Source organism: Watersipora subatra, chromosome 6 (genome assembly GCF_963576615.1).
Source record: "Watersipora subatra chromosome 6, tzWatSuba1.1, whole genome shotgun sequence".
Taxonomy (NCBI): domain Eukaryota; kingdom Metazoa; phylum Bryozoa; class Gymnolaemata; order Cheilostomatida; family Watersiporidae; genus Watersipora; species Watersipora subatra.
Window position 1 is genome coordinate 36,980,152 of NC_088713.1, and position 144,179 is coordinate 37,124,330.

The window sequence follows — 144,179 nt, forward strand, 5'->3', positions numbered from 1 at the left end:
TGCAGTAACATCTGCCTCTCTCCTTCTCTCCCTCTTTCCCCTCTCTCCGTCTCTCCCCTCTCTCTCCCCCCTCTCCCTCTCTCCCCCCTCTCCCTCTTCTCCCTCTCTCTCTCCCCCTCTCTTTCTCCCACTCTCTCTCCCCCTCTCTCTCCCTCTTTCTCTCCCTTTCTCTCTCCTCGCTCTCCCTCTCTCTCCCCTTCTCTCCCTCCCTCTCTCTCCCCCTCTCTCCCCCCTTTCTCTCTCCCTCTCTCTTCCCTCTCCCTCTCTCTTCCTCTCTCTCTCCTCCTCGCTCTCTCCCTCTCTCTCCCCTTCTCTCTCCCTCTCTCCCCCCTCTCCCTCTCTCTCCCTTCCCCCCCCCCTCCTCTCTCTCCCTTTCTCTCTCTCTCTCCCTTAGTTCAACGCAACACTTGCGGATAGACAACATTTTTGGTTTTTCTGTCGGGCGTATGAAGAAACAGTTTTCGGCGTGTGCCTACTTTTGAGCAGGCGACGTATAGCTGGTCATGGCTGATGCAGGGTGACAGTAAGTCGATAGCAGCTGCTCTCTTTCTTTTCACAATAGCGTATCGCAACCCTCGGAGTACTCGTGAAAGTTCTGTAATAGTAAGTTACAGTAGGCCTACTCGTAGCTGGAAAAAAATTAGTAAGTCGGCTGCTGAAGGAAATGAACATGACCCACTATCACGAACAGCGGCAAATCCAACGTTATTAAGTAGTGGAGATGTGGCAATTCATATACAATACAACATCGTATAAGAAACACTTACCTTTTTGATGTGGAAATTTAGTAGGTGAGAAACGCGTTTTTCCAGTGGCTCTAAGAAACAAACGTTTACGTGACCTTCTCGGTACATGTTGGCAGTAAATATCAATTGCATGTAAATAACTACTCGTTAATTTATTTTATTTAATAAATAGTACATTTGTATAGATGTATAGACACCTTTGTATAGGCCGCAGAACTCAGAAAGGCGCTTTTTAACACGGCAGAAAATTTGCTGTTTAAAAAGCGTGCTAACCGGGGATTTCGGTTAATGCGCCCGAGCGGTGAAAGAAAAACAACAGAATCGCCACACCTTTATATAAGCCGCTTGGCTCAAATCGTCAGAGAAAAGTAGCGGCTAATAGTCCCTATTACGAAATTACGATATTTAGTATTCATATTAGTTCGGTTGGCTTCGTTCGAACGAATGGAAAAAGAAAGACCGCTCTATAATTTATTTACTGTTACTACACATATTAATTCAGTTTGCTTCGTACGACCGAAATTCGTACGACGATAAAAGGAAAGACCGCTCTATAAGGCGGACACTCAATCAAACAGACAGACAACGATTGCCGTTTATATAGTAGATAGAGAACAGCGTTTTTCTAGTGGTTGCAAGAAACAAATGTTCACATGACCTTCCCGGTACACGTTGGCAGTAAATATTAATTAGATGTAATTTACTACTCATTAATTTATTTAAAGAGTAGTAAATTTTATTTAATTCACTACTAATATTTACTACTAATTTAATTTTACTACTTACTCATATTAATTAAGTTTGCTTCGTACGATCGAATCTATTACAATCTTGCCACAATCAATACTCACAGAGGATCTATTCTTCAGCCCTGAACCCTGGTATATAGTACATATCAATCAATTTATCTTTGTATAAGCTATCCTGCATTACTTATTTGAAGTCATCCTCTCATGTAAATTTTCTTTTAACTTTTACACAAATAATCTCAAACTAAATATGAATTGTTCACTACTATCTTGCATTCAGGATTCTTCTACAGCTTTCGTTTTATTGGATAATATGCCTGCAAATAGAGGCTTTTTGTTATTTTGTTATCAGCAAAATAAAAGATTACTAACTAACGATCGAATCGAAAAAAAAGACCGCCATATAATTTATTTATACTGCTCATATTTGGGAGTTATTGGTGACTCAATATATCGAGAAGACAACTCATACTATTAGCATATCAGTATTTATCGTCCATCCCTACGATGAATAGCAGGTTACGTATTATAATAGAGGCGTGTACTAACCGGAGATTCCCGTTAATGCGCCCTAGCGGTGAAAAAAAAACACAAAATAGACACGCCCTTATATAAAAGTAGCGGCTAATAGTCGGAAAAGTACGGTACTCTATACCGCGGACACTCAATCACACACACAACGATTGCCGTTTATATAGTAGATAAATAGAAACATGTCAAATCTATTGACTCCTATATTATTCTAATTTATAATGTATGCCAATTTACAATACATTGTTATAAACACCATATAATATGATGTTTATAAAAGGGTCCATTACTTTTATATAAAGAGTTCAGGGGGTCCATGGCTCCAAGGTAGTTGGGAACCACTGTTCTAACTATAAACTGTCTTACATTTGCTAACCACGCTAAAGGCTGTGATGATGGCAAAGGATGTCACTAGCTTCTGCCATTTGTTTTTCAGAAATCAGCTTGAACTATGGAGGAAAGTGACGAGTCAAAACCATCCAAAGGTATGTGCTTATTGAGTTGTGCTGCCATATTTGATTAGTTCTCTTTTAGTTTTAATAGTCGGAAAATTTAACCTACTGATGAACTCTTGCCAGTAGCCTGAGTTCTAAAACCCTTTAGATACAGTGGAAGTTGTTAAGGCTCTACGCAAAAAACATTACATGTACTATTATTGAAACAGCTACCTCCAGTGGTTTTTATGTATTATAATGGCTTCAAAACTTCTTTAAAGGTTTAAACTTTAAGCTTTAAACTTAAAGGTTGAATTGCACCAAAATTCACATTACAGTTATTTGGTATCAAAAGATTCACCATGTTTTACTCTGTTGCGTTGTAGGTGCAATATATGTGGAAATGTGATTACAAGCTCTTAAAAACTAAAAAACAAACAGTTAATCGCAGCCACACGAGACCGCCGTAGTTTGGATTCTCTTACCAAAACGGCTCGAATGTGACGTAGTTGTGGGAGATGGCTTCTGTTTACACTTTCATGCAACCTTATTCGTCGAAATATTTTCACAAATATACTTCATGCATTCAATAAAGCCATGTCTATTGTTCTTATGCGTCTGTTTTATCGTCATTGTAATGCTGTCACTTTTAGCAGTGATATATTTTAACTTACCGTAAAAATTCGTTTAATTTTTTAACCTTACCTCGAAGGAGTACATATCATTGTTTGATAATCATGACGAGCCTGTTGTTCACCTGTGATAATCGAAAAGTGCTGCAGAAATTATTTGCGAAGTATTGGGTCACATGATCAGATTACGACTTGACGATTAGACCAAACCGAAACAAAACTGTAAAGTAGAGAGCATCTATATTTGATACGGGGTCTTCGGTAAAACCCGAAGTGTTTGTCATAAACTTGTGCTACGGTAAGTTTTATATTGAGCTTTTTGTTGGCCTTTCAATTCACGTGAGAACATTACGTGACAAGACAATAACCGAACTAATGATGACGTCAGAGAAATAAATAGATTCCAATCTACGGCGGCTTTTCGTTTTTAAGCTTTTAAGAGCTTGTAATCACATTTCCACATATTTGGCACCTATAACACAACAGAGTAAGACATGGTGAATCTTTTGATACCAAATAACTGTAATGTGAATTTTGTTGCAAGTCAACCTTTGAGGGAAAGCATTATTGCAAACTAACTGGAGTTATCTAATTCAGTAAGTTCCACAGTTACAATGGTTGCGATGATTAAAGTGTTGTGAAAATATTACTAGAATCTACTTGTTCTTTATAATTTACTTGCTCTCACGCAAGTTGTGACCTACAAGTGGCAGTTTGTAACATAATTACTGTTTCCATACAGCGATATTGTAGTTAACCCAGTCAGCCAGTGCAGATGTGCTAAGATGGGCCGGCAAGCAAATTGGGTTTTCATAGGGCGCTATAGCAAAGTGAGGGTTGTGCAATGTCGGTTGTGAGAAGACCTATGCGAACACTCAAATACACCACTGTTGGTTATTAAGGTCGTTTCCATGGCGAAGCGATGGCACATCGCACGGGTGTTTGGCTTCCAAACCGCAACATCAATTCATTGCAAAATCAGAGCGACTCTGCTGTTTTTGTGATGTCATTGCAGCACCATATGATGATGCGCTGGTTCTCTATCGTTGTATGGAAACTCACTAAATAAATAACCAATATTCCATTGTCTGTTGAATTGGATTACATGGCATAAAAATATTTATATCTAGTGATAAATGATTCAGGACACCTGTTCATATGCAACGCTCAACAGTTGAAATATTTCATAACTAGTAGACAAACTCACTTGTTGCCCTTCTGCTAGTAGTCTGCACGAGTACCTGACATCCATACCTTTATTCTATGTTTATTTATGTTAAACTAGTTTCAGATTTATCTCTCCTTCTGTCCTTTGTTTAGTAGTACCTTCAAATGCTGTCGACTGCGCATTTATAATCCTGCCTATACAGTACTTCATATAGGTGCACACAAAACACAATTGTGAAACTATAATGTTTTCATATTTATATTTTACTTGTGCCGTCTTTGAAATATTTAGAAAAATATTATGAACTAAAAACAGATATGAGCGATATTGACATCGGCTGACTGTTATTCATTTTAATAGCTGTCTAGTCTAGCACTGATAGTTGGCAGTGGTCATTAGACTTAAATTTCTTCTCGATGCTGGGTGTGAGTTTTAGTTTTGCGTTTGATGTAGTGGTTAGCCCTAGATCATGCCTCCAAATTGTGTTAGTTTTGTGTTTGATGTAGTGGTTAGTCCTAGATCATGTAGTGGTTAGCCCTAGATCATGCCTCCAAATAGTGTTAGTTTTGTGTTTGATGTAGTGGTTAGTCCTAGATCATGTAGTGGTTAGCCCTAGATCATGCCTCCAAATTGTGTTAGTTTTGTGTTTGATGTAGTGGTTAGTCCTAGATCATGCCTCCAAATAGTGTTAGTTTTGTGTTTGATGTAGTGGTTAGCCCTAAATCATGTAGTGGTTAGCCCTAGATCATGCCTCCAAATTGTGTTAGTTTTGTGTTTGATGTAGTGGTTAGCCCTAGATCATGTAGTGGTTAGCCCTAGATCATGTAGTGGTTAGCCCTAGATCATGTAGTGGTTAGCCCTAGATCATGTAGTGGTTAGCCCTAGATCATGTAGTGGTTAGCCCTAGATCATGTAGTGGTTAGCCCTAGATCATGCCTCCAAATAGTGTTAGTTTTGTGTTTGATGTAGTGGTTAGCCCTAGATCATGTAGTGGTTAGCTCTAGATCATGTAGTGGTTAGCTCTAGATCATGCCTCCAAATAAACCAAGTGCAAGTAGAAATGCTACTTTTTTCATTTCACACAAAACTCAGAGAAAAGATGTCGGAGCGTAACTTGCTATAGAAATGGTAATACATTTCATGGCACAGACTGCTTTATTAATCAAATGTTTATTAGATATTTGCTGTCTCTCAATAAAGCATTTAATGTGTGAACTAGTGAAGAAAGGTTCTGAAAAGCTGTTTTCTAGTTTTGGTTTTCATTTAAATTATTTACATGATTTGTAATGGACAAGTTCTTTCAGGAAGTTAAACAAATTGCGATTTGAACAGCCTTCCCGAAAACTTAGGTATGACAACAGCGCATCAATGATTGTTTTTCATGCCATGTTTGTTTCAGTAGAGAAATGAAAATGGAATTATTATTTTGGTTGGCTAGTAGATAGTCAGGTAGACAACTATCATGACAGTCATTGGCATTTGTTATTGACTAGCTCTACTATTCATGTGCTAATGTGGTAAGTGATTACTGATGATTAAATGAACTTGATGCCATGGCAAAATGTATAAACCCCACTGCTGTCACACATTAATCTTTTTTTCTTTTGCTGATATGAAAAAGATATGTTCAGCTCAATGAATTTTGCTGCCAAGCTGAATTCATGTTCAGAGAAGTTGACCGTGTTAAAATACGATTCAATGCTGAGTATAAGTTTAGTGGGTTGTCTTCAATTGGAAGCCAAAAATACAGGCAACAAATGTTTCAACCATTATGTTTTAAGTTTTTGTGTTTTGATAAGTTTTTAGTATAGTAATTAAAATTATTATATTTCCTTGAGCTTTTTCATTATCTATCAGGATGCTTTCGGTTTTCCTACTGGTATGTGTGATGTAATAAAAAACATATACGTGGCCGAATGACAATTCAGTTTGTCCTATAAGTAGCAACTTTGTATTATCTTTTGCATTCCGTTATCATGTGAAACAGATATGGCATATATACTATATTAATCATGCATGAATAAGTCCAATAACAACATTTTTAGCAGGACTAAACACGATTTACATACATAGAGAGCTGTTTATGAGCATCTCAGGGGATGTCTTTTATTCAGCACTGACAAACATGCGTTTATCCATTGTCACCTTTCCTGACTCTGTTATCGTCCAAAGGGCTATGCGGAATGTAATCTGAATACCTTTTTTCATGTGTACCCCATAGTGTACCAGCACCTATACAGAATGTGAGGTGTACCCCTCATATAGGTGCTATTTGTGATGTTATTCTGTCAAGAGATGATAACACACATGTATTTTCACAGGATCTCGTTGAGTATGACTTGAAGGATAACAAGACTAGTCTGACTCAAGGAATTCTAATCTACAATCAGGCTAGGTAGGGATACCTCTTTGGATACTTCTTTGAATGTAGTTTGTTAAGACTAAATACCTGGGTCTATGTGTCGGAGAGGCCAAATGTTCTCTGGGTGCAAGTTAACTCTATGGATAGGTATGGTTCATATTCATCTATGATGATAGACTATTTGTAACTTCGTAACGCAATAAATCTCTAAGTTTTGAGGTATATTGAGTTTTTAATATTGTCCTCACATAATTTCAAATAATTAATTTCTTGTTCAAAACTATAACAATATTAAATTGCTTACTGTATATTTTAAGATTTTCAAAAGGAAAACACATTAGCAAACTACAACTATTACGTGGTAGAATAATACACAGTTAGAAATTCGAAGCTTCACCAAAGTAAGCTCACTAGATTGGACTGAATTATTTGCACCTACATAATCCCAATGTTCTAAACTTGTGTTGCAATGACAATAATCGAACAGTTTTAAATATTTTTGAAGTTGATATGTTTTTAGTATCTGTTTTTGGTTAAGCGGTTTTTACCTCGACTTCACTGTAACTTACTGTCAGCCTTTTAAAAACTTTTTTCAAACTGATTCGAGGAAAAAGAGTGAGCGAAGCTGGTCTCAACAGCTTTTCGTAGGCTCGCGTCTCAAAGATTCGTCGCATCTCAAATGAGAAACGTGCTAACAAATCAACTCGTATCGAGTTTCTCGTATGTTAGAGCAAGCGTTTCTAGAGGTATGACGATATCTCTGTTGTATAATGTATATATACTAGTACCCTTGCAGTCTCATGTGCTGTGAGAGCTGTGTGGTCTGCTGATGAAACACAGAGAATAAGTATGTGCACAATTATTCAAAACTACCGAAAGGTGGTCGATTGCTCTGGGTGTTGCAATGTCAGTCTACCAAGCTGACTTTCACTTGTTGGTCTCGTTGACAGCAATCTTTTATCCTTACTTCTAGCTCTGGCTTTGGACAAACGGATGAACAGACAGACACCACCCTTACGATATTAACGATGTTCTAGTTTTACTTTATTTTAGACATATACAATATTTCTTACTTTTTTTGCAGCATTTTTTCTAGCCGTTCTGTCTAGAAAGAGTGACAAAATTTATTTCAATCAATATTGAAGGTGTGCGCTCCTCTTAACTTGATGTAAAACTACCGTAATCCTGAATCCTAAACTGCGCAGAAGTGGTAAGGCTTAAGAGAGAAGTTGTCAACACAAACTAGTAATACTGCGGTTACTGTCCAGTCTTTCGATTACTAATTTTAGTTTTTTTCATATTTGCATATTAATATTTTGTAATACTGTTTCAGGCATTGAAGGATACATCTATAAAGGCAAACTCAGAATAGTGTTTTGTTTAAGATGCTTCCTTTTGCGCACAAGTTCTCTTTAAATACCAGATCTTTGTGTTGCCATGGAGACTCAGCCTGTCTCTTACTTTAAGACCCTCGCTGTAGGAGTGAAGAGTCGCTGAAGGAGCTCAAGAAAAAGAAGTACGGAGGTGACAGACTCAAGTGTATCGTGGAACTCTCCGAGATTCTGGTTGGTGCTTCAACTTCCGTTTACCCTCTTATCTATTGGTCAACACATTGCTAATTTATATAATAGAACAGCTTTATAGAAGTTTTTGTGTCTTTGACAGTCATTTAAATTTTCCACCTTTTCATCTTTTATAAGTAGTCAAATGATTCTGCAATAGTTTTTATCTTTTCATCCGCTACCTATGGGTATACGAAATACAACTATTCAGCAAACAGCATCTGTGACCTAAAGGTGTCTTTATGTGACATCATGTTTTCGGTTGTCTATGAGGGCTGTCAGTATTGCAAAATGCAAATGTTTCAAAACTTTTAGAAGTTGCAGAAAACTTAATGTCAGTGTTCTAGAAATAGAAGGGATCTAATAATTGAAGACCTCAACGGAAGAACGATCAATGTCACAATTGTTCAAAATTGAGATATAGCCATTTTAAAGTTTACAAACTTTCTTTGGAAAGAATTACCACTTCTATCATAGAAACCCTTTAGTTATTGGTTAATAAGGATGTTACCTGGGAATGTGATCAACAAAGAAGCGGTAGACATAACTTGGGGTGGCACAACATGGCCTGAGTTAACACCACTACTAACACGGTCATTGATCGACTTACTTTGGAAATCATTGACAACTCTCTACGCATTATGTTTTATTAGGTGATCATGTTACAATGTTATAGTATTCTTATTCTAAATGCTATATTGCAGTAAAATACGGGGTTTCTACTAGTGCTGGGCACGAGTATTTCTTGGTCAACGGGTTTAGACCCACCTCCTTCTGTTCGGGTTTTTCGAGTATCGGGTAGCTAGTAGTGCTAGGCTCGGGTATTTCTTTGCCTACGGGTTTTTTCGGATATCGGGTTTGTTGATATGGATTTTATGTTGAAATTTTCTAAACAGATATATCTTCAAATTTACAAAGCAATGATATTTCTTTTCAATTTATTTATCATTTTTTACAGTTTTTATCGACTGAAATTCGTACTCGCAGCGTTAACAGGTGGATTGTTAAACAGTCAAGATAGTCTGGGGCTTCAGGGCATTTTCGTGTCAACAGGTGGCAGAAGATAGGGTCTATGGTATTTTAATACTTAAGCATGTTCTATGTACCTCTCTGACTTTTTGTAGATGGTGCTCCAAATCTCACAAAAAACTTTACATTATCGGCTTTTTCCGTTAGTAAGGCTTGTTGGCTTAGTAAAACTTGGTTATAATGAATTATGTAATCCATAATAGCTAGCTGTGGTAATCAATTAGCTGTGGCAATCAAACAGAATTATTAAATTTTCACTGCTTCTACCAACGCTGATGGCTGTTTCTAACAAGGCGACAGCGGAAACAAACTAAGGACCTATGTGTTATCGGTGATAGCGAACACGCGCCGCGCCGTATTAAAAAAGGCATAGATTTGTTTACGAAGCCGATTTGGCTAATTGCTCAAATAAAATTTGATGTAAGTATTTCTTCTCACCTTTGAATGACAAGTAATCACTGCTTGACTACAATATTTCTAGTAGGTATAGTAAATAAGGTATGATATGTTTTATTCTATCTATTAAATTAAAGACTCGTTAAACCCCATTGTCATGCCTCCTTAGCAAAAATGACACAGAAATGCCCTGTGGTCCCAGACTAAGAGTGCAGGGTGCAATAGACCAAGTTTTTGTTAACACTACCGGATGGATCCGTGTACCAAAACCCGAACTTGAAAGTCGAAACCCGAACTCGAAGGACCGGAATACCCGAAATCTCTATTACCCGATACTCGAGAGAAGATAAACCCGCGAGTTCAACGAGTATTACTACCCGTGCCCAGCACTAGTTTCTACCGTCCAAATTTTAACCAAACAAATATGAACAGGTCACAATAGTACAACAACAACCTTTTTTACTGTGATCTAGAAAAACTGCAATATTTTGTTTTGCATTACACTACACGCTTTTGCACACACTTCTTTTTTGCTTATTGGTACTCTTCGGATATTTCCTTTCACTCTCACTGCCTCTGTCTATTGTATCAAGTTATTAACCCTTTCACTGCCATCTATGTACAAATTTAGCTATCATCCTACTGTTAGTCATTTCGCCGAAAATTGCGGATTTTGCTTCATGATATGTATACAATTTTTTTTAACTTGAACCTTTTTCTACATTTTTATTATATATTTTATTTTTGCACACTTGTTAACAAATAGAGCTATAAAAATTCAATTTATCTACACTTTGTGCATTGTTAAAGCTATGTGAAGCTACGATCGCCACGAAGCTAAAGCGATACTCAACAATGTTCTTTATTCCTACACAACTATTAATTTCACCACCATTGAAGTCAGTGCTGCTACTTGAATCGTCTGTGTAATCACAAAAATCTGAATCTGAATTAGCAATAATGTCATCAACATACGTAATTATCTGTTTACTAACACGGGCAGCACTTAAAAAACTTACACAAAAATGTTCGTTTTCATATTGGAAATTGTCAAACAAAAATTTGAAATTGCTTCATTATTTTAGGGTAATTTTATAGAGAAAGTTGACATATTCAGCATAAGTGATTCCGCATAAGTTTTCTAATTTGAGAGGTACTTACGAAAGCCATAATAACACTAAATAGTTTGAACGTCCAAAAGAAAAAACGATCGTTATAAGTTGGAAATTCCCAAACATATATGCGTTACTATTGGCTGAAAGTAATCACATGACTGGAAAATGATTGTTGTTGCTGGGTAGCCGTTGGACATTGATCGTTTTTGCAAAGAGCTAGTTTATTTTATGCAGGAATATCTCTGGACCTTGATCATTTTTGCTGAAACTTTGTCGCAGAGACTAAACTTTGTGGCCAGAACTATTAAGAGAAGATAAGTCTAGAATTTTGAGAAAATGTGACATTGATCGTTCTTCCGTTGAGGTCTTCAATTGTATTTGCAGAATCTATTGTAGGAGATGCCCACTTCAACTTGACTGAAAAGCTATAACAATTATAATTGCCATGTTTTTTGCAGCTTTTGACCTCATTTTGGAGCCTTATAATAGGCCTTTTATAAAAGTGAAAGGCTTGCAATAATGTATCCTTTAATGGCATGTCATTATAAAATGCACCAATTTCCTTTAGCGATATTTTTATCTTGTATTGTTGACATATTCTGTAAGTTGTACGCTGCGTTGAATTGGTGAAACATTATTTTTATTCATAAGTGCAAACAGGAAACGTTGTATCTAGACATTTGATTAGAATCTAGAAATGACTATTTCAAGTAAGTACTAAACTGCATACTCTAGGTAAAACACAAAACAGTTTGAAGCGCTTCCTGTAGGGGACCCTTCACCTTGAAACTCTGTATGGAAGATTTAAGGTTTCATAACATTGTGTTAGACGAGTAACTTGCCTGATGTACTAGCCTTAACCATGATTGTAGAAATATTGGCTTTTTCTGTCATATTGCATCATTGGACCAGCTTTATTATGCATCTGTGCTGGTAACCTGAGTACAAGTTTTTCAATATAACAAGTGTCTATTTTGCCTCAGTAGCAGACAACTCCAATGCTGGTGATTACGAATCACTGTAGCCAAGCTGTAGATGTGTCCCATCACTTGTGTTAGTGTTAAGCGCAGAACCTTGCCTTCTCTATGATTAACGAAAACACAGATAGCTGTGGCTAGTTATAGTTCTAAGCAGTTCTTTGCCTTCAGATCACTTATTCTTACAGGCGGTTTGCCCATCAAACAGTGCCCTTATGACAGTGTTCTCCGGTATTGATAATGACATTTTAATTTAGAGTTGTCTTCTACCTCATTTATGAACTTCCACAAAAAATGTTGTTCGAATGATGTGGAACTTTATGAAAGCATTTTATGGCTCATCATTCTTACTTATAAATCATAGTGAAAGCTAGTAATCCTTAATGATTTATTTATTTATAATAGAAATTACTATCAGTTTTTAAAAAAATAAAAAAGTGAGTAAATTTTCTCACCTTATCAAGGTGAGAAAATTCACAGCTTTGATAAGCTCAGTAGTTGCTCACATTCATCTAAATTCATGTCTTTGCTAAACCATGACCTGTAAAGATTGGTCGGTTAGATAACAAAAACGTAACGAAACCGTCTAACCTGCTGCTTATTGTCATTTGCAGGACCTGAATGAGCTGTCAAGCGAGAAGGTTTTCACTGCCTGGCTAATAAACGAGTACAGAGACACTCCTGATAGTCTCAAGTCTTGTCTAAGTGATGAGCGTTGCAGGTGAGTGTTATTTCATTTTTTCATTTGACGTTATGAACAGTGCTATGTAAACAGTACTGCAGGTGGTTGTAATTTCTTTTTCATGTGTACCCACTAGGTATAGATTAATGCAGCTACATATCATTCCTTTCCTTATGGCGACTCACTGTCAAAAGCTGCCGGGTATATCATGGCTTTTCCTGCAAGTACTTCTTTCATACCGCATGCTACAGCCAATACAATTAATTTATCGTAAACAGTTACTGGGTGACACATACCGCAGGTGCAAGCTATTTCATTCTCTGCTTGTGTGGTTATCAGTTGTTTGGTCTGCTGGTGAGCATGTGAGTATGAGATTTAGAAACATCTTTAAATGTGAGAAGACAGTCCCAAGACATCTTCAAAACTAATTCAATCTAATATTTGCTAAAATTGTAATTTGTAGATAGAAGTATTCCTGCAAGGGTATGCTCTATGTTGTCTAATTTAATTCACACCCCAAAAACTTATATACTCAAAGTAATTACTCAGCATAGAAACAAATGTATTATATAAAATTTGCAGAAATTCAACGCAAAGTAAAACCTAATTTATCTGTGGAAAATTTAAATTAATAAAGTAACAATCAATGCAAATAGATTTTTATTTGGTATTATGCTATAGAAACACTCAAAAGAAAGAGCACCATTGGCCATGCAGAATTTACTCCTATGCTAGTGATAGAGATGTGGCTAGTGATAGAGATGTGGCTAGTGATAGAGCTGTGGCTAGTGATAGAGATGTAGCTAGTGATAGAGATATAGCTAGTGATAGAGAGATAGCTAGTGATAGAGATGTAGCTAGTGATAGAGATATAGCTAGTGATAGAGAGATAGCTAGTGATAGAGATGTGGCTAGTGATAGAGATATAGCTAGTGATAGAGATGTAGCTAGTGATAGAGATATAGCTAGTGATAGAGATGTGGCTAGTGATAGAGATATAGCTAGTGATAGATAGTTGGCTAGTGATAGAGATGTAGCTAGTGATAGAGATATAGCTAGTGATAGAGATGTAGCTAGTGATAGAGATGTGGCTAGTGATAGAGATATAGCTAGTGATAGAGATATAGCTAGTGATAAAGATATAGCTAGTGATAGAGATGTGGCTAGTGATAGAGATATAGCTAGTGATAGAGATATAGCTAGTGATAGAGATATAACTAGTGATAGAGATGTGGCTAGTGATAGAGATGTAGCTAGTGATAGAGATGTGGCTAGTGATAGAGATATAGCTAGTGATAGAGATGTAGCTAGTGATAGAGATATAGCTAGTGATAGAGATGTAGCTAGTGATAGAGATGTGGCTAGTGATAGAGATATAGCTAGTGATAGAGATGTAGCTAGTGATAGAGATATAGCTAGTGATAGAGATGTAGCTAGTGATAGAGATGTAGCTAGTGATAGAGATATAGCTAGTGATAGAGAGATAGCTAGTGATAGAGATGTGGCTAGTGATAGAGATATAGCTAGTGATAGAGATGTAGCTAGTGATAGAGATATAGCTAGTGATAGAGATGTGGCTAGTGATAGAGATATAGCTAGTGATAGAGAGTTGGCTAGTGATAGAGATGTAGCTAGTGATAGAGATATAGCTAGTGATAGAGATGTAGCTAGTGATAGAGATGTGGCTAGTGATAGAGATATAGCTAGTGATAGAGATATAGCTAGTGATAAAGATATAGCTAGTGATAGAGATGTGGCTAGTGATAGAGATATAGCTAGTGATAGAGATATAGCTAGTGATAGAGATATAACTAGTGATAGAGATGTGGCTAGTGATAGAGATGTAGCTAGTGATAGAGATGTGGCTAGTGATAGAGATATAGCTAGTGATAGAGATGTAGCTAGTGATAGAGATATAGCTAGTGATAGAGATGTAGCTAGTGATAGAGATATAGCTAGTGATAGAGATGTAGCTAGTGATAGAGATGTGGCTAGTGATAGAGATATAGCTAGTGATAGAGATGTAGCTAGTGATAGAGATATAGCTAGTGATAGAGATGTAGCTAGTGATAGAGATGTAGCTAGTGATAGAGATATAGCTAGTGATAGAGAGATAGCTAGTGATAGAGATGTGGCTAGTGATAGAGATATAGCTAGTGATAGAGATGTAGCTAGTGATAGAGATATAGCTAGTGATAGAGATGTGGCTAGTGATAGAGATATAGCTAGTGATAGAGAGTTGGCTAGTGATAGAGATGTAGCTAGTGATAGAGATATAGCTAGTGATAGAGATGTAGCTAGTGATAGAGATGTGGCTAGTGATAGAGATATAGCTAGTGATAGAGATATAGCTAGTGATAAAGATATAGCTAGTGATAGAGATGTGGCTAGTGATAGAGATATAGCTAGTGATAGAGATATAGCTAGTGATAGAGATATAACTAGTGATAGAGATGTGGCTAGTGATAGAGATGTAGCTAGTGATAGAGATGTGGCTAGTGATAGAGATATAGCTAGTGATAGAGATGTAGCTAGTGATAGAGATATAGCTAGTGATAGAGATGTAGCTAGTGATAGAGATGTGGCTAGTGATAGAGATATAGCTAGTGATAGAGATGTAGCTAGTGATAGAGATATAGCTAGTGATAGAGATGTAGCTACTGATAGAGATGTGGCTAGTGATAGAGATATAGCTAGTGATAGAGATATAGCTAGTGATAGAGAGATAGCTAGTGATAGAGATGTGGCTAGTGATAGAGATGTGGCTGGTGATAGAGATGTAGCTAGTGATATAGATGTGGCTAGTGAGAGAGATATAGCTAGTGATAGAGATATAGCTAGTGATAGAGGTGGCTAGTGATAGAGATGTGGCTAGTGATAGAGATGTAGCTAGTGATAGAGATGTGGCTAGTGATAGAGATATAGCTAGTGAGAGAGATATAGCTTGTGATAGAGATATAGCTAGTGATAGAGATATAGCTAGTGAGAGAGATATAGCTTGTGATAGAGATATAGCTAGTGAGAGAGATATAGCTAGTGAGAGAGATATAGCTAGTGATAGAAATGTGGCTAGTGATAGAGATGTGGCTAGTGATAGAGATGTGGCTAGTGAGAGAGATATAGCTAGTGATAGAGGTGGCTAGTGATAGAGATGTGGCTAGTGATAGAGATGTAGCTAGTGATAGAGATGTGGCTAGTGATAGAGATATAGCTAGTGAGAGAGATATAGCTTGTGATAGAGATATAGCTAGTGATAGAGATATAGCTAGTGATAAAGATATAGCTAGTGAGAGAGATATAGCTTGTGATAGAGATATAGCTAGTGAGAGAGATATAGCTAGTGAGAGAGATATAGCTAGTGATAGAAATGTGGCTAGTGATAGAGATGTGGCTAGTGATAGAGATGTGGCTAGTGAGAGAGATATAGCTAGTGAGAGAGATATAGCTAGTGATAGAGCTGTGGCTAGTGATAGAGATGTGGCTAGTGATAGAGATATAGCTAGTGATAGAGATATAGCTAGTGATAGAGAGATAGCTAGTGATAGAGATATAGCTAGTCATAGAGTTACACCCGGTGTAATTTATTTTAATCTAAACTAAGCTATGTTTAAACTTGCTGGTTTGCTCATAGTTTCATTATTCATATAGTTTTATGTTTATTTGTAAGTCTCCCTAGCATCTTTTCATCCACTCATAGAGCTGCAGTCCTTAAAGAAACCGCGAATAGCATATCTTGGAAATTTCTTAAGATGCAGACTTCAATATTATACTAGGGTTTTATGTCCCATGTTGGAATATTCATTTGTTGGAGCACTTGTAAGTGCTGGTTTGTCAGTTCCTGTTAGCACCAATATGGTAACACATACTTACTGCGTGACCATTGCTTTGCGGGCTTGCTCACGAGATGGGAATTCCCACAAAGTAGAAACTATATTTTTCTGAAGTACGAGCGGTAATTTTAACACTTCATGAAACTTAAAGGTTGACTTGCAACAAAATTCACATTACATTTGTTTGGTATCAAAAGGTTCACCATGTCTTATTCTGCTGTTTTGTACGTGCGAAATATGTGGAAATGTGATTACAACCTCTTAAAAGCTCAAAAACAAACAGTTAATCGCAGCCATCACGAAAACGCGGTTGGAGTCCCTCTCCAAAGCGACTCAAATGAGACGTAGTGGAACACGATGTGCTTCTGTTTACACTTCCATGCAACTGTAGTCGTCGAAATATTTTCACAAATATACTTCACGCGTTCAATAAAACCATGTCTATTGTCCTTTTGCGTCTATTTCATTATCATTGCAATGCTGTTACTTTCATCACTGATATCTCAAAACCTAGCCTAAAATTTTGTTTGATTTTTTAACCTTAGCTCGAAGGAGTGCATATCATCTTCTGATAATTATGATGAGCCTGTTGGTCACCTGTGATAGTCGAAAAATGCTGCAGAAATTGTTCGCTACATTTGGCAAGATGTATTGGTCACATGATCAGATTACGACTAGATGATTAGACCAAGCTGAGACGAAACTGTAAAGTAGCGAGTGTCTACATTCGATAATGACTTTCCGGTAGAACCCCAAGTGTTTGTCAAAAACTAGTGCTGTGAGACGTTTTATATTGAGCCTTTTATTGGCCTTTCATTTCCCATGATAACCTCACGTTTCAAAACAATAACCACGTCGAGTTGAGTACATCATCGAAATAAAGGGATTCCAACCTACGGCGTTTTCGTGTTGGCTGCAATTAACTGTTCGTTTTTGAACTTTTAAGAGCTTGTAATCACATTTCCACATATTTTTCACCTACAACACAGCAAAGTAAGACATGGTGAATCTTTTGATACCAAATAACTGTAATGTAAATTTTGTTGCAAGTCAACCTTTAAACTGAACTTGCAGTATTTACTATACACGTACTTGTCTTTGTACGAGCGACATACTTAGATATTACATTGTATATACAACTGTAGCGAAAATGCCACGAATCGAGATGACAGCAGGTTTTGCGGTGGTTTAAACTGAACTGATCGCATTCTGGTAGATATGACTGTTTATTTTACTGATAGCCAGAATAGACCGTGAAGTCTACAAAAATACATGTCACAATAAAACTACAGTGTAAAGCATAATAACATAAAACAAACATTATATAATTGACATGAAAGTCACATTAAACCAAAAGCATTCAATTTAGTCAAATAAAATACATCTAAGTATATAATAAAACTGACCTTTTGCCTCCAAAGGCCTGCTAGTATCTCACTTATAATTTTGTCACTTATTGATAATAAAACCTTTTGTGCTGGGTTACTTGCTGCCCACAGCACTAAAACTGCTACTGCGTGGCTAATCTGAAACTGGCGTATATATATGTAAAGGCAAATGTGAGTCAGCGAACAATGTCACCATTAAGGAAACCAGTGGAAGCCGTTTAAAAAAACCGTTTCCAGTGCGCGCAGCATGAGTATGTTTTAATAAGCAGTGTAATTATGGCATAACTGATACTTTAATGTGTTTCGGCAAGGTTAATGTGTTTCATGCGTGGCCCAGTGATGGCAGCAAACTATAGATATTACAATGAACTGTAATTTGTGAGTGCATAGGAAATGGTACTAGCTGACTTTACACTTCACAACAACACTGAAATCTGTAATAAATTGATGGGAACTGGACCGAGAAACATGACTGAGGTGAAAGCCAAAAAAGAAAAGTCAATGCTAAATATTATTGAAGGAATCAGTGCCAGGATCAAGGGCGGATCTACTGTGGTGCATATGGTGTTAATGCACCACCCTAAATATGACAAAAAAATAAAAAAAAGATTTAAAATCCATCAAGAATTGAGTGAATGACATTTCATTTCACTGAGAACTTGCTTTGGGAGGAAATGAACACAAATGGCCTAGTAGGGCTCGTTATAACGATCAAGTTTTAATAACCTTGACCTGAATTTGTTTAGCTTATAAACAGATGAGGGTGGTCCCAATAGACATCCCCAATTGATCCACAACTTTTTTGAAAGAAGTACTACAAGCAATTTTAAAAGCAAAATGTCTTAGAAGAAAGGCTAAAAACAAACTTTGGATCATTTCTTTCTACAACAAAACAACAATTCCAAAAGGTATGCCTTACTATGTATGTTTTATAAGAGCATCGTTGTGTAGCTAATACTACAAAACATTTTTCATAGTAGTTTGCAGAAATGATGGCTTATTTCTGCAAAGTCAAACCAAAATGGCTGTTGAGGTTTTGTGATTGATTTTGTTTTGATTTTATTGCGCAATTGTTTGTTAACTTTCTGTTTACATGTACTCTTGATATACATAGTATAATAAACATTATAAAACACCAATTTAATTAATCATATCTAATGTCAATTTTTACCTCTAAACTTGTTGTTCGCTGCAAACAAATAATTACACTTTTTTGAGCTCAAACACACCTCTCCTTCATTTTAAGATGCCTAAATTAAAAATAGATATATACATGTATGTGGACATGAGGAGGATATGTTATACATGTATGTGATCATGTGGAGGATATGTTATACATGTATGTGAACATGTGGATGATATGTTATACATGTATGTGAACATGAGGAGGGTAGTATGTTCATTGAACTCGTCAATACTAGCTTAAACAGCTACTAGAATCTGAAGACGTGTTATACATTTACTGCTCTGTCACAATTTCAGATATCACCTTTTGAGGCGTCTGGTCTCCTTCTACTTCACTGACAGGATATATTGTCACCTTACTCTCAAGCAGATGATAAGCCACGCCCACAATGATCAGCATCCATTCAAGGTAGGAATCTGTCATGCATCGCTAAAGCCCGGTTCCCATTTACATGTACGCCGCAAAGCACCGGTAACAGCACCGCAGGCTATTACGGTAAAATGGGAACCTACACGCCGCGGATCGCAGTGCACCGCTGGTGGATGCCGGCGGTCAGCGCAAGAGTATGCGCATGTTCAAATTTCGCAAACGGCCGCATGCACAACATTCCCGAAATGCACTGTACGGGTAAAGGTCACCATTATAGGAACGGCATGGCAAGCGAAAATTTTATTTGATTACGCAGTTATGTTTACGATATTATTAACGATGTGGCTTTTATGTGAACATTAAACTGCGCTGAGCACCGCAAGTGTTTTGCTGCGCGATATTACCGCCGGTGCTATGCTACGTATATGGGAACCAGGCTTTATAAATAAGGAACTCAGGTAATTTAGACCTTTAGCGTGTGGCTGGCAAACCTTCATTTATTAAGGTTCCTTTTTTTGCTCTTTTTTTAATACAGTAGACGCTCTTAGAACAAAAATAATCCTTTTCAGGGACATTTACGTTACAAGGATTTTACGTTAAACGAACAAAAAATTACCTGTAAATTGCCTAATCCGTTTTAGGATCTTTCTAAACTCACCCCTTTGGCCATACAATAAGGAAAAACTATACTTAACTTTTTAATCTGTTACTTGTACCGTAACTGCAGTATTATTGGTTTGCATTGACAACTTTTCTCTTTTTCATCACTTTCGCTCTTTTTCTGGTTCATGATTGCTGTAAATTAAAATTAAGTTTGGAGAGCACCCATTTTTGATGTCCATTCTCAACGATTTGTTCATTTTTGCAGACAGCAAGGTCTATTTGGCCAAGGGAAACTATTAACAAACATTTTATACCCTTACAATGAAGTAAAACAAAAAAATATTTTTATTATAATAAGATCGATGTTTATTTGTCTGTTGTCTATCTGTCTTCAGTGATCAAGGTTAGAATAAAAGATAGCTTTTGATGATACTCCAACTCGTGGCTTTCAGGTTGGTAGACCGACGCTGTAACATCTGCACTAATTGATTGCCTTTCTGAACAATTGCGCAGCTACTTGTTCTCTGTTTAACCAATGATATACAACCCAACCGGATAGGTTACGAGCATCATGTGGGCGGGGTTTAATGATCGAGCTCTCTTAGGATGAACCCGAACACGGCACCTGAACAAAGGAAAATACTAAATAAAGCTCCTTGTAAATTTACAAATATTATGAACAATGGTTGTTATTTTACTGATCTGTTGGTTTCATTTTGTTGCCAAATAAGTATAGTTGCCCAATATTGTCACTGTTACGATCAGTCAGTTGCCATGCACAAGCATTCGTGATATTAATAGTCGCCATTGTGAAATAGCCCAAATTTGGATTTATATTTAGATTTTGAGCATGAAAACTACACTGCACAGCTTTGCCTGTTGTTCCATCTTATTGGCCAGGTCAAACAATACGACAACGAAGAAAGACTCTGTTATTTTATATTAGGGCTGGCAAAATATTAATAAAAAACTAGAGAAAAAGGACATTGTTCGGGTGATTAAGGGTAAATTATATTTAACTTAAAGCATGTACTACGACACTAAAAATCTCAAAATTGATAAAAATAGGTGATTTGAAATGTTTTATTTTATGTGGATCTACTTTTTTGAATTTCATTGAATCTGTCACTGAACGTTTCTGATCCAATGCAAGAGTTTTGTTTACTCGTTTACCAGGTGATGGTATTACTACACATGAAAACACGTTATCGTGTTTTCATGTGTTACATTATGTTATCGTTACAGCTGTTATCGTGTCATTAGCTCATTCAGTCAGTAGGCTAGCCCTGTGGTTCACAATAGCAGACCTTGAATTGCTACAGTGTAGTGGTAATACCTAACCAAAAAATTGGATCCATGTAAAATAAAACATTTCCAATTACATATTTTTATCAATTGTGAGATTTTTAGTGTCGTAGTATATGCTTGAAGTTAAATATAATTTACCCTTAATCACCCGAACAATGTCCTTTTTCTCTAGTTTTTTATTAATATTTTGCCAGCCCTAATATAAAATAACAGAGTCTTTCTTCGTTGTCATATTGTTTGACCTGGCCAATAAGATGGGACAACAGGCAAAGCTGTGCAGTGTAGTTTTCATACTCTAAATATAAATCCAAATTTGGGCTATTTCACAATGGCGACTATTAATATCACGAATGCTTATGAATGGCAACTGACTGATCATAACAGTGACAATATTGGGCAACTATACTTATTTGGCAACAAAATGAGACCAACAGATCAGTAAAATAACCAGTATTGTTCATAATATTTGTAAATTTACAAGGTGCTTTATTTAGTATTTTCCTTTGTTTAGGTGCCGTGTTCGGGTTCATCCTAACAGAGCTCGATCATTAAGCCCTGCCCACATGATGCTTGTAACCTATCCGGTTGGGTTGTATATCATTGGTTTAACCGACACATCTGATGATCTATCATGGCGAACTAGAATGTCATGGAACTTGTTTATATAATAGAGATAACATTATACATACATCATTTTGTCTCACAAGTGTGGCAAGAGAAGATAAGTGACGCTTTGAGGCTAACTACAAGATTATCGTTATTCAAATCGAATTTGCAAACTTGCACCGATTTGATACCTTTTGCTATATAGAATTTTTTATGTAGTACAAAGCAAAAACTCTATATCATTTTTTTAAGTTATGTCAAATTTGTGTTATAGGAGTGTCTACTGTACTAGTTATTAATGGTTCACATGATGAACACTTGTAGGCTTGATGAATGACATGGCATACACCAATCAAACATAACCAACTGGCTTGTTGTAGTTAGTCAACTGTTAACATAACCTACTGGCTTGTTTTAGTTAGTCAACGATTAACATAATCTACTGGCTTGTTTCAGCAAGTCAGCTGTTAACATAACCTGCTGGCTTGTTTTAGGGTTAGATATTAACGCCTACTAATTAAGCTGCCAACATAACATGCAACTTAGTTTTAGTATATAAATGTTTTAAAATCTAAAAGAAACCTCACCAACATCTTATCAACCGTGTTTGAGCGAACTATGAAAGAGAACCTGTAGGTTTTTACTTTCATAAATTGGTTTTTGGCGCTATTCAACCTGCTGGCCAGGAGAAGGAATTTCTTTGACCTATGTATTTACTGGCGAACAACCACTTCTTTGAATGCCATGTGCTACAAATCAACATTTACATCGGTAGCCTCAAGTATCAGCTGCTAGCGTTGCTGCTATACTGGTGTACATCATAGATGCTTAAAAAGTATTCCTAGCTTTTGTCAAATGGCATCTCGGTAAGGCTGTTGTACTCTATCACTTTTACAATATTTTCTATCACCTTAAATAAACATGCTAATGTATTGTGTAACTTTATATTATATTAGGGTTTTTATATTATACGAGCAATAAGCCCAGCGATGCCCAGCATTTCTTCCATTTTCAATCAGATAGATCCCAGACGGATGTTTAAACCTTTCGCTGGGGAAACGACCAAAATGTCGTTTACCGGTCGCATGGGGAAACGACATTTATGTCGCTTTCGGTAGACGTTTATAAAGCTGTCACCTAGTAACGTTAAACAAAGATATGAACACTAGTAAGTTTTAAATATCATCAACAAGATATTAGTCGATGATTTACAATATGAAACAATTATCTGAGAGGCGTTGCTTTGTGCTAAAAGCTAAACAAATCGCGCTTCCTTGGAAAAGAATAAAAGTTGGAAAAACCAGTCAACATCGGCTCGACTTTCAAAACGGTAAAATATAAGATTATTTGATCCTGCGATTGTTAGTGATTTTTTGTCTGATCAGAATGAAAAATAATTCAAATAATAGAAGTGATGTATACTTTTTGAACTTTTAATATACTTCGAATATACAGAGAAAAACGATCATTATGGTAGCTCGCACGGCTATGTTATAGGTTTGACTCTACCGAAAAAAATACTTTTTGAACTTTTAATATACTTCGAATATACAGAGAAAAACGATCGTTATGGTAGCTCGCACGGCTACGTTATAGGTTTGACTCTACCGAAAAAAATGCTTCCAAACATTTCATACAGGGACATTTGCACATGGTTGTATTTTTTTGTAGTAGTAGATATGTAAATGAATGTTTATGTACAAAAGATTTTGTTCATAGAAATAAATTTAAGATTTGAGCAATGCATGTTCATAAAATATCGATTTTATTGAAATTGAAAAATAAATTACACGACTTTCGGGTGTTTTTGCCGGGCTTTTACCCGGTCAAAGGGTTAAGAGGCTGGTTATCAGGAACCAAGAGTTTTAAAACTAATTATTTTTAGGGAACTGAAGGAACGAACATAGCGTATACCATAAAACCTTTATTTGAGTGACACCTTTATTTAAGCACTACCTCTAATAGAACACCTCTATTATTAATATAGGAAGAGCTAAAAAATACAGGGCCACCATTTAATTGAACACCACTATTTGCTTTTACATTCTTCATGCATTATCTTTAAGAACCCATAGTAGGAAGAAATCAAAAGAAAAAATTTCACCAAAATAGTACTAATAATGACTCGGGTTACATCAATGATAACCAATTATTCCGTTGTATTTGTAGTGTTTCCATGGTTTCAATGTCTGATTAAATTCATCATCACAATTATCAGAATTACATTCTGATTTGAAGTCATTGAAATCTAAATCCGATCGATTATATTCAAGTTCATCCATAATGTGGTTTACAGCCTGATCTGAAGGCTTTAAAATGTTTTGATGAGAATACTTTCCAGTAACACCATACAACGTATTAGCAGCCAGAATTAGGACATTTCGAAGTCCCTTATCCAACTTCTAAGCTTTTTAGTTTTTCCTTAAAACTTTGGAAGCAACGCTATCGAAATAAGTAATAACTGTATCAGGCTAATAGGTTTTATTCAAAGTAGTTCCTTGCTTAACTTTGTCTAATACTTTGATGTATATGAAAAACAGTTGAGCAAAAATGGTGAGGCTGATGGCATTAAAGTTGCTCTTCCCGGAGGAGAGTGCAGAATATATGCGACATTACTATCAAACTCTGCATACAAAACTCTACATCATTGTTTTAAGTCATGTCAAATTTGTGTTATAGGAGCGTCTACTGTACTAGTTATTAATGGTTCACATGATGAACACTTGTAGGCTTGATGAATGACATGGCATACACCAATCAAACATAACCTACTGGCTTGTTGTAGTTAGTCAACTATTAACATAACTTGCTGGCTTGTTTTAGTTAGTCAACGATTAATATAATCTACTGGCTTGTTTCAGCAAGTCAGCTGTTAACATAACCTACTGGCTTGTTTCGCGGAGCTAGCTGTTAACATAACCTACTGCCTTGTTTCGCAGAGCTAGCTGTTAACATAACCTGCTGACTTGTTCTAGGGTCAGATATTAACACTTACTAGTTAAGCTGCCAACATAACACGCGACTTAGTTTTAGTATATAAATGTTTTAAAATCTAAAAGAAACCTCACCAACATCTTATTAACCGTGTTTGAGCAAACTATGAAAGGGAACCTGTAGGTTTTTATAAATTGGTTTTTGGCGCTGTTCAACCTGCTGGCCAGAAGAAGGAATTTCTTTGACCTATGTATTTACTGGCGAACAATCACTTCTCTGAATGCCATGTGCTACAAATCGACATATACATCGGTAGCCTCAAGTATCAGCTGCTAGCGTTGCTGCTATATTGGTATACATCATGGATGCTTAAAAAGTATTCCTAGCTTTTGTCAAATGGCATCTCGGTAAGGCACTGTGGTACTCTATCACTTTTACAATATTTTCTATCACCTTAAATAAACATACTAATATATTGTGTTGCTTTATATTATATTAGGGTTTTTATATTATACTAGCAATAAGACCAGTGATGCCCGCGATTTCTTCCATTTTCAATCAGATAGATCCCAGACGGATGTTTAACCCTTTGGCTGGGGAAACGACCAAAATGTCGTTTACCCGTTGCGTGGGGAAATGACATTTATGTCGCTTTCAGTAGACGTTTATAAAGCTGTTACCTAGTAACGTTAAATAAAGGATATGAACACTAGTAAGTTTTAAATATCATCAACAAGATATTAGTCGATGATTTACAATATGAAACAATTATCTGAGAGGCGTTGCTTTGTGCTAAAAGCTAAACAAATCGCGCTTCCTTGGAAAAGAATAAAAGTTGGAAAAACCAGTCAACATCGGCTCGACTTTCAAAACGGTAAAATAAAAGATTATTTGATCCTGCGATTGTTAGTGATTTTTTGTCTGATCAGAATGAAAAATAATTCAAATAATAGAAGTGAAGTATACTTTTTGAACTTTTAATATACTTCGAATATACAGAGAAAAACGATTGTTATGGTAGCTCGCACGGTTACGTTATAGGTTTGACTCTACCGAAAAAAATGCTTCCAAGCATTTCATACAGGGACATTTGCACATGGTTGTATTTTTTTGTAGTAGTAGATATGTAAATGAATGTTTATGTACAAAAGATTTTGTTCATAGAAATAAATTTAAGATTTGAGCAATGCATGTTCATAAAATATCGATTTTATTGAAATTGAAAAATAAATTACACGACTTTCGGGTGTTTTTGCCGGGCTTTTACCCGGTCAAAGGGTTAAGAGGCTGGTTATCAGGAACCAAGAGTTTTAAAACTAATTATTTTTAGGGAACTGAAGGAAGGAACATAGCGTATACCATAAAACCTTTATTTGAGTGCCACCTTTATTTAAGCACTACCTCTAATAGAACACCTCTATTATTAATATAGGAAGAGATAAAAAATACAGGACCACCATTTAATTGAACACCACTATTTGCTTTTACATTCTTCATGCTTTATCTTTAAGAACCCATAGTAGGAAGAAATCAAAAAAAAAAATTTCACCAAAATAGTACTAATAATGACTCGGGTTACATCAATGATATCCAATTATTCCGTTGTATTTGTAGTGTTTCCATGGTTTCAATGTCTGATTAAATTCATCATCACAATTATCAGAATTACATTCTGATTTGAAGTCACTGAAATCTAAATCCGATCGATTATATTCAAGTTCATCCATAATGTGGTTTACAGCCTGATCTGAAGGCTTTAAAATGTTTTGATGAGAATACTTTCCAGTAACACCATACAACGTATTAGCAGCCAGAATTAGGACATTTCGAAGTCCCTTATCCAACTTCTAAGCTTTTCAGTTTTTCCTTAAAACTTTGGAAGCAACGCTATCGAATTAAGTAATAACTGTATCAGGCTAATATGTTTTATTCAAAGTAGTTCCTTGCTTAACTTTGTCTAATACTTTGATGTATATAAAAAACAGTTAAGCAAAAATGGTGAGGCTGATGGCATTAAAGTTGCTCTTCCCGGAGGAGAGTGCAGAATATACGCGACATTACTATCGCTCCGCCCATAAAAGGGTGAAATTTAGATTCCCAAAATTCTGACCAGCTACATGTAATTGAAAAATAAAGCGCAGCCATTTATTTGAATGTCACTATAAAGGAAGGGTTGAAAAATACAGCGCCATGGTGCTCAAATAGAGGTTTTACAGTATGTGTGGAGCCTTAATGACATTGGCCAAAACGCATAAGGTTTACAAAAATTACCAGACAAACACGTAACGACAAAGAGGGATTTATTGATATAGATAAGAGTACACTATGATAAATTATATTGTCATACTTTATGTAATGTATTATAGCAACATATACCATGATCTGTTAGATTATATGCTACTACTGCCTATTATGTTATCTGTCTTGTACTATGCTCTATTATTCTATTGTTTCAGATTTTAATATATGATGTTAAATTATGAAAATAGTAACTTTAATAAAAGTCATTTCTCAATTCATTTTGTTCTCAAGTCCTTTTCAAACAACTTCATATTATTTTTCAACTTACCTTGGATTGTCTCCCTTACAGATTGAACCAATCACAATTATTCAATAGCCAGACTATTGATTCATTTGTTATTCATGACCATTGGATGTTCTAAAGCCTGACTAGGTTCATGCATGAACTCCGGGCGCTTTAATATTCTCATATGAAATTAATTTGTACAATGCTTTGTGGAACAGGTAGGCATGCCGAGCTGGTGTCAGTATGCTTTTCTATTGTCACTTGGCTTTCTTTTTACAGGGAGTTTATAGCAAGTTCTTGGACGATGTAGAGAGCAACGGCTCAGGCCAGTTCTACAAACTGGTGAGTTGCTTCTCTTGCCCGTACTTTGACTATTCACATTGTTGTGTTTGAGTTTTACTTGTTTTGAAATTTCAACACCGTTAATTGGCAAACTAGAGCTTGAAGAATCTGAGTTGATGTCGAGCTTAGCTACACCAATTGGAAACAGGCTTTCAGTAGAAAAATTTCTGCTTTTCCTTTGACAGTGAGATTTTAGTGAGGTCTTCTTTTCCAGGTTTAAGGTGTTTTCTACAAAATCGTGGCAACTAGAGTCATGACACCAGTATGTAACAGCTTATTCTAACCTTCTTATTGTTATTTTCAGGTTTAGTATGTTATTACTTAGTAATGCCTGTCACTTAGTAGAGCTATGACATGTTTAGTATATTATTACTTAATAATGCCTGTCACTTAGTAGAGCTATGACATGTTTAGTATGTTATCACTTAGTAATGCATGTCACTTAGTAGAGCTATGACATGTTTAGTATGTTATTACTTAATAATGCCTGTCACTTAGTAGAGCTATGACATGTTTAGTATGTTATCACTTAGTAATGCATGTCACTTAGTAGAGCTATGACATGTTTAGTATGTTATTACTTAGTAATGCTTGTCACTTAGTAGAGCTATGACATGTTTAGTATGTTATTACTTAGTAATGCCTGTCACTTAGTAGAGCTATGACATGTTTAGTATGTTATTACTTAATAATGCCTGTCACTTAGTAGAGCTATGACATGTTTAGTATGTTATCACTTAGTAATGCATGTCACTTAGTAGAGCTATGACATGTTTAGTATGTTATTACTTAGTAATGCTTGTCACTTAGTAGAGCTATGACAGGTTTAGTATGTTATTACTTAGTAATGCCTGTCACTTAGTAGAGCTATGACATGTTTAGTATGTTATTACTTAGTAATGCCTGTCACTTAGTAGAGTTATGACATGTTTAGTATGTTATTACTTAGTAATGCCTGTCACTTAATAGAGCTATGACATGTTTAGTATGTTATTACTTAGTAATGCTTGTCACTTAATAGAGCTATGACATGTTTAGTATGTTATTACTTAGTAATGCCTGTCACTTAATAGAGCTATGACATGTTTAGTATGTTATTACTTAGTAATGCTTGTCACTTAGTAGAGCTATGACATGTTTAGTATGTTATTACTTAGTAATGCCTGTCACTTAATAGAGCTATGACATGTTTAGTATGTTATTACTTAGTAATGCCTGTCACTTAGTAGAGGTATGACATGTTTAGTATGTTATTACTTAGTAATGCCTGTCACTTAATAGAGCTATGACATGTTTAGTATGTTATTACTTAGTAATGCCTGTCACTTAATAGAGCTATGACATGTTTAGTATGTTATTACTTAGTAATGCTTGTCACTTAGTAGAGCTATGACATGTTTAGTATGTTATTACTTAGTAATGCCTGTCACTTAATAGAGCTATGACATGTTTAGTATGTTATTACTTAGTAATGCCTGTCACTTAGTAGAGGTATGACATGTTTAGTATGTTATTACTTAGTAATGCCTGTCACTTAATAGAGCTATGACATGTTTAGTATGTTATTACTTAGTAATGCCTGTCACTTAGTAGAGCTATGACATGTTTAGTATGTTATTACTTAGTAATGCCTGTCACTTAGTAGAGGTATGACATGTTCAGTATGTTATTACTTAGTAATGCCTGTCACTTAGTAGAGCTATGACATGTTTAGTATGTTATTACTTAGTAATGCCTGTCACTTAGTAGAGCTATGACAGGTTTAGTATGTTATTACTTAGTAATGCCTGTCACTTAGTAGAGCTATGACATGTTTAGTATGTTATTACTTAGTAATGCCTGTCACTTAGTAGAGTTATGACAGGTTTAGTATGTTATTACTTAGTAATGCCTGTCACTTAGTAGAGGTATGACGGGTTTAGTATGTTATTACTTAGTAATGCCTGTCACTTAGTAGAGCTATGACATGTTTAGTATGTTATTACTTAGTAATGCCTGTCACTTAGTAGAGCTATGACAGGTTTAGTATGTTATTACTTAGTAATGCCTGTCACTTAGTAGAGCTATGACATGTTTAGTATGTTATTACTTAGTAATGCCTGTCACTTAGTAGAGTTATGACAGGTTTAGTATGTTATTACTTAGTAATGCCTGTCACTTAGTAGAGTTATGACATGTTTAGTATGTTATTACTTAGTAATGCCTGTCACTTAGTAGAGTTATGACAGGTTTAGTATGTTATTACTTAGTAATGCCTGTCACTTAGTAGAGCTATGACATGTTTAGTATGTTATTACTTAGTAATGTCTGTCACTTAGTAGAGCTATGACAGGTTTAGTATGTTATTACTTAGTAATGCCTGTCACTTAGTAGAGCTATGACATGTTTAGTATGTTATTACTTAGTAATGCCTGTCACTTAGTAGAGTTATGACAGGTTTAGTATGTTATTACTTAGTAATGCCTGTCACTTAGTAGAGGTATGACGGGTTTAGTATGTTATTACTTAGTAATGCCTGTCACTTAGTAGAGGTATGACGGGTTTAGTATGTTATTACTTAGTAATGCCTGTCACTTAGTAGAGCTATGACAGGTTTAGTATGTTATTACTTAGTAATGCTTGTCACTTAATAGAGCTATGACAGGTTTAGTATGTTATTACTTAGTAATGCCTGTCACTTAGTAGAGCTATGACGGGTTTAGTATGTTATTCCTTAGTAATGTCTGTCACTTAGTAGAGCTATGACAGGTTTAGTATGTTATTACTTAGTAATGCCTGTCACTTAGTAGAGGTATGACGGGTTTAGTATGTTATTACTTAGTAATGCCTGTCACTTAATAGAGCTATGACATGTTTAGTATGTTATTACTTAGTAATGCCTGTCACTTAGTAGAGCTATGACAGGTTTAGTATGTTATTACTTAGTAATGCCTGTCACTTAGTAGAGCTATGACAGGTTTAGTATGTTATTACTTAGTAATGCCTGTCACTTAGTAGAGCTATGACATGTTTAGTATGTTATTACTTAGTAATGCTTGTCACTTAGTAGAGCTATGACAGGTTTAGTATGTTATTACTTAGTAATGCCTGTCACTTAGTAGAGCTATGACATGTTTAGTATGTTATTACTTAGTAATGCCTGTCACTTAGTAGAGTTATGACAGGTTTAGTATGTTATTACTTAGTAATGCCTGTCACTTAGTAGAGCTATGACATGTTTAGTATGTTATTACTTAGTAATGCCTGTCACTTAGTAGAGCTATGACATGTTTAGTATGTTATTACTTAGTAATGCCTGTCACTTAGTAGAGCTATGACATGTTTAGTATGTTATTACTTAGTAATGCCTGTCACTTAGTAGAGCTATGACAGGTTTAGTATGTTATTACTTAGTAATGCCTGTCACTTAGTAGAGCTATGACATGTTTAGTATGTTATTACTTAGTAATGCCTGTCACTTAATAGAGCTATGACAGGTTTAGTATGTTATTACTTAGTAATGCCTGTCACTTAGTAGAGCTATGACATGTTTAGTATGTTATTACTTAGTAATGCCTGTCACTTAGTAGAGCTATGACATGTTTAGTATGTTATTACTTAGTAATGCCTGTCACTTAGTAGGGCTATGACATGTTTAGTATGTTATTACTTGGTAATGCCTGTCACTTAGTAGAGCTATGACATGTTTAGTATGTTATTACTTAGTAATGCCTGTCACTTAGTAGGGCTATGACATGTTTAGTATGTTATTACTTGGTAATGCCTGTCACTTAGTAGAGCTATGACATGTTTAGTATGTTATTACTTAGTAATGCCTGTCACTTAATAGAGCTATGACATGTTTAGTATGTTATTACTTGGTAATGCCTGTCAGTTAGTAGAGCTATGACATGTTTAGTATGTTATTACTTAGTAATGCCTGTCACTTAATAGAGCTATGACGGGTTTAGTATGTTATTACTTAGTAATGCCTGTCACTTAATAGAGCTATGACATGTTTAGTACGTTATTACTTAGTAATGCCTGTCACTTAATAGAGCTATGACGGGTTTAGTATGTTATTACTTAGTAATGCCTGTCACTTAATAGAGCTATGACGGGTTTAGTATGTTATTACTTAGTAATGCTTGTCACTTAGTAGAGCTATGACATGTTTATTATGTTATTACTTAGTAATGCCTGTCACTTAGTAGAGCTATGACATGTTTAGTATGTTATTACTTAGTAATGCCTGTCACTTAATAGAGCTATGACGGGTTTAGTATGTTATTACTTAGTAATGCTTGTCACTTAGTAGAGCTATGACAGGTTTAGTATGTTATTACTTAGTAATGCCTGTCGCTTAATAGAGCTATGACATGTTTAGTATGTTATTACTTAGTAATGCTTGTCACTTAGTAGAGCTATGACGGGTTTAGTACGTTATTACTTAGTAATGCCTGTCACTTAATAGAGCTATGACATGTTTAGTATGTTATTACTTAGTAATGCCTGTCACTTAATAGAGCTATGACGGGTTTAGTATGTTATTACTTAGTAATGCTTGTCACTTAGTAGAGCTATGACATGTTTATTATGTTATTACTTAGTAATGCCTGTCACTTAGTAGAGCTATGACATGTTTAGTATGTTATTACTTAGTAATGCCTGTCGCTTAATAGAGCTATGACATGTTTAGTATGTTATTACTTAGTAATGCTTGTCACTTAGTAGAGCTATGACATGTTTATTATGTTATTACTTAGTAATGCCTGTCACTTAGTAGAGCTATGACATGTTTAGTATGTTATTACTTAGTAATGCCTGTCACTTAATAGAGCTATGACGGGTTTAGTATGTTATTACTTAGTAATGCTTGTCACTTAGTAGAGCTATGACATGTTTATTATGTTATTACTTAGTAATGCCTGTCACTTAGTAGAGCTATGACAGGTTTAGTATGTGATTACTTAGTAATGCTTGTCACTTAGTAGAGCTATGACATGTTTAGTATGTTATTACTTAGTAATGCCTGTCACTTAGTAGAGCTATGACATGTTTAGTATGTTATTACTTAGTAATGCTTGTCACTTAGTAGAGCTATGACATGTTTAGTATGTTATTACTTAGTAATGCCTGTCACTTAATAGAGCTATGACATGTTTAGTATGTTATTACTTAGTAATGCTTGTCACTTAGTAGAGCTATGACATGTTTAGTATATTATTACTTAGTAATGCCTGTCACTTAGTAGAGCTATGACATGTTTAGTATGTTATTACTTAGTAATGCCTGTCACTTAATAGAGCTATGACAGGTTTAGTATGTTATTACTTAGTAATGTCTGTCACTTAGTAGAGCTATGACAGGTTTAGTATGTTATTACTTAGTAATGTCTGTCACTTAGTAGAGCTATGACAGGTTTAGTATGTTATTACTTGGTAATGCCTGTCACTTAGTAGAGCTATGACATGTTTAGTATGTTATTACTTAGTAATGCCTGTCACTTAGTAGAGCTATGACATGTTTAGTATGTTATTACTTAGTAATGCCTGTCACTTAGTAGAGCTATGACATGTTTAGTATGTTATTACTTAGTAATGCCTGTCACTTAATAGAGCTATGACATGTTTAGTATGTTATTACTTAGTAATGCCTGTCACTTAGTAGAGCTATGACATGTTTAGTATGTTATTACTTAATAATGCCTGTCACTTAGTAGAGCTATGACATGTTTAGTATGTTATCACTTAGTAATGCCTGTCACTTAATAGAGCTATGACATGTTTAGTATGTTATTACTTAGTAATGCCTGTCACTTAGTAGAGCTATGACATGTTTAGTATGTTATTACTTAATAATGCCTGTCACTTAGTAGAGCTATGACATGTTTAGTATGTTATTACTTAGTAATGCCTGTCACTTAGTAGAGCTATGACATGTTTAGTATGTTATTACTTAGTAATGCCTGTCGCTTAATAGAGCTATGACATGTTTAGTATGTTATTACTTAGTAATGCTTGTCACTTAGTAGAGCTATGACGGGTTTAGTACGTTATTACTTAGTAATGCCTGTCACTTAATAGAGCTATGACAGGTTTAGTATGTTATTACTTAGTAATGCCTGTCACTTAATAGAGCTATGACATGTTTAGTATGTTATCACTTAGTAATGCATGTCACTTAGTAGAGCTATGACGGGTTTAGTATGTTATTACTTAGTAATGCCTGTCACTTAATAGAGCTATGACAGGTTTAGTATGTTATTACTTAGTAATGCCTGTCACTTAATAGAGCTATGACGGGTTTAGTATGTTATTACTTAGTAATGCTTGTCACTTAGTAGAGCTATGACAGGTTTAGTATGTTATTACTTAGTAATGCCTGTCGCTTAATAGAGCTATGACATGTTTAGTATGTTATTACTTAGTAATGCTTGTCACTTAGTAGAGCTATGACGGGTTTAGTACGTTATTACTTAGTAATGCCTGTCGCTTAATAGAGCTATGACATGTTTAGTATGTTATTACTTAGTAATGCTTGTCACTTAGTAGAGCTATGACAGGTTTAGTATGTTATTACTTAGTAATGCCTGCCGCTTAATAGAGCTATGACATGTTTAGTATGTTATTACTTAGTAATGCTTGTCACTTAGTAGAGCTATGACGGGTTTAGTACGTTATTACTTAGTAATGCCTGTCGCTTAGTAGAGCTATGACATGTTTAGTATGTTATTACTTAGTAATGCCTGTCACTTAGTAGAGCTATGACAGGTTTAGTACGTTATTACTTAGTAATGCCTGTCACTTAATAGAGCTATGACGGGTTTAGTATGTTATTACTTAGTAATGCCTGTCACTTAATAGAGCTATGACGGGTTTAGTATGTTATTACTTAGTAATGCCTGTCGCTTAATAGAGCTATGACATGTTTAGTATGTTATTACTTAGTAATGCTTGTCACTTAGTAGAGCTATGACGGGTTTAGTACGTTATTACTTAGTAATGCCTGTCGCTTAGTAGAGCTATGACATGTTTAGTATGTTATTACTTAGTAATGCCTGTCACTTAGTAGAGCTATGACAGGTTTAGTACGTTATTACTTAGTAATGCCTGTCACTTAATAGAGCTATGACGGGTTTAGTATGTTATTACTTAGTAATGCTTGTCACTTAGTAGAGCTATGACATGTTTAGTATGTTATTACTTAGTAATGCCTGTCACTTAATAGAGCTATGACGGGTTTAGTATGTTATTACTTAGTAGTGCTTGTCACTTAGTAGAGCTATGACATGTTTAGTATGTTATTACTTAGTAATGCCTGTCGCTTAATAGAGCTATGACATGTTTAGTATGTTATTACTTAGTAATGCTTGTCACTTAGTAGAGCTATGACGGGTTTAGTATGTTATTACTTAGTAATGCTTGTCACTTAATAGAGCTATGACGGGTTTAGTATGTTATTACTTAGTAATGCTTGTCACTTAGTAGAGCTATGACAGGTTTAGTATGTTATTACTTAGTAATGCCTGTCGCTTAATAGAGCTATGACATGTTTAGTATGTTATTACTTAGTAATGCTTGTCACTTAGTAGAGCTATGACGGGTTTAGTACGTTATTACTTAGTAATGCCTGTCACTTAATAGAGCTATGACAGGTTTAGTATATTATTACTTAGTAATGCCTGTCACTTAGTAGAGCTATGACAGGTTTAGTATGTTATTACTTAGTAATGCCTGTCACTTAGTAGAGCTATGACATGTTTAGTATGTTATTACTTAGTAATGCTTGTCACTTAGTAGAGCTATGACGGGTTTAGTACGTTATTACTTAGTAATGCCTGTCACTTAATAGAGCTATGACAGGTTTAGTATATTATTACTTAGTAATGCCTGTCACTTAGTAGAGCTATGACAGGTTTAGTATGTTATTACTTAGTAATGCCTGTCACTTAGTAGAGTTATGACAGGTTTAGTATGTTATTACTTAGTAATGCTTGTCACTTAGTAGAGCTATGACAGGTTTAGTATGTAATTACTTAGTAATGCTTGTCACTTAGTAGAGCTATGACATGTTTAGTATGTTATTACTTAGTAATGCCTGTCACTTAGTAGAGCTATGACAGGTTTAGTATGTTATTACTTAGTAATGCTTGTCACTTAGTAGAGCTATGACAGGTTTAGTATGTTATTACTTAGTAATGCCTGTCGCTTAATAGAGCTATGACATGTTTAGTATGTTATTACTTAGTAATGCTTGTCACTTAGTAGAGCTATGACAGGTTTAGTATGTTATTACTTAGTAATGCCTGTCGCTTAATAGAGCTATGACATGTTTAGTATGTTATTACTTAGTAATGCTTGTCACTTAGTAGAGCTATGACGGGTTTAGTACGTTATTACTTAGTAATGCCTGTCACTTAATAGAGCTATGACGGGTTTAGTATGTTATTACTTAGTAATGCCTGTCACTTAGTAGAGCTATGACAGGTTTAGTATGTTATTACTTAGTAATGCCTGTCACTTAGTAGAGCTATGACAGGTTTAGTATGTTATTACTTAGTAATGCTTGTCACTTAGTAGAGCTATGACATGTTTAGTATGTTATTACTTAGTAATGCCTGTCACTTAGTAGAGCTATGACAGGTTTAGTATGTTATTACTTAGTAATGCTTGTCACTTAGTAGAGCTATGACATGTTTAGTATGTTATTACTTAGTAATGCCTGTCACTTAGTAGAGCTATGACATGTTTAGTATGTTATTACTTAGTAATGCCTGTCACTTAGTAGAGCTATGACAGGTTTAGTATGTTATTACTTAGTAATGTCTGTCACTTAGTAGAGCTATGACAGGTTTAGTATGTTATTACTTAGTAATGCCTGTCACTTAGTAGAGCTATGACAGGTTTAGTATATTATTACTTAGTAATGCCTGTCACTTAGTAGAGCTATGACGGGTTTAGTATGTGATTACTTAGTAATGCTTGTCACTTAGTAGAGCTATGACATGTTTAGTATGTTATTACTTAGTAATGCATGTCACTTAGTAGAGCTATGACAGGTTTAGTATGTTATTACTTAGTAATGCTTGTCACTTAGTAGAGCTATGACAGGTTTAGTATGTTATTACTTAGTAATGCCTGTCGCTTAATAGAGCTATGACATGTTTAGTATGTTATTACTTAGTAATGCTTGTCACTTAGTAGAGCTATGACGGGTTTAGTACGTTATTACTTAGTAATGCCTGTCACTTAATAGAGCTATGACAGGTTTAGTATATTATTACTTAGTAATGCCTGTCACTTAGTAGAGCTATGACAGGTTTAGTATGTTATTACTTAGTAATGCCTGTCACTTAGTAGAGCTATGACAGGTTTAGTATGTTATTACTTAGTAATGCTTGTCACTTAGTAGAGCTATGACAGGTTTAGTATGTTATTACTTAGTAATGCCTGTCGCTTAATAGAGCTATGACATGTTTAGTATGTTATTACTTAGTAATGCTTGTCACTTAGTAGAGCTATGACAGGTTTAGTATGTTATTACTTAGTAATGCCTGTCGCTTAATAGAGCTATGACATGTTTAGTATGTTATTACTTAGTAATGCTTGTCACTTAGTAGAGCTATGACGGGTTTAGTACGTTATTACTTAGTAATGCCTGTCACTTAATAGAGCTATGACGGGTTTAGTATGTTATTACTTAGTAATGCCTGTCACTTAGTAGAGCTATGACAGGTTTAGTATGTTATTACTTAGTAATGCTTGTCACTTAGTAGAGCTATGACATGTTTAGTATGTTATTACTTAGTAATGCCTGTCACTTAGTAGAGCTATGACAGGTTTAGTATGTTATTACTTAGTAATGCTTGTCACTTAGTAGAGCTATGACATGTTTAGTATGTTATTACTTAGTAATGCCTGTCACTTAGTAGAGCTATGACATGTTTAGTATGTTATTACTTAGTAATGCCTGTCACTTAGTAGAGCTATGACAGGTTTAGTATGTTATTACTTAGTAATGCCTGTCACTTAGTAGAGCTATGACAGGTTTAGTATGTTATTACTTAGTAATGCTTGTCACTTAGTAGAGCTATGACATGTTTAGTATGTTATTACTTAGTAATGCCTGTCACTTAGTAGAGCTATGACAGGTTTAGTATGTTATTACTTAGTAATGCTTGTCACTTAGTAGAGCTATGACATGTTTAGTATGTTATTACTTAGTAATGCCTGTCACTTAGTAGAGCTATGACATGTTTAGTATGTTATTACTTAGTAATGCCTGTCACTTAGTAGAGCTATGACAGGTTTAGTATGTTATTACTTAGTAATGCTTGTCACTTAATAGAGCTATGACATGTTTAGTATGTTATTACTTAGTAATGCTTGTCACTTAGTAGAGCTATGACAGGTTTAGTATGTTATTACTTAGTAATGCCTGTCACTTAGTAGAGCTATGACATGTTTAGTATGTTATTACTTAGTAATGCCTGTCACTTAGTAGAGCTATGACAGGTTTAGTATGTTATTACTTAGTAATGCCTGTCACTTAGTAGAGCTATGACATGTTTAGTATGTTATTACTTAGTAATGCTTGTCACTTAGTAGAGCTATGACATGTTTAGTATGTTATTACTTAGTAATGCCTGTCACTTAGTAGAGCTATGACATGTTTAGTATGTTATTACTTAGTAATGCCTGTCACTTAGTAGAGCTATGACAGGTTTAGTATGTTATTACTTAGTAATGCTTGTCACTTAATAGAGCTATGACAGGTTTAGTATGTTATTACTTAGTAATGCCTGTCACTTAGTAGAGCTATGACATGTTTAGTATGTTATTACTTAGTAATGCTTGTCACTTAGTAGAGCTATGACAGGTTTAGTATGTTATTACTTAGTAATGCCTGTCACTTAGTAGAGCTATGACATGTTTAGTATGTTATTACTTAGTAATGCTTGTCACTTAGTAGAGCTATGACATGTTTAGTATGTTATTACTTAGTAATGCCTGTCACTTAGTAGAGCTATGACAGGTTTAGTATGTTATTACTTAGTAATGCTTGTCACTTAGTAGAGCTATGACATGTTTAGTATATTATTACTTAGTAATGCCTGTCACTTAGTAGAGCTATGACAGGTTTAGTATGTTATTACTTAGTAATGCCTGTCACTTAATAGAGCTATGACAGGTTTAGTATGTTATTAATTAGTAATGCTTGTCACTTAGTAGAGCTATGGCAGGTTTAGTATGTTATTAATTAGTAATGCTTGTCACTTAGTAGAGCTATGGCATGCCAAGTATACAAATATTAACATTTAACTCAGCTGAACTGACATTATCTTAAAGGTTGACTTGCAACAAAATTCACATCACAGTTATTTGGTATCAAAAGGTTCACCATGTCTTACTCTGCTGTATTGTGGGTACAAAATATGTGGACATGCGCTCGAGTGGGTGCATATCATCCCCTGATGAACATGAGGAGCCTGTTGGTCACCTGTGATCGTCGAAAAATGCTGCAGAAGTTGTTCGCGCCATATGGTGGAAAATTTGGGTCACATGATCAGATTATGACTAGATGATTAGGCCAAGCTGAAACGAAACCGTAAAGTAGCGAAGCATCTATTTTTTATACGGGTTTTCCGGTAGAACCCGAAGTGTTTGTCATAAACTAGTGCTACGAGAAATGTTATATTGAAAATTTTGTTGGCCTTTCATTTCACTTCATAACATCATGTGTCAAAACAATATCCACCTCGAGTAGAATACCTCATCAAAATAAAGGGATTCCAACCTCCGGCCATTGTTTTAGCTGTTCGTTTTTAAGCTTTTAAGAGCTTGTAATCACATTCCCACATATTTTGCACCTACAACACAACAGAGTAAGACATGGTAAATCTTTTGGTATCAAATAACTGTAATGTAAATATTGCTGCAAGTCAACCTTTAAGATTTGTCTCCCCGTGTTTGGTGATGCTCACTACACCTTTTTACTTGTGATCAATTCTACATTTTGCAGAGTGGAAATGGTCCAAATTCATGAGGCAAAATGGTTTACTAATGTTGCGGGGTGGGCACAACCACCCTAAATTCTTTATCAATATGCAGCCATGAATTTTGACTAAGTGCCGTGTGATTTGCTCAATATTCAAAGCATAAAGCCATTAGTCAATATATAAAAGCTGCTGATTGCTCAGATGCGTGTGTTGAATATCTTTTCCTGCAAGTTCATGGTGGATTAGAAGCAATGCTTAGGTTTACAATGTTCACTGCTGGGGTATGACTTTTCAGGCAAAAATTCTTTTTATACGGCTCACCCTTTCATCAACACTTTAGACCAACCATATGTAGCTGGTAGCTTTGCATTACCTCTTAGCTTTGCAGTAGTTTGTTTGATATGAATAACCATAACAAGAGAACACAACCACTACACCATAGCAAGAGAACAACCGTTTCACAGTAGCAAGAGAACACAACCATACATACATGAATTTATGGCATTTACATATGGTCCTGGTAAAGCTAATGCATAGGAAATTTTAGCCAGTTTCCTCGGGTCTTTCCCGCTGTTACTCTCGATATTTGAATGTTCACTTTTCTCAAGTGACCATTTTTGATTCGTGGATTCCTTCATCACCATACTATTTCATATTGTATATAAAGGCTTGTCTATATGAAACAATTTTATTTGCTTTTGTTTCGTTTTGCTCATCACTCATAATTTAGCAAATGAATTCTGTGAACTACTTCAATCTTAACTACATGTATTTGTTCTTTGATTATTTTTTAGTCGTTTGGTTGAATCGTCATATGAGTTCTTTGACAGCTTGCCCATACGCATACCTTTTGCTTACTTGCTCACCACTTGCTTATTTGCCAACGTTTTGCCATTTTGTCAGGATTGTGAGGATTTGTTACCTGTGTGACTTACCCTGAGCTTATCTCTTTACAGCTGTCAGCAGAATATGAGTCGCTCTATAATAAGGAACCTCTGGAACTTTATGACAGTCCTCTCAGGCACCTCTTGGTATGTTCTAATTGGCTATTCTTTCTCGTTCTTTGCTCCTATTGGTCATTCTATAGTTTTGCTGAGATTGGTCCTTTAGGCTTTTTGCTGAGCGGTAGTTGGCCAGCTAATAAATGAGTGTTCAATTGATTTTATCTTATTGGTCAGCACCCGCATCGACTACGAAAAGGTTTTTTTCACCCTTGTACAGTCAAACCTCCTCTACATTGAATTCATCTGTTAAAATTTTCAGATTATATTTCCGCATAAGATCCACTGCAATTCCTTTAGTCTATGCCATAGACCGAGAAGCTTTGATACTTTGCTAAACCAAACACACAGTTGGCCTATATGATATTTATTTCTGTATTTAAATCTGTAGAGACAGGTGAACCGAAGGGTTGGCTAGGCTTTTACAGATTCAGAGGTAGAGATACGAGGTGTAACCTTCGTAACCTGAATTACCCAAATTAGATAGAATTCAGCCTAACTTAGCTCATCGGTTCTGTCATTGCAATATGTACAGTTATTTTGATTTTTTGTTTTTTAATATCTCTCAACGTTTGCTATTGCATTAAATTCTAACCAAATGATTATTTTGCCCGAATTAATTCGAACGGATTTTCGAAAAACCGATATACTGCTAGTGTTTAAGCAATATCTTGAGAATAAAAACAGATATCGTTTTACTGTAGAATGCATCATGTTTAGAAAGAAATCCTCCACAAGATATTTATAAAATTGTTTAGTAAATCTCACTCTCGCAACTTTTCATTGCGTTGAACGAATGCGGTGTTTCTTATATCTATGACGATAACGATCTGGTTTTGCCGTTTTGACAAATAATTAAAAATGGAATTGTTGAGCCAAAACATTTTCTATTGGTTGCACATGATTGGCAATAAGGTTGTTTCGTTGGAGACAAAATTTGATTCGTCTAGCTAATGTGTAGGCTTGGTAACAAAAAGAAAAGTGACACCCTATTGATAAGCTGATAGATTGGCTTACGGTCTGTACTTTTATTACTGTGCAAGCCGATGTATCGGCTTGCGGTAGCGAAAGAGTTATGCGACTGCAATGTTTCGAGTATTTTAAAGTGTCATGTGTTGGAAGTTTTAGTTTCGAGTCGCATACTTGCTGTTGCTTTGTATCATCTGTTGAGAAATTGGTAAAGGAAACCCAAGTAGAGGTTTGACTCTCTACCTATTGCTAACTCATAACCTTTTAGCCTCACAGCTTGCGCTAGCATTCCGTGTAGAACAGTTCATATCAACCCCTCCCTGATGTAAAACGAATGACTGAAACTGAAGTATTCAAATTATTCCAAGCCAAACATGTTGAATATGAGGATAAGAGTTATGGATCTTTGCTGTTTTTATATCGGTTGGAGTTATCTACACTTTATCGAACCAACAACTGAGTCTTAAGTGAAACTAACTCGAGCATTGAACTAAAGCTTTGGATAACAGAAGATCTTGCTGGAATTACAAAGTTTTGCTAGGGAAAATGCCCTCCTACATGTTGAATAAGACAATTGGTCAATGTGTTGATCATACTATATACATGTAAATAGCTGTATGGTCTTGATTATTGATGCCTTAGTATTGATTATTGATGCCTTCCCCCTAAACTGAACAGGAGATTTGAGGAGATGTGTATTTATATAACTAGTTAGGAGTTTAAATTGCAGTATGCTGTTTGGTTTTCTCTTTTTTTCGCTATAACTCTGAAGACCCACAGAAATCCATGAGGTCACAAATATGTGATGACAAATTGTACCAAGAGGAAGAAGTAATATTGTAAATATCATTCTATGAAGCATTTCTGACTGGCCCGATGCCAACCTGCATCACTTAAAGCTACTATGACTAGTGTCACCTTCTACTCCCTCTGTTGGTGGTCAATCCGAATTGTTGAAACGATGTCACTAGAGCATGCATTTAGTAAGCAATTAGTGTCAAAAATTAGTTGCATATCTTATCGCGTGAGCTTGTATTTACTCAGTGCTGTCAAATAACAGGTACTTTGTGCATTATGTTATAAACTAACTAGCTGAAACATTAACGGTTTAGTTTGGTAACATTTTGGAATGGATGGAAGGTTCTGTTGGATAATTAATTCAATGTGCCAAAAAGTTTGCATTTGACTTGAGTCAACTGCAAATATTGCATTGTTAAAACAGTGAGCATGTTTATCAGCCGTAAATGCTACAAGTTCTACTATATATATATCTGTAGTCTCGTATACTTTTCCAGCCAGCTCTGTGTGCTTTTATAACTACATGTATGCCTAGCCTTAGGGGTATATCTGTTGTAAGGTTTGGTGAGTTTGGCTTCTATTGGGAGCCTGAGTATTGCAAGAATTTATGGCAAAAGGTTTAAAATTCTCAATTTAGATATAAAAGCAGTTTTTATTGAAATAAGAATAATAATAATTGGTAGAAAAGTAAATTAAGATTAAACATATCAGCCCAGTTAAGATCATATCTCTTGGAAACTAACAAAACGATACATTTCAAATGAAATTTGTTAACATCAAAATCGCTGTTCTGAATCACGATTGAAATGATTTTTTCTTAGAAAATATAGTACCCTAGGACACTTATATTTTGCTAGTATTTAGTTTCGTGAGTAGCATACAGAGTAAAATTTCGCTGCAACTTAATTTCGCAGCTCTGACGAGTGCAAAAATATAGTGATGTGAAAATAAATGCAGTGGAACAAACATAATTAGATTCCTCAGGTTCAGTTCACCAATAAGAAAAAAATTCAATTTGGGACTAGACCAATAGTTTGTAATTGTGAACCGCAGGTAAAAGGGTGTGGGCGAGGTCGATAATGCAATTTGATTGCTTGCTGCCATTTGTTTCTTGGACTATTAATGAACAAAGCTATTTAATTTCGCGTTTTCGCTCGTTTGTTATGATAGTTTAGTTTCGCACATGAAATTTTCGCGAGAGGATGACTCCGTGAAAACGTGAAAGTTAGATGAGGCGAATACATAAGTGTTCTAGGGTAAATCGTATTTGCTTATATGTTGTCAAATTGAACCCAAACTTGGGCGCATCTGGCCAAATATGCTTGAGCATGGCTAGTGCCATTTGGTTACCAGCTTCTACTCTTCCGCAACTTCTGCTACTGTCACAACTGGAGTTTCCAACTAGCTGTATGGCTGGCCCTGAATATAATAGAGGGATATTGGTGCAGTTATGCTAAGCTGAGTGTTCGGAGTTCTAGGGCTGCATGAACCAGTCTTCTATGATTGCACCTGAATTACATCCTATATTATTTCTTCTGTGCGATTACAGGAGAGCCAGAATTTTATAAATGTAATTAAATATAATAAAAGTTATATGTTAATTCTATATTGACTTCTTTTCTAGCATAATCTTCAAGCATCTCTGGTGTTGTTGACCAAGAATATATAACCTCTCATACCTTCATCTTGAGCAAGCAAGAATAATATTTTATTTAATGATATTATAGTTGAATCGCCACACAAATAATACAGAACTTATAGGCTAAATATTCTTAAATAAAGATGATTTCTTGTACATGGTAGACGGAGGAACATCAGAGCTCTTGGTGCTACCAGCTACTGAAGGAACAGGTGATAGTCCTGGAGACACTCCTAATCTACCTCTATTACACGCCAACATGCAAGCAGACCTACCTGCATGACCTCATTTCTAAGTTCAAAACTAGGGCACTCACTGGGCATCCTCATACTGCCATCAAACATCTCATCACTGATCTGCACAAGCCTCTGCTCGTCAGGCTACAGTGAGTTCTAGAGTTTACAGTTATTGAGAATGACCTTTTTGTAGTAGCTTTGATTAAAAATAACTGGAGAATGTCATCGCTTTGTTATATGAAATTTAGGAACTGCTTTTCTGAAGGTCAGGCTTGTGTCATACATGTGTGTTTAATTAGATAATAACTGAGAAGCCAATATTGTCATTCGGGATGTGCGGTTACACAGGGGTCATCGCAATGATGGTTTAGTGGTTACACAAGGAGGTCATCATGATGATAGTTTAGTGGTTACTAGTGCTGGGAACGGGTACGTCTTGGGCCCTTGGCCAATGAGTTTAGCCACCTTCCGTTCGAGTTTTTCGAGTATCGGGTAGCTGGTAGTGCTTGACACGAGTACTTCTTGGCCAACAAGTTTTTCAGGTATAGGGTTTTTTGATATGGGTTTTATGTCTAAAGTTTTCCAACATCAGACATCTTAAAATTTCTAATGCAATTATAATTTTATTCAATGTATTTATTACTATTTTCTATTCGTGCTCACCGCGTTAACAGATGGGCTGTCAAGCAGTGCTTAGAGCGCAAGGCGTAATAGATCGAGCTTTTATCCACTCTACTCGATGGATCCGTGTACCAAAACCCGAACTCACAAGTCAAAACCTGAACCCGAAAGATCGAAATGCTCAAAATTTCTATTACCCGAAACTCGAGAGAAGATAAACCCGCGAGTCCAACAAGTTTTATTACCCTTGCCCAGCACTAGTGCTTACACAGGGGTCATCATAACATCCCTAAGATGTTTTTACAATACATTGTCATTATACAAAGTTATGCTAGTAAACGTGGTACTGAGACTATATTTAACAGATCTCTTTTTTAAGTTTTATTAGTTGCAATAAGAATAATCCTCATGCTGACTTTATTTAACCTAAAATCAAGACAAGACCTTTACATGATGCAACAGTGTGGTTGGAGGTGTCTGAATTAACTTATCGTCTACAGGCAGAGCTGTAAACTCGAGCACTTTAGATGATTAGGTAGAAAGAGACAGCAACTCCCCTTGTACCAGATGATTAGTAACAATGGAAAAGATAGTTTTAACACTGAGCGACTGCTGTCCCTTTCATTCACACAGCAATTTGGTGTGCTTGAAAGCTTTTTTATACAAGGACCCAATAATAACATGCTTGTAAAGCAGCTCCAAAGTTCCAAAGCAAGTGTTGTTATCCAAGTATAACCAAAGAGTAGGACCAGGTCGCAAATTTGACTCCAGACAGAAGAGGATAGCTCATGAACCCGCAGCACCCGACCTCTCAAGTTATGAAAGCTGTGTTAACATTGGTTACGGTCATAAGCCGTTGTGTTTTAAATAGTTGGGAATCGTTGTTGGGATCTGAGTAATGCAGCCTTTTTCTCTATCAAATAGATAGGCATGAGGAGAAAGAAAGATGGGGAGAGTGAGGGGGAGGAAACGAAGGAGAGAATACGGAGAGGGAGTGAATACGGGAGGGAGAGTAAACGGGGAGGGAGAGAATACGGAAAAGGGAGTGAATACGGGAGGGAGAGCATGCGGGAGGGAGAGAAAATGAAGAGGTAGAGAAAGATGAACCGGAGAAGGGGAAGAGAAAAAATGGAGGAGAGAGAGCAAATGGGAGGGAGAGAGAGAAACCGAGAATGTTTATTTAGAAATGTTTATTTACGATCAAAATCTTTTGCCGTAATCTTGACCTTTGTAATTCATCACGTTACACCTAGAAATTATGAGTGGTTGACAATGTCTCTGAAACTATAACTGAAGAACTTTCAAACCAGTCATTGGACTTGCACATAAGTGTGCTGGATAAAGACTGAGAATTTCCCAGTATTTTAAATGATTTGCATTGAAAGATGTTTTTAGCTGCGTCAACTGTACAGCAACCACTATGAAAGCAACCAGTGGTAGTTTTGTAGTTTTCAATTTCATGCTATTTCACCTATCAAACATGGTTGTAATGGATTTATCTTCTAGTTTCCTTTGTAAGATTGGAATAATCATTTGACAGGCAACTGCAGGTGCTCATAGTGCTTGTGTGTATGAGATTGGATAACCCAACCCCTGAAGATTCCCCACAGAGTGATCAGAGGTCACTAATGCAAAAACTTGACATCATGTTTGTTACTAGACTGGGAGAGTTTCCTTCGCATGGACCTCTTATTCTTGCTTGGGCTGTAGCCAGATGTGGAAAGGTATGCACTTATATTTTATTGCTTTGAACATTGATCAAAGCCTTTTTGACATGTATGTATTAATTAAGTAGTAGTGAAGTCAAAATAGCTAAGTCACATGAGACAAGATGAGACAAGAAGCAAATTGCGAGATGAGATCGAGACAACATGGATGTACCATACATATGTAGATTATTCCCAAGCACACCTGTTACAAGTTGTCGGTCTGCAGCTGATTATACAACGTAACAACATCTGAAAGTGGTTTTCTGTGTAGGCAAGGAAAGTATCTCGCTTAGGAACAAATAAGTTGCAATATTTTATTGTTTTTAAGGCTAGTGTAGTGTAACATGAAATCACAAATGAGTAAACATATGTAATATTAAGGATGTATCTGGGAAAGCACTGTCCATCAGCTCACTCTTGATCTAGTGATAGATAGTTCTTGATTAAAAATATAATCACCCTGATAACATCTTCCTCAATGCGATTTCGCTTCTTAGAAATAATGTCTCTAGCCTTCCCCTCTTCATCAACATTAATGCCATATGCCCCCGTTCAGGTGACGTTTTAATCCAGTTGTGTTCGACTCGGTGCAATTTATCGCAGCTTTACATTGCATGCATATAGCCTCATCATTCTTCTAGCTTTTACAGTGTTTCAACCTTTCTGACGTTGTTTTGCTAGCGAAAACATTGTAGAAATCTAAACAGCTAGACATACTCGATGTAGTTTGTAGATGACTGAGAACTAAAACTGGCCTTGAACTGTAGTAATAAATAAACAATCACGAAATGTTGCCTACAGAAGATACGTATCCTCTCGAACTATCTCTACCTGAGAAAAACCTGAGGAGATTTGCTATTGAATGCGCAGATGATAAACACTGAGTTGTCCGACTGTGAGAGGAGATAACTAATGCGTTGTCTCGATTTATTGTTTAGACCAGATTTCGACGAGATGAGATCGTGTCTTGAAAAAAAGCCTTATATAGTAATTCTAGAAAATTCAAGACAAGAGTCACAACTCGAAGATCACTAGTATTAAGATGAACCCCAATACCCGGTTAGGGCAGTTTTTATAAACCAGCATGCGTATTAGGTACAGTAAAACCTCAACTTACAATCACCTTGACATGAGTTTACCAACATGTAGTGTTAAACCTGACTAAATAATATCATTGTAGAACTTAACTAGTTACCGACATACCCTACAGGATGATATTATTTGATGGATTTAAAAATTCACAAATTCACGGGCAGACAAATCCGCTAATGGTTAAAACCTGCAAATATTTAGAGTTGTTTGTCCTTCTTTTAAAGAAAATAGAAGTATAATGACTACATAAAATTAAAAACTAGTCGCCAGGCGTAAGTCAAGGAACATAGCTGAGTTTCAAACTTTTGTAACTATCATCGGGTGATAGAATTGCTCTCATTGCCAATACATCGCAATTCTTTACCAAATTAATCAAGGTGGTCCCAGTTTATTTGGAATTAAGCATGTCGTCAAAAGTTGCTCTTGCATTTTTTCACTGTGAAATCACCTTCAACAACTTCTAATACCGAAGTTGATTAAATCGACAATAATGATTTTGATTTAGACATGCTATGTATATGATTTGCAGATACGTTTACATATAGCCTATAATAGAAAAGTCAAATAGAAAGTTAAACACTATACGTATGTTAAGGTTTTGCACTCTATTGCTAGCTAGATTCATGGATTAATTCATTCACGTATCTGTTATTCCACGAATAAAATAGTCCACGAAAATGTATTAAAAGACAACTTTCGTGAAATATAACTCCGTGAATAATATTGTCCTGTAGGGTATAACATTCGTAAGGCTTTTATAAATAAAGAAGCTGGTAATAATTAAATGTAAATTTTAGACAAATAATAAACAATGTATACAATACCACTAATGTCATAAAGCACTGCATATGAGAAGTGGAACTTCACCATGTCTAAGTTAGACTAGTTCATACCATGCATCTACCTATGAACTTACTCTTGTGGCTTTTAAATGTAAAGCATCAATAAACCTATTAACTTTCACATTATTAATTTTTACCCATCATTTATTTTGTTTTGGTCAAATTTGGTTTCATACGTAGTTTTACATAATACATCTACTTTAATGCTATTGTTTAATGCTAATATACTTTAATGTGATGACTTAAGATTTGTAGTTATAAATTTTTGAGCTGAACATTTTGAACGTTGAATGACTAAACGTCGACAAATAAAATGACGACATCTAGAAGCTTTCATAACCCTTTTCCTAGGTAATTTCTCACCAGATAATTTCTCATCAGATGTTGCTGTCTTTTAACTTATTTTTTTATTTACGTTTGATTACTCAACAACACAAACCTTTTTCTTGAAATTTTTATTATTTCTTATTGTTATTATGTTTAAAACTATGATTTATATGCCGTAAAACCTTTATTGGAATGCTGCGGCGCTCTATTTTTCAACCCATTCCCTGTAGTGGTGTTTAAATAGAGGGTGGCATTGTTTTTCGAATAATGCGTCGAATTTTTGGGACGCTAAATTTAACTCTTATGGGCGAAGCGAATGTTGTCATATTTTACACTCTCCTTTGGGTGTAGTGCTGTTAACCCTTTTAGATGCATTAAATCTGCTAACTTATCTCGAACTTGTCAAAGATTTCAAGGTTGACTTGCAACAAAATTCGCATTACAGTTATTTAGTACCAACAGATTTACCATGTCTTACTCTGCTGTTCTGTAAGGGCAAAATATGTGGAAATGTGATTACAAGCTCTTAGAAGCTCAAAAACGAACAGTTCATTGCAGCCATCACAAAAACGCCGTAGATCGGAATCCCTTTCCAAAACGGCTCAAATATGACGTCATTGAACACGATGGCTTTTGTTTACACTTTCATGCAACCTCATTCGTCGAAGTATTTTCACAAAGATACTTCACTCATTTAATGAACCATGTTTATTGTCCTTGCGTGTCTATTTCATCATCATTGTAATGCTATCACTTTGAGCACTGATATCTCAAACCTACGGTAAAAATTCGTTTAATTTTTTAACCTTAGCTTGAAGGAGTGCATATCATCCTCTGATAAACATGACGAGCCTGTGGGTCCGCTGCGATAGTACAAAAATCCTGCAGGAATTATTCGCCCTGTTTGGCAGGAAGTATGGGTCACATGATCAGACTATGACTAGATGATTAGACCAAGCCGAAACAAAACTGTAAAGTAGCGAGCATCTATATTTGATACAGGCTTTTTGGTAATACCCCGGAGTGTTTGTCATAAACTAGTGCTACGAGACGTTTTATATTGAACCTTTTATTGACCTTCCAATTCATGTGATAACATCAGGTGTCAAAACAATAACCAAAATGTTTGCAAACGTCATCAAAATAAAGAGATTCCAAAGTACAGCGTTTTCGTGATGGCTGCGATTAACTGTTCTTTTTTATTTTTCAAGTTGTAATCACATTTCCACATCTTTTGCACCTACAACACAGCAGAGTAAAACATGGTGAATCGTTTCCCACGACCAAACGAGCTGATGCGAAGTTTGGGAATTTTTATGATAAATGCATGTGCACACAACTTACGAAAATTATTCATCAACAATGAGACGAACCCTTGTAATAAAATTTCATCAACAAATTTAACCATCGTTTTGTAGATTAGTTAAAGTATAATAACGATACAAAACACATATTGGCCTATTTAAATATGTTACTAAGTATTTGTATATTCTCGAAATTCTCTTAAAACTTACCCATCTGATCGGATTATACACAAATAGACAGATTAATTTGGCCAAAAATCGTTATTAAAACTTGCTAAGCCTCACTGTTATAAAAGTTAAGACCGGAAATTGAAACACAGAGCGACAGAGAATAGAACGATTAAGTCTTGCGCATTTCACGAAAAAATAACGTGCACTTTTCACCAGTTTATAGCATTGTCGAATTGCCGAAGGTTTCGGCAATTAACATAGGAGTACAGAAATCGTTTCATTTTTGCCGATTTCAATTTTTTCATTTTCATTTGCCAACACATTTGAGTACTTTCGTATTCTAACTGATGTCCAACGCAGTGTAAGTAAAGGAAATGGTAGTATGGAAAGTAATGGAAAGTAGCGGTTCTTATGAGATTGTTACAATAATTAATTATATGTTTGGATGACTACAGAACAATGACTACGTAGTACAGATTTTCTAAGAATCTAACACAGTGTAGGTAAAGAAAATGACGATGATATTTTTTCTAACGGTTCTAATGAGATTATTACAATAATTAATTATAAGTTTAGATGACTACAGAACAATGACTACGTAGTACAGATTTGGTAAAAATCTATATAAATATCACAACTTCGTGATATTGTTAGCTATGACGTTTTGAAATGTAAACAAAGTTGTGCATTGGTTTTATATTATTACTATATTAATAATATTGGTTATTCTAATAATATCAGTGCATTTTACTTCTAATATTGGCCAATATTGCATTTCTCTTTTTGCAGGAGAGATATAAGCATATAATCTTTTCCTTTCATTATTGCTGTTTGTTGTATATAATAACACCCACACCCAGTACATTACATCTACCATTGCAGTTATCCTATTGAACTGCTAATATTGCATTTCTCAACCATCAGTACCCTTTCTTTTTTCCAATATCACTTTAGTCGTGGGCTGTATGACAGTGGAATTTCTAGTGATACTAAATACTTGTAATGTGAATTTTGTTGCAAGTAGACCTTTAATAAATACGCACTGGGAAGTCGAATTATATCTCTACCATTTAATATTTATTGCTTTCAATTAACCTATGATGATATTATAGCCTGTGCCCTGCTTTGCAATTTGTTGAAATTTAAAATTTTTTGTTTTCTAAAAGTCATATTTGCATTTTACAACTATATTTAACAAAGTTGCTTAAAAGCCTGTTGCACTCATTGATATGTTGGCTGCAGTTTGCAGCCAAGACTGGCTTTTTATGTGCTATAGAAGAGGAGTTATGAGCGTCGATCCATTGTAAGCCGAGTTAAGATAAACACAATCATGCTATCAAATAATATGCTATGCTATAAATCTGCAAATTTATAAGTTATATAATGATAATCTTTCAAATGCTACAAATATATATTCAAGAACAAGCGACATAATTGAACCATAGTTATAATACACGCAGAAACAAAAATTGATATTTTTGAAGCAAAAATCTGATTGTTGCATTCAATGAAGTGAACATCTTCTGTCTGTTCAATACCTTCCACAATGTCTTCTAACCTCAACCTTTCTTCTGCATTGCTGAACTTGTCGATATTAGCATCCAAACAACTTTTGAGCAGATCAAAACTTTTCGCACAAAATAAAAAAGCGTGTCGCACAAATAATGATAAACTTTTAGCTGGATGGTCGCTAAGCACAACTTCTAGTCTAAAACTAGTCGTTCATATACCATCGTAAATGTAAACCATTTTTCACATACGTAGATGTATCAAAACTGCGTTGAACAACAAACTACTATTAGCCTGATACAGTTACTAATTATTTCTATGTCGCTGCTTTCAAAATTTTAATGAAAAAACCGAAAAGCTTTGAAGTTGGACAACGGATTTCGATACAAGCAAAAATTACAAAAGAATTAATTATTATTGATGTAACCGAGTCATTATTAGTATTATTTTGAGGACACGTTTCTACTGATGACTTACTATTATGGGTTTGTAAAGATCCAAGAATGTCAAAGTGGCAGTCAAATGAAGGTGGCGTTTAGTTAAAGGTTGCATTCAAGTAGAGGTTTTTCTGTAAGTTGTTTGTTTCATATTTTACAAACATTTGAGTGCTCTAGTTGTCCATGCATATATTTGGACTTATAGAGATGACTCTTTATATTGCTGCAATGTTTTTCAGATCAGCCAGGATGGAATCAGCCAACTTGGTGACAAAGCGCTCAAGCTTGATGTCTTCTCTTACATACGCACTCTTCTGCACAACCTTGAGCCACAAGAGGTATTGCTTTCATAAGGTTGTCCAGTTAGTTGTAGATTGCATAGAGTTACATATGTTGAATGCATAGAGTTACATATGTAGATTGCGTAGCGTTGCGTATGTAGATTGCATAGAGTTATATAAATGTGCTAGCGGAATGCTCGGCATTGTACGGGTATTAAAAACCAGCTCAAAATGTAGTTGCCTACCACTTGCCATTTGCCTGGCACATTGTCAATGGCTAATCTAAGTAATCTAGTTATCTACACCTCTTACTGCTACATGAATGACGATGAACTGTAACGAAGAGCGGTAGCGTATTTTCACCCACATAGCGATATATATCGCCCAACAAATCCATCAATCTCGCGTAGCTGAATTGCTAAGGCATTTGCCTGGTGAACTGGAGGTCCTGAGATCGAATCTTCCGCGATACGAATCGTTCATTCTAATGTTTTAATAGCTATAGCTGGACATACTGAGCTACAGATTGAGATTTGTATATTTAGAGTATATATAAATCCATATTTATATACAATAGAGTTCAGTACAATAGACTTCATATAGTTATATATGCAGATTTCATAGAGTTACTCATGTAGATTGCATAGAGTTATATACATAGTTTACAAGAGTTACACATCTTAAATCCTAATACATACATTTATTAACAAAGCTGTTCCTGCTTGCATATTTGTGACACATTTGCATCCGTATTGCCATATCGGAATAGAACTCCAAATTGGTTTGAGATTTCTGATGCTTGCAGATCTCCAACCAGCTTGCCGTCATCACTGTCTATCACCTTGTCAGTAGAGTCTTGGCCCTCTTTGATGACTCAGCTATGGATGACGAGGAGACAATTACTGATGTTATCTGTCAGCTTCTAAAGTTCCAGACTGTCTCTGACATGGTCATACAGGTGTTTGAGCCCCTATATTTTAGTGTGCATTTAGATTGATTTTACATGGTTGTAAAGGACTTGCTTTTTATGAACTGTCATGCAATGTAATATCACAGTGGTTGCGATATATTTACTGTCGTATGAAGAGTACCATGCTGTGAAATTAACTGAACATGTATTGTGGTTTTATGTTGAAGGTTGCTTTGTGCACACACTGCATTCACCTCTTGCGTATCATTGCTAATTTCGACTTGCTAACGCTCTGTTCAAGTGATTTCAAATCATCTCGTGGCCATGCAATTTTATGTTATTTGACTATATGGCTCGAGTTTAAGTTGCCCACCTCTGACTTTTTCAGTCTCGATATAAGTATTATTAGTACAAAAAAGGATTAGAAAACAGTCTGTTGAATGACATGCTAATGACAGGCTATTAAAGGCTATTGCCATTGAGTGACTGCGTGCCTTTGTTATGATAACCAAGACACAAAGGACCTGCTTTTAGCTTGTGTAAGGGCTGTGTAAAGACTATGTAAGGGCTGTGTAAAGACTATGTAAGGGCTGTGTAAAGACTATGTAAGGGCTGTGTAAAGACTATGTAAGGTCTGTGTAAAGACTATGTAAGGGCTGTGTAAAGACTATGTAAAGGCTGTGTAAAGACTATGTAAGGGCTGTGTAAAGACTATGTAAGGGCTGTGTAAAGACTATGTAAGGGCTGTGTAAAGACTATGTAAGGGCTGTGTAAAGACTATGTAAGGGCTGTGTAAAGACTATGTAAGGGCTGTGTAAAGACTATGTAAGGGCTGTGTAAAGACTATGTAAGGGCTGTGTAAAGACTATGTAAGGGCTGTGTAAAGACTATGTAAGGGCTGTGTAAAGACTATGTAAGGGCTGTGTAAAGACTATGTAAGGGCTGTGTAAAGACTGTAAGGGCTGTGTAAAGACTATGTACACATGGAAATTGGGATTACTCCTTTCAATCTTAAAAGATTTATGGTAATTCTTGACTTGATTTGAGCTACAAGGCTGCGTGACAACTGATTCGGGTAGTGTCTGTTGACTATGGATAACTGGAGGTGTGTCTGTTGACTATGGATAACTGGAGGTGTGTCTGTTGACTATGGATAACTGGAGGTGTGTCTGTTGACTATGGATAACTGGAGGTGTGTCTGTTGACTATGGATAACTGGAGGTGTGTCTGTTGACTATGGATAACTGGAGGTGTGTCTGTTGACTATGGATAACTGGAGGTGTGTCTGTTGACTATGGATAACTGGAGGTGTGTCTGTTGACTATGGATAACTGGAGGTGTGTCAGTTGCGTCATAAAAAGCTGTGACTGGAGAGTTCTTTATGGGTCTTTAGGCTAAAATAGCTGAATACAGAAAATGTTTAATTGGATTCACCCACAGGACAACTATAGGTTAATTACTGCGCCTGCCGCATTGTTAAAAGCGGCATATATGATATAACTACAAGTTTATTGATAATTGAATGGCCATCGTTTGTACTTTCATGCAGCATTGGAAATTCTTTTGAAATTCTTGTATTTGTACCCCAAATGATAATTTTTGGACCATTTAAAATATTTTTGATAACTCCAAGTAGATAACTCCAAGTCCATGACTACGCATCAATCGAAATAGATGCTTACCGCACACCTCATTCCATGATAAATACAATATAATATCTTATCACGTATCCCTCTCTTGGGTACGTGTCTCTCTTGGGGTGCTGAAAGCACACTTACTGAAGGAGCAACTACACAAACGTTTGATTATAATGGGTAGTTCTGTCATCCTCCTTTTGAGCCTGCTACTTTTTCGTAAATTGTTGATTGTATCAACATTTCGTTAGCAATAATTAAATAAAATACCTTTAGTGATCATCTGTATCAACAGAGTATCACGTGTTAGCTACATACCTCATTAGTGTTTATTTATGTCAAGGTTATTGGCCCCAGCGGGTGCTCAAGTCCACCAATGAGTATGCTTGTTTCAATCCTTTAGGTTATTGAATGAAGAACGAGGAGTTGTGTATTCATGACCGGCCCCTTTTTCTCCTAAGGTTAGATGGAAAGAGAGTAGAAGTATTAGAGATATAGGCAGAAGGAGATGTTAATGTCCGTCCCAAATGGTGTATATGCAGTGTGTATGGTTGCTCAAGGAACGTAGTCTTGATTTTTCTCAGGGCACTTTGAAAATTAACTTACCTTACTTTTCGGACTATAAACCGCACCCCTATATAAGCCGCATCTGCTTTATTTTCCATAAAACGATAATAAAACAATACATAGGCTGCGCCTTTGTATAGGCCGCAGAACTCAAGGCGGTGCTTTTTAATGCGGCAGCAACTTTGCTGTTTGAAATGGAACAGTACCTAACGGCACTGTCCATGAAGAACGAGATTCTGGTTAATGTGCCCTAGCGGTGAAAAAAAAAGCCACAGATTAGCCGCATCCTTATATAAGCCGCATGGCTCAAATCATCAAAGAAAAGTAGCGGCTAATAGTCCGAAAATACGGTATAGAGATATTCTGTGCATATGGAGTAAATTGTATATTTCGGCTTTACGTCAAGTACAATTTATTTAATGATTCATACTTGGAGAAGTTTTAATGGAATTCACACCTTGTATTATTGTTCGGTATCAGTAATTTTTCAGTTGTTAAATTCTGCATAGGTGTTGGTTGATATTACAGTCTTTTAACCACCACCTGTATCTGTATTTTAGGCAGGAGAAGGAGACGCAATTTACAGATACATTAACTCTTCCCTCTCCTCCTTCCCCCTCCATTTTCATTCACCTCTCTTAATGCTAACAGCGATGGCTAGCAGCAGTCGAGCGGCAGCCATACACGTGAGTAACACTTGTTCGCTGATTCATGGTGCTTTGCTTGATGCACTTTGTATCAGAGTTGATTTGCGGTGGTTAATTTGACATGTGATTTTTATGTAAAAGGCGCAACTACTTGCGTCACCTTTTATAGAAATCATGATTTAAAAAGTCATGACACAGCGCCAAGTCACATATAGGTTTTGCTTGTCATTTATACAGTGGTGCTTTTACATGCTGTCATTAAGTGTGTTTACGTCTGCTTATGGAATATATAATATATAATATATTAATATATTATATTATTATTAATATATATTAATAGGGAATATATAATATATAAACGTAAATAGTTCACGATTAGAAAAGTTGCATGCTTCCCAGTTTTTCGTAACGGCTAAAATTAGAACATTTTAATTGTGCTATTTTTTGTAACAGTTTTTTTCGAATTATTTTGACAAAAGCAAAACAAAACATTGAGTAGTAATGACGAATTTTACTGACTAGTGAGCAATTGCAATAATTACTTATAACATTGTTTGTATGGATGAGTCATAGGGTCTGACAGATCAATGTTCCTCAGCATTCATTTCTTGGAAATGCGGTTCAGCAACTTATTTATTTGTAGTATTTGAGTTAGTGAGTTTATTTGGTACTCGATTCATTGTCTTTCAGCATCTGAGTTCATTTAGTACTCGATTCATTGCCTTTCAGTATCTGGGTTTATTTAGTTCTCGATTCATTGTCTTTCAGTATCTGAGTTTATTTAGTACTCGATTCATTGTCTTTCAGTATCTGAGTTCATTTAGTACTCGATTCATTGTCTTTCAGTATCTGAGTTTATTTAGTACTCGATTCATTGTCTTTCAGTCTCTGAGTTTATTTACTATTCGATTCATTGTCTTTCAGTATCTGAGTTTATTTAGTACTCGATTCATTGTCTTTCGGTATCTGAGTTTATTTAGTACTCGATTCATTGTCTTTCAGTATCTGAGTTCATTTAGTACTCGATTCATTGTCTTTCAGTATCTGAGTTTATTTAGTACTCGATTCATTGTCTTTCAGTCTCTGAGTTTATTTACTATTCGATTCATTGTCTTTCAGTATCTGAGTTTATTTAGTACTCGATTCATTGTCTTTCAGTATCTGAGTTCATTTAGTACTCGATTCATTGTCTTTCAGTATCTGAGTTTATTTAGTACTCGATTCATTGTCTTTCAGTATCTGAGTTTATTTACTATTCGATTCATTGTCTTTCAGTATCTGAGTTTATTTAGTACTCGATTCATTGTCTTTCAGTCTCTGAGTTTATTTACTATTCGATTCATTGTCTTTCAGTATCTGAGTTTATTTAGTACTCGATTCATTGTCTTTCAGTATCTGAGTTCATTTAGTACTCGATTCATTGTCTTTCAGTATCTGAGTTTATTTAGTACTCGATTCATTGTCTTTCAGTATCTGAGTTTATTTACTATTCGATTCATTGTCTTGCAGCATCTCAGTTTATTTAGTACTCGATTCATTGTCTTTCAGTATCTGAGTTCATTTAGTACTCGATTCATTGTCTTTCAGTCTCTGAGTTTATTTACTATTCGATTCATTGTCTTTCAGTATCTGAGTTTATTTAGTACTCGATTCATTGTCTTTCAGTATCTGAGTTTATTTAGTACTCGATTCATTGTCTTTCAGTATCTGAGTTTATTTAGTACTCGATTCATTGTCTTGCAGCATCTCAGTTTATTTAGTACTCGATTCATTGTCTTTCAGTCTCTGAGTTTATTTAGTACTCGATTCATTGTCTTTCACTATCTGAGTTTATTTAGTACTCGATTCATTGTCTTTCAGTATCTCAGTTTATTTAGTACTCGATTCATTGTCTTTCAGTATCTGAGTTTATTTACTACTCGATTCATTGTCTTTCAGTATCTCAGTTTATTTAGTACTCGATTCATTGTCTTTCAGTATCTGAGTTCATTTAGTACTCGATTCATTGTCTTTCAGCATCTGAGTTCATTTAGTACTCGATTCATTGTCTTTCAGCATCTGAGTTTATTTAGTACTCGATTCATTGTCTTTCACTATCTGAGTTTATTTAGTACTCGATTCATTGTCTTTCAGTATCTGAGTTTATTTAGTACTCGATTCATTGTCTTTCAGTATCTGAGTTTATTTAGTACTCGATTCATTGTCTTTCAGTATCTCAGTTTATTTAGTACTGGATTCATTGTCTTTCAGTATCTCAGTTTATTTAGTACTCGATTCATTGTCTTTCAGTATCTCAGTTTATTTAGTACTCGATTCATTGTCTTTCAGCATCTCAGTTTATTTAGTACTCGATTCATTGTCTTTCAGCATCTCAGTTTATTTAGTACTCGATTCATTGTCTTTCAGTATCTGAGTTTATTTAGTACTCGATTCATTGTCTTTCAGTATCTCAGTTTATTTAGTACTCGATTCATTGTCTTTCAGTATCTCAGTTTATTTAGTACTCGATTTATTGTCTTTCAGTATCTCAGTTTATTTAGTACTCGATTCATTGTCTTTCAGTATCTGAGTTTATTTAGTACTCGATTCATTGTCTTTCAGTATCTGAGTTTATTTAGTACTCGATTCATTGTCTTTCAGTATCTGAGTTTATTTAGTACTCGATTCATTGTCTTTCAGTATCTCAGTTTATTTAGTACTCGATTCATTGTCTTGCAGCATCTCAGTTTATTTAGTACTCGATTCATTGTCTTTCAGTATCTGAGTTTATTTAGTACTCGATTCATTGTCTTTCAGTATCTGAGTTTATTTAGTACTCGATTCGTTGTCTTTCAGTATGTGAGTTTATTTAGTACTCGATTCATTGTCTTTCAGTATCTCAGTTTATTTAGTACTGGATTCATTGTCTTTCAGTATCTCAGTTTATTTAGTACTCGATTCATTGTCTTTCAGTATCTCAGTTTATTTAGTACTCGATTCATTGTCTTTCAGTATCTGAGTTTATTTAGTACTCGATTCATTGTCTTTCAGCATCAGAGTTTATTTAGTACTCGATTCATTGTCTTTCAGTATCTGAGTTCATTTAGTACTCGATTCATTGTCTTTCAGTATTTGAGTTTTTTTACTACTCGATTCATTGTCTTTCAGTCTCTGAGTTTATTTACTACTCGTTTCGTTGTTTTCCGTCTACCTTTCTCAACTCTTTTGCAGTCAAGCATGTCAGTTGTGTAACACACTCCTATTCTCGAAATTCAGCCGTGATGAGTAATCTCCACAAACCTCTAGCTTGGTGCTGGGCACAAGTACTTCTTGGCCAACGAGTTCATCCTTCGCCCCTTCCGTTTGAGCTTTTAGAGTATTGGGTGGCTAGTAGTGCTTGGCACGAGTACTTATTGGCCAACGGGTTTTTCGGGTGTCGGGCTTGTTGATATGGATTTTATGTCTATAAGTTTCCAAACATTGAACATATCTTAAAATTTACAATGCAATCATAATTCTATTCAATATATTCATAATTTTTTACGATTTTCTACCGACCGATTTTCGTGCTTGCAGCATTAACAGGCGGGTTGTTAAAAGGTGCTCATAGCGCAGGGCGCAATAGGCCGGGGTTTTGTCCACTCTACTTAACAGATTCGTGTACCAAAACCCGAACTCGCAAGTCAAAACCAAAACCCGCAAGATCGAACTCCAAATTTCTATTACCTGAGACTCGAGAGAAGATAAACATACGAGTTCAACGAGTTCTATTACCCATGCCTAGCACTATCTAAAACAAGATTTTCTGATTTTCCTTCACTATAAGTTTATCTGCCTCCAGTATTCCAAGGCTTTTGTAAGACTCCGCTCTAAGGTCCTGCATCTGCTGTCTATCTGGTCTTGAATCTGCTTTCTACCTGGCCTTGTATCTACTCTATATCTGATCCTGCATCTGCTGCCTATATGGTCTTGTATATATATTGACCTATATGGTCTTGTATTCTTTGCTTTCTATCTGGTCCTGTGTCTGCTGCCTATCTGATCTTGTATCTGCTCTCTATCTGGTCTTGTATCTGCTCTCTATCTAATCTTGTATCTGCTCTCTATCTGGTCTCATCACCTGCTCTATCCAAACTCAGTTTATATATTTCTTGGAAAGGTTCTAATGTTGCTCACCACCCTGTACATTTCTGTATTTGACTACTCATTCCTTATGACTATTACCCCCTACAGGATGAATTTATTCGCAGAGTTAAGTTTCGTGCAAATTGCCTTTTTCATGCATATTCGCGGACTGATTTATTCGCGGGTGAACGCAATCACTCTCTATTAAGAGTTAACTCTATTGCGACTCGCAATAGAGTTAACCCTTCGCATGCGCACACCGCATGTTTCGGTTTCTATTTAGCTTACAACTAAGAGTCGATCATGCTAAGCTATAAATTTGCTGCGTTCAGAGGTTTTCACGAATATTCATCGATTTGGAGGCCTTTGATGAACCAACAACTTGTGGTAAGTAATGGGTTTTTTTCAAAATGATTTACTATATTAATAATTGAATTTTACTTTGGTTCTTCGGTGAAACGCAATATTTATTTTTTCCATCCCTACCGCTTCGTTATTTGTTTTAGTGGGAGAGAAAGAATTTTCATCATACACGGAGGCACTATGACTGCAAGGGTGGTAGATGTCATTCCTAGAAGATCACCAATCATTCAGGGAGGTCTTGAAATTGTGGTAGAAGTGACCGCAGCTGCTAACGAGAAGAATATATCTGTTTTAATAAAATGAACAAAAACGCCTTTACGAGCACAAATTTTTTGCCACTGGCAGAGCTTTGCAATAGTAAGCCACGAGGAGAGTTCTGATGATAACTCCTTTACCAGCCATGTAGTAGCAAGAGAATCGCCTTTAACATCTACCCAAGACAGTGACGGCGATATAAAGCTGCTATTACCAAAATAATTAGTCAGAGAGCACCATTACACACTGGTATTTACTTATCAAGAGTATCAGTTTAATTTTATTGCCAGACAACCGCCATACGGGCAAAACTGATTTTATTTACTCCATTCATCGTAAAATTTTATTTGTATTTGAAATATTTTATTTGTACACTCAAGTTTGTAATAAATTATAATATATCTAATATATTATAATATATACATGAAATAAAATATATAATTTAATCATGTTTGCTGCAGCGATATCAAGGAGTTGTTGTCGATGAAGGGATCTAGGTTGACTGGTTGCTTTTCTGCCAATATTCCTGCCTTGGTGGATATTACTACTTGTCTCTAGTTTTCGTAATCGAAATAGGTTCTGTTTCATTCTCAATCTGCAGTTAACACAAAAAAGAAAAAATATTCATAGGTGTAAAGGAAGTACAAAAACAATAGCTGAAGTATTTAATGAAAACGATCAGTTTTTAAACAAAAGAATTAACTAACGCAGTTAATTATGGAAAAACGTATCTGCACTGCAAATCAAATACATACCATAATTTCCAGATCAAAATCATCATCCTCAACTTCGGTATTAGAAGTTGATGGAGTTGATTTCAATGTAAAAAGACTGTAGGAGAGATTTTTGCGATGACAACGCCATGCCGAATAACTTGTAAAAACCTTGAATAATTTTGTAAAGAAGTTTGATGCATTGACAACGGGGTTAACTCGAAGCCCCGGCGATGATTTTAAAAAAGTTTTGGAACTCGGCTACGTTTAGTACTTCTGCCTAGCGGCTATTTTTGCGATGATGCCATTCTGCATATCTTGTCACAACCTTGAATAATGTTGTAAAGAAATGTGATGCATTGACAATGGGGTTAACTCGAAGCCCCGGTGATGATTTTAAAAAAGGTTTTGGAACTCAGCTACATTTAGTATTTATGCCTAGCGGCTAGTTTTTAATTTGAGGCAGTAGTTATTTTCTCTTGTGATTAAAAATAGAACTAATTTTTCACGGAATTTAATAGTTCGCGGAATAGACTGTTCGCGAAGTCACGAATTTTTATATCCATAGAATATTTTCATCCTGTAGGATATTATAGTCATTCTGTTATTTCTACTTTCTTATTACTAGTGTCATTGATCTTATTTTATGATTACTAATATTATCATGGCTATTGTTATTGTTACTGTTGCTATTCTTCCTATTATCTTGGTTATTGTTGCGATTATTAATATTAATACTGTTGGCCAGATTTATAAATGATTGACAAAGGGAATTATATGTTCAGGTTGTGCAACGTCTCCTAGTCGTACCCACCTTCACTGAGTACCTAGATGCTAACTCTCAGGCCAACCTTCAGTTCCTCACTGACACTCAACTCGAGCTTACAGAAGACAGGCCTCTCTTTGGTGAGTTCTCCCCTGTCTTGCATTAGAAGAGTTGTCTGCTCTCTAAATACTATGGTTCCAATTGTACCATTATTTTAAACTGTTTGTTCATCTTTGTTCTTCTTGTATGTTGTTTGTGGTATGAAGTAGGTCTGTGAGTGTTCTACATGGAGATCGCTAATAGCTTTGGTTGAACATTCCATCTCGTCTTAGATCTAATCATGTTTAAATCAAGCAGTGATTTTATATGAAAAATATTCGTAGGTATAAGTGTAGGAGCTGCCTATGCTCAACAGATTGAATAGCTAAGCGACTTCTTATTTATTCTGTTAAACTACTCGCTAAGGAATTGCAACTTTTGGGTTGACTCCTCCAATCTGCCAGAAACCTTGAACTATATAAATTAAACGGCTTTGGAGTTTTGCATCTGTAATAGATCACCATTATAGGAGAAGGGTTGAAAATTACAATTGAGTGCCACCCTTTAATCGAACGCTACCTTTATTACACCACCACCTTGACATTCTTTGTTCTTTACAAATACATTACAGAACGTGATCAATAGAAAACTGTCCACAAATACTAATAATAAAGTACTAATAATGACTCGGTTACATCAATAACAATTAATTCTTTTGTTGTTGCTGTAGTGGTTGCCATGGTTTTAATGAAGGTGTACCTGAGAAGAATGATCGTCACAATCATCAGAACTACAATCTGCATGGTCATTCCTGAAATAAATGTTTCTAATTATAATGAAAACAAAACAACTTCATTTTAAGTTAAATTATACAAAAAACATTAACAATAATTTACAAGTTTTTTTTACATAAACTAAACTTATTTTAAACTAAACTAATCATATATTTTGCATTGATGTTTGATACTATGGATCACTTGACAAGGATTTTTGCATCATCTTCGATGCAAAAATCTGCATACATCTTCGATGTGCATACATTTAAGTGGAATAAGAAAGCGGAAAAAGAGGGAACACTAGTTTAATATATCACGATATATCACAATTCGTCTATTTGCAAAGCCGCATCGAGTCATTTGGTGATTTTTGGAAATCGTAAAGCTATATCTGAGCTACATTTAACATTCCTGTAGCTATCAAGTAACTCTCTCATCCTACCTCACTCATGGCTGCTTAATAATGACATTACCAGTATTTACCATAGATGGGTATCTATCTATGTACATATATACTCTCTGGCTGTCTTTCAGTCAGCTTGCAGTATAATTGCTGGTGTGGTTGAATCGTTTCATCTTTGCTTCTTGACAACCAGCTATTTAAGTTGTTTAAGTTTTTGTTAGGTTTTGTTTATTGAATCCTGGTTCTACGGACGATTCCCTTATGACATTAATAAGGTAAACATTCACCTCAACCTTGCTTTCTTTCTCTTTCACTGGAATGTTGTTTTCTATTTTAACACTCTGTTAGTATTTCAGGTACAGAGGCTATAGTGGCATTTCAGTGTTTTCTATTGAGTGTGAAACTGCAGAGTGTTTAAAATGGAGTAAGAAGGTTAACTGGCAGCACAAATTTATATTTCATTAACAGCCGCAGATAACATTACAGATTGGGGTTTCAATAACATTTTTGTGCAAATACAACCAAATACCAGGTTTTATCAATATTTTCAAGAAAGATTCGTGATCTGTGCGAAAAATATTGACCCGCACAGCTGTAACATTGTATAGTTGTTAAAAGCGCTCATTTTTTGAACTAAATTATCTAAAAATTGTTCGTTCAAAATCCTTATCCATAAAAGCATATCACGCTTTGATAGGTTATGAGGAGATGGCTTCCAAAAATAACTAATTTTCACGGGAATTTTCTATACATTTTGTATAGGTGTGAAAGAAGAATTTTTTGTTTGCACTCTCTACTAGATGCCTGCACCGGTCGATCGGTGTAATTCTATAACCAGCGTTCGAGTGTTAACGCAGGACGTGTAAATACCACCCAGACTTTCTTGGTATTTGTGGAATCTGCTTCAACCTTCCATTATAATTATTTGCCATGTTAGTAACCATAACAATGTAGCTCGGGCTTGGTTGGGGAAATCGTTCACGAATAGCGGCCTATAGGAGTGCTTTTGTGCCGCGTTCACACATTGGCTAATCATTAGACATCGTAATTCATAAGTTGCTGAATAATTTGTTAAAAAAATTACCTTATGTCAAGCTTGAAGCTTGGGTCGGGAATTTTTTGTCTATAAAACTGGTTGGTTTTGTGTTCTTTTAGCAGCAAAATCATTGCTCAAAAATTAAGTACTATAATTATATAAGTATGGATAGATGTAATTTTAACATCCTGTTAGTTAAACGTTAAAGTCGTTATCTGCTCATTTAACGTAAAGTTTTCAATAATACTTTTCATATATACACTTATCTGATATTTTTTTGTTTTTCATTAAGATGTTCGGTATACCACTTCTAGTCTAATTATTACAGGAGGTAGTGTGCTGCCAGCTGGCACCATAGGACTTACTGCTGATGCAGATGGGCCACCCACTGTTCAGTGGCACTACTCGTTCAATGCTTGGGACCTCCTGTCACATGAGCTCGCTGCAGTCTGCTATCAACCACACCTGGTGGCAGATGTCAATGTAGGTAGCTAAATTATTTTAAATGAGCCTTTAAAGGTTGACTAGCAACAAAATTCACATTACAGTTATGTGGTATCAAAAGATTCACCTTGTCTTACTCTGCTGTGTCGTAGGTGCAAAATATGTGGAAATGTGATTACAAGCTCTTAAAAGCTCAAAGACGAATAGTTAATCACAGCCATCACGAAACCGCCATAGATTGGAATCAATTTATTTCTCTGACGTGGTCAAACGATTTGGTTAGTGTTTTGACACGTGATGTTATCACGTGAATTGAAAGGTCAATAAAGGCTCAATATAAAACTTCTCATAGCACTAGTTTATGACAAACACTTTGGGTTTACCGACGACCCCGTACCAAACATAGATGCTCGTTAGTTTACAGTTTTGTTTCGGCTTGGTCTAATCGTCTAGTCGTAATCTGATTATGTGACCCATACTTCCTGCCAAACAGCGCGAATAATTTCTGCAGCATGTCCTTTCAGCAGTCATGTTTATCAGAGGATGATATGCACTCCTTCGAGCAAAAGTTAAAAAATTAAACAAATTTTTACAGTACGTTTTGAGATATTAGTGCTCAAAATGACAGCATTACAATGATGATAAAATAGATGGTTAAGGACAATAGACATGGTTTTATTGAATGCGTGAAGTATATTTGTAAAAATATTTCGACGAATGAGGTTGCGTGAAAGTGTAAACAGAAACCATCCTGGTTCAGTTACGTCCCATTTAAGCCGTTTTAGAAAGGGATTCTAATCTACGGCAGTTTCATGATGGCGGCGAGTTAAAGGCTCAAAAACTGTTCGTTTTTGAGCCTTTAACTCTTTTGCTACCGTAAGCCGTAATATAAGTGCAGACCGTAAGCTGATATATCAGCTTAATAATAGTGTTTCACTTTTTTTTTAATTACGAAGCCCACACAGAAGCTAGACCAATCAAATTTTGTTTCCAGTGAAACAACCTTGTTGCCAATCACGCGCACCTAGAAGAAAAATTTTTGGTTCAACAATTCCATTTCTAATTATTTCTCAAAACGGGAAAATTAGATCGTCATGGCAAGGAAAACACACCGCGTTCGTTCAACGCAAATAAAACGTTGGAGATTGTACGAGAGTGGAATTCACTTTATACTTATCTTGTAGAGGATTTTGTTTTAAATAAGATGCATTTTACAGTAAAACGGTATCTTTTTTTATTCTCGAGATATTGCTTAAATACTAGCGGTATATCAGTTTTTCCAAAAATTTGTTTTAATTAGTTCGGGCGTAACATTCATTCGGTAAGATTTTAATGCGGTAATGAAAGAGTTAAGAGCTTGTAATCACATTTCCACATATTTTGCACCTACAACACAACAGAGTAAGACATGATGAATCTTTTGATACCAAATAACTGTAATGTGAATTTTGTTGCAAGTCAACCTTTAATGTAGTTGTGCTTGAAGTTGAAGCTACGGGTTCCATGTTTGAGGTGCCAAAAGTTAGAACGGAGCAATACAGAGAAATGAATTAGGATTTCTACCCACACAGTTTTAGCAATTGGACATGATCCTAGTATGCTAAATTGGATTTCTGTCGCTTACCAGTGGTCGCTAAAGAATGACTTGTAAACTTCATGTGTTGTTTCTGAGCCCATGCTGCCTTGATGTCTCGGTTGCAAAGATCTCACTGACTTATCAATTTTGCGATTGGCATCAACCCCGAGTGTGACGGTGTATGCGGTGTTGACCTGAGGGAGGCAATTCTATGTCTATGACACCCTTGACCAACTGATTGATCCTGTTTCCATTTAAATTATATTTTAATCAGGAAGTAAATAAAGTCTACATTTTAAATGAGCTGAGAAGTGTTGGTATACAGTGAACCTCGTAATAATCCATTTCCTAAGCCATGTTCCTGTTGCCGGTGCTTGTGGATACACGGGTACAGAGCTTAGTGTGACAAGCTTGGTGTTAAAATAGAGCACTTAGTTATTAGTCATACATACTACATGTACTTCAACACTTGTCGCAATAGTATTTTATTTACTCGTAGCATCACATTGTCGTCAAGCAACAATTCGCACCAAACTCTTTTTATACAACCTTTGGAGTATTGATATATGTCCATACTACAAAAGTATGGAAACTTCAAAAATATGGACATATGTACTACTTATAGAAAATATTTGTACTTATTTTTGCAGCTACTAGCAGTTTCATGACCTGTCTTGTCAATCAGGCTGCTACCATCATCAGGTAGCAGCCTGATTATACCTTAAAACTATTGATTTTGATTGCTTCTAAAATTAATAAATTCTTAATTGTCACAACATTTCAAAGAGGTCCAGTAACTTCTAACATACTTGCTTGATAAATTACTTTAAAAATAACTGCCCTTGTGTTTAGTTTGTCTAAGAAACTTAACAATAAACATTGTTGCACATATCTAGTTGGTTATTTTCTAGCTAGACATGTTCATAGGTTTCACAATGTTAGTCTTTCTCCAGAGCCGCTAGCAATCTATGTATAAAATCATTTTGGTTTCCCAAACAGCTTTAACAGCAGTCAAATCATTAATACCTTATCTAAAGTTTTCAAGTTATCTTTCCACATGTGTTTTCTGTATTATTTATTGGAAAAAAACCTGGTGTACACAGGGTATAAGTACTTTGCCTATAGAAACTTTTAATACGTCAGTTTTTAAACCTATCAAATGACAAAGGAAATCTTTTTCTAGTCTGCATTGCAGTTGTGGAAGAGTCTTTTCCTGACTTTCTTCCCTCTGCTACTGTATTCTCATTGCATTCTCAGGTCTCAAAATCCTATGATAGGTTTACATTTAGCTTAAATTTATGAGTGCTGCAACATCAACCATCGCTACTCTTTGCTAATCCAAATTATGATTAAGGATTGTCTTCTTTTTCTTTTGCAAGTAAATGCCTGAGAACAAGCATGGCTTTACCTGATCACTCATTCACCAGCTTATCTTATTCATTTCATAAAAGTTCTCCAGATACTATGAAACACGACTGCAGACTTTGGCATTTTATGATATACGTGTGAACAACTTATTGATTCAGTTTTTGCACATTCTTATCAGCCGTAACACATTTGAAACATCAATGCAGTAGAAGACGACTCCAGTAACCAAGCTGATCACCGCGGTTTTTGAGATTAGAACCTAATCTTATGTCAGATTAGCAAACTTCAGGCATATCCTGATGTGTCTGACCCGACCGATATTTAGTGTTGTTACCTGAAATCTTCTCTGGTGCGTTCTAATGCAAACATCCATCTGATGTGCGCAAACATCGAGTGGGTCACTCTATCTGGGGAAGGATGATGGTGTGCACTGTTGATCCTGAGGCTTGTCTTGTCAACTCTTGCCTGGTGTTGCAGGTTAATGATCAGATTTTTGATCAATTAACTAAAATGATGCCATTATCTTATTACAACAGGCAATGAGCTAAACTACATCAAACTAAACCATTAGCTAAACTATACAAATCTACTTTGTGATCAGCTCTATATTTACTCACACACCACCTTGCAAAGTTTTTCTAATTAGTTTACTAAACAAAGATCTACTAGTTGCCACATCAAAGGTTCTTTTTTCACCTCATATTATTTAATTGAGATTGAATTGTTTTGTAATAACATTCATTTTCGGCACTAACTAGATTATGGTATGGTTATGCATCTGTAATACACTTGTTCAACTTATGGTTTCCATGAAGTTAGTTGCTCACAGCTCTCTTTCATTGAAGGTACAGAGACGGCTGATGACAAACACACGTCTGATGGCTGCCACTTTTAAACACGCAGCAATATCTGGAGAACCTGCGGAGATGATTCATGACTCACTCTACAGGATCATACATGGGTGAGTCGCTATGTAATAGCCTAGCTCTATGGGTCTGCATACGGTTGCTTCACTGTACTGTAGTGAGAGTGCCTTTATGGATTTTTACACAGTCAAGTTGTACCATAATGATTATGGCTCTATAGAACTATACACAGTTGTGTTGCTGTACCTTAGTACGAATGCCTCTGCGAAATCTTACACAGTTTGGGTTGCTATGTAATAGTTAAGATAGTTCAATGGAACTCTACACAGTCGGGTTGCTGTGATAAGAGGGTTTGTCTGTTATACCTTCACCACATTGTTTTGTTATAGTTTAAATTGACCTGGCAGTCCAAAATTGCTCCAAAATTAATGATTCTCGATTAATGTTAGCGCTGACTGTTTGTTGGCCAATAAAATGCAAGCTCACTCCTTTCAGTAGTGGCTTTCTGTTCTGGCCTTCTGTTTGTACTAAAATGCTGACGGTCCCGTTCGCCGTGAGAGATCATCATAACTATGTGCACAATTATTCTTAGATGTAGAAAGGTGGTCGAGTTGTGCAGATGGGAACTTGAATATTCGGGTTCGATTCCCGCGTGGTGCAATATTTTTCTTAACGCTCATTATGTGACTTCGGGCGGGCAGACTCAATCCTTATTATAGTAAAGGTTATCGAAATGGCTGACTATCATTAACTGTATAACAAATACTCTAGGCGAGAATCAAGCAATGACTCATGAATGGTACAGAAGATATCCTTGAAAAAGATGAGCATATTGACGATAGTGCTAATGCCATTGAAAGTTCAGGTTTTTGAACCAGTGAAGATGACTTATGTATCATTTACTTTGCTTTTCTCTCTCACATGGAAAAAAATGTTTTTCTCAAGTTAGCATCTCTTTTGTATGCGGCGCCGTGTGCACTCAATATGAGACTGTTCTTCATCAGAACACTACCAATTTTTAAATTAAGAAATTAGCTTTGCTGGCTATCAAATGCCAAACACTGATGGGATGTCAAAAGTGCTTTCAGGTTTCCTACGGCGACCCTTGAGGTGGCTGCCTGACAAAGTGTAGTCTAAATAAGAGTCTTGATGGTAGCCTTTAAATCTTTGGTAGAGTTGGTGTACGCTGTAAGCATTCCGTTAGTCCTACTCATATCCAGAAACTTGGAGTTGTTGTTTACCTTCGGCTTTGAGCATTTTGTTTCTAAGGAACCTTTGCAACATGCTAAGGTTTCTTAGATTAAGGAACCTTAGAATAAGGAACCTTAGTTCGTTCCTTATTCTATCGATGACTTTTGACTGAATAAATAGTTTTAGCATACGTACACTAATTGGGTTTGAGGTAAAAGGAAATGAGCATATCAGACCAGGCATTTCTCTAACAAACAGTTGCTTATCAATTGTCAGCAGACCAGCATGGTTTGCCATCATGAATCCCGACTTCATGCTAAAGAATTCTAAAAATTCCCGAATTCTTCTAAAACTGTGGGGTACAAAACTGGTATATGGATGCTTATTTTTTAAGCAATCATGTACTCTTACAAGTAGGGAATACCAAAATAATTTAATTAAAAATCCAAAATGCGCAAAGGCTGTGCTATTCACAGATGTCATGAAGGCCTTGAGCATGTTTATAAATAGGTACTAGTGGCACCTGCAGACCTCCTAAACTTACACATCCTTACTTTTTCACATTCCTTTACTGTGTGATAAATTCATGTACTACTAGTACGCTACTAGTCTCATGCACCGTGAGAGAGATCATCATGTGTAATTAGTATGTGCACAGTTATTCCATAGTACTGCAAGGAAGTTCAGTGGTGCAGTTGGTGGCGGACTCAGCTGTCAAGTCAGATATCCAAGTTGAATTTTCATGCAATGCAGTTTTTTCCTAACACTCTCAACGTAGCGTTGGACAGATAGATGGACACGGTTCTTATTATAGTAAAGGCTATTTAGTAGATTTCTGATTGACAAACATCTGTCCAAGTTTTGAATTGATCATTTCTCTAGTCTATTCCATGCATTACTTTTAGCCTTTCTCTCATAGGTTGTCTTCGCTGGAGTCTCCGCCCACCGATGTCCTCGCATCGTGTCTCGATCTGTCAGCATCCATAACCAACTTCACTCCTTCAAGGGTTATAGAGAACCTTGCCGTAGTTTTCCTACCATTCTTCACGAATGTCGCGGATACCCTGAAACGACCTTGGGAGGCTCAAATAGAGAGGTCACTGCTGGGTCATGTTCTTTACAGCTCCGAGTGTCTGCAATCCAGGTATTCCGCCTAAAGTAAATTTGTTTGGATATGAGGCTATTGTAGATTTAATAAAATAGAATTACAGCTGCCGTCATCCATTTTTACCCAAGCTAAATCCTGATAGGTGGAAATACTTCATCTTCATGCCATAGAGTAATATTGCACTAAAGATCTTTGTTGGACCGAGAAAGTACAGGTTGCATAACATCCTGAATATGGTGAACACTAAAAATATAACAGGTATAAAATTTCCATTTTCTTATGTAAACTACATGACAATAAAAAAGCGCAATTCCATTCACTAGTGTGGCTTGAGCAAAGTATCTTGATATGCTCTGCAGTGGGAATCACATAGTTACATAACACCCATAATATGATTAACAATATACAAATACATTAGAAATCACTGTGATTGAGAAGCATCTGCTATTAGTTTAAAGAAATATTTTTGGTGATTTGAGACTTCCCATTTTAGCCTGGACACCTTGTCTGCCTTAGACTGGGCTCCCTGCTTGCTTTAAACTGGTTACCTTGCCTGCCCATGCAGGGATTTAATTACAAATGCTAAAAATCAGTTTGTACCAACGCAGCAATTTCAACCAAAGTAGGTCATAAGGTTTGTTGCTCTATGGTAGCTGATCTGATGATTTTCTAACGCAACTGAAGTTTACATATGAGTTTAAGAGTTCTCCCTGTGAGCTTGCCAGGTATAGGAGGTGTAAAATTATTATTTCCATCATATAAACTACATGAACATAGAGAATAATAATTCCATTCACGCATATGACCTGACCAAAGATTGTTGGTCTGAACTGCAGTGGTTCTTATCTCAACAGAAGTTTTTTTATACGAAAGCATGGCTTCAGTTACCAGGTTATATGCTTCTTTTTTAACTCAGTGAACAGCTCTTGATTGGTTGACACAAACAAATTACGGTAGCTCATACCGCAATCTCATTGGAGTATTTTATAACTCAATGTTTCCAAGCTACTCATGCTAAAGCAGTCAAACCACATCCTTGTGGATTGATAGGTTTTTGCTTCATCATTTTTTATGACGTCACCAATTGGAGGGTGAGTTGAAACCGTCAGTGTTTTACTTTTGAGTCTGTAAAAGTTTTAGACACTGTTTTAGGTTGCCTAGTACCTCTATTGAAAACTATTGAAATATTGTTTAAATTATTTTTATTTCGGCTTTTTCTGATGTAATGCACAAAGGGATAAATAGGAGTTATGTTCACCTGCAATTATTATGCTATTTAGGTATAATAGTCAAGTTGGTATGAGGACTCAACATAGATAAATTATGTAATGCAAACAATTGAGAACTACAGCAGTTCGCAAAAGAATCACGCATTTGAAAATCGCACGGTAGTGTTTGCAAGTAAATTATGTAGATCTTAAGATAAGGTATTGATATATAGCTGACAGTTTAATACATTTAAATTATGTTGAGAAAAAGCACAGTCCTGAGTTCTGCGGCCTATACAAAGGTGCGGCTTATGTATTGTTTTATTATCGATTTTTTGGAAAAGTAAGCAGATGCGGCTTATATAGGGGTGCGGTTTATAGTCCGAAAAGTATGGTATGTTGATACGTGTATATAGAAATGTTATATTCACTAGCACCCTGGCAGCCTTGTGTGCCAGTGTGACACGCTGTGAAAGATCGTCAAGTGTGCCGATAAAGCGCAGATAGTAAGAATGTGCACAATTATTGTCACACTCTTAAAGGGGGATGATCAGCGAGGTGTACTAGCGTCTGGCTGTTCAACTGGATGTCATCAGCTTGAATCCCATATGATGCATTCATTTTCTGACCCGTGACTTGGGGCAGGTGGATGATCGGTTGGAAGGACCCTGCTCTCCGTGTACTAAAGATTTTAGTTTTACTCTACAAAGTAATTACTTTAGAACTTTGTTTCGCGGTATGAGTTTTGAGTGCTGGAATTTGAAAACTCTGTTGTCCACATTTTCGTGCAAAATTTTGTCCTACTAACTTTCACGAACTAGTCATTGTAATTGGATAAATGAACACTCCTTTTAACCACATGCTGATAGCTGTGGCCCATTTATCTTCTTCCTTGCATCTCGCTAACTTGATAGTTTTCTATCCATGGTTATTAAATGCAATGATATTTTCCATTGTGTTATAGTGCCTTTTGAAACTGACCATCATTGCATTGCTTATGCAAATATTGTTAGTCTCAGGTCACTTGCTTCCACATTTCGACATTCTTAGCATGTTCCCTTTAGTGAAGCGAAAACAAGCGTTTTCGGGTGCCTGTTGTAGGTACTCAGTCCTCATCTCATCCCTTAAGCTTGTCTGCAGTGCCCTTACGGCTCCTCAGGACAATGCTCCACTGGTAAGACAGCAGCTAGCGCCAGTGCTGCTGTTTGTTCTCAGAGACGTCCTGCCAGCATACAACAGTTGGAGGTGAGATACTTCTAGTATTGTCTATCTATGACTTGTTAGTGCGTATGACTTCTTTGTTTTCCAGAAACTATGTTTTGTGAAACACTCGGATTGTGACAACTCTTATTTCTTTAAGCGATATATTGTTTTTAGAGTATATACCTTTGGCTATAAATAGGTAAACTATGCCTTCGGAGTCGTCTTCTTTTTACTTAGATAGATTTCACTACAAATCAATAATGCTGGGTTGAAGCCGCTTCTTCATTTTTATTAATGTCTAGCACAAGCTTATAATAAAAACTTTTTTACGGGCATTAACACTGATGCCTCTACTTTGCATCGGTAAATGTGGCAGCGGAAGAGATATTTCATATGGTGCTAGAGGTGAGCAGAATTAACCCTGAGGGTACTACTGCTCATTAGAAAACTTAAACCCTTTGGCATCACGAAGTGGAATGATATTAATATCACATCAGGCAATTATAGGCAGTGCTCAAATGCTATGAACATGCAAAAGTGATATAATGGTGAGGAAATGTGATGCTAGAGAGAATACAGATTATGTTTGTGTACATTGAAAGAGGGAGCAACTTGTAATTGGACTTGCTTGGCTGGTTTTGTAGTTCAGACTGCATGGTTAACCTTGCAGCTCATCAGCTTTCCAAATGCATACAATTACTATTAATCATTTGCTATATTTAAAAGATTCACAATTTGTCACTTGTTTAACTGGTCGTCTTCTGGTGTTAATTATTTTTACTTTTTTGCTTCTGCAGAAAATTGAATCTATTATTTCTTTGTTACAATGCTCCAACTAGATATAATGACTGGCTTCTCTGTAGAAACCTAGTGTCTCATGTCAAGTCTTACTTCATTGTTCATGTGACTTATCTTCCATCTCTTGTCAGATACACGGATGCGCATGAGAGAGACACTATAGGTGAGCTCTGTATGGAAATGGTACACAGTGCCCTCTATAACAAGAAGTACGTTTCTTCTCTCTTTTTTCTGTTAGTTAGCATTTGACGGGTGCCTGGAGCACCTGCTTTCAGTTGCCTTGGAGGGTTTATAGTTGCACAAGTTATTCTTTTAAGGTTTGTATATATATATATATATATATATATATATATATATATATATATATATCATACTTTGGATTTTGGTTCAAAGGATGTCAGTGGAAAAGTCTGTATTTTGAGAAAATCTTTACATGACTGACAAGTTATTTAAATCAGCAACATTATCTTTATATATTGTATATTTGTAAATTGTTTCCTCACCCTGGTTATACAAGCAGGTGGTAATGTCTGTTCAAGGTCACGTCTTTTACCAGAGACCCGGGAGTCGGAGCACTCGCCTCAAATCTTAGCCATTCTAAATAGCGCACTTTTCTGCGACTGATTCGTGTTGATTGTTGCTGGTTTAAGTTTGGTCAAGTTTTTATTTTAGTTTAATGTAGCAAAGTTTAGTGTAGAAAAATACATACTTTAACTTAGCTTTAAATTTGTGTTTAGTAAAACTAAGTTCATCTAGGTTAAATTCCAATTAATGCTATATGTCTGTCTCGAAGGTAAGAACTCCACGTTACATGGTACATTGTAATGTTACATTTTATTGCAGATCATAACCACTAGATAGCTAACTATAGTTACTAAGATTAATACAGTGAAACTCGGAGAACTCAAACTTCACAGGACCGAGCGAGAGTGTTCGCGAGTTATCAGAGCGTTCAAGTTATCAGAGCACTGTCACAAGTTCATGTATTAATCAGTAAATACATGTACATATACAAACTATATATAAATCAAAAGCATAGAATGCTTGTTGCAAGTTAAGGGCCTCTCATGTAAATATTACAAAAAAATTATGAGAAAGTATAGATATTTTTCTATCACTTGAGATTTGTTTGTTGTTTTAGGTGATGTGACTGCAGCATGTTCTCAGGTTAAAATTGGCTAAACATGATTGCGGTTAAAACGCTAAGAAAAAAGACATTTCTATCTCTTGGACGTTTTAACCAAGATCAATTTTGTCGATTTTACTTTAAGTGTATCCGAAGGTTACCTCGCTTTTCCTTGCTTTCTAAGGGCCATCGCAAAGCAGATGTTTGGTAAATTTTGTTTTTTGCAAACCTTCAGAAGTAGTTAACGAAAATATTTAGCCGATGATAGTAATAACAACGCCTGAGACCTACTAAAAGTTGATGTTTATCTCTATGGCTCGGAATAAAGTGATATTCTAAGGTGATAACAACCGTCTGGGTAGCCGTTGGGCAAAAAACTGTTTGAATTAATGATGCTGAGGTCGAGTTATCTAAAACAATTTATCATTGCGTGGGAACGGACCAAACAAATCCGTTTGCGTTAACCTTGTGTTCGCTATATCCGAGTTTAACTGCATACTATTTTGTTACTAATTTTGATATGCCCAGAACAGATGTAAAATTTTGAAGTTTTTTTTCCAGGGAATGTTTGCACTAAATAATTACTCTGGGTTTCTGTGGTGTACCATATGGAGTTCTTACATTCGAGACAGACGCATAACATAAACATTGAATTTAACTTAAATGAATTTAGCTTACTAAGCACATCCTTAAAGCTACGTTTTAAGATGTATTTTACCAACTTTCAAAATTTTCCCAAGCTAAAATCTTATCATCGATCTGTTTCCGCTTTCGTTTTGACTATAACTAGTAACAAATAACGCTGAACTGAGAGCGAGTGAGCATCATATCTCTTTCAGGCATTGTGAGAGGGATTTCGGTGAATAGCACATTGGCTTTCTCATCATTCCAACATATTCAGCACACTGACTGACATATATAAATTTCAAGATAAATTTTTGTTGATGTCTATCATATGGCGAAAAATGTTGTACCACGAAGGCAGAAGGAATCACATCACAAGGAAAAAAATCATATAACTGGGTTATCATAATCCGTATAGGGCGTATTGTGTAATAAAAAGTGCACATTTAGCGTGTGCAATTCAAAAAGCATATACAATATATATGGTGAGAGCGATTGAAATGATATGAATGGTCTTAGTCTTGTGGTTACGCAGGCTTGTTAGTAGACTTGCCATTTTAAGACAGTGATTTCAGGTGATTTTTCGTTACTATAACTCGATCGCTGTAACTGGATAGATGACAGACAAACAGACGACAGACAAACACTGAAATTTATATATATATAGATACACGTATATATAAGTCACTCTGCACATAACATATTGAGTTTTTTACTCCTATTATTCATTAATTGTAATAAATGGTAATAAATATATATTTGTAGATATATGTACATGTATAGATACATAGATGTGTACATATATGTATATACTAGCTGAATGTTCGGAGTTGCACGGATACTTGAATAATTACCGAATGAATTTGAGTGACTTACCCGGAAAGCTAGATTTTTACTAAAATATTTGCTAAAACAATACCCGCGTTTTTGACCAGCGAGTCTCACAATCATTACGCGTACAACAGTGGTAGCGCTTTGGGCGTGAGTATCGTAACTAATGTAATGACTATTTGCCCAATAAAACCATTGGATTCCATGTAGCTTAATGGCTAAATTAGCTGCCTCTATATCTGTAGGTCCCCAGATCAAATCCAGTGGCATGCGGATATTTCATTGTTAGATGTTGATTACTATAGCTAGACACAGGGTTTAACAAAAAGTCAAAAAAACCAACACTGAGATTTATATATATTTCGGTGTGAACTTTTTTGTACACCATATGTCCAGTTATATCGATTAAAATATAGCGATGAAAAATCTGTATAGCAGAGGATATGATCTCAAAACCTCCCATTCAGAAAATGACAAGCTAACCCATTAGGCCACTCATTTTTTGTTAATAGGTTCACGGATCCGCCGACGCGAGATAAAAACTACTGCTGAAAAAATAAAAAAGTCTATGTGTACTTTTATTTGAACCGCCGAAACTTGCAATTTGTTGATTAATGTTTTTTATTTCAATATGTAACGTTAGCTTTATTGTAACCAGGGCCGTATTGTTCTATGAGGCAGCTCCTGGCTGCCTTATAGAACAATACGAGGCAGCAAAATTCTATGAGTGCGTTCTATGAGGCAGCAAAATTTCAGCACCCAGAACGGCCAAACGGTGATTTTCTTGTTGTTTAGTGTCGACAATGCTCGGACGAAATGTGCGAACGTATCGTGCAGAGCCCGTTTTCAGGATATTACTAGTGGTTGCAAACCTAGCGAATCCATTTCGACACCATTTTTACTGCTAAGGAAGGAATGGAAAATGGACTTTTCGGTTTTATCTGCTCTGGATTCACATATTTAATGATAATGATTAAGTTGAAATGTGCTAGACGCGGTTGAACTGACGAAGAGTTTTGATTTTGACGACTGCCATAAATTCTGGACTTTTAAAACATTTACTTCCACTTAAGATGAATATTTTGATAGTTATGGGAAACCAATTACGGGATAATGTAGAATAATTCTTGGTTGGCTTTACTAGCCTTATTGCAGTTTGACGAATTATTCTGACGATAGTCACTTGACTGATTACAATTTGCAAATTGTATTTGAAATGTTTTCTTTATCATGACTATTATTGTTATATTGACGCTGCGCTAAGCAGCCGTGTTTAGAACTATCTTGAAACTTTCAAGAAAAAAAGAAATTTGTTCGCAGTTTTCTTCTTATTGCTTATATATCGAGTGTGCTTGCTAATTTCTTCACACTATCTTTACGTGAAAACATCTACTTCAATGTAAGGAAATCAACTCAGGATTTTTTGGGGCTGCATACATGTAACAGCTGATTTAAACTTTTTGTAATTTTGTGTGTTTCTTTTTTAATATCTGCTTGACAAGCTCTAGTCACATATTATATGTCTATAATTTGTTTGTTTAGTGAGCTATGTTATTATCTATATTTGCATGGAAATATTTATTTGTATAGTTTTTTGTATATATATATATGTGTGTGTGTATGTATGTATGTCTATTTTATTTTCTAATTTCGACATTGCAAATTTGCCATTAAAAAAAAAGAAAAAACAGCCATTGACACTTTTATTTTTATTTCGACCGACATACTCTAAAATGTGTTGAAAAAATCCGTGAACCTAAGAATAAAAAATGAGTGGGCTTTAAGGTACACTGGACTCATTGGGCAAAAGGTCATTATCTGGGTTAGCATATGCATAGCGACTCTGTGACTCACTAGCGACTCACTCAAGCTTGCTCTCATGGCTTTTGTTAGGAAGTTTAGTACTATAGATTCTAGCTTACTCAAATGAGCCAATTAGCTTATAAACAGTGGAAACTACATTACCTGCCACTGTTTATAAGCTGTTTTTAATACCAGACTATGGGCATATCATAAAATATTCGCTAACAACTGTTATTCAAGGTTATTAGCCTTTTTAAATGCCACATCAATGTATAAATATCTTTATTATGCAACAGTTTTGGTTATTTCAAAGTTGTTCTCCAAGTTAGAAGGACAAGGTAGTCATATTCAGTCCTGTTAATATTATCATTACGACAGGCTGTTGTTTATGTGTTTAAACAACTCACAGGAAGTAATCTCAAACAGTTCAGAAACATACTTCTTTCTGTTTGAGCCGAGCCTAAATGTAAAATAACTTCGATGTATATCTTTGCAGCAGCAAGGATGATGGTCTAGCGCAGGCATGCATGCAGAACCTTTTACATACGACCTCTGGACAGACCATCTTCGGCATGATCTCTATGGGCTCAGATCTTCTTGACCTCGCCATTCTTGAGCAGGCCAGGTACTGTACACCGATAGGTTTGGTTGCAGGCTTGCAAGTTTTCAAATTTGAGATCTATTTGCCTAGCAACAACATACATCTATGAATAGCTGGTCTACCCGCCCCTCAATGCCACATCTATTGTCCTTTTTTCATGACATCATTCTATCGTTGTCCGCCATCTTTGTAGATAACTTTTATTGTTGAAAACACGAAGCTTGTGCAATTAATTTTTGCGAACGATGCTTTTGTTTGCAATTTTTTTCTTATTATTTCAAAACAACACCAAAAATTTTGGTGTTTAAAGGCTTCATGGAAGTGTAAACAGAAGCACATCGTGTTCCACTACATTTCATTCGAGTCATTTTGGAGAGGGATTCCAATCGCGTTTTCGTGATGGCTGCGATTAACTGTTCGTTTTTGAGCTTTTAAGAGCTTTTAATCACATTTCCACATATTTTGCACCTACAACACAGCAGAGTAAGACATGATGAATCTTTTGATACCAAATAACTGTAATGTGAATTTTGTTGCAAGTCAACTTTTAACAACCTTGCTAGAAAAAGCTGCCACAACATTTTAGCTATTTGAAAATTTTTATTAGTCTAGCTGGGCCTTGGAGCACCTGCATTTATTTGTCGCGAGGATTAAAGAAGAAATAATGAATCATCGCCCTAAGTCACATGCATGTAGTTGTCATCGTAGCCCTAGAGATGAACTAAAAAATTTAAAATAGTATAATCCTCTAAATAATTCTACTCCATTGTTACCTTAATACTGCTGATTGCTCCAGGTATATGGGTCGCGGTCACATAAACCATGGTTAAGTCGCAAATTACGGAGTAGAGTTATCCGACTTTTAAGTTGCACTGAATTTATAATATTGGTAACGATTTTTGTAACACGTGCATGCGGACCAATCAAGTAGTGATCTTTCTGAATCTGAAGTCAGTTTAGCCAATAGAAGTCTTTAACTCTCGGAAAACCCCCTTAAAACCGTTGCTATGCTAAACAGGAAGTACTGAAAAATGGCGTCTGATAAAAGTAATCGTTTCTTTTTTGCCGATTTTAAATGTAACTCTGACATTTTGGACACTTATAATGAGTACTTTGGTATTCCAACTGATGTCAAAAGCAGTGAAAGTAAAGGGAATGACGATGATATTTTCCTGGCGATTCTTATAAGATTATTGCAGTATTTAACTATAAGAATAATTATTCGATTTTATAAGATTATAATAAGATTTAATTATAAGAATAATTATTCGAATTAACAAGATCAAAGTATATAGTGATCGGTGGTGTGCAATATGTTACTGTTATTATTTTTCTGAAGATTTTGTTGATGATACTACTGCTGTGCCCAATATCGCGGTACTGCCAAGCCGTTTTTAATATCTGGAAAGTTAGCTAATACATTTTCTTATAAATATACAGCTATTTCTATGACAACCAGCTAAAATCTGTTTAGATTTTTAAATTCAGCATAATCTTTTGGATATAAATACAGAAATCTAAATAAATATCACAACTTCTTGATATTGGTTGCTATGACGTTTTGAAATGTAAACAAAATTGTGCATTGGTTTTCGTTTTTCAAACTTCAACACCATTTTTCTCATAACCATGTTTTCGCACTAATGGTAAACGTGCATTCAGTTTATTGACCATAAAACCTGCTGTAATTAAGCTCAAATCAAATTTTTTTTGCAAAATAACTGTGAAAATTTTCTCTTGCTAGGGTAGATAACTTTAAATCTTACAATCCCGACTTGACCATGGTTTCTGTGATCATGACCCATATGTACAGTGGAGTTGGCATACTGACCATAGTTTGGTTCAAGGGATGTGTATGCCATTTCCCAAACTTTTTCTCACTCTCTAAGCCAATTATGACATCTTACTTTGCATTAGCTTTACTTCAAACCAATAATTATCGTTCTTTGATGATTTTTGTCTTTAGCGTTGAGGTGAGCAGTTGCCTGACCAGACATGGCCGGCCCTCTACAGTCTATAGACTCGGGCTCTGCCTTTCCCTTCTTAAAGGCTTGCTTGAGGTTGCACAGGCTAGCAAAGGTTAGTCACAAGATAAACTAGTGCAATTGAGCAACTCCATTCATTAATTCTTCAGTGTTCTTTATCTGCATGTGTTCAATTGAGTTAAATGCTAGTTCGGTGCATTCTGGTATGGTTAATCTAAGAATATCTACTAACATTTGTTACTCTGCTAACATTGACTGAAGGTGGGTCGGAGTATTGGGAAAGTTTAATGCTGCTTATTGTAAAGTTTATGGAGAGTGTCATTTGCTTGCAAGAGTTTTATATCGCAACAGCTTATCAGAAAGATAGATTTGATTTCACGTTAAAAGAGTTAGCCCGCCTTTAGTAGAGATAACTAGTCACTAGTAGAGATAACTAGTCACTAGTAAAGATAACTCATCACTAGTAAAGATGATTTGTTGTTAGTAAAAAGAACCTTTACATGGCAAAAAGTAATTTCACGGAGCTCTAATTACCCTACCTTTTTGGGAAATTGTTTATAGTCGTCTCTGTAGATGTGAAATATCTATTTGCGGGTTATACGTAACTAATAGGTGGAAATACTACAAAGAATGAATAGTTCACTGAATTTATATAACAAAGTATACTATAAAGAGTCCAAAGTTGTTCATCATTCCTGGCATTATGGTTGCCAGAAATCAGTTTTAAACTGGAAACAAGAGTAGATCCAGTCATTCAAGTATTTTTAGTTTAGTCTGCCTGAAAACTGTTTTTATTTTGATCCTTTCAGGAAGAAGCTCAAATAACCTTCTCAGTAATTTTCATTATTTCAAGATACTTTTTTAGCATACGATAAACCTTTTGTTTGAGTATTTCTGACTGTCCAACTGTTGACTAACTGCCAAATTTAACTGATATCTTGATGTCTGCAGAGGAAACTGTCTTAGAGGCTAGCCTGTCATCTAAGGCCACCCAGTCTCAGGTTCATCTCACGAGAGTTATGGCCTCCTACACATACCATAGACACAGCAACAGGCTTGCCGTACTCAGCACGCAGCTTCTAAATGTCATTGCTCAGGTCAGTGGGCGATGATTGGGTTTTCGTGGCCAACTTGACTGCAAGAAGTAGGTCTTTCTACTTGGATATTTCTCTCAATGTAAAATTTTCAATTTCATGTTTGCCCTCTTATGATTAAATTATGAGATTATCTTAGGGTAAAGATGTGGAGATTCCTTCATTAGCCATTTCTTTTTGGACGTAATTCATAGCTAAGCTAAGGTGTCGGCATTAAAGTTCAGAATTAGATTAAACACTCCAATTAGATCACAGCTCTGGTTTTTATTTGATAGAAGGTTTTTGGTGTAAATATAATGCTTCTTGTGCAGGTTTCAGAGCCTGTCACAGGATAAGTATACTGAACAAGTTCTCAGTCCCTCGGCTCATAACTCAGTTTTTGAAGTTATTTTAATAAGGAAATTTCTAGATACATTCTAGTCAGAATTTGTAATCTATTAGCCATCCCAATTTTGCTATTTTATCCATAGCATTCTATGAGACGTATGCATTGACTTCTTAATAGATACTTATACGGCTTGTTGCTGTTAAATTTGTTACTAACAGCTTCCATAATGTCCCAAATGATCGCTTGATAAGTTTCTAATTTCCAACTCCATTTTTGCCCAGTTAAACTGTTACTGGGCACTGTGCTTCACTTGGGGCACACTGATTAAATGCTATGATCAGCAGACCATCATATATATATCATCATGCAGACCAGACTTCATCATATAGGCCATACATAGTTGTTACTTTGAAGCTGTTTCATCATACACCATTTCTATGGTAGGAGCCAGGAATGAGTCTCCTTTCTAGCTTTGGAGAAGATGCTTATGCTATCCGCTCGGGTTTACTCAGGCGCCTCGCACTGCGCTCTGAGAATCCTAGGTTCAAAGTCGTCCTTGTTGAACTGCTTACGACTTGCGTGGAGAATCAACCTGGCTTGCTTGAGTTATTCCTCTCTACCAATCCAGACACGGAGGTACGTACACAGTGGTGCATATGCAGAGCTTTATATGTATGTATGTGTTGTAGTTGAATAGTTCTTTTCTTTATGAAAAGTGCATAGCTGTACTAGCTGCTGCTTTAAAAGAGTTCTCATGAACTTATTCATCTTACCTCAACTCGCTGTGTCAGAAGAGCTTAAAAATGTATAGTACACCTGCAACTTCATCATACATGTATTTTGATCCATGTCGCAACCAAATTTAGTCTTCTTTCTTTTAATCTGCCTGCCACACATTAATTATTCTGCCTATGCATTGCTTCAAATAAAGTTGTTTAGTCAATAGTTAAAAACAAATGGATTGTTTTCATGTTTTTAGTATTTTATAGTATGTCTAAAATGGGAGATTAGAATATTTAAATAAGTTTAATAAAAAGTTACAAAGTTGAAGTTACAAATAACATGTGATAGATCGAAATTTCTAATGTAACTTTTATAAAAACTACTGAATCTGCGAAATATTGTAAAATTTATAAATAATAAAATAATAAAAAATAAAGATATTAAGTAGATGTGATCGGCACAGTATTAGTGCATCAATCATATTATAAAGTCAATTAGTCACTAGTCAGCCGCATTCTGTAATTATAATGATAGTTAGTGCCTTCCCCTGACCTATTGACCTCTTCTACTGCTTACCTACAAGGTTTACAAAAAATTCTATAAGGAAGTTACTGTATAAAAAAATAAATTAGTCTGCCTATAAGCACTTTTGTGAAACAGACGAACTCTACCAGACATTCTGTTGAGCTTGGTAAAGTGAAGTTTGAACTTTCTAGATAATTTATGGGTTATTCTATGGATATTCTTCATCTACGCACTCTTTAATTAGCATTCGATACGTGTTCAAATCAGGTTGTTTGTTGGTGGTCAGAGCAATCATGAAACATACCCTAAACTGAGAGAGCACAACTCTTAATGCTGAGCTAGTTACCTTTTAATCAAAAGCATATTAGCTGTCTTTCTTAGCATATAGTGGGGACCTCTGTTATTGAATGTACGAGTATGCGCAGAAACCATCCCCACCGCAAAAGTGTAAATTCACGAAATGACAACTAATAAACTCGTATCTAATAAAGTCACTTTTTCATTAATCGTAAGCATTTTCAACTTTTTTAAATTCATTGAAGATTCTGAACATTTGGCTGTAGTCATCTTACCCTGTCTATAGCCAGTTAGCTAGTCATTTTACATAGTCATTGCTTCAGTTCTTAGTGTTGTCCTTCTATGGTTGCAGGAGCCTTTGCTGACCATCACACAAAAGCTTATAGAGTCAGACAAGCAGCTGACCCATATCTGTCCGGGTGAGCTACTTTTGGCCTGTTTGAACTTTGTACTAGCACTTTGGTCTGCTGGGAGGGAGAGAGTAACTCAGAAGCTGGCTCTCAGGTATGATGTCATTTCCTGTTTTACCATTTCATGTCTAAGTTATTCTAGCTTCAGTGCGCGTCATTAAACAACTATTTTATTTATAAAACCAAATCACAACTTTTCGAGCACATGCTGCTAACAGTTTAGACAGGAGACACATCTTAACCCTGACATTCATGTACAAATTTAGCTTTCGGCCTGCCGCTAACCGCTAACTATTTCACTGAAAATTGCTGATTGTGCTGCTTGATATGTACACAATTTTTTTCAATTTCGAATCCTATCTAGAAAATTTTGGTTATATATTTTATTTTGTCAACATGGTAACAAACAGAGCTATGCAAAAATTCATTGTATCTATACTATGTTGCATTGCTAAAGCTATATGAAGCTATATACAATCGCTACAAGGCTATAGCGATCCTCTACAATGTTCCTTACTTTTGCAAAACTATTACTTTCACTATCAGAGTCACTGCTGCTACTTTAATTATCTGAGTATTTAAATTCTGAATCGGCTAAAATTTCATCGACAAAAGTTATTCGGTTTCTAACATGAGAGGTACTCGCGGAAGCCATATTACAAAAGAAAAGTTCGATTGTCAAAAAAATGTTTGTTTTCGAGTTGGAATTTCTTGATCAAAGATTATAATTTGCTTCTCGCATATAGGTTAATTTTTTAGAGCAGTATGCCGACAATACTCTTAATGTCTTAGAAATACTAATGATCGTTGATTATGTTGTCACGGATCATTAATATTCAGTTACTATGCAACTGCAGTAAATTTCGTGAAAATTTGCCCACAGCAGTTGATCAGAGAATTTGCATAAACTCATGTAGGGCAGTAACAGGGTTAAAGACACATTCTTTTTGTTAACTGTGATGAAGTTATGTGAAGGATCCGTAGTGACCCTTTATTTCTCCACACTTGTAAGAATCAGCTATTTTTAGCTCCTCAATAATAAGTATATTTGATTAATAATAAGAATGGTATAGCAAAGTGTTCATAATATAAGCAAGGGTAAACCTGCAGCAGTCTTGTAACTTCATGTAATATCAAGCTGTTTAAGCATTCTAATAGAATGTGATAGAAATACCTTTCCTTATTATATTCTCCACATTGTACAGTCAAACATCTACATATGATTACCTAGATGTACAAATCTTTATAACACGTGAGATGAATAAATCTCATGAATGATCTATGAATGACAAATCCGCATCACAGAGGATTTGACCTCTGATTTGATGACCAGATGATTTAACTCTTTGAACCTCCCATTCACAAGGCAACAGTCTAAGCCATTAAGTTGCATGAGATACAATAGATTTGTCATTACAAATAGTCATTACATGGATTAAAATACGCATAACGATGCTGTGTTACAACATCACTAAAGCTTGCTCTCAGGACTTTTATTAGTAAGTTTAGCAATATAAGATACTAGCTTACTTAAATGAGCCAGTGGAAACTACACTGCCACTGTTTATAAGCTGTTTTTTATTACCCATGCAACGCCGGGCATGCATCTAGTTTCGAATATAACATAACTTTCATAATTATACTATATAACTTTCCTAGTTTTTTGAAGCGTTGCCATTTTACGAAAAACAGTGAAATATGTAATAATAACAAAAATATATAAGATTAATTTGGGGTTAGCCTTGTCTAAGTTAGAGTAAGTTACACCATGCAGCTCCATCTTCATACCTTTGCATCTAGTTTCCTGTCACCACCCTCTTGCAACAGCACAAATTTCTCCTTTCAAATATTAGCTTAGTCATTCATGTTATGTGTAATTATCTTAATGATTTATCACGGGGTTTCTTTTCGATGGAGAATGCATTCAGTGAATTCCACTGTACTGTCAACATCAGTTCCTGAGCTGTACAGATTATTACATGAAATTCATGGTATTCCTTTTGTGATATTTGTTCCGTACGACTATTTTACAATAATGTAGCAAATGACGGCATGAACTACCGGGGTACGATAGGCGCTTCTACAATGTAAATAATCCATTCCAGGAACATTACGTTATAAGATCGGTACAATACATATAAATTGCCTAATTCGTTCCAAGATCTTTCCGAACTCACTCCTTTGGTCATACAAAAAACTTGACATAACTTTATTAATTTGTTGGCTGTACCGTGAATGCAGTATTATTGGTGTGCATCGACAGCCTTTTTACTTATTCTGATCCACTCACTGGTTTCACGATAAGTTGATGGGAGCGCGCATGTTCGGCGGTCAGTTACAAGGTTTTGCTTGTTTTCTCTATACAGCAAAGTTGATTCTGCACAATAAAACTAATAACAGTTTAACGTCTATAATAAAGAAAAACAACAAAATACTTTTACTTTAAACAAGTGGTACTACCTGGTCAACGTCTATCTGTACTCAAAGGTCCAGGTTAGGATGAAAGATAAACTTTGATGATACTCCAACTCATGACATTCATATTGGTGAACCGACGCTGTAACACCTTCATCAATCAATCCCCTTTAAGTATTTATGAACAATTGCCTGGCTACCTATTCTCTGTTTTGTCGACACATCTGACGATCTATCACGACGAACTAAAATTTCATGGAAGTTCTATATATACGAGGGCAATTCGATAAGTAAAGATAATTTCCTTATAAGTTAAAATATTATTGTGATACATGCATAATTTTTTGGAGTTATATTATTTTAGGTGTTGTCTTCACACTGTAATCACTTTCAATAACTTTGAGGCTATAAATTTTTTTGGAGACTATTTCAAAATGGCTGCCCCTCTTGAAATTTGCTCACATGTTGAACAGAGAGCTGTAATAAGATTTTTGTCAAGTGAAGGAGTCAGACCAAGTGACATTTATAGGAGAATGAAAGCTCAATATGGTGAAAGTTGTTTAAACCAAAACAGAGTTTTCAAATGGGCTAGCAGTTTTAAGGAAGGAAGGACCTCTATTGAGGATGAACCAAGGTCAGGCAGGCCAAAAGAGGCAGCCACACCATCCAATTTGGAGGCTGTGGACAAGCTTGTCAGAGCAGACAGAAGGATAAAGGTAGAGGAAATTGCTGAATCATTGAGCATCTCCATTGGGACAGTGCATTCCATTCTTCATGAAGATCTTGGGTACTCAAAGGTGTGCTGCAGGTGGGTACCCAAAATGCTCAGTGATGCCAACAAAGCTAAGCGATTGGAAATGTCTAGGAAGAATCTGGACAGGGTTCAAAAAGAAGGTGATTCCTTTTTAAACAGACTTGTGACTTGTGATGAGACCTGGGTGGCACACTATGAGCCAGAGTCAAAGCAGCAGTCATTGAGGTGGAAACACCCATCATCTCCTGTCACAAAGAAGTTCAGAGTACAGAGAAGTGTCAAGAAAGTGATGTTGACAGTGTTTTGGGATGTGAGAGGCCCCATTACAGTAAGCTTTCTTGAGCAGGGAACCACAGTAAACAGTGAAAATTACTGCCAACTGCTACAGCAAGTCAAGAAGGACATTAAGAACAAGAGAAGAGGCATACAATCTCGTGGCGTCATTCTCCACCAAGACAATGCAAGGCCCCACACTGCCACTCGAACCATTGAGACCATAAACCAACTAGGTTGGGAACTGTTGGACCACCCACCTTACAGCCCTGATCTTGCACCTTCTGATTATCATCTCTTTGGTGCTCTAAAGTCCTATACCAGAGGGATTCATATGGAGACTCATGACGAGGTCAAAGCTACTGTGAGCGAATGGTTACGAAGGCAATCTGCAGAATTTTATGCAGATGGGATCAAGAAACTGGTACCAAGATGGCAGAAATGTGTTGACTTGTCTGGCAATTATGTTGAAAAAAAAAAAGTATCTAACTCAACTACCACTTGACTTATTGTAAAATTATCTTTACTTATCGAATCGCCCTCGTAATAGATAATTATAATGCTATACACGCGTCGTTTTTTCTCTCGCAAGTGCGGCGTAATAGAATAAAACTCAAATCGAATTAGAGAACGCGCCCAACTTGACACCTTCCGTTACATGGAAATTTTTACTTAGTACAAGGCAAAAAGATTTACACAAATTCTTTCCATTTATCTGGAATTTACATTATACCAGGTATACAGTATAGGAGTGTCTACTGTATGTCGAGGTTCAGCTGTATATCTCAATAATATTGGCTATAATATTATAATATTGCTGATAAATAACAAATTGCCATTTTGTAAAGATAAAAATTTTGATAAAAATGTTAATCCTTGATTTGCCGCTACACCGCTTGCTTGTCTGTAGAACCTTTTTCTACCTATAAAAGGTCACCATGATGTCCTAAAGATTCTAGATCATGTGATATTCTGATTGTAGCAAGTCTTTCTGGCAGACAGTGGTCACACCCCTCACTAAACACCTCGGCGATATGCACTCAGGCTCGATGAGTCACCCACAGAAGGCCAACATCTTCTGTAATGTACTGCAGTTGCTAACCTATCAGCTTTATCAGAGGTTCGAATCAATTGATACACTTTTTATTCCCTTTAATTGATCAGAGTCGTTCTCTCTTTTGAGTCGTTCTCTCTTTTGAGTCGTTCTCTCTTTTGAGTCATTCTCTCTTTTGAATCGTTCTTTTTTTATTTCATTTTTTTCCTCTTTTTTAATGTATTCATAATCCCATTTGTATGTTGGTTGTATAGCACACTAGGGTTTGATGCGTTAATATTTGTGTTTAGAAAGAGATGAGTGAATAAACACTCAAAATTTTAAGGTTTCATGGAAAAGATAATTAAACCGTACAGGCGCTACCCAACTTACGAACACTTGTGTTGCGAACAATGGTAGATATGAACGGTGTTGTTCGTATCTCAAAAATTGTTTGTAAAGAAAAATGGTAGATATGAACGGTGTCGTGCGTATGTCAAAAATGTTTGTACATTGATGCTGTAAGTTATATTTTGTATTGTATCCATTATTCAATATGGTTGGTGAAAAGCAAAAGGCTTCTAGTGATAGTGGAAGTGTAAAAAGAGGTGAGCCATTTCATTTAAAAATAAATTGGCAATACTAAAGAAGCTTGATGCTGGTGAAAAGATGGCGAGTGTTGCCCGTGCACATAACATGAATCTTTCGACCGTTAGTGCGATTAAAAACAGAAAGACCGTATCGGAAGTATGTAAAAGGTGCACTGCTGATGCAATCCACTATCAAGCAAGAAAAGAGGGAAAGTCTTGGAAGAGATGGAAAAACTTCTCTGAAAAAGAGTTTTTTTTTAAATTGTAGTACAAACTATAATATAGGTTAATTATACAAGCCTCGAACATATATAGTCTTATACATGTATATATCTTATATAGTCCTCAAAACACATTCCGTAAAAAAGAACGAATTGAGACAATTTACGAACAAATTTGCTTAACGAATGGCCATTTAAAACATATCTCATTCGTAAGTTGGGGAGTATCTGTATACTTCATATGCAACAATAAATCTTTTTTAATATTTTGTATATGGCAATGATGACATTTGTCACAGGTAATGCTTTATCCTCGTCACGTAGTCAAGTGCATTCACGTGGAATCATTTCAAATATCAAACAACCTCTTTCTTGTGGGAATTTAGGCTACGGTGGTTTATATGCGAGTAAAGAATTTTTGGCTCTCAGGTATGATAATATACACATAGTGTAAAACCTCTCTTTGAATGCCATCTTTATTTAAATGCCACCTTTATTTGAACACCCTTATAGAAGAAGGGTTTGAGAATACAGCGTCACCTTTGAATTGAATGCCAGTTGCTCTTTAAAACTGAAAAGATTATGTCTGTTTTCTGACTCCAAAACTTTACATTTTTTTTAAACTTTGGAAGAGACACCATTGAAATAATTACGGTATCTCGCTAATATTTTATTATCAAAGCAGTTCCTTGTGCAACTCGATTGGATACTTTGACTTATATGAAAATGGATGGCGTTTATGTCGACCTGCCCGAAAGATAGAGCAAAATATATGGGCAACATTAGCACCGCTTCGTCCCTAAAAATGTTAAATTTATCTTTCCAAAATTCTGACAATCTAGTCGAAAAATACCAAAATCACTTTTTGCAAAACACCACTATAGGGAAGGGTTGAAAAATACAGCGCCACGGTGGTCAAATACCGGTTTTATGTTAACTTACGGGGTGTCTTATCGGTATGTACTATTTTAGAGAGAATGAATATAAGCCGATGGGTGTCTAGTGGTATTAACCGATAGTCTATAACTGTCTAGGAAGAAACACTGATACCCAATCAGCGTTGAGTAGGAGTACTAAACAACCAATCAGTGTCTAAAGGGAATCAGTGATAGCCAATTAGTGTCTAGAGGGAATCAGTGATAGCCAATCAGTGTTGAGTTGAAATACTAAACAACCAATCTGTCTATGGAGAGTCACTGATACCCAATCAGTGTCTAGAGGAAATTGCTGATAGCCAATCACTGTTGAGTAGGAATACTAGACAACCAATCAGTGTCTAATGTGAATAACTAATGCCCAATCAGTGTCGGAGTCGATCTTTATGAATAGGGAAGAGAAGAAGGAATTCAGCACTGTCATCAATTCGATATCTCAGGAGCAATGGCAGGGCATCTCAAAGTTTGTTCACACAGAGCTCAAGTTCATCATAGCGACCAAACTTAATCCAGGTGACGATACTCTGCGTCACACAGCAGCCATTCACCTACTCGACTCTTACAGGATGTTCCTCTCTACCACACATCTGGTGCGTTGGTTTTTGCTAGCGTTGCTCTATGTTCTGAGGTTAGCTGAAGAATGCTGTCTCATATCGGCGTATTCTCTATTGATTTATTATTATAGCTATAGATAAAGTACTTTGACACACTGCTACATGTAGATGGTGTTAAAGCATTGTCTCCTTCCTAAAGTCAAACCTCAACCCACAAAGTTAATTGGTTACGAATATTCACTTTCTTGTCAAGACAGTCACATGTTGAAACATATGTTCATATAGGATACACATATGAACATATGTTCATATAGGAATGTGTATGTTGTTCAGTATGTTCAGCTAAAACATGATAGTTTGGAGTATTGCATATAGCAGCAGTTGTGATAGTAAAATTTTAATATATTTATTCATATCTGCTAAAGCCCCTATTAGAATACTTCTTACCCATGGTTCTAAGGCTGCAGTAACTATCCTAGTTTTGCTTTTTGTATACGCTGTTTCGGAATATTACACTTGCGAATGATTTAATTGTTTACTTATTTTTAGTGAGCAGTCCTTTAAACATAAAGCTATTATCGAGTTGTTTCGATCAGTTCAGGTTGTGAGGATCTGAGCGAGTCTTCTTGTTTCTTTCTAATAGACTGCTATTTCCTTGGAATTATTGTTTGCTTAGTATACTCGCTGTAGCACCATAAAACTCATCAGATTCTGTACTCAATGTGCTTTCCCCTGACTCATCACAGTGTGTTGCCCCCTTGTAGGCAGGACAGACTCTTTTCGAGCCCAGTACATGTGTCTCAGTCATGGAAGATGTGCTATCGACCTTGACAGAGCTAGTTGCAGGGGAGGTGACTCAAACCTACCAGAGACTCGCCAGCATGTTGAGTTCTATGCTCTTTGAGCTGATCACCAAATGGAGCAGGTATTTTATCCTTACCAAAGTTACCACGTAGGATTTTTTCTAAGCATTCCTGTCCACCACTACCTCAGCCTCCCCTTTGCTGTATTCACCACTACCTTAGCCTTCTCTTCACCTTGCTGTATCCACCACTACCTTAGCCTCCCCTTCACCTTGCTGTATCCACCACTAACTTACCCTCCCCTTCACCTTGCTGTACCCACCACTACCTTAGCCTCTTCACCTTTCTGTATCCACCACTACCTTAGCCTCCCTTTCACTTTGATGTATCCACCACTACCTTAGCCTCCTTTTCACCTTGCTGTATCCACCACTACCTTAGCCTCCTTTTCATTTTGCTGTATCCACCACTACCTTAGCCTCCCGTTCACTTTGCTGTATCCATCACTACCTTAGCCTCCTTTTCACCTTTCCGTATCCACCACTACCTTAGCCTCCCTTTCACTTTGCTGTACTCACCACCACCTTACCCTCCTTTTCACTTTGCTGTATCCACCACTACCTTAGCCTCCCGTTCACTTTGCTGTATCCATCACTACCTTAGCCTCCTTTTCATTTTGCTGTATCCACCACTACCTTAGCCTCCCGTTCACTTTGCTGTATCCATCACTACCTTAGCCTCCTTCTCACCTTTCCGTATCCACCACTACCTTAGCCTCCCTTTCACCTTGCTGTACTCACCACCACCTTACCCTCCTTTTCACTTTGCTGTATCCACCACTACCTTAGCCTCCCGTTCACTTTGCTGTATCCACCACTACCTTAGCCTCCTTTTCACCTTGCTGTACCCACCACTACCTTAGCCTCTTCACCTTTCTGTACCCACCACTACTTTAGCCTCCCCTTCACGTTGCTGTATCCACCACCACCTTATCCTCCTCTTCACTTTGCTGTATCCACCACTACTTTAGCCTCTCCTTCACTTTGCTGTATTCAAAACTATTTTAGCCTTCCCTTCACTTTCATCATGCTATATCCACCACTTCCTTAGCCTAACCCTTTCTGCTGTATCCACCACTACTTCAGCCTCCTATTCACTTTCATCTTGCTATATTCGCCGCTACCTTAGCCTCCTCCTCCCTCTACCTTGCTGTATCCACCACTACCATTGTCTCCCCCTTTGCATTGCTGTTTCTACCACTACCTCAGCTTAATACGTTATCATAACCAACCTGTTTGCCATCCTTTAAAATTCTAAAGAAAACAAGATTAAATCCAAACGCTTCACATGCACCCAATCGCATACCCCCACATGTAGAGAATCCACCATCACCTTAAAACAGTTGTAAGGCTTGATACTGCTTGTAGCCACAATTATCAAATGCTTGCCATGTAGCGAATGCGTTTGGTGTGTGCTAAATAGATTTTATCAAAATCATTTGTAAGACATATTCTGCAATGAACAGATCGATTATCGTTTAAATCACGTACTATTGAAAGTGACATGTAAAAATAAATCTGTTTATGAATAGGTGTAAGTCTAAATCAATGATTAACGCGTACCTCTGTTCGTCGATATCTACCATATCACTGTTCATCTAGATAACTATTACATGATTATATGGCTTGGAGCAAGACAAAACAAGGCGATGAGCCCATCCCTCAATATACCCTCGTGCCTCTGTTGCAGTCACCTGACCAACTGGCAGCACAGTTACAAGGAGCTGGCACGGATCCTACACACTGCTACCAATGCAGGCTCAGATATGACCCTGCTACCCTCTTCACTCATAGGAATTGTAGCTTCTCTTCAGCTTCTCAATTCGAGAAAGTTACGGCGTCCCAAGCTGCATGATAGCAGTAAGTAGCTTGCGTATTATATAACGATGAAAATAAGACAACTCCGGAACTCAAATGTCTGAAAGCGCATGGTAGGTAGACAGATAGGTCCCAGAGGCTGATTGTTAACAATTGTGAAAAGTAGAAAAGTTTGTAACAGAACTAGATTGATTAGTGCTTCATATTTATCTTCCATAAACACATATTTTCAAGTGACTTCCTTAAAGGTTGACTTGCAACAAAATTCACATTACAGTTATTTGGCATCAAAAGATTCATCATGTCTTACTCTGTTGTGTTGTAGTTGCAAAATATGTGGAAATGTGATTACAAGCTCTAAAAGCTCAAAAACGAACAGTTAATAGTTTCCATCACAAAACTGCCGTAGATTAGAATCCCTTTCCAAAACGGCTCAAATGGGACGTAGATGAACAAGATGGCTTCGGTTTACACTTTCATGCAACCTCATTCGTCGAAATATTTTCACAAATATACTTCACGCATTCAATAAAACCATGTCTATTGTCCTTACGCGTCTATTTTATCGTCATTGTAATGCTGTCATTTTGAGCACTAATATCTCAAAATGTACTGTAAAAATTTGTTTAATTTTTTAACCTTAGCTTGAAGGAATGCATATCATCTTCTGATGAACATGACGAGCCTGTTGGTCACCTGTGATAGTCGAAAATTGCTGCAGAAATTATTCGGGCTGTTTGGCAGGAAGTATGGGTCACATGATCAGGTTACGACTTGCCGATTAGACCAAGCCAAAACAAAACTGTAAAGTAGCGAGCATCCATATTTGATACAGGCTCTTCGGTAAAACCCGAAGTGTTTGTCATAAACTAGCGCTACGAGAAGTTTTATACTGAGCCTTTTATAGGCCTCTCAATTTATGTGAGAACATCACATGTCAGAACACTAACCAAATCGTTTGAGTATGTCAGAGAAATAAATTGATTCCAATCTATGGCGGTTTCGTGATGGCGGCGATTAACTGTTCGTTTTTGAGCTTTTAAGAGCTTGTAATCACATTTCCACATATTTTTCACCTACAACACAGCAGACTAAGATATGGTGAATCTTTTGATATCAAATAGCTGTAATGTGAATTTTGTTGCAAGTCAACATTTAACAATGATGATGAGATCCCATCAAACTCAGGTATATTTTATCAGAAATTATAGATATTTTTCTACCATTTGATATTTAGTTGGTTGCTTTAGCTGATCTGACTGCCAGGATGTTTCAAGACGAAAATCAACAAAACCTGATCGCTGTTAAAACGCTCAGAAGTAAAATACATCCCGAAATGACGTCGCTAGTTGCTATCGTTGCTGTAATTAATATCGGCTATTGCGTTCAAGTTGCAGCATTACGCTTCTCTATTCGGTCGCTCTCTTGCAACTATAGACATCATTATCGTACTTACACTTGATCTGAGCCTTTTAACCCCGATCGAGCTTTATCGATTTTGTTCGACAAACATCCTGGCGGTCAGATCACCTCAAACATAAAAAGCAACCGCAAAAGATAGAAAAATACCGGTACTCTCTAACAATATTTACTGAAACATTCTAAAAATGAAACTTTCGTTGTAAAGATAAATATACTTGCGCTTTCTGTTTATAAAGATAAGTATACTGTCTCATCAGCATTGGCTAGTTATATGTTTACACAACATGTAGAGAAAAACAATGGAACAAGTTCTAACCAACCTATCTTAAAATCTTGTGAGACATCTATATCAATGTGTCTTGAGGCTATATTTGAAGTGTTATTTCAAGCAATCATGAGCAAAGTCTAAGGAAACTATACGTCAGTAGAGACACGCAACACTGCAACTTGAACGCAATAAGTTGCAGTGTTGCGATGCCATAACGAGATGGACAAACAGGAAGTGCGACATAATTTTGGGCACATATTTTTCTTCTGGGCGTTTTAATTGCGATCAAGTTTTGTCTATTTTAATCTTGAAACATTCTGGCAGTCAGATCATCAAAAACATCAAAAATGGTAAAAAGATACTGACAATTTCTAATAGAATTTACTGAAATTTGATATGATTACATCTTTAACAATCCTGAGTTTTTACTGAAGAATTGTTGTAATTTTGTATTGTTGAATAAATTAGATACTTTAGTGTGGCATTGGTTAAAATATTTGATACAAAATATGACAATTTTGATAAACAAAAGGCTTGAAATGGTTAAACTTCCTCTGTGGAAGTTTGACTGTTGCAAAGGATCTCAGTTAAGAGAATTGTGTAATGGATAACGTAATTATTATACATCTCTCTTACAAGCAGTTGAGTCAATGGAGTCAGTTCTGAGCTGCGTATGCAACCTGCTCCCTGCCACCTGTAGCCAGTTGTCTAGTCGAGAGAATCTATCTTTTACTGACACATCATCTCTTGAGAAGGTAATTTTATAGCCCATAATTATATATGTGTCCGCGTGATCGCTACTTATGTTTAGTGATTCAGCTTTCGGTGTAGCGGTTGTCATAGCAACAGCTCTCATCGCAGCAGCTTTCATCGCAACTGTTATTCCTAGCTAGATAGTCTATGAACACCTAGTTAGTTCATCAACACCCTAGAGAAAGGAGACCCACATTAGCTGCATGTTGACGCAATAGGTTTTGAAGCTAGGTATATTGCTAAAATTAGGGAATGAGATGTAAGAGTTCTCTTTAATACTACCTATGTTGGCGATACATTGGCTGATGAAGCTACACTTTTTAGGCCATTTTTTGTGATTATGTTTAATCTTTGTCAGATCTGTACAGTTGCTTGCATATGGTTGACCTAAGGATTCTAAATCCATTTAATTGAATATTATATATATATTATCTGTTCCATATTGAGTTGTGTAGAAGGTGTGGACATTGCAACTGTCGTTATTGGTGTTATTCTCAAGTATCAGTTTTATTCATAATACACCCTAGCAGCAGGATAGCCTGTTCTAGATTATATTACAGATACACCAGATACGACGTGGTCAGAGAAAATTGTGGTTAAACTAAATGCAGGAAAGACATGGTCATAAATCATCACTTTTAATAAAAACTATGTCCGTCTGTCCGAAGCCACGCTAAGAGAATTATGGAAAAACTACTTTCCACACAGAATTGAACCCAGATATTCCATTTGTTAGACAGCCACACTAGCAACTGCACCACTCAGTCACCTTCTTAGTTGAAGAGTAATTGTGCACAAAATTATTACACCAGACAATCTCTCACGGCGCACTACACTAGCTGGTTACTAATATTTATTAATGTAGTAATTAATGTTTTTACAACAAAAAGGAACAATAATTTAAGGAACTAAAATTGGTGAAAAAAACTGGTGAAAAATCCTCAAAATATTCGCTATAAAGATATTGACACGCTCATATCTGGTTTAGGGTGTAGTTGTATATAGGAGAGCCACATGTAATTCTTTTGGAAGATTTTAAATGAATAAATGGGATCATTGTTAACGGATGTAGCAAAGTGTTCTTAATAAACTAGTGTGACACTGAGATTATCGTAAGCCAATGCGGCACTCATCAGTGCCGAGTAATGTTAACTGTTAGAACGGTTGATACTTGAAATGTTTAGCACTTGAAATTTTAGCAAGTGATGGTAAGTATAACTATTCATCATTGACTGATGTTGACACAGATCAAGTGTAGCTAGTTATTACGACACCGATATAGGCATATATAGTTTACTTCTCTCTAGGCTGGGTTGGCATTGTTTAAAGAAAGTGGTGGTACTTCTTTTGAGACCTGCTTTAGCAGTTGCTGACACTGGTGTTGTAAAGCCTTATTGAGTTTGATATTTGTCTAGTAACAGTAGAACTAGGGAAGAGATGCTAAGCTTAACCTCACATGAAATGCCACATTTTAGGCTCAAATATAATATAATCTATGTTTGTATTTGAACGCTTTACTTTTACGAACAATAAGAGTTATATCTGACTTTTTGCTGTAGCTGAGGGTGGTGCTGCTCTCAGCCCTGTTTGAAGTGATAAAGAAGCTTCCTGAGAGTGTGTGGATACCAAGGCTACACGAGAGCTATGTCATTCCAGCTCTGCTTGGCAGTCTTGCCCACAACATTAAGGTACTCGTGTACTGCTGACATGCCTAGCTGGGTGACTGCGATATGATTGCAGACATGGCAGGTTACAAAGATTGTCATTTTGTTATTTCTATGAGCAAAGTCAAGGTCATACTATATACATAAGTTTTATCATATTTTTAGCCATATCTGGACATATGACCGAGTGTCAGCATATAAAACAATTTATAGATACTAGCATATGAGACAGTTGTCAATGTAGCTGTGAAGTGGCCGAGTTTTCGAGAGTCCGCTAACGAGAACAGAACCGCTCGATCTTTTTCATCGGACCGGTTTGAAAAAAGTTTTAAATAGGCTGGCTAGAAGTGAAGGTCAAAGAGCGAGGTAAAAAGAGCCAAACCGGAAGAAGGAAAATAAAAATCTGACAATAAAAACCGAGGTAGAATTAAGTCTAGTGTGATGTAGGATTATATCTTGTTGTCAAGTGAGTTCATTCGAGTTTACGTGTCACAAAAGTGTAGCAAACACTTTGTGTTGCTGTCAATTCTCATGCCACTATGAGCCGCTACTATCTGTATGTAAGGTAAGAACTCCATACGTAATAATGTTGTACGTAATTAATTAATCGTACTTAATAACTGTATGTAATAATGTTGCATTTTATTGTAGATCATAACCACTAAATAGGTATTTGTTACTTTGTGAGTGCAGGTGGTGAATTACAACAACTGAAAACACATTTTTCCATCATAATATCCTGTTTTTTGGTAGTTTTTTTAGAGGGAGAAAAATGGAATAATTTGTGTTGAGTTATTTTATAAAGAAAAATTTGATTTGAGATATGAGAGAATTGACTTATGAGCTTGGTCTTGGAATGCATTAAGCTCGTATGTTGAGGTATGACTTTAATACATCACATCTTATCATATTATATACATCATCTCTTGCTATACGATATACATCAAATCCTATCTTTTTGTAGTTTATGTTATTACTGTGTGATCAGGGACTTGCTGTAATAGTCTCGCAATTCTAGAGTCGTACATTCTGATAGGGTGTTGTCTCCCTCCGCTCTACCTCACTTCGAGTTTACCTCTGTCAGGTACAGAAAGATCTTCAGTACGTCGAGTCGTGCATCGCTCTTCTCACTGACCTCTCCAGCAAACTCTCAACCTCTAAGCTCATATCCCAAACCCTTGCCGAGCATCTCACTCTTACTGTCTCTGCTCTCTACGAGGGCAGCAGCGATTTGGAAGTAGCAGCAGCTGATGTGCCGGTAAGTCATATTTATATTATAGTTATATTTATATATAACGGACTATCTCTGGAACCCATAAAATACATTTTGGTGTATGATGAACCCTGGTTATTTTTGGCCAAAGCTCGCAGGCAGGTATATTTCCAGAGAAAAAATGGTTATTAACCATTATGCAACTTGGTTGGCCTATTTTATATGAGATATTCGGATACATTAATAGGTTGCTCACCAAATTGTAGGTTGTGTTTGGCCGGTTGAATTGACATCTGTTAGTATTTTTGAATATTTGTGCGGAAGACCGCAAAAAGTGGGTCTACCCTGTAGGTTTTGTTTTGTATGTGCGTGGCGAAAATCCTTGAGTGCGTGACCCGGCCAGCCCATGACTTATCCAATGAAGCATCAATTGACGAAGGAAAATATTAGCCTTGCAAGTTTTTAACTGCTGTGAATGGTATTCGGGTTACACTTTTTACACCCCTTTTATGGTTTTTACCATGGTCGTCCATGTTGGTTTGCTACATGAACATTTGTTGTGGCGTAAATTGATTTGAAAACATAACTGTTGAAAACTCACTGCTGCTCAACTTGTACATAGAAATAACCTCGAAAAGTTGTTATTTTAAATCTATAGCAATAAGCTGCTAGCATAGGTTACTTACTGCCCATGTAAAATATGCTCATCGGTTTGTTAGAACTAGTTTTAGTGTTTGTATAGCATTACATACCTATCTGTGGAATTTGGTTTCGCTTTTCCCTGGCTATATAGGAAACCCATTGTGTTATTTTTCGGAGTAACACTCGCTCTTAGTAGTAAATGTGAAGTATCTAGTTGTCTAAGGTTTTTCCACTAGCATTCGGTTTCACTAATCTATTTTAGAAAGCTCTCAGCTCGTGGCAGCATGTGATGGGTCAGGTTGTAGATGTCTATGCATTTCTGCTCAGCACGCAGACTCATGGCTTTGTCTCTCATGCTGCTACATTCATAGCGGTGCATACTGACAGGATCTTCCTGGTGAGTTTTTACGCCACTACCCTTGCAAATCCCCATAGCAGGTGCTAGCAAGTGTCTGCCAACTGGTTTTAAATGTCTTGCAAATGCCCTTTTACTCCTGTATTCAATGCCAGTGATCCAATAGCAAATGAGTGAAAGGTTTTAGTGACAGGCTTCTGCAAGGTATGCCAGGTAGTAGCAGACCATATTTAGGACCAGCCCTAACCATGATTCTTTGTACTGATAGCTGCAGGTACTAGCAGGCGCTTGTTGTAATTAGCTTGGCACAGTGAGTTTTCCGAAGTTGTGACTTCTTTATAACTGTAGTTCCATGGATTTCTGTGATTTTTATTTCAGCATTCACTTTCTAGGCTTGCTCTATGACAGTCACAATATAGGTTGCCATATAAGCTACCGTAAAACCTCTAATTGAGCGCCACCTTCATTTGATCGCCACTTTGACATTCTTTGACCTTTGCGAACCCATAATTGCAAATTATCAGTAGAAAGATATCCTCAAAATCGTACTAATAATGACTCGGTTACATCAATAACAGTTAATTTTTTTTTGTTTCTCTTCATATTGAAGGTTGTTTTCTAACTCCAAAGATATTCGTTAAAACTTTAAAAGCAACATCATAAAAATAATTAATAACTGTATCAGGTTAGTAGTAGCTCCTTGTGTAACGCGGTTTTGACACCTCGACGTATGTGAAAAACGGTTTACATTTACGATGATATATGAACGACTCGTTTTAATCTAAAAGTTGTGCTTAATTTTATCATTATTTGTACGAAATGCAATGCATTTAAGTTTTACTCTGCTAAAAATTGTTTAAACACTGATATCGATTAGCTCAGCAGCGCAGAAAAAGAGTTGAGGTAAGAATATATTGTGGAAGGTATTGAACAGCCAAAAGAAGTCGTTCATTCCGTTGAAAGCAACATCAGAAAGCAACTGCTCGAGCAAACGATACTAATACTTTTGTTTCAAAAGTGTTAATTTTTGTTTCTGCATGTATTATTAGTGTGGTTCGTTTATGTCACTTGTTCTTGAATGTGTATTTGTAGCATTTAATAGATTATTATTAATATATAACTCATAAATTTTCAGATTTATAGCATATTATTTGATAGCATCATTGCGGTAATCCGAACTCAGTTTACAATGGATCGACGCTCATAGCTTCTATTGCATATAAAAAACCAGTTTTGGCTGGACACTAGCAAACATATCAATGAGTACAATGAGCTTTTATGCAACTATTAAATATAGTTAAAAGATGAAAATATGCCTTTAAATTTAAAATGAAAAGAAAAAATTTAAAGCTCCAACAAACTGCAAAGCAGCGCACAAGCTATAATATCATGGCAGGATAATTGCAAGCAATAGATATCAACTGGTAGACATATTTCTCGGCTTTTCAAGGCATATTTATTAAGAGGTTTCTGACAAGTCGGAAGTAAGTTAGCAGATTCTTTGCATGTAAAAGGTTTGATGTTGCTCCCGCCGAAGGAGAGTGCAAAATATAGGCGACATTTGCTTCACCCGTAAAAGGGTTAAATTTATCATCCCAAAATTCTGATAAGCTATTTGAAAAATACGTCAGCCTCTATTTGACCGCCATTATAGGAAAGGGGTTGAAAATAGAGTGCCATGACATTCAAGCAGTGGTTTTTACTGTAGCTGTGTTGTTAATAACTTGATGCTTTTAGCTTATGGAGAGATTATCAACAGATCTGAATGATGGCAGCATCGCTGAGCTGAGAGCATTTGTGCACCTCCTCGCTTCCCTCTCCAAACACGAGCACCAGTGGACAACAGAAGCTGGCTGTGCGAAAGTGAAAAAATTACTGGTTAGTCATTGAAGTCAAGCAATTGTCATTAAGCAAGTTAGAGGGAAGTCAAACTATTTTTTGTCAATTGTTATGGTCGATTAGCTACACTTGAGTTATTGTGGTCACACGGTTGCTTATGAGTTACATTAAAGTTGGAAAACATCAGCTCCATGCACCTCTGTTTATGTCATCACTTGTTTCATACTACGTGTGAATTGGAAATGACAAATTTTTGCACAGTTTTATCTCGCTGCTCCCTACCATCGTCTCTTAGTCCTGCAGAAGTCCTGCAACAATATGAGAACAAGGCTGTGCGTTAACCTTTTGTCGTGAGAGGTGATGACAAGCATCTTCAAATATTCATAAAAACTGTCTTATCCACTTTCATTCGGTCATTCGCAGCGTTAAGCGTTCGACCGCTACGTTGTGCGGGAAATCCTTTTTGCTAATTGGTAAACATCGAGTCAGAATGTAGAAAGAAGCAACCACATTTTTGGGAAAACCCTGTATAGTATTCAGGACGTAAATAGACGATGTTTCTGTCCTGAATTCTCATGCGATTTCGAAAGTGTGTGGCCCTGCATATTCTAACTCTGGATCTCTCCGGTGATTGATAGTCTGTCTAGAAGGTGACTATTTGAAATTGAGTCGGAAAATTTCCATCAACAAGAATAAAACATGCGGGTTAGCAACAACACTGCCTGTTTGCTTCGTCTGCGTGGGCTCTGTCAAAGAATGATTAATGGATTGAATCAGTTGCCAAGGCAACCACCTCCTCTCTCTGCTGTATCATTTTAATCTCGCTATCCCAACCGTCAAGATGGTGATCATACCTGGCTTCATGATACCTGTAGTTGCTATTGTAACTGTCATCTGCATCGCTATCTTGATCGTCGATTTCGACTGTCTTTTCCGTTAGGTCGGAGTCTGCTACCTCTCACAAGATTGTGTTGCACTCTTGCACAGGCCTCGAGCTATTCAGCACATTTTGCTGAAGCAACGGGCTGGCAGGCAGAAGGCTACCAAACTGGATGATGTGGACATCTCGTCAACTCGCCAAGGGTAAGTTTATCATTTTCTATTTGTTTTACGATCTAAACTGTCTGGCGATGTTTTATCTGTGCTAGCTGTGGTATTACAGGCTTGCTCATCATAGTTGGAACAATTTGACATGCTAAGTAGGTTTTTCTATCTACAATTGTAGCTGCCTGTTAAGTCCAGTGGGTACTCGCTATTACTGTTCACAGTTGAAAATGTTTGACATCTTTAACAGGTTCTTATTAAGTCAGGGAAGTGAAGTTCATGCGTGATTGCTTATTGTCATGTGTTTAGTGAGTCATATGTATGCCTTATCTCAGCCTCTTATCTGTGGCTAACTTAAATGCAGCAAAAAGTAAATTCACATAACATTTTTGTAAACTAGATTACGTTAAAAATAAACTTATAGAAAGTCTTTGTAGCTTTTATCAAAAAGTATCAGTATTTTTCATCATTGCAATCGTTTTTAATGTTTGAGGTCTTCTGACTGCCAGGGTGTTTCACCATTAAAATCGACAAAATGTGATCGCGGTTCAAACGCTCAGAAGAAAACTAGGTGCAAAGCGATGTCACTAGTTGGGTATCATTGGGATAGCTGATCGTGGCTAGACTGTTCAAGTTGCAGCGTTACGCATCTACTCTGCCGGTCTCTTTGCTACTATAGAGCGTTATAACCACACTTTCACTTTATCTAGTTGATCCTGATTTTAATCTTGAAACATTGTGGCAATCAGATAACCGCAAACATTGAAAACAATCACAAATTATAGAAAAATACCGATACTTTTATATAAAATTTACTAAAACTTTGTGCCAGTTCATCTTTAAGGAACTAACTGTATAATGCATAACAAAGGACTTGGGGAGGACAACTCCATGAGGCACCAACCGACTAAGCATCTACTCCTAACTACAGTTGAACCTCGAGTTTGGTCACCTCAACACACACAATCTTTTTGACAATCGATGCATGGATGTAAGCGAATATTTGTTTTAGTGATCTTGCAATAATCTAGTAATCTTGCAATTGTTGCCGAGTAATCTTCAACACTCATTGTACTAAACTTCTCAAAACGGTGTAGTCCTGTAAGCAGACCAATAAATATGTGTGCCGCTCTCTTTCACATAGTTATGTTATTTGGGATTATATTCAACATTGTTTCATACCTTCCCCTTTTTGTTTAACCCATAAATCTCCAAAAAAGGGTAGTGCGGGTGTTAGAAATAGTGAAAAAGAACAAAGTGACACTTTCTTTAGAGTTACAAGAACAAACAATAGAAAAACATGAGCAAACTTGTTCGTTGTCTTTACAAAATCTCAAAAGGTCTTTAGGATGAAAGTGAACTTGATGCAGAGAAGAGGTTCTAAAACTAGTGAGAATGGAAAGAATCGTCAGGATAATTAATGATAAAATTTTAAAAATTAAATCATGTATAAAAAGCTTTGTTAGTTTGAAGTTTACTACATTAGACTAGCTTAAGACCACCTTAACACCACCTGCTCTAGCACCACCTGCTCTAGCGCCACCTCTGCCTACCCACTGTCCATCATCTGTGTTGCCAAGATTAGACCTCAATTCATCTGTCATGAAGGCAATAGTGACAATGAAACCTCATGTTATTATTACTTTATTTATCTTATACATTATTTAGTTTGTTACATATTTTTTAGAATGTATAAGACTATGTAAATACTTGACCTACATAGCTTTTGAGCAGCGTGACTCATTAAATGAGACACAGGGCATCCTTATAGGAGTACATGCAGCCACACGGATGGTTTTGACATATGAAGCAAATATTAAGGGTTAATTATTTATGCTGGGATTTGACTGTTGTTATAATACGTAGATCAAATAATAATGTTATTGACTCTGCTGAATGAAGCCATACAAATTGTAGGTGTTTAAAGAGGCCTGCACCAAGCCTGGTTGGCTGTTGCATGTTGGGTAGATTTGCATGGGTTGCCATTTGTGCTAACTCAGGCATATATTGGAGTAATATAATGGCCATAGCTTCAGTGAATATGCATCTCGATAACATAATTGGATAGTGGGATCACCAGGTGCTCGCAGTTTTCAGCCTCACATAGGCTCACCTTACTTTTGCAAAACTCCATGTCCTTTCTTAAAAACAGGGTCAGCGCAATTGTTTTATGTTTCTCTGTTGAATGGCTATGGGTCATTAGCAGCGCTGCTGATGAGCTATTTTAGAGCTCCAACAGCATTTCTTTGTTTTTGAATTTGTTTCTGCTGGTAGTCGAGTCATAGCCTTGGTTTTATGATGGTGGCTTGGATGGGCAGTGTTGCAGTAACTATTGTTTACATGGCTACAACTGGTTGGATCTCATTGGAATTTACGCCAGCATTTGGTAGCTTGTATTCAGACAGTCATATGCATGCTTGTTTTTGGAGAAATAGAAAAAAATCTTGCGGTAGAAAAATCCTTGAAATCTCGCTTAGTTGTAAGTACTACTAGTCTACTAGTAACATATTTTAGTTGCAAGTACTACTAGTAATGTACTTTAGCTGTAAGTACTACTAGTAATATACTTTAGCTGTAAGTACTACTAGTAATATACTTTAGTTGCAAGCAGTACTAGTAATATAGTTTAGCTGTAAGTACTACTAGTAATATACTTTAGCTGTAAGTACTACTAGTAATATACTTTAGCTGTAAGTACTACTAGTAATATACTTTAGTTGCAAGTAGTACTAAATATACTTTAGTTGTGGGCACTACTAGTAATATAGTTTAGTTGCAAGTAGTATTAGTAGTATACTTTAGCTGTGAAATAATATAAAAATCAAACATATAAAAACAAAAAATATAATAGGCCGATTCCCTGTTTTGATGTGATGTGATTCATATCTTGATATACATGTATAATGCAACCAGAAGAAGCAAAGGAACTGCATTGGACACTATCATAAACAGGCATCTCTTAGATGTCTGTTTATGCTAGTGTCGAACCTGAGAGGTTTTTAACAAGCTAGCCACATGGTTGACTATTTTTCAGCTCTGGTCAACAGAGCGTAGATAATGGCGTTGGCTCCTGTAATATTATCTATTAGTAATTACGCTTAGTATTTCCTCCTGGAAGAGATAGAATCATATGACCATAACAAGCTGCTTTGCGTAATACACTTGATTGCAGTTCACTGAGATGAGACACAATGGAACTATTACTACTGAGCTTTGTGCTCAATTATAATAATCGCTGAATGCCAGGCGTTGCCCAAGTAATAACAAAGTTTTTGAATAAAAAATCTATTTTTATTTAAAACAATTGTAGAGGTGTTTAAATGTGAAATAATTAGCAAGTAATGGCTAGATAATCTGTTTTGCTACAGTGATTACAATGGAAAAAGATTTCACACTGATACAGTTATTAAAAACTGAGAAAACAAAATAAAAATTATGAATATGTTGAATTCTATTTAACACACTTCTATGTAACAGTGATTACATAGAAGTGTGTATAAAAAGGTTACTGTTGTAACTCAAGTTATCCATCCAACTTTTAAATATGACGGTACCGGTACCTCTCGATACTGGCACAAACGTAAAGATGAGATATTGGACTGTTTTTGTCAATTACTTTGACCCCGAACAAAGAGAATATGTTTGCCCACATGAAAAGCATTTAGCTCTCACAGATTCACTGTGACTGGAACTATGAGTGTAACGGCACATTTGAAATGGCAACGACACAGTTGAAAGTACAACAAGTAAGATGTAATGGTAAAACATTAGCCTTCAAAAAAATTTCCAAAAACACAAATGCAAAAGGTAATATCAATTGATACATGTGTGGACCCTTGCCATTCGTTTTTAATTCGTTTCAGTGTTTATATGGTAAGACAGAAATGTAGTATAGAGAGGTATAGAAACCCACAGCAATTATCTAATACAAATATCTTCTGGTGAAAATCATTAAAGTTTTATATACGTACTGTACATGTTAAAAGTTAGTAACAAACACTATATATATATATATATATATATATATATATATATATATATATATATATATCGATTATTATCACACCAACGGCAAATTAGACAATATGTGGTTGGATGTGGTACTAGTGAGGTTAACAGTGCCAGGTTATGTTATGGCTAAGAAACTAACTGAAAGTTAACCAAATCTAACCATTTGTTTTCAGATTATTACCCACCACGCTTTTCTCCAAATTATAATGTCGAATCTACAACTTGTGAATTGTGTCATATCATGCTCTTGAATGGTGTCATTTTTGTTAATTTTCCTGTAGAATCGCTATTTGTTATCTTGTACTTAACCCCTTTCTGTATAGCCTGCTCGACCTGCTCTCAGAGTGTTCTCTTGTGATGAAGTACTTTACTCCGGACCTCTGTCTCCTTCTCAACGACGTTACATTTGACGTGGCAAGCCACGAGCCGCTTGTTACTTATGGTTTTTCTTCTCCCTCGCTCGAAGTTCGAAACCCTCCCAGTTTTGGCTGCTTTATGAGCACTACAAGCCTCTGTATCAGCCTGTTGACGAAGGTGTGTATCATTTCTTAACTCGTATGGAAATATTGCCTAGGTAAGACAGTATTTTTTTGTTTGGCTAATGCTAGTTTTGTCCGGGGAAATCTTCATAGTGTTATTTGATGTCTTATAAAATAGCATAAAATTGTATGCATTTTATGTTGGTGCTGGTAACTTCTGCAATAAATATGCTTTTGAATTATGCTTATGTTTCAGAGGGGTAGACAACTCTAAATACAGCTTGTTGTTTTGGTAAACCAAAACCACATTCACATTTCAGGCAGTGCCAACTTATATATTCCTTATATTTCCTTATCCATGGTCCGAGTCTTAGCGCGAATATGTGTAACATATTTATTGCTTTTTCACTATGACTTTATTTAGCATTCCAAGTGTCAGCATTGCATAAGACATCCAATGAGCGAGCCGAGCCGCAAGAATATTTGCACTAGTTTCTTAGCAGTATCTAGTTGGGGTATAGGGACATATTATTTCTAGTATAGTCCATGACTTATTTACTGTACTAGGAATGACAACCCTGCATCGAATAGTCACCCATAGATCATTCTCGATATGAATAAATTGATACCAAATAAGTTCCAACTTGACAATAAGTCAATTTTCCAAGATCGTGTGCCCAGTCAGTTTATGAAAGAAGTGTTATTATATTATGATTTGTTAAAATAGGTTTGAATGGAGTCTCACATTTAATAACCAGTTTGGTCGAATTTTATCATCAGTGTTAATGTGTGTAAGTATACCTAAACAATTTTATGAAGTTTATTAGAATATCTTAAGCCTATCTGAGTGTATTTAGTCATTGCAAAAGATGGAGGCGATGTCAGATTCCCAACTTCTATAAAAGAGTGCATGCAATGCACTGTTTCAACGAGGCTTATTAGAGTTTAGGTTTGTCGACAAATAAATATGATCATTTCATGTGACCCGAAGTGTTGGGAATCCTTCCTGATCAGCTTAGGTTTTCTGTTGGATGAAATTACATCAATTTACTATTTCGGTAACTCTCCCTAACCAGAAAAACAATGGGATCTTAAAAGGGGTCTTTAGTCTCAGTTACTCTTTCGCAAAAGTTTCCCTTCAACGTACTTTTACAATCATATTGTTAAAGGCATAAAACAAGACTGAAATCAATATTTGTTCATTACTCGTCGTCTATCACTTGCTGACTAGTCCTGAGCATGAAATTTATCTACGTATATAGGTTTACACTGTATCACCGTATATCAGTGTTAATCACACAATACTTCGGGGAGTGTCTGTGATATCAATGTTCACACAGTCACAAATGCATCCGCGCTTACACTAGCCAAATGTCTGCGGCATCGAGTTATCATTATACAATGTGTTCACGGAAACAACTAAATACTAGTCCTGCAGCAATTGTCATAAAAAAATGGATCGAACAATCCGCGACAGTCGATCATCATCACCAAGTGGTACACATTACACAGACTGTCATGCGTACTCGGCAAACTATCAATAGAGTTATCATTATACAATAGAGTTATCATTATACAATAGAGTTGTTAAAGTGGTACACATTACACAGACTGTCATGCATACTCAGCAAACTATCAATAGAGTTATCATTATACAATAGAGTTATCATTATACAATAGAGTTGTTAAAGTGGTACACATTACACAGACTGTCATGCATACTCGGCAAACTATCGAGGAAGTTTGATAGCTGCAAATTTTCTGGAGGTATCTGAAGTATCCAACATGTTCGCGTTGCATTGACAATGCCTTTGGTTTGCGGGGAGGGGGGGGAAATCATTGATAAATAATCACCTAGAAGTCAACACCAACACATGGTGCCATAGTGTGCACCACCAGCCTTTAGTAAGTTCACACATAATTACTTATCAACATGACAACTCTTGAGTTCCTACTATAGCTAGGGCAGGGTTTCCAACCTTCTCCATTCAGTTCCCCCTTATGCCTTGGCATAAATTTGATTCGTGTTTGGTAAAATTATGATGTGACCCTCAAGGACCTCGATCATAAGTGTGGGTAATAAGCATGTTTAGATAATACTGCAAATTTATGTTTCAGGAATGCTGAACTTGAATAGTAGGTGTTGTCTCTCTTGTTACTGTTAGGTAATCAATAATATACTGCATATGAATAAATTTGATGAGTTTTCAAAACACAAGGTCATGATAAAACATAAATTTGTGATGTTTGTCGGGCAGTTTGCAGTTTTTTTATTGTGTACTATTATTTGCTTACTAAAATTTATTGTTTTTAGAAATAATGTATTACCTAACATTTTGGCTGCCATAATTCTTGCTTTGTGACGATATGAGTTTGCATCTATACCTAGTTTGCATCTATATCCAGTTTGAATGATATGTGGTGGGCTTTTCTTTTATTGATATTTCTGTGCAAGTTTTCTTGTAAATTGTACGGCAGTATTTGGTCAGTCATGTTCTTTTCGATCGTTGCTAGCATAATGATGACAGTACACATCCTTATTTTACCGATATTGTAAAGTATTTATTTTTTGTCAAGTTAGTGTCATGGACAGATGCTCTTTATGGCAGCAATAAGTTATAATGCTTAGCAGTGAAGACATCTATTCCTTTCTTTGTAGAGTGAAAGGTCTCCTTCGAGAAGTCACCTAAGTGATGAGGAAGTAGAGATTATAAGGTGAGCTGACTCATTCCCTCTGTAGTTATGTTGGTTGATGAATGCTGCAACGTCTACTTATAATAAAGGCTTTTCTCACAGCTGTTTCACAAATTTACAGTTAATTTTGTGTGTGATTTAGGCTCTGGCCAGTTAGCCCTCAACAAGCAACTTATTGACCAATCAGGACTGGGTTAACAATTAGGTTATTAACTAACCTTTTAATTATTTCAATGTGATGCTACTGACCAGTCTTGGGAAAGCCTTTTTGTTATATTCTGCTATTCAGTATGTATTTTCATAATATATGTACCGTAAGTCCTTATGCTCAAACCGCGCGGCTTGTTGGGCGCAGCTTCTGGTTCAAGGTCATAAGCCACGGCTAAAGCCAAGTTTTTAAAAATTACGTGAGGCTTAGGGCGGCTTCTCGGTAAATGCGGTCTCTGCTCAGTTTCATGCTATAACCATAGAATCGCAGTCATGATACACTTTCATGTACGGGATTTTGGCGACCTACTCGTTTATTTTCAAGGTCATGTTTATGGAATACTTTATACTAAAGAAGAATTTATCGCTGTTGTTTAACTCACCGCAATCATAGGTTATTAAAACCGTTTCATTCTTGACTGGCATCTTTCCATAAACGTGAAGCCCTCTAACAGCGCAATAAAAATCTAGCTGAGACATGGCAAGTAAGTTCATGATGCAAGGGTTTAGGAATTTTAATTCGAACTTGGAAGTAAAAGAAAATTATTTTTACGTGTACTGATGTAGCCTGTTTTCTTATTCAAAAGGACGGGGGTATGGCGAACCCCTTCTCAATACTCTCGCACCTGAAGGGGTCAAGAACGACAAAACCTCAGTCTTTAGCCGCGGTCTGTGGGCATACGCGGCTTGTTGGAGGATTATTTTTTCTTTCGTCAGTCATCTGGTTTTAAGCACAAGCTGCGCGGCTTGAGCGTGAGGACTTACGGTAATATCTTTTTATCAGTTTTGCATTTAAATAGAAAATTCACTCAAAATACTTTGAAAATTGTAATACAAAAGTTTTTGAGGTCACAAATTTCATCTTGAATGAGTTAGCGTATGCGTAGTTGTTTTGCTGTTGCACTTTGAAGTTTTAGTATTTAAAATTTACCAGACACAGCTTAACATGTAATTTTATATGGCCGATGTTCACTGTTACCATGACGTGCATGCTGAAGATTTAAAGTTGTGCACGTGTTTAGTTACTAGTGTGATAGTGTTTTGATGGACATTTGCATGATCTGTTTGTTAAAGGTCAAAACTGCTTAGCTAATTATTAACCCATAGATCAATAATTAGTGACCCAGTCTTGTCACTTGGAAGCTTAGAAGCATTCGGAACATTAGGGCATTCAGAATGTTCAAATCAAAATAAAACTGCCTGAAGTGTGAAAATGTTTAAAATGGAATAGCTCTCGCAGCATTTTCAAACGCATCATTCGTAAGCATAAAACATTCAGTAAAGATTCGAGAGTTACCAAACTCGCTTGACCAGCGGATTTTTATCATTTTCAGGTTTTGGATGACTTGCATTATGAGTGTCATGATAATGGGGATTAATTGTTCCTTAATTGATAACTCCATTCTAGGGAGTTGAATTAATATTATAATTATAATACTCCCTATCCAATTTATGATTAGTATGTCCGTGGTTTGAGTCATACAAGGACTATTGGTAGTATAGAGAGGACATCCAACCAACAATTGCTTCTGTGTCAAAACACGCAGCATAGCTTTTTCATAGATGTATCAGCCGTTAATTGATCTATGAGTGTATTGGTTAACTCAATGCTTAGCTCCAACCTGATCAGTGCTACACACTAACCCTACTTGTCCATGACACCCTAATCATGGTAACCGTGAGCATCCCCTGTTGCTGGTCCACCGTTTGGTCTCAGCCTATTCTTTTTAATACGCCTCTCTTCTTTCAAGCTGTTATTTGTCTTAATATTTTTATATGTTCTCGATATCTTTGTTTCTTCATTATCGGTTGCGGTTTAACAGTGCCACAGTGCTCTATAGTTTTTTATTGCTGTCAAGTGAGCTAATGATAGTTCATATACCTGTCTGGGAATGTAGCTAACAATCCTCTCTCCATCTGTTATCTTATACGACAGACTCTTTGCCCCATAATGAACTCATTCATTTTAGATCTAAATGCTGTAGGCTTGCTTATACAATTGAATGAAAACCTGCATAAAGATAGCAGATATATGTAGCATTTATCTACGCAGCAAAAAATTGTTTAATTATGTAGGTACCCCGAGTAGGTGGTAATGTTTTTCCAAGTTTGGTTCATCTACCAGAGACCTGAGAGTTCGGCTACTCGCTGCAGCATCATAGCTGTTCCCAATAGCACAATTTCCTGCAATTCATTTGTGTTGGTTGTTGCCTGTATTTGGGCAAGCCACATTTGATGTGCAAGTGTTATTGCGCCCAATACTTCAATGATTATTGGAATTATAGTTGCTCGTACATTGCAGAGTTTTCCGATCTCTTCTCTGGTTGGAGAATATTTCGCCATGTTTTCTTTGTTGGCTATGTTGTAGTCAGTGCGTATATATAAAACTACACAGTATTTTACGACTAAAATTTGTAGTGGCCGCGACACCGCTGCTTCACGCTTGGCACTCATCTGGCTGCAATTGCTCAGAAACTAGTAATAGAATATCGATACACTGGTAGTGAACTAGCCATGAACTAGTCATAAACTGGTTGTGAACTAGTCATAAACTGGTCATACATTTGCCATGACCTGGTCCTGTACTTTTTTGTACTTTGCAAGTATAAAAAGAATTTTTGCTGTAGTTAGCAGGAAAAAAGTTGTTTAGTAGCTTGTATGGGACTGCCTACTTTGTGTGTTAATGTAATTGAAAGACTGTTCAAAAACAAAATTAATCTTACCATCTACTTGACAGGATTGTAAATCATTAAGATGCAATCAGACAAGTCTTTTGTTTCATCCACAGGCTTCATAAGTTATTAAATTCACAGTATTTTAAATAATCAAGCCAAAGTGGTGTATTTCGTTGCGTGACATAAAGGCTTTTTTCATACAAGTTGCTTCATTAGAAAGTTTCTAAAAACAGATTCGTCTGGATTACTGATGATTATATATATATATACTGCTTGTTATGCACTTTCTCTCTGAAGGCTGCACCACCATCGCATTGCAATTTTACTGAACAGATTGTCATTGTCATCAACAAAAGCATCTTCCATAAATACGTACCATGTATCCTTGCATATAAGTTGATTTTAGAATGAGAAAAATTTACCAAACTAAGGAGTGTGCCTTATACGCTCGTAACTCGGCGTTCGCACAATTTTTATTCCTCTTCATACTATTGTGGTTGACAAGTTGAGCATGTTCTGATTCTGACAAGTTACCACTATTACTAGAGCTTAAGGCATTATTATTACTGTTAAACATAAATACTCACTGTCTCTACTACTATTGCTCAATAGATAATCATCAGAAGTCCATTGGTCTGTAATTTGTGAAACCTGCATAGCTGTAATACTTCTGATGATCACCAAAAACCTATAAAAATGCACTTGCAAGGCGAAACTAAGGCGTGAAATTCAAACATGTTTTCCATTGGTTCAACGCAAACAGATGTTTGTTTCCTTTCGATTAAGCAGAGATGTGATAGACTAATTATACAACTATTCACCAATCAAAAACATTTCGTATTAAGCCGTTCCATTTCTGCTAACTTTTGCTTTGATAGGTACATACGGCGGCGCGCTACGATTTATCGGGTCGGTTTATATGCGAACTATATGTAAATTCTCTGATTTCAATTCAGTTTTTGTAGGGACTTCTTGAATGCGAGATACGCTTATGTGTTGGAGATATACAGTTAGCTTAGTTTTGGTGTCTGGTTGTCTGTAGCAAAACACTCACGTGACCCTTTTTTAGAAAGTTTCTCTACATCATTTAAAATTGATATTTCTCTCTAGATGTCTGAATACTGATTACTCTTTCTAGACCACGGCTGCTCTACATATTAGAAGTCACACTCTACCTTATACTCACCCAGGTCATGCTCTACCTGCGATCAGGTGCACTTGGGCTAAAGGAGACAAATATGCTGAAGAGAGAGATTGGCACTGAAATAGTAAGATATATTAGATGTTTTAATAGGATGTGTGTTAATAGGCAGTCGCAAGTAATCAAATACAGTAAACACTGCTATAACATATACTTCCATTAACATTAATTCCAGTTAATCAGTTAATGTAATTAATTTTTTTGTCAAAGTTTTTGCTATTGCTACGTATTTCAGAAAGATTTTCATATAACGTAAAGCGTAAAGTCAGTTTGAGTTATCAAATTTGAAATGAATAACAAGAATCTCACAGTTAGCCTTAAATATATTATCTTTTCGCTTACCGCTCTAGGGAGAGAAGACGACGTGTAGATGCATCTCCATTATATATATAATACAGGGGAACCTTGGTTCTCGAACATAATCTGTTCCAGAAGATTGTTCGAAAACCGAGTTGTTCGAGATCTGAAACAATGATTTGCATTAGAATTAACGTATGTAAATTTTAATCCGATCCAAGCTGAGAAAACAACTTCAGTAAAGTATTTTTTTAGCATTTTACACTATGAACTGTACTGTGTACTACATACTATAAATGAAAACGGGTAGATATAGATCGTGTATCTTTTTAATAAAAGGTTTTGCATCTATGATGATGAAAAACGAAAACAAAAAGTAAAAATTTTGTATGTTTTGCTCTTAAAACATTGAAAACATTCTAGGTTAAGATACAATACCAAAAATTGCAGAAATTGACAATGAAACGGTAAAAAAATGCAACAGATCAGTTACATCAGAAATTGTGTAAAAAGAAAATATAAACAGCGATGACACGTTTACTTTACATCTTTGAAGGAGAATCCTCCAAAACAATTTAGGGTAACTCCACTGGAGGAGTTGTTTCCTTAGCAAATATTTTCGGTAGAGGTACATCGTTCCAGACAGTTTCTTCTTTTTTGTAAAGATTTTATGAAGCTTAACTCGCTTCTCCTCGCATTAATGAATGTTTCCATGCTGTTCCCAGAGCTGTTCCGAACGTTTAATTCTACTGCGCATGCTCCGGTTTGGTCAAGAACCGAATGTATGTTCGAGATCCGAGATGAACAAATCTCAATTTTTTGGTTGAAAACCGAAGCGCTCAAGAACCGAGGTTTCACTGTAGTGCCTTGGTACTCTTGGTTGCCGTGAGAGATCATCAGGTAGGGCGATAACGTGCAGATAATATGTAACTGCTCTATCATTCATAAATACTTAAAAGTGGTCGATTTTGGTACAGACGTCAGAGTTTCGGTCTATCAAACTGAATGTCACGAGTTTGGAGGCTCGCGGCCAGCAATCTTTTATCCTAACCTTTAACCCTGGCTTTAGACAGACATATGAACAGACAGACGATCTAATTATAATAAAGATTATTTGTTACTTTATTTTAGACATATACATATTTTTTTCATTGCAGCATAGGACCTTCTTGTGTGAAAAAAAGTGAAAACATTGATTTAAATTGATATTGAAGGTCTAAGCTATCCTTAACTTAGCGTAGAATTATGGACCCTAAACCAAGTGAAAGTGGTAAGAAAAAAGATAAAAGTTGTAGATTTAAACCAATAATACCACAATTACAGTACAATCAGTTAATTATAAAGTTAAGTCTAGTTTTTTCCTTTACAACGGGTGAAAGGGGTGAGTTTATGAAGATCGTAATACAGATTAGGCAAGTGACAAATGTATATGGACATGATTGTCTGTAGAACGTGAAATCCTCATAACGTAAATGTTACCAGAACGGATTATTTAAGTTGTAGGAGCGTCTACTGTAGTTTATTACTCATGGTTATAACACTGATCAGATGGTGTCTCTGTTCTTTGTACTCTTGCAAAATTTGTCTTTCTCAATATGGCTATATTTTTTGTATCAAATAGTTGTTTGTGGAAGTCATTGCTGGTACCCTTCATAGAGTTAAAAAGATATGTGTAATTGAATTAGGAAGCTGATATGTTTCATAGAGTTGGAAGGTAATGCGTTAATAAAGTATATATTAGTGTTTAAAGAATAGAGAAAGCATAATATTATTATGCTTTATTATTTATCTTGAGGTGTTGACTGATGTTCTAAAAAAAGAATCAAGGAGATTGACCAACCAGAAGCTGAGATATAGCCAGCCAAACACAGGTCTACCAAAAAACATAAGTGTTTTGGTAATCATCAATATATGACGTATGAAATCGACTTGTGTGCCATTGGTCAATTAAACCAACTAATCGCTCTCCTATAACAATCACGGCGTTTTAATTGGTTTAATCCCTGGAAGTATAGAACAATCAAATTGGGCCTAACAATCATTGCTCTGAGAATTCCGAACCAGTCCCTCTGATGTGTAGATTAGTTTTAGAATAAAATAATTACACGCATCTATTATTTCGCAACATTCTGCTATCACTTTCTACAAATTATATTAGTTACATCATTTATTCTATACGCAGTTATATTATTATTTTGTATAATATGCATTATGATTATTATATTAATCATAAAAAATAATCATAGATAAGATAATAGATCAATAGAAAAATCAAAAGTTATCGTTTTCTTTTCTTATAGCAAGAGCAGCACGGTCAAGTTATTTTTTTTTAAGATTATGGCTGTAGTGAACTTACAGTCTGTTAATAGTAACGATAATCATGAAAATCAACTAAATGCTGCAGTAGATACACAATAGAAAAATGATGAATGAACAAAAATTCACATTCTCATTTCTTATTCTAAACGAACTGCAATCGCGAATGTCGCATATAGACTATACACGCGCCGTTCGTTGAACAGAGGGTCTTCGGAGCATATCTGTGGAGATCGAGTTAAAATTTGAAGCACAATAGTCAAAATCTGCTCTTCAGTTTTGAAAAATCACGGCGAGGGGTTGTGGGCAAATGCCTTTACCACACAATGCTTGCTTGATTTTCTTGAGAAACCAGAGCTAGTCTGTAAATTATTTACTATCGCGAGAAGCGTTTCACATCTCGTAGCCAAAACAATCATTATACGTAACGGCGGTAAGGGTGCACAACTCCGGCACATTAACATTAAGTCGATTTCATACGTCACAGTTTTCGAGATTTTCGAAGGGTTTTCCTCTGATTCTTTATTAGGTAGACCTGTGTTTGGCTGGCTATATCTCAGCTTCTAGTGGGTCAATCTTGATTCTTTTTTTAGAACATCAGTCAACACCTCCAAATAACTAATAAAGCATAATAATATTATGCTTTCTCTATTCTTTAAGTACTGCTGAATGTTGTAGTTATATTCAGTAGATATAGTAGCAGTTGGCCTGTGTTTACAATAGGTGTATTGGAAATCCTACATTTACGATACATCTCCGTAAGTTTTTGATCAAATTTGTGCAAGATTCACATTGTCATACCCGTATTGATTTGCATTTAATGGTGGCTCACCTGCAATGTAAATAGCAAAGTAAATAGCCGGAATGAATCAAGTTAAATTCACATACGAAAGTTTATGACCACCTGCAAAAGAACAGGCTATCATGCTGTCAGCACACTTGCAATTATATTCATTTCTGCTGCATTACTAAAATAGCTACACAATCGCATGCTGATTGTCAGCACATTCTCAGTGCTTATGACTTCGTGCCATTACATGATGTGTTACTCAACTCCACCAGTTTATTCATTGCAAAACAACAAGCAGCTGGAGTCCGAGTTCATCAGCAATATGGGTAAAAAAGCTTCACTTTCAGTAGAAGTTGGGGAACAAATGGTAGCTTTTTATGAGATTGGAGATTAACTGAATAAGTTTGATTGGAAGTTTAACTGCGGCTAAGACTATGGTAACAAGCAAACAGCTCGTATTTACTCATTCTCAGATTGCAAGCGTTTTGGTCGACCTCTTTGTGTGTCTTGTAACTACACACAAAGATAATGTTATTATAGACGCAGAGTTATTGCAGCAGCTTGATTGAATGTATTTCCCTTGCCATGTAATGACAGCGATTAAAATCAATGGTGGACACAGTAAGCGCTAAGCCACACCTTACATGTTAAAAGATGTAATGTTTTGTCATATGGTAATGGGTATCCAGACAATTTCCCACCAAAATGCTTTATTTTATTAGCTTATTAAAAGCAGTCCTTCAATGCAGTAAAAACGTTATTTATTCTAAAGCCTAAATTCTGATAAATGGTTGTTCTTAAAGTTTTAACAGCAATTAATAAGAATATCATTATGTACTGAAACTGTAAATTGTATGCTATATATCTCAGTCTAACACATGGCTTTTTGAAAGTCTTTTGTGATGCTCCCTATTCTGGAATTCGGGTCTCGATAAGATTATTAAGTCAGTTATGCTAGTATTTGATTAATTGTGACACTTGTTAACGCTTGATCCTTCAACACGTTCAAACATTTACATTTTGATGGGAGGAAGTAGCGTTAGCTTGCAATCCGCTGTACTAACAAGTTGTTAGTACGAGTTGTTAGTACGAGGTAAACCTTCAACTAAACGATTGTACATTTTTACATGCTAATAGGGAGATGCGGGGCTCGCCTGATATGCCGTTTTCAGCCAGTACAGTCATACCTTGACGTATGAGTGCCCCAACATACAACAAATTTTAGATACGAGTCAAATTTTGAGCATCTTTATGTCTTGAATTGACAAATGTCATGAAAGACAAGTTTGAGAGTATAAGAAACGAGTATAAGAAACGGTTCTTGATTCGGCCGCTAGGTGACGAAGCGCATTTTATTACAGACCATCCCTCGGTAGGTATTTGTTACTTTGTGAGCATAGGTAATAAATTGGAACGATTAAACAATTTTTCCATTGTAATAGCCTGTGATAAGTGATTAAAACATCCTTTGACTGTTTCGTTGGGAAAACCTCTTCAATAGCACCTCTCGCAGCTGGTTCATAATCTACAAGGAAGGTCTTTGGGTTGAGCATGGCGGTTGATAGCGAGGAGTTTTTCTTTTGGTTTCACTAGCATGTAGCCTTCATAAACAAGCTTCATTAGACCATGTTCACTGTCAGTGAACTCCATGATTGGTACTCGATGTATTGATGAGATATCGATGTAGTGACTATTGGGAATAAAGTGCCCTTTTCGCTCCAAATTTTTATTGCACTTTGAACAAAAATAAAAATGTGCTGGAATATCAAGCAACAGAAATGTTTTTAAAATTGTTATTTGAGAGGGTGGCAGTTGTTTTACGGGTGCAGTTGTGTTGGGGGATAATTATCCGGGTGGTAATTTTACTAGGAACAGCTGTCCTCGCGCCATAGTAATGGATTCCATGATGATGCACCAAATAAAAGCGGTAGGGATTTCACTGGATTTAACAATTGTACTGATAATCTTTTATATAACTAGTATATTAAGGGTTCAATTGTACATGTTTTATTACATCTCCCTTTTAGCTTATACTCGAATGTATCCAATGTACCTTCAGTTCATTGATTAATAGTTTTGGTTTGACTTACAGAATGCCTGCATACTCGGCATGCAGAGATATTACAGAAAGCTAACTCCTGCGAGTCCTGGAAATCGTGGTATGACAACTCCATCAACAGGCGGTAGTACCCCATCATTCTCTAGCTCAGCATCACGCTCTCCTAGAAGGCGCAGCATGCACAGTCCTGCCATCGCTTCAGTTCTCGCAGAAAATGGGCTATACAAGCTGGCGGACCAGTTTGTGAAAGACATACTAAAATAGTTTTTGTTCAAGTCTTTGAGAATGGGACAGAGGTTATACGGCTACTGATATAAAAGTCTTGTAATATTTTATAGAATTTAGTGGTTTTACAGTCTTTTCTTGACTTGCTAATTTTCTCACGTTTAAGGCCATATTATAATAGTAAGGAAGTATGCTATTTTATGATCTGAAATATGCTATAATTGTTTGTCCGACAGCTAAGTGAATTTGTTTGACCTTGAAAAGGCTTCAAACTAGCACCATCCACCATTGTGGAGAGTATTAGTAAGGACTAGTTACATTATATAATATCCTTCATCAATTGTAACATGATATAGTCGTATTATTGCTGTATGTCACTTGCGTCATTCTACTCTCTTATATGAATAATATTTTGAACGGTCATTTTAGCAAATATAAAGTTTATGGCAAGGTTGTCACTCTATTGATGTAGGTGCGTGTATAAATTGCCTTCAAAATGTACAAAAATGCATAAATCGTTAATGGAATAATTTGGCATTCTCAATGAAAATATATAAAAAGTATCTCATAGAAAAGTAGCAAAGTTCAATCTGTTTAAAAATGGATGAAAATTCACCAAACAGCCTGTGTTTAATTTGGAAGGGAGTGTTCTCTGCTCTAAATCTAGCAATTTAGAAACAAGATAAAACAAGATTACAGAAATTGGCACTTGATGCCTTTTTGTCCAGGTACTTGACAATTGACTTTACAGAGCCAGGGACACAGGAAAATTTTCTAGAGAAGATTTGTGACAATAGTAATAATAAATTCCAAATAAAACAAAGTGGAAAAAATTATGGGTGACTCTTTGATCTCTAAAATATTGTTACTTATGAATTGTTCCTTGCAATACAGAGGTTTAGGGGTTTGAGGTTTTGCATATTAAAGATTTATTGGCAGAATTTTCTGGTTCTTCAATCACGATTTCATTCAGTTTGCTTCAAAAGCTTAGAAATATTCACAAACTCTCCTACTTATCTGTCCCTGCCTTATTTTTAATGTTTGTGATCCCAAACTGGTCAAAACGGCACCCCACGTGGCTATCCACCAGTATGACTGTTTCTTACTGATTTTATATTTGTATGCTTAATTCACTCGCGCTTATTTTCAACCTTGGTTGACCCAATTTCAAGGACTGGACATATCGCTGCAGCTGTATCAGTGAGCTTCTTCCAGCTGCTCTTCAAGTAGCCTTTACCTGGGCCAGTCTCATGTCAATTGTCAATTCATAGTGATGCGGTTGACATTACATTTTCCTTTGCACCACACAAGAAGGAAATTGGTGAACTTGCTGAAAGCTTTTGGTGAACTTGTGAAATGTGTCTTTGCAAACCACAGGTTTTCACTGGCAGTGAAGCAACTACGTGTTGTTATTAGTAGTGATGATGGTCCTAGTTAATCATCAGGGCTGCTCTACAAAAATATTTAATGGTTTTCAACATTATCTTTAATGCAATAGTTGAGCATCACAATTTTGTTCAACCATAGTAGAGTAACAACTAAACCGTGAAAACCTGAACGATTTGCTTCTATTAGTGATAGTAGCAATAGAAAAATATGCATTAGTTAACTGCTGCTGTTGTAATTTCAGCTAAAATAGAAAATTATAAAACTCAGCAGTTGGTACTTCTACTACAGAAAAAAATTATGTTTAAGCTCAAGTTTTCATGAAACCTTAATTCACTTTTTGGCATCCTTGCTAGTTGCTAGACTTTATTCTCTCTTACTCTTCTTTTGTATGCACCTACATGTAGAACAGTAAAGTGGTGTGCCTAACCAACTTCTAATAAATATTGCTTCAATGCTACATTGTGTTTCAAACTTGTATAATTGAATATCAGTTTGTGATTGATCCTCACACATATTGGTTAGATTCGAGTTCATGAACTGCCTCAGGTAGAAAGCTATTGTCATAAACAGACCTTCCGCACAATACCTTTTCAATCGGTAAAATTACCTGTATGCTTATCACGGACTCAGTAAAGGCTTTTTGATGAAGCAGGTATTGTTGGTTTATATATTAGAGCAATTCGAATGCTCTCGTAAGGAAATGATTTTGAGATTGAATATTTTTGATAGGTGGGGTAAGTGGGTAGTAGCTAATGCTATGATAGAACAGCTAAAGCTGGGCTCTCACTCCACCATAAGGAGCGGCGGTAGTGCAACCGGCCGGTTGCTGAGAACCAGCGGGCCAACGGCAATTTTGTTGCCGGCGCCGGCAAAGCTCAGTGAGTTGAAGGTTTCTACAGTCCCTGGCATTGGTTGCAGTGAGAACTGCACCTAAGGCCGGAGACCATAGAACATCCTGCAACCTAGTCTTAGGTTGCAGGATGTTGCTAGTAGTGAGAACTGTGCACCGGCAGCTCGCACTCAGAATGCATTTTGCGTGAGATTTCCACGAATGGTTATGTACAAAAATTTAGCAATACACTGTAAACCATGCTCATTCCACACGCTGTTATGTACCTACTATTTTCTCTCTCATCACTGATGGTTGTTATAGTATCCAGCAATGGCTTATCAGATTAGCAGTGAAGATCACATGGAAAACATCAAACTATATCCATGCATTTACGATAAGGAGACTAATGATTACTGGAACAAGCGAATGGAAGAGAATGCTTGGAACGAGAAGGCAAGTCATCTGAAAGTAGAACAGGAACACATTACCGCATTACAGGCTAGATACAATATTATACAAAATAAATTTGGCAATTTATTCTTTTCGTGGGCGTACCTTGTGTTTCCCTTTGTTCCCAGGGTTAAAGGAATTAATATGACTTTGACCCAGAAATATTTGTTGTATCCCAAGTCCACGCATAAAAGACACTGTTGTCTAGAAGCAGACGATACTTCATTGCGTGATCATCGTCGCTACCATAGGCGCTGAGAACATACAGCCATCTCAAGTACCGCTGATGACCGCAGGGACACCGACGGCTGTTTACAATAGGGTGAAAACCAGGCTTCACAAATGGACTACTGGCACTACAAATAGATCGTCTTTGTGTACTGTAGCTCGCAGATGATAACGTTGAAATTCCCTATCGCGTGTAGCACAGTAACCGCCGTAACATTATTTTGGTAAGTGGGTAAGGATTTAGAAAGCGCCTTCAGTTTTATATATGTTTGCTAAAAATATTGATGTATTATAAACATTTCAATCTACCAGATGACGCTGTTCATTCAAATTATTCTCAATGAGAGGTTCGTTTGATGTTTTAATCACGTGCAACACAACGGAAAGCTGGGAATAGTCCATCGTATCAATAATTATTTCCAATGAAGTTCATATAGGTTTTTATGATAAAACTTTTTTATGTACAAACAAGTCGTTCGTGACACTATAGTGTATTGTGAAGAAGGATGACAATTTTCCATTAAGAAAAAATCAAAGAAAAATTTTTCCTGCGACACCAAGTTCCATGGCAGCATTGGCATCTTCATATCTGCCTGTGCATATTTCCGGATTACAAATATAGCCAATTTTCCCTTCCCAGAGGAGAAAGGATTTCAGACTCTATTTGATGGGTGGTGTCTTACTGTAATGTCTAATAAACAAATGATTTTTTGCTGGAATCATCCATTTATTTAAGAAAGTTGCTGCTCTGGAACATTTAAGTGTCTAAATTCTTTCAGCAGGTTAACAAGAATGGGTTCGTTTTGTGGATTTTTTCATTTTTGTCAAGGCTGGGTTGTTTTCATCAACACAATGCAGCATGGACCAGATAGCAAGGAAACTATCTTGAGACATTGTTTTAAAAAAAGCCAGAGGTGTGATGTTGCTCAAAATGAAAATAGGACTCATATCAATCCTTGTGCGCAATCATCTCCAGTAATGTTTTTATTCCAAGAAAGGCCTTGAGCTCAGAGAAGGACAAATTTTTGAATAGTTTAGCCAATTAATTAATAGAATTTGCCACTCTGACAACTGCAGCTTGTCAGTTAGTCGTTACTACAACTAGATTCTACAAATACTCAGCCCAGAAAATCTCAAAGCAATTCAAAGGTGTGGCATCATTGAAAAAGTCAGTCGGTAAGTTCCTTATGCCAGGGTTTTCATTGGGAGTAAATGATAACTATTGAAAAGTAGCAGGATTTACACTTCATCTAAGAGTACCTCCATTGGTTGCTGGTCGATAATTCTGGCTCCTGCCTTGACCACCCCTATGCCTGTCTACAGAGCCTAGACCTGAATCACCTCCGTCCTGATTATTCCTATGTCTGCATGTTCTTCTTTTAGCCCTTTCAGGTATTGAGGAAGCTGCGCTATCACCATCAGAGATATGATGATTTTTGGCACCAGCAGAACTTTCGTGTCCGGCTACCTGTCTTGGGTATTCCCAATTCCGAGCTCAGTAAAAATGGTTGAAGAATTATAAAATCGATTTGATTTTATAATTCTTCAACCATTTTTATTAAGTGAAAATCAAGCACACCTTGATTTTCACTTTCTGACTCAAAATCATCATCAAAATTATAATTAGAATCACATGACTCTTCATCTGCATCACTATCGTTTATCGCATCCAACACCTGAATCATGTCAAGTGTTTTAGCCATATCGTCATCGGAAAGTTGTTATAAAATAAAATTGATTATTCTTAAATCGGCTTGTTTTTTTATCCCTTTCAGTTATTGGAGGAGCTGCTCTATTACTATCAGAGCTATGATGATTATCGTCACCTGCCTGACCTCCGTGTTTGACTATGGCGTCTTAGGAATTCCCATTTCCACGCTTGGTAAAATGTTTGAAAAATTATAAAATCTGTCGTGCACACCTTCATCACCACTTTTTGACTCAAAATCATCAGCAAAATTATAGTTAGAATCACATCTCTTCATCTGCGTTATCTGTCGCATCCATTACCTAAATTGTATCCAGTTTTTTAGCCATATCGTTGTGGAAAAATTGTTGCAATAATGACGGTATTTCGTAAATATTTTTGAAAATGCTAAAAATGGATGTAACAATTTTCGGTCTAATGCTCTATGCAAGAATTAAATTGATTGGTTTGCGTCGTTGCTTAGAAACAACAATTGTAAACAGAGCTATGCCAATGCAAGCAATCTAGCCGTTAGGGTTTCTGACACACCCTGCGTAATGCCGGAATACCTCTGTTAAGGTTGAAAGGGTTAATAAACTAGTTAATTAGTTCATACAAGTTAATTAACATTAGTAGCTAGCCTATAATAGTTAATATATAATATTAATATAAGATAGTTATATATTCTATAATATAGCTGTGATGGTTGACTGATAACTAGTCATACACTGAGATGCCTGGTTGACTTATATCGTAACAAATATTGTACGTGTTCAATACGAACAATATTCCGATATTACCGTTCTGCCGCAAAGATGATATACAAAATTATTTGATTCTAATAATTGCTCCATATGTTGAGGCTGTCATTCAATGTAAAAGTCTAGTTATTCTTTTCAATTCACTCTAGACCTCCAAAAAGCTAAAGTAGATGCATTAAATGAAGCATCACAGTTGAATGGGAGAAAACTGCAAATAAAACCTAGATTTTTGATTAAAAAGCAAAATTAATTAAGCGATATTTAGTGGAATGAAGCATTACTTGTTGCTTTATCCTTGACTCACTCGAGCAAAAGTCTAGCCTCAGAAATGCATTGGCTCAAAGATAAAGTGATTGAAATACATTGCATAGTGTCAAGTTACTCTAACTTACCCTAAAAACCCCTCTACCCATACAAGTAGTCTGTTTTACCTACAAATTATAATATATTGAGAAACTTTGGCCATTGTACATTGGAAATTACTTGATTAACCAATACAAATAATTTTTAAAATTAGTATTGCTCGGTATGGAACTTAAACAGTCAGATTTCTGATAGCTGGCGACCTAGCTAAAAGGTTTTTTTTGTACTTAACAAGCATAACCTCAATGATGACCAGTCTATACCTTACTTCGTGTTGAAAACTATAAACATTTGGCTTCATTACTTTGGCTAAAGTGTACCCTTGTTACAGTTAACTTCCTGTACAAGTTACCACATTTGTCTCTGGGGGATTGACATGTAACAAGCTACGAGCAATTTTAAATAGTTTATATACCTTTCATAAAAAACTGAAATTATTTTACAGGCTGGATTTAGATAATAATGGGTTTTAAGACACCCTTCTCTATTATTCTAAATCAGGCAAAAAATTCCCAACTTCCGTTCCTGAAAAAGCTAGGTTTCATCACATATTTATGGGCGGAGCTTGTAATGCCGATTGTGTTGTTGTCGAAATGGATATTGAAACGCTTTAAAAAAGCTTAAATGACTTTGAGGGTTAGTGGACTAATCTTTATTTTGAGTACAAAATCGGAATCAGCGTGTCTGATTTACCTAGTAAATACGATAAAAGTTGTTCGTGACAGTTATGGTTTAACCCTTGTCAACGTGCATCATTTCATGAATATTTGAAACTTAAGTGTCTTGACTATCTTTGGTCCTACATTATAGTGACAGGTGCTTTCTCATTTGATTCATAGTATTGTGGTAAACCACTGAGGCATGAAAGCGCAAACAGTGAAAGTCTAACCAGCTTCTTATGAGTAGTTGTAGTCTAGCAACAGGAGATAAATAGCAACTGCTTTGCTTCATTGTAAAATTTGTAATCCTTAGCTTACAGCCTTAGCTTAGCCTTAGCTATGGTAAGCATTAGCTTGGCTGCAGAATATTTTGCAGTAATAGTGTCTGTGGTAGTGATATACACATATTATTTATTGAAGTTATGCGTTTGTTTGAGGTTTTTTTCAATATCACTCTGATACGTTTAGTCACTAGAACAATTTTGGTTGGCAAGTTGATTGGTTTCATTAAAATTAAAAAAATGTTTGATAATAATGGAATGAGTCAATTAGGCACGTTTGATGCTTCAGAGATATTCCAACGTATTGAACCATGTACTGGTGCCATTACGCGACTGCACTGAGCAACTCGGTGTCAAACATTAGCTCACATAGCAATGATATTAGTCAGTAGTTTTAGTAATAACATTGGCATATCTTGCTTCAGTTGTTTTGGACCGGGTTTCTTTGCTGTACACTTAATAAGTTATGGTTGCTAAGCAGAAAAGTTATTTTGGTTTATTGCAACTTAACAAATCACTTATTCTTTAGAAATTAGCATATTTTCATAACTCATTTTGTTGCTGGTATGAAAGTCATGCTTTAATACTATTTATTTTTTTGGTCATTTCAAAGCTTTTATATTTTATGGTGGCTGTTTTGTTATTAGGAATCCTTTGCTATTTGACCAATGTTTTCACTTAAATTTGTTACACACGAATATTTGCATTTCTTTTATATTGTCAGGTGTAGAAGACATATCAGCTCTGGAAGGCAAGCAAAGAAGTTATAATCCTAACCTAGTAAAGTACTTGTCACTGATGACTACAGTAAGTGCAATGTATATTAAAGAGAAATTTGTCACAAAGGTGCTTCTCTGCTTTTGGGATTAGATTGCTTCTGGTCAATTTCAATTTATAGGATTAATGGTGGATCGATAGATATAGAAAAATTTGCATTTGTGAAGAGCATTTTCAGTTGTCAAGTCATGTTGTATGGTTTAAACAACAGTTTTTGCTAGCTCTGGCCTCATTAGGTTTCTAGTTGATGACCGGCAGTCATCTTATCTCACCGTAGCCCAAATAGGTGGTGTCTGCTTGCCATCATCTTCCAAGAATGTTGACTCCTGAGTATGACTCGCAGTATTTTAAGTAAATGATACTAATTATTAAGAGTGTTCCACAGTCAAAGTTGGAAAATACAGACTGTACAAAATGAATAGGATGACTATAAATGAAAAAAGACATACAAGACACCCATTATTTAAAGACATACAAGACACCCATTATCTAAAGACATACAAGACACCCATTATCTAAAGACATACAAGACACCCATTATCTAAAGACATACAAGACACCCATTATCTAAAGACATACAAGACACCCATTATCTAAAGACATACAAGACACCCGTTATCTAAAGACATACAAGACACCCGTTATCTAAAGACATACAAGACACCCGTTATCTAAAGACATACAAGACACCCGTTATCTAAAGACATACAATACACCCGTTATCTAAAGACATACAATACACCCGTTATCTAAAGACATACAATACACCCGTTATCTAAAGACATACAAGACACCCATTATCTAAAGACATACAAGACACCCATTATCTAAAGACATACAAGACACCCATTATCTAAAGACATACAAGACACCCATTATCTAAAGACATACAAGACACCCATTATCTAAAGACATACAAGACACCCATTATCTAAAGACATACAAGACACCCATTATCTAAAGACATACAAGACACCCGTTATCTAAAGACATACAAGACACCCGTTATCTAAAGCATATCGTTCACCTGCTCATTCCTATGACCATTACTTTTAATTTTTCTTGCAATAGCCTGGCCAATATTTCTTATGAAGGTTTTGTTAATTCTATTATGACATAGCAATTTTTATGGGTCTAGGCAATAATCAATTACCAAAATTATATGTACCATGAGAGGCTCCCAAACACCAGTTGGTAAGCGGTCTATAGAAAAGTAATAAAATCCCTCATAGAGTTGTCTATATGTTTAGTAATTTTAATTGTACTGTATCTATGAGGTACCATATATGGTGTGGGCTGGTAACATTTTGCTTCATTTGTCTTTGTATATAAAGAGTTTGGTAGTATTACTACTTTTTATCTGTTACACACTGCATAACTACAGCATAAGTCTTATCAAATTGATTAATACCGTACTTTGTGTGGAGTCTAACAGAGAAATTGACATTTAACTGTATGCAAAACAGAGAATACAGTAGGCATTCCTACAACAATAACTAACCTGTTCCAAGAAGGTTTGTGTTATAGGGATCTTAAGTTATACGAAGAGGAAAATACATGTACATGGAAATTGCAAAGTTCAGTTCCGAGATTTTTCCAAACTCACTCCTTTGGCCCTTCAAAAACAGAAAGCTAAGCTTAACTTTTTTATTTGTTGGCCTTGCCGTAACTGCAAAACTATGGGTTTTCATCAACAACTTTCCTCCTTTTTTCCTGTCATTTTCACTCTTTTTATAGTCTGTGATTGCGGTAATTTTACAATAAGTTAAGGTTGGGCACATCTTTGGTGCCCATTTACAAATACTTGTTTATTTATTCTATATAGCAATATTCATTTTACAAAGAAAAACTAATAACAAATATTTTATTGGTCAGCAATAAAGTAGGACAAAATTTATTTTTGCTATAATAATAGTGGTATCTACCTGTCTATCATCTATTTGTCTCCAGGGGTCAAAGTTACGATGAATAATAGTTTTCAACAATACTCCAACTTGTGACATTCAGATTAGTATACAGACACGCTGTGCAATATGCACCAATTAATTGCCGTCAAGTATTTAAGTATTTCTAAACAATTGCTCAGCTACTCATGGTATTCTGTCTGTTTTATCGACATATTTGACAGTCTACAACAGCAAAATGGAATGTCCCACGCTGCACTGTTACGCACTGCACAACTATAAACCTTATCAATTTGATTAAAATCTTGTTTCGTACAAAGACTAACAGAGAAATTACCATTTGACTGTTGTTAAGTGTACAACGCAACATTTTTTTATAGAAATAACACTGTCACAGTAGTCTTAGTGTTGGGTTCAAACACAATTTCGGTTACAAAGTTAGGATTAGTACCAAGATTATTGTTGGTAGTAAGTCGCCTACTGAAGCCAAATTGATCTGAGAAATTTTCGCTTAGCTTATAAAATGTCATGTAACCTAACTACAACATTATGACTTGAGTGATCCAACTATCTTAGCTAATCATAACTCAAATGAGAACACCTAACTGCTTGTTTCAAAATGGTGGCACTGCTTATTTGCATTGCTATTGACAACCAGCGCATATGCGTCACTCCATTGTATTAAAAATTGCTCATTGTGAACACTTTAAATGAGTTAATTAATAAGACAAAATTTTTTATAATGTCTTTGCAAAGCCCTTCTTTCATTGTGCTTGTTGAAGCTTTGTTGAAGTTGTTTGATTTTCGATAGTGCCCGCTTGCGCTACTACATTGAACGGTTTCATAATTGCAGAAATATTGCTCAGCTCACACAGTTCTCTTAAGGAACATCAGTAAGTATTGCTTCATTATAGTACTATTTGAATTGTAATGTTTAGTTATACTATAGATGGAAGTAACATGTGAAACCTTTTACAAAATAATAAGTGATCTTACTTATCTACATATGTATTATTAGCAACTTGTTGGATAATATCTGGTATTTATTTATCCATCTCTTATGCAAGCTTTTAAAGCTGGTCAACCTACCTGGTTTTGTCTATGATATGACTGATTGATTTATCTGAAACTTAAAAAATAAACACATAAACTTGTATGATATGAAACAGCTAAATTAGGTGGATAGTAGGAATAAGAATCTATAAAATTTTCCGACATCGGTTGATTGAACACTGATAGAGGATATCACCTTATTATGTTGCATTTATTAGGCTAATTTAACGACTGTCAAATAGTTGTAGTAAATAGTAATTTGTGGTAAGAATTCCTCTAGTGGTGGTTGACTATCGATTTATACAAAATGAATAAAAAGGTGGTTGATCATGAACTAATCTTATATCACAGCCTCTGTCGCCGTATGCTTATCGTTAAGAACAAGTTTTCATCTTTGAAATGACGGATTCGGAAGATCTTTTCCCTGTTTCAAAGTAATTTTATCTTATTAGTAAAATCTTTCTCCGTCCTTTTTCATATTTGAGGAAACTGAATATTTGTCTTATCTGCACTAATCAAACATGAATTACGAGGTTTTTCGTCGTAAACACAAAATCCGATTATTGAAAAACAACTAAAATCATTAATGAAAGGCCTAATAAACAGGTATTATAGAAATGGCACTATTGCAGTAGTCATAATAACTGAACCAAATACAAGATTGGTTACCAGATTGGATCAAAAGCATAATTAATTAGTAATATTAGTATCAACACCTGAGTATTGTCACTTATTCTTCTTGAATGATTCAACGCCAATAGCAAAGGTATCATGTCGTCACCACTTTTTGCACTCCTTACTTTTGTAATATCTAGTTCTTGTGAAAAAGAACCTTCAACAACACTTTATGTGTAACATTAGTCATATCTGAGAAGACGTATTAATAAAGTTCGATAATTTCTGTGACTGTTTTGTTTGGCTTACTGATTGAATGACTGAGAACCCAAGTTATACTTTTGTGAAGCTTAAACATCCTTATTTTCTTGCAATAATTGTTCAATAGCATAAATCTAGCCCAACTTGATAGAGGATCAATAAAAGTGTATAACTACCTAATAACATCTATCACCTCCCCTAATGAATCATCGAAACCTATCATTATATGATGACAACAAAGCTATAACAGATCAATCACTCTGGCACAAAACACTTTCCTTACAAGGTTTTGTTTAAGATTAATTTTGAACTATGCTTAATGCTGCATAAATACTGACATGTACGGCCGACAAAGTACTAGGCATTGTGAAATGCGTTTGAATGTAGAAAGTGCTAGTAAAATCTTTTAATATTTTTAGCGATAAATATCTGTTATGATGCTTGTATTATTACCTAAATATTTTTAGATTGGTGCATTTTTAATGCATTTCATATTTCATCTCAAATCATGCTGAAAATCAGCTAAATAATTTTTATTAAATTTAAAACATTTGCGTTTCTGAATCAGATGTAACCTCAGCAATATTTTTTTGGCGTACTTTACCATTAAGACCTATCAGTTACTTTGACAGTTTCATTTAGCAGTACATATAAAAATAAACATACAGTTGTTCATTTTGACCAAACACTGCCATAGTAGTAGCCCACAAGCTAACAAATTTTTATGTATATATTATATCTGTTAAAGTTCAAATATAATATTAGTCTGTGAATACTGATACCAAAAGACCTAGACTACTAAACGATAAAAGTGTTAATAAGTGTCTTTTTATTTACTTCATTCACCTGGAACACCACAAAAATCATCTAGCACAAACTCCATGAACATCAGTTAGTGCAATAAACTTTGTGGCTCAAACCTTTTCAGAAACAGCTCATCTTTGGTGGTTGTAGCGCAGCTGGGTTTTTTAATTTAATCTTAATGGTACAATATATTTTAAATAAGATTTGGCAGCTGACGGTTTGATGATGCAGCTGACTTCAAAAATATGAAGCAAATGATTTACAAAATTAACACTACTGTGTACTATTAGACTCCTTGCATACCCTGAAAAGTTTGTTACAGTCCAGTATGCATTTTTATTAATCTTGGTGCTAACACGGACTAAGAATCTTTTTTCAGACATGTGTCTATAATGTGTTACCTTGTTGGGTAATCTATAATTATTAAATATTTGTTTTTAAAATCACTTTATCACAAATTGCTATTCTCAATTTAACTCACAGAAACCAGATCTGTGCATTTTTTCCGAAATTTGTTTATGCAATAAAAGTTGATCCGATTTTTTGTATAAGATAATTGGACAGCTTAGCTGATGTCGGTAAACGGATGAAGTGCACGCTGAGAATTACAACAATTTAATGTATTCATTTATACGTTAATTATCATTAGAGGTGCACAGGGAGCTTCTTGACTGTTTGCTGTGCTAGACTAAACTAATTTATTTCACAAAAAGATTTTGTCACAAACAAGTCAGCAATGAATCAGACAACACACAATCAGAGAAACAATGTTATGAATTGCCACATTGAAAGCATAACAAAGAAAATGTTCAGCACTAGCTTGTAAAAACTGTTGATTCACATAATGTGTTGCATCAGCTGACATACAGGTGTGATGATCATGAATAATCAAAGAATACAAATATTGGTACATTACACTGAAAACTTCACTGATAAAGCAATCAGTCAGTATGGCTGGCCTGAAGCACCAAAATTTGGTATTATTTATCTAATAAATAAATCTCTATGGCACAGTCGCTATAGACATTGTTTACAAACCTACTTAATGAAAATTTGCCTATTTAAAATGCAAACTCTGTGCTGTGCACCAATATAAAGGTTTCTGATCAAACCACTAATTAAGAAGACCTTACCAGTTTTGAGCAGCCAATTTATTTTTAGAAAGCTGTGCTAATGTCTAAACTAATTTTGCAGTAAGTTTAAGGTTACATAAACTAATACTGCTATAGCATAATAGCTACTTCTTTGGCTGCTGACTATTTGGTTCTTTTAACTGTGATTATAAGCATATTTGACATGCAGTCACTGAAAAGAAACTGTTTTACTGAGCAGACATGACTTACAAAAAATTTTTTTCACATGGCTTTTGCGCCACAAGCGCCTGTAAAAATTTGTTCTCATCATGTGAAACCATTCTGGCTAGCTCTTCATTTGGCTGTGCAAGGATAGTAACTGTCTGGCATCAACCCTAAAAATAAATTCCTTTTTATTGCATAATGGTTTGCTTCTATGGAGATTACATCAATCTTTAAACTTATTGGGACTCTAGCTGTAATGTTGACAATTCCTTCCATCGATGTGTTATATGTTAATTAAGCTGCTATGCACTCCAAAGAGTTTGTTTTTTTTTGCAAATTATTTGCAAAAATATTCTCAACCCAAATCACAACACTCATGATTTTGTGAGCTTTTTATTCTAGTCAACCCACTTGCTTTTGTCTATAATATGACCTATATATAAAATTATATGTTTAGTATAAAGTTTAATGTAAAATTAAACATATCCACTTATCTAAAATAAAAGAAAAACAAACTAGGTTATTCTAAAAACTATAAATCGTTGTGCTAAAACTACTTCCGAGTGGGAAATTTAAACGTTGAATTGCATAAAACGAATGTCAATGTGAAAAAAGAAAAAAATAATGGAAACAATGGACGATAAAATGTACGATTGATCAAACGTAAAGGTAATTTGGTTGTGCCCATTCGCTGTAATTATCTTTTCCTGTTTTAATGCATGTAATTTTGTCTTTCTAAAAAACGTTTTTGCATTAGCTTTTTATAGTTGAAAACTGCATTGTTAGTCAAATATGCATTCAAAGACGTTTCATTGTAAATGTCATGGCAGATTGTTCACCAACGGTTTTTAGAAATGATACTATTGCAGTAATCATAATGGTGGGTCCAAACCCAATACTGCTACTAAATTAGAATTAAGAGCAAGATTATTAATAGTATAAGATCACTTAATGAAATCAAGTCGATCTGGCAAACTTTTGCTTAGCTTATAAAATGTAGTGTGACCTAACTAGAATGTTGGGAATGACCAAACTGTTCCAGCTAATCATATAGCTTGAATAAGAATACCTAACTGCTTATTTCAAAATGGTGGCACTGCTTATTTGCATTGCTATTAACAAAGAACGCCTATGTCTTGCTTCACTGCATTAAAAAGCTTTCTAAATATTTTAAAAGGATTAATTAATCAGTCAAACTTGTATGGAGTGGCATTGTAGTCTTTCCTTCATTGCACTTGTTAAAGCTTTGTTGAAGTTGTTCGATTGTTGAGAGTGCCGGCAAGTGCTACAGCATTAAACGGTTTCATATTTACAGAGATATTGGTGGTTCAGCTCACACAGTTCTCTTAAGGAACATCAGTAAATATTGCTTCATTATTATAGTACTATTTAAATGGTCATAATCACTAGTGTTACATACTTCAAATTTTTGTTGTATTTTTCATCTTTGTAGCATTTAAATGGTTTTAAACATAGCATATTTAATTCTTCAAAGTGGTTCAAACCTATGATTCAAGAGAGGGTATTTTTGAAAACATTGTATTAACAACAAAGTATGATGCATGTGTTTTTCTTTTCAGCGTTTTAACAGCAATCAAGTTTTGTCAATTTTAATCTTGAAACATCCTGGTTATCAAATTAGCTCAAACATGAGAAACAATTGAACATGATTAAAAATACCGATACTTTCTGGTAAATCTAATAAAATTTTATGTAAGTTCATCTTTAATGGCAATCCAGTGGAACTACATTAGCCTGTCTTGACAAACTGTGGTTTTTGTTGAGTTGTCCCCACGTCGAGAGGGCGAGCAACGCAACAGCTTGTCACAAGACGTACTGCATCTGATGCATCAGCTGCACTTTAGGGAGTTGTTCTCTTCCGTCTATGCGGCTTGGCTGCGATGTTATGGCGGTCACTCCATTAGTAATCATAACGGATTTTGCGCAAAATTTATGTGAAAAAAATAAGATTACAACGTTTAACTAAAGACCAGTCTCTGTTTTAGACTTTAGTAAAACTGAAAAATAAAATAACTTGAAAATAAAATCCAGAAGAACAAATAAAACTGACTGATACAAAAATAGAAATAAAACTGACTGGGCGCACAAATAACGACATATTTAGTCGCTGTTGTTGCTTAAGTTCTCAAGTTCTGCTAAAATTTACAGCAGAGACTGGTCGCTGGTTAAACGTTGTAATCGTATTTTTTTCTACATAAATTTTTGCGCGAAATTCATTATGATTACCGATGGAGCGACCGACATGACATCGCAACCAAGCCGCATAGACGGAAGAGAACAACTCCCTATAAGTGCAGCTGATGCATCAGGTGCAGTACGTCTTGTGACAAGCTGTTGTGTTGCTCGCCTGCTTGACGGGGGACAACTTCGCAAAAACAACAGTTTGTCAAGACAGGCTAAGCTACATTAACTTGGAGGTATTCGTATTCCTTCTATGCAAAGAGTGAGTGCTCAATTACAATACACCCGAGGTATATGCCCAATATATGTATATGACCAATACACCAGAGGCAATCAGATTTTTGTGTGTGTAGAGATTACTCAATTGAGTATGTACCTGTTTAAAGCTGGTCAACCGACATTGTTTTGTTTCAAGATATGACTGATTGATTAATGTAAAATTATTATTATTAGAATTTGTCATTTTCAAACTTGCCATTTTAATTTGCAGGCCTTCAATTTTTGGTTCTACTAGCAACTCTTTTCAAGGTCACTCTAAAAACTGCAAAAAGTGAAAGATTTATACATAAACAGTTGTATGTTGCATTATTTTAAACCATAGTTGCCTCTACATTCTCTCTTCGTTCTCTCAAACCAGGTAATTTCGTGCACTTCACTGTTTCATGGATGCATTTAATTCCGATATCTCCTTTTTACATTTGTACCAATATGGTTGTGTTCAAAATTTTCATGGATATCTTTTGCTGCAGTAATTACTTTTTTATACACACACTTTTATGTACTTATTACAATTAGTAATTCAACATATTCATCATGTTTATTTTTTCAGTTTGTGTTAATTGTGGAAGTACCAAATCACATTTCATTGTAATCATTTTAGTAAAACATACTTTTTAGCCATTAATTGCTTATTATTTTACTTTAAAAACACTTTACAGTTGTTTTATTTTTTCTCCAAATTTCATTGAACAGCACAAAACACTTTTATCATAATATGGAGCTTAAAAAGTAAAATAATAAACTTGCTATATATTAAATAAATTCTCTCTAAAAAAATATTTTATTGCTAAGCAAAGCCAGGCATGCAACTAGTAGTAGCTCTTATGAAGAAGAATATTCAACCAAACCTCGTGAACTTATAATGTCTTCAGGCTGTGGTTCTTTTATAAACTTGTTGAAGTTATTTTACTGCTGATAGATGAGGCAGGCATATCTTCATGACATTGCATTGTTTCATACCTGTAGGAATCTTTTTTGACCCATAGAAGTACTATCTATCTAAAGCAGTACTCATAGACAAGACTAGTAAGTATTAATTCATGTTAATACTGTTTGTGTTGATATTGATAAGAGTAAGTGGTGAAGTCTTTCATAAAATAATAACTGCTCTCTTAACTCGGCATAACTAATATTTTACATGTTGGGCATGGACAGTATTTCAATACTGCAGTCCAACCCCTGACATATAAAGTTATTCAACTTTTACATTTTTTACATATATCGAGGCTCTCATATGGTGTCAGAATCTAATTTCTTCTATTTATTTGCTCATTATGAGCTTCAAAAATTAAAATAGATGCATTGAGTAAATAAATAAAGACAACACGAGTGTTATAAAAAGAACTGCACGTGAAGCCTAGATTTTAGTTCCAAAACAAAATTTATAAAGCGATATTTAGGAATCTCTTGTCACGTTATTTTAGAAAAACTTAAAGCAGAGTGTAGGCTCAGTGCCAAAATAAGAACTAATACACATAGACGGATCGACAATTACTCTAACTTACACTAGATTTGGCATAAATTCACACAAGTCATTTTATTATGTTTGACTTTCACATTCAAGTTTTCTGTAGCCTATTTTACTTACAAATGATGATATAACAAAAACGTTTGGCCATTTTACATTGGAAATATTTGATTTGCCAATAAACTAACTTCTTTAGATTGGCATTGTTTAGTACAAAATATCAATCTGTCAGATTTAGAAAAGTTGACAACACTAATTAAAGTGTTTTTTGTACTTAGCTAAACACAACCTAAATGGTGAGATATCTAAACCTTATTTGCCATTGATAGATGTAAACATTTTATTTCATTACTTTGTCATTACTTTCATTACAATTGTCTCTGGTGGATTGACACGGGCATCGCCTGTATTGGGATTCAAAAGCTTTAACCTTAGTCAATGTGCATCTTTCTATGAATATTTGGAACTTAGTGCCGCGATTATCTTTTGTGCTACATTACAGTGACATTTGGTGGCAAGTGCTTTCTCATTTGATTCACAGTATTGTGGTAAACCCCGAGGCATGGAAGCATAAGAAGTGAAGGTCTAACCAGCTTCTTGTGTGTAGTTGTAGTCTAGCAACACTGGATGACTAGCAATTGCTTTGTTTCATTTTCCGTAGCTGCGGTAAGCACTAGCTTAGCTGCAGAGTATTTCGTAGTAATGGTGTCTACGGTAGTGATATACATGTATAATTTACTGAAGTTATGCATTCAAGGCTTTTTTCAATCTCACTCGTGTATGTTTAGTCACTAGAATAATTTTGGGGGGCAAGTTGATTGGTTTCATTAAAGTTTTTAAAAACTCTTGGTAATAACAGAATGAGCATGACTTAAGTTTGTACTTTTAGTAATGGCATATCTTGCTTCAGCTGTTTTGGGAAAAGTTTACTTGCTGTAAACTTGATAAATGATGGTTGCTAAGCAGAAAAGTAATTTTGGTTTGTCGTAACATAAAATAACTTATTCTTTAGAAATTAGCATATTTCTATAACTCATTTTTTTGTTGGTCTGTAAATAATGCTCTAGAACTATTTACAACAATCTTTCATTTTTTTGGTCATTCTAAAGTTTTTAGTTTATGGTGGTTGTTTTGATGGTAGGGAATTCTTTGATATTTGACAAAAACTTTCACTTAACTTTGTTACACACGAATATTTGCATTTCTTTTATATTGTCAGGAGTAGAAAACATCAGCTCTGGAAGGCAACCAAAGAAGTTATACTTCTAATCTAGTAAAGTACATGTACTTGTCACTGATGACTACAGTAAGTGCAATGTATAATAAAGAGAAATTTGTCACAAAGGCGCTTCTCTGCTTTTGGGATTAGATTGCTTCTGGTCAATTTCATTTTATAAGATTAATGGTGGATCGATAGATATAGAAAACTTTGCATTTGTGAAGAGCATTTTCAGTTGTCAAGTCATGTTGTATGGTTTAAACAACAGTTTTTGCTAGCTCTGGACTCATTAGGTTTCTAGTTGATGACCAGCAGTAATCCTGGTTCACCATAGCCCAAATAGGTGGTGTCTGCTTGCCATCATCTTCCAAGAATGTTGATCCCTGAGTATGGCTCGCAATATTTTAAGTAATTAATACTAATTATTAAGAGTGTTCCACAGTCAAAGTTGGAAAATACAGACTGTACAAAATGAGTAGGATGACTATAAATGAAAAAAGACATACAAGACACCCATTATCTAAAGACATACAAGACACCCGTTATTTAAAGACATACAAGACACCCATTATCTAAAGACATACAAGACACCCATTATCTAAAGACATACAAGACACCCATTATCTAAAGACATACACGACACCCATTATCTAAAGACATACACGACACCTATTATCTAAAGACATACAAGACACCCATTATCTAAAGACATACAAGACACCCATTATCTAAAGACATACAAGACACCCATTATCTAAAGACATACAAGACACCCATTATCTAAAGACATACAAGACACCCGTTATCTAAAGACATACAAGACACCCATTATCTAAAGACATACAAGACACCTGTTATCTAAAGACATACAAGACACCCATTATCTAAAGACATACAAGACACCCATTATCTAAAGACATACAAGACACCCATTATCTAAAGACATACAAGACACCCGTTATCTAAAGACATACAAGACACCTGTTATCTAAAGACATACAAGACACCCGTTATCTAAAGACATACAAGACACCCGTTATCTAAAGACATACAAGACACCCGTTATTTAAAGACATACAAGACACCCGTTATCTAAAGACATACAAGACACCCATTATCTAAATACATACAAGACACCCATTATCTAAAGACATACAAGACACCCGTTATCTAAAGACATACAAGACACCCGTTATCTAAAGACATACAAGACACCCATTATCTAAAGACATACAAGACACCCATTATCTAAAGACATACAAGACACCCGTTATCTAAAGACATACAAGACACCCATTATCTAAAGACATACAAGACACCTGTTATCTAAAGACATACAAGACACCCATTATCTAAAGACATACAAGACACCCATTATCTAAAGACATACAAGACACCCGTTATCTAAAGACATACAAGACACCCTAAAATATCTAAAGCATATCGTTCACCTGCTCATTCCTATGACCATTACTTTTAATTTTCCTTGCAATAGCCTGGGAGCTGCAGCTTATTATATAACTTACTTTAATCGATCTTATTATTTCGATACTTTTTGCTATCAACTAAAACTTACATTCTATCAGTAATTTGTATATTTTACTGAAAATTAGTGTTCTGGTAATAATAAAGTTGAAAACATAACAAGGTCTAAAATTGTACTCTTACTGCAATCATGTTGTATAACTCTCAAAAACTCACAGATACAATGCGGTTTTCTCGTTTAAAATTTCATGTATATGTATTTCTTATGAAAATTTTGTTAATTCTATTATGACATAACAACTTTTATGGCGATAATCAATTACCAAAATTATATGTACCATGAGATGCTCCCAAACACCAGTTTGTAAGCGGTCTATAGATAAGTAATAAAATCCCTCATAGAGTTGTCTATATGTTTAGTAATTTCAATTGTACTGTATCCATGAGGTACCATATATGGTGTGGGCTGGTAACATTTTGCCTCATTCGTCTTTGTATATTAAGAGTTTGGTAGTATTACTACTTTTTATCTGTTACAAACTGCATAACTAAAGCATAAACCTTATCAAATTGATTAATACCATACTTTGTGTGGAGTCTAACAGAGAAATTGACACTCAACGGTTGTTAAGTATGCAAAACAGAGAATACAGTAGGCATTCTAACAGCATAACTAATCCGTTCCAAGAAGGTTTGTGTTATAGGGATTTTAAGCTATAGAAGAGGAAATTTATAGGGATTTTATGTTATACGAGCAGTGAAATACATGTAAATTGCAAAGTTCAGTTCCGAGATTTTTCCCAACTCACTCCTTTGGTCATACGAAAAGTGAAAGCTAAGCTTAACTTTTTTATTTGTTGGCCTTGCCGTAACTGCAAAACTATGGGTTTTCATCAACAACTTTCCTCCTTTTTCCTGTCATTTTCACTCTTTTTATAGTCTGTGGTTGCGGTAATTTTACAATAAGTTAAGGTAGCACACATCTTTGATGCCCATTTACAAATACTTGTTTATTTATTCTATATAGCAATATTTATTTTACAAAGAAAAACTAGTAACAAATATTTTATGGTCAACAATAAAGTAGGACAAAAATATATTTTTGCTATAATAATAGTGGTGTCTACCTGTCTATCATCTATTTGTCTCCAGGGGTCAAAGTTACGATGAATAATAGTTTTCAACAATACTCCAACTTGTGACATTCAGATTAGTATACAGACACGCTGTGCAATATGCACCAATTAATTGCCATCAAGTATTTAAGTATTTTTAAACAATTGCTCAGCTACTCATGGTATTCTGTCTGTTTTATCGACATATTTGACAATCTACAACAGCAAAATGGAATGTCCTGTGCACTGTTACACACTGCACAACTATAAACCTTATTAATTTGAGTAAAATCATATTTCGTAAAAAGACTAACAGAGAAATTACTATTTAACTGTTGTTAAGTGTACAGAGCAACATTTATTTTATAGAAATGACACTGTCACAGTAGTCTTAGTGTTGGGTTCAAACACAATTTTCGTTACAAAGTTAGGATTAGTACCAAGATTATTGTTGGTAGTAAGTCACCTATTGAAGCCAAATTGATCTGAGAAATTTCCCCTTAGCTTTTAAAATGCAGTGTATCATAACTACAACATTTTGAGTGATCAAACTATCTTAGCTAATCATAACTCGAATGAGAACACCTAACTGCTTGTTCCAAAATGGTGGCACTGCTTATTTGCATTGCTATTGACAACTAGCGCATATGCGTCACTCCATTGTGTTAAAAATTGCTCGTTGTGAATACTTTAAACGAGTTAATTAATCAGACAACATTTTTTATGTTATTGCAATGTTATTGCACAGTCGTTCTGCAATTGTGCTTGTTAAAGCTTTGTTGAAGTTATTTGATTTTCGATAGTGCCGGCAAATCCCATTGCATTGAGCGCTTTCACTTTTGTAGAGATATAGCAAGGCTCAACTCACACAGTTCTCTTAGGGAACATCAGTAAGTATTGCTTCATTATAGTACTATTTGAATTGTAATGTTTAGTGATACTATAGATGGAAGTAACATGTGAAACCTTTTACAAAATAATAAGTGATCTTACTTATCTACATATGTATTATTAGCAACTTGTTGGATAATATCTGGTATTTATTTATCCATCTCTTATGCAAGCTTTTAAAGCTGGTCAACCTACCTGGTTTTGTCTATGATATGACTGATTGATTTATCTGAAACTTAAAAAATAAACACATAAACTTGTATGATATGAAACAGCTAAATTAGATGGATAGTAGGAATAAGAATCTATAAAATTTTCCGACATCGGTTGATTGAACACTGATAGAGGATATCACCTTATTATGTTGCATTTAATAGGCTAATTTAACGACTGTCAAATAGTTGTATTAAAATAATAGGCTGTGGTAAGAGTTCCTTCAGTGGTGGTTGACTATTGATTTATACAAAATGAACAAAAAGGTGGTTGATCATGCACTAATCTAATATCACAGCCTTTGTCGCCGTATGCTTATTATTAACCCTGTGAACCCTGGCAATTTTTGTCAGTGCATGTCAGTATAACCCTGCGCAATTTGTCCAACGATTCCAAGTTTTTAAACTTTATTAAATACTAGCTGTACTAATTTGGATTGCCCGAATAATAAAAAGTATTTGGACAGAAAATTTATTTTTATATAACATACTGTATACAAAATTTACTATTCCAACTTTTAAACTTCATATCATGAGAAAATATTTTAAGCAGTTCAAATGAATTAAGACAAGATAATTGGACATCTTGATGAATGTAGGTGAAGGGAGGAAGTGGTTGCTAAAAACTACAACTAAACTAAACACTTCGCTGATAAAGCAACTAGTCAATATCATTGGCCTGAAACACACAAATTGAGTATTGTATATCTAATGAATAAGTCTATATGGCACAGTTGTTATAGACCTTGGTTACAAACCCAATTGATGACCATTGCCCTTTCTAAAATGGGCTGCATCAATATGAACGTTTCTGATCAAACCACTAATTAGTAAGATCTTACCAGTTTCGAGCAGCAAATTTATTTTTAGAACGCCGCATTAAAGTTCAAACAATTTTTGCAACAAACCTGAAAATATGAGAACTAATACTGCTGCAACATATTAGCTAATTCTTTGGCTACTGACTATTTGGTTCTTTTAACTGTTATTATAAACATATGGGACATGCAGTCACTCAAAAAACTGTCTTATCAAGCCAAAATATTTTACGAGTTTTTTCTCACATTTAAATGTGACAAAGCCGCTTACTCTTAAGTTGGCTCTGCCAAGATGGTGAATGTCTGGCATAGCCCCATAAAAATTAAATACCTTTTTTGCGTGATGGTTTGCTTTTATGGATATTACATCAATCCTTGAGCTTATTGGCAAGTTGATCTGTGATGTTAACCATTTTTTCTATCTATGTGTTATATATTAGAGGATTTCCTGTGCGTTTCAAATATGTAATTTTCTAAGTATGATCAACTCATCAACAATCATTTGCAAAAATAATCTGAAGTCAAATTACAATGCTCTTATGTGTGCATTCAAAGCTGGTCAACCCGTTTGGTTTTGTTTATGATATAACATCTTGATTAATATAAAATCAAACAACTTACTTTAAAGAGAAGAAAACAAACTAGGTAAATCTGGAAGCTATGAATTGTTGTACTAAAACTGCTTTAGATTGATTAGTGGAAGTTTAATCATTGAATTGTATAAAACGAAAATTGATTTGGAAAGGAGATAGTTAGGGAAAACACAGTCGATGGCATGTACGATTAATCAAGCGTAAAGGTAATT

At 35.7% G+C, this 144,179-nt stretch overlaps 2 protein-coding genes across 2 annotated transcripts; both read left to right on the forward strand.

Moving 5' to 3' along the window:
• The first annotated feature begins 2,477 nt into the window (after window positions 1-2,477).
• LOC137398228 (nucleoporin NUP188-like) lies at window positions 2,478-103,656 on the forward strand. The gene is made up of 34 exons (XM_068084335.1): window positions 2,478-2,511; window positions 6,526-6,655; window positions 8,103-8,187; window positions 12,316-12,422; window positions 19,084-19,195; window positions 27,414-27,476; window positions 40,413-40,487; window positions 44,028-44,248; window positions 46,261-46,444; window positions 52,351-52,449; window positions 53,198-53,350; window positions 56,064-56,189; window positions 62,371-62,491; window positions 64,934-65,088; window positions 68,839-68,954; window positions 70,970-71,194; window positions 73,468-73,611; window positions 74,499-74,576; window positions 79,248-79,376; window positions 81,319-81,431; window positions 82,289-82,434; window positions 83,204-83,395; window positions 84,657-84,808; window positions 89,139-89,276; window positions 91,330-91,525; window positions 92,254-92,414; window positions 94,042-94,211; window positions 96,499-96,614; window positions 98,172-98,300; window positions 99,361-99,534; window positions 100,394-100,528; window positions 102,224-102,364; window positions 103,266-103,408; window positions 103,620-103,656. The coding sequence occupies exons 1-34, from the start codon at window positions 2,478-2,480 to the stop codon at window positions 103,654-103,656; spliced, it is 4,500 nt and encodes a 1,499-aa protein (XP_067940436.1).
• LOC137398666 (nucleoporin NUP188-like) lies at window positions 103,144-120,698 on the forward strand. The gene is made up of 5 exons (XM_068084851.1): window positions 103,144-103,408; window positions 107,704-107,914; window positions 110,519-110,574; window positions 114,574-114,703; window positions 120,132-120,698. The coding sequence occupies exons 2-5, from the start codon at window positions 107,738-107,740 to the stop codon at window positions 120,360-120,362; spliced, it is 594 nt and encodes a 197-aa protein (XP_067940952.1). The 5' UTR covers window positions 103,144-103,408; window positions 107,704-107,737; the 3' UTR covers window positions 120,363-120,698.
• Window positions 120,699-144,179: the final 23,481 nt, after the last annotated feature.

What these genes read in the sequence shown, in the direction of transcription:
- LOC137398666 (XM_068084851.1), top strand. Translation starts at nt 107,738, where the DNA reads ATGAAGTACTTTACTCCGGACCTCTGTCTCCTTCTCAACGACGTTACA. An exon ending in GTATCAGCCTGTTGACGAAG is followed by an intron (nt 107,915 to 110,518) that starts GTGTGTATCATT and finishes CTTTCTTTGTAG; the next exon opens with AGTGAAAGGTCTCCTTCGAG. An exon ending in GAGAGATTGGCACTGAAATA is followed by an intron (nt 114,704 to 120,131) that starts GTAAGATATATT and finishes TTTGACTTACAG; the next exon opens with AATGCCTGCATACTCGGCAT.
- LOC137398228 (XM_068084335.1), top strand. Translation starts at nt 2,478, where the DNA reads ATGGAGGAAAGTGACGAGTCAAAACCATCCAAAG. An exon ending in ACTCAGAAGCTGGCTCTCAG is followed by an intron (nt 84,809 to 89,138) that starts GTATGATGTCAT and finishes TTCTGATTGTAG; the next exon opens with CAAGTCTTTCTGGCAGACAG. An exon ending in CGAAAGTGAAAAAATTACTG is followed by an intron (nt 102,365 to 103,265) that starts GTTAGTCATTGA and finishes CTTTTCCGTTAG; the next exon opens with GTCGGAGTCTGCTACCTCTC.